A 125,354-nucleotide genomic window follows, 5' to 3' on the forward strand; every position below is an offset into this window, starting at 1 on the left:
TTAGTGGCTTTGGCTATATCCCAGTGGGTAATTTATTTGACTAACTTCATTTTAACAAATATTATTAAATCCCTTCACTTCAATCGGGCCTATTAAATTTAATTCATTAAAACCATATATATTCCAGAATGTTTAAAAAAGACACATGTTTATAAAAGGCAAAAATTCAGTCTTCAACTAAGGCCAAAAAGCCTCAATAGAACATGCATGACAGTACAGGGGAACAGAAGTAAAAAATTCTCTGGTAAAATTTAGAGATATGCTGTAGCATCACACAAAGTTTTTAGCAATAAATTAAGACTTAAAAAAAAAAGTCTCACAATGTACAAAAGAACTACAATGTGCAAAGTAATGTCACTGAACCAAAATTTAGTTTATAATCATTTTATTTCAAGTGTTTTTTAAAATCATAAATGGGGTTTTGGAATCCAAAGTCAAAACATTTATTCTTCGTAGCCTCAGAATTTGACAAGCAATTCCAGATCTTGCTTTCCATATCCAGTCTTCTTTGCTATTTTTCAGACTCTGAGACCTAGTTTTTAAACTACTCCATTCTAAACATACAATTTTGGATAACTATTGTGCACTTGTTAATAAGATTCTTCTGAAAACAGCCCATCAAATATAAAGAATAATGGTTTCTGTCCGAGTATCAGCAGTGAGGGAAAAAAACTAAACACCTATCAAAAAATCATTTCTTCATTTAAAAAGTAACAGAACCAGTGCTGTTCTCTGCCATGAAAGAGAACATGCAAAATTAAATTACTTTTGTAGACTTTGGTAATGTTTTATTACCTACACAGGCCTCAATCTTACTTAAAGATCATATTTTTACGCAAAGTCACTGTCAGGATTTATTAAGTAAAAATCCTGGGTACTAACATGGTCCTAAATGCGCTATTCCAAAGAGGAACAGGTTACTTTTGAGGAAAAGAGCTGCCTCGGTAATTTCCCTCAAATGCTTATTTAAATAAACACAGTTAATGGAAATTTTTTAAACCAGCTTTGGGTACTATCTAGCCCACTGCCCACAAAACAGAAAAGGAGATCAAAACTTTCTTTCCTTATTCAGGAAAGTTTCACCTTTACTTTTAAGATTACAACCTTTTCACCTTTTATGACTGCCTCATACAATATTTAAAATTTTTTAAATTCTGCATTTCAATGTTGTAAGAGTTCTTTTTCAAGTGATCTTCACAACCCAGAACACAGACAACAGAGCGACATTTTCAAGTCACATTGTTTGACAATAACAAAGAGATGAAAATGGACGGATGTCTGAAGATAGGTATTCCCTCTGCTCCGAAGGTGAGCAAACTTTTAACATGTGAACAACACAGAACTCCATTCCTCTGGAGATCCCTCAAACTCAGAATGCTTCCGTTTAATACGTCAATATACTATTCTTAAAAATTAAAGTTTGGTCACTTGGAAAGACTGAACAAAAGTTATTCCCTTCCCCCCCCCGAACAACAACAAAACAGCTTTAATCACCCCTTTCTCTCCCCACAAAAAAGGGAAGTAGTTGGGGCTGAAGCCTGTAAATCTGAAATTTCAGCTCCTAAAACATCGCTGCTATTTGCTCAAAGGTGCAAGTCCACATATTTCCTCCTCCAGTACTTCCCCCATTTATAAGTTTATTTCCACACACGCATGCACACGCACGCGCGCGCACACACACACACACACACACTCACACACACACTCACGCTCACTCACATGTACTCTTACTCTCAAGTAAGACACTTTTTTGTGTTTGTTGATAAATTATGAGGATTATGAACTAGGTGTGTACAGGGTTTCATAGGTGCTTTGTAAACATCAGAGTCACTTGAGTCCTTTTCTCCAAAAGCCTGAAATCAAATTACACAACCAGGGATCACTACTTTCCCAGACGCTGTTCACAGGCTGCATATTGACAAAGGGCAGAGAAAAAGTCCTCATAACTGATGTTCAGGTGGGAAGGCAAAGAGCTGAAAAAAAAATAAAAGGAGAAAAAAAGCAATTAGATGATATGCTGTAATTTGGAGGGGGAACCAGACGGGTAATGACCAAAAAGATTAAGGACAGAAGAAAGTAAATTACAAGCCTAGAGTACGTCAAACTATTTCTACTAAATGATTGTTAAACTCACTGTGAAACAGTTCAAATAAAAAATAATCCCTCCTTTCACAAGAAGAGAAAAGCAAATTGTAGTGAGATGGAGATTCAGAACGTTTTTTTATTTCCAAGTTTCTAATTTTTATTTTTGAGGCTCCCTAACAATCTTGCACCACCAGGCATCTAAGACATAAATGTCATCTGATAGATCTCATCTCCCTCCTTTGAAAAAACTTGTGTCTAAACCATGAATTTCTATACTACTTTTAAAGAACACAAGGCAAGATTCTGCTGATGAAATTTATTTAAATTTATTAAAACTGGTAGGTGAGTCTACAAAAGACTAAAGCATGCACGAAAGTGGCAAAGTACCATAAACACTGCACTGGACTTCAGCCTTTCTGAAGGCAATCTACTTAGGATGATAAGACTTACCCTTTGCTCACACAGATCTATGGACCATTCGAACAAAAAATTTATACATTACGTTTCTTATATTTTTTTTTGAGATTTTAAAGGGATTTTTAAAAAGTATTTTAATTTTATTGGAGTATAGTTCATTTACAGTGTTGTGTTAGTTTCAGGTATATAGCAACGTGATTCAGTTAAACATATACATATAGTCATTCTTTTTTAGATTCTTTTCTCATATAGGTTATGACAGAATATCGGGTAGAGTTCCCTGTGCTATATATACAGTAGGTCCTTGTTGGTTTACATTATATTTCTAATTCTAAGGATAAAGTGAAAATTACTAAGAGACATAACTTACAATGAATTCATTGGAATGTTAGACCATTTTCAATTCTGAAACTTTTACACTTTGGAATATTCTTTTATCCTCCAAGATGAAGGCACAATGAAGTGCTAGAGAGATTCAGAACCTATTAAAGCATAAGTCCAGATTAATGCAAAACTGGAGAGCTATTTATAAAGGATCTCACTCAAATTTACTTCAAGAACTTGGCTTTGTCAGAGTAAAGCCAGTGCTACTTGAACAGTTTACAAAAGTCAGGCTGAATGCTGGCAGAGCAACACAGCATCCCCACATGATAATTACTGAAGCCATGTGGTGAGCAACCAATAAATGAACAATATTTATCTCCACCATTTTTGATTGCTCAAGGGGGCAACTACAATGTGAAGACAAGCACTTTTAAGACAAAGTGAATATACAGCCAGAGGGTTTCCCCTTAAGTATTTTAAAAGACTTAAAATAATTTTCAATAATTAACATTAAAAAAAATCTCTAATTTATATAGCTTTACTTTGATGTTTTGGACATTTCAAACAGTATCAGAGCCAAAATCCAGTCAGATTACAAGACTCACATTCAGAATTCTATAGTCACATGCACATAAGAAAAGGACTAAACAAACCTACCATAATGAACTCCTGTCTGACCCTGTGGTTCTCTTCAGCTATGTTTTCATTATCCTTCCTTTTCTTCCCTCGCCAGGTTTATTGAGATATAACTGACATATAATCTTTATCCTTCCTCTTACTGCTAAGAATTCTGAAATAAGCCTCCTGTTTCCCTCCATTTCCTTATCTCTTAATAATCTCTGCTATCAATCTTTTATCTTATTCACTCTACTGAAATGATATTCAAGGACAAACGTAACGACTTTCTTTTTGCTAAAGCTTGCTTCCAATGTCTTCTTCAAACTACCCACTTTCCTAGGTTGTCTTCATTTTACCCCCTTTATCAACAGCCTCATCTCCTGTCACTCCTCAAGAAGCACTTAGTGTCACTACCCCTCAGTGACTCAGAAGCAGTCTTGCTATTTCCTGGTCTGTCCCGTCAGGGCTCCAGTCTTCTTCTCTACATTGTGATTAAGACACCTTTCCTGTCATCACAGTGCTTACAGTCTGGTGGACAGTAGACAAATATAGAGCAAACCTCAAAATAACATTATACAGCTATAATAGACATATGTACAAAGATCTGTGGGAAAGCCTGTTATGTGCCAGGATCTGATGCCCATGATCAGATTTAAATCCTCAACTCTGAATTAAAATGCCCATTTTACAAATATAGAGAAGTTTCAATAGCTTTCCAAAGTCATGTTACCAAGCTGCATAGCCAAGATTCAAACCAAGATCTATGTTCTAAGACATACTCTTCCTACCAAACCACTCCCAACCTCACAAAATATCACTGCTACCTTTCTTAGAGCCCGCCTGAAAGGCACCTGAAATGACTTGGAAAACTCTTGGGGGCGGGGGCGGGGGTGGGGGGGGTGGGGAGGAAGAGATAAGAGAAACACATATCACCATAAGGAAACCCAGAGTTTGGAGATTTGGGTTCTAATTCCACTTTATTACAAGCTTGAGTAATGTCTCTTCCCCATTTTCCTGGCCTATGAAATGAGGAGGCAGTACCAGACGACCTACAGCCCTTTCTGACTCTAACATGCTACGTGTTCTTTTCGTCTCCCTCCTGCCCCCAGCTTGAAGCATTTCATACAGGACCCCTTGGTACTGTTCTCGTCTATGAACACATTAGGGAAGTCCTCTATTCTCACAGGTTCAACTACTTCTACTTCCTAGGTACTGACAACTCCCAAAGATCCATTCTTAGCCTTGACTTCTCATCCAAGCACCAATTCTACATCTTCATCTGCCCTCTTAAGTATTTCCATCTAAACAGACTCTGGCCTCAAACTCTTCTTATTCCTGAATTCAACATCTTCCCTTCAAAATCAATGGTCCCTTGACTTTCCCATTTGTCTCAATAACACCATAATTCACCCAGTCACTTAGGCTTAAGAACTTAGGAATCACTTCATTTCTACTCTAGTTTTTACTGCAATTATTGATAGTAAAGTGCTAGGCCTGCAAGTATACTTGGTAATTAGTTCTCACGAGAAAGAAAATTTGTAGTATATTCCTCCTAAGACTCAGAATTTAAATATATTCTAAGGCTCCTAAGTCTCTCCTTTATTTTAAATCAGGGGTCTGCAATTACAGCCCAGGAGCCTGCCACCTGCATTTGTAAACAAGGTTTGATTAGAACACAGTCACACACATTTGTTGACATACTGTCCATGCTTGTTTAGCTATACTAGCAAGTGTTTAGTGGCAACAGAGAAGAGCAGTTCCAAGAGACTATATAGCCCCCAAGGCCTAAAATATTTACCCCCTGGCCCTTTATACAAAAAGTTTGCCAAATAAGCATTTACATTCTCATCAATGTATTCTCCCATAAATTATAGGCATGGCCTCGTCACTTGTCTTTTTACCTCACCCTTGCCCAAACCCAATCTACTCTAGTACATAGTTGCCCAACAAATCTTCCAGAATCACCATTCCCACATTACCCACAGGCTCATCAATTTCCCACTGCCTCTCTAAACAATTATATGCATTCCTTACGCTGATATTTAAAGCATTCCCAATGTCAACACCCCCAAACAATTTGATTTCACCTTATACTGCTATCTAACACTAACTCTCTGCGCTTGCGTGGCCAGTTCCCTATTTCTTTCAAAGTGATGTTCACGCCCTGCCCCTCCCCCCCAGCTTTTCTTTTTTTTTTTTTCCTTGCTCACCCCCTACACTTCCCACCTTTTCTTTAATTACAGAAATTCTACCCATTTTATATACCCTGGATCAAGTCACATCTTTTCTGTGGAATCAACAACTCTGGCCCACAGCATTCTCTCTCACTCCTGATCTCCTACGATGATTAGTTTCAATACCAAACATTTGCACAAACACACACTCTCTTGTGTCTGAGTCACTGATACAGGTTTTTATTTTACCACTGATACTGTCAAATACCTGAGGGAAAGGATCCAGTATTATAATTCTTTGGGAATTCCCACCACATCTGGCACGGTGCTGGGTTCAAGAAACTCTTGCTGGATCGAACCAAAGTCAGTACACTTTTAATTACTTACACAATCTCAGTCAACCTGATGTGCCAGGGAAGAAAGCCTAGTGTGCTGTCCACAGGACCAAACTTCAATACTAAATCAGGATCAGGGAAACCATTTGAACCTTGGAAAGATAAAAAGACACATGAACTTAATACACACTGCTTACCAAAAAACGACCAATGGCAAAATCTGTTCATCAAATTGGTTTCTTATACTTTACGTATCTGTTCTCTTCAGAAGCTTTATTTGTATGTTTCCATACCCCTATTCCACGGCCCAACATACACTTTTATATCTATGTTATTTCCAAATGTGGAAGTTTTCTCTAAAGGCCGTTTAACTGGATTGATTACCTGATAAGGAGAGGTAACCCAACTCCCACCCTAAACCCTACAAGTAGCCCCCAAATCCCATCTATCTTTCAAGACTCAACTTAAGTGTTCTCTTCGCATCCTGGGACCCTCACTGCTTTAAGGACTTAATACTTATTCTGGCCACAGAACTAAATAACTTCAGAGATGAAAAGCAACTTAAAAAGTTATCTACTCTCCTTCCTTCCCCATGCTCTGATTTTACAGAGCAAGACCAACTCCAGAAAGACCAACTTCTAGCTATATAGTACAAATGTTCTCAGTATTCCGCAGAGCCCAAGCTCCCTAGGAGGGGAAAAGGAGACTGTACACCTGCCTCAACCAAGGTCTGGCCATTTTTTGCTTCACAGACTGGTTTCCATATGAGATCTGGCTTGAGAGAAAAATGGGATAGAAATATTTCAACTGCTTAAAAATAAAGTAAAATAAATCTTAAAGAATCACTGGTATAACAGAAAAGATGCTTTAATCCAAGAGACCCAGGTTTTAACAGCTTCTAATAACCTCAGTTCAGCCACTAACTTTCTGGTCACACAGTCTCTCCAGGTCTTAGTTCCTCATTTGTTAAATAAGGGGACTGGATTAGACAGGTCCCTTCAGCAGTAATAAAGAATTATTTCCATAACAAAGTCTCTTTAAAAGTCTATGTTGGCACAGTGAATAGACTAAGTAGAACACATATTCTTCTTCCTGCTAAAAAAGCAAATCCTCCTTAGTACACACACACAAAAAGAAAAGGCAAGAAGGGACTTCTGGTTAATAGTGGTGTGAAGAGGGTGACGAATCCTCTCCAAAAATAACATGTATTAAACTGGAAAAAAACCAATCACTTAAGAACACTGGATATTAACCAGAGCAGATGATTATTCTTTAAAAAAACAAAACACCAGCTTGAGTTTCAGGTAAGAACTGTAGGTCTTTTGGTCTTCCTGCCTGGGAATGCCCCCAACCCCCATGTCTCTATCTCCATCAACTGAAGGAAACACTAGTTTTACCAGCAGGGGACTGACAGCAAAAGCTAGCAGATTTGCTGCTTGTAGCCAAAATATATGGACTCAATTTGGAGGTTGTGGGCAGGAGGGAGGGAGCAATGGTGAAAACCTATGGACTCAAAAGGAAACAAATGAGGAAAACCCACAGCTTTGTTACCCCGAGATTGTAGCCCCCCATTAGGGCAAGCAGAACAATGGACAGAAATTTAACAGGGAGATGCTGGAAACACTGGTTCATATATGCTCTCCATATATCCAGGCTGACTAGGAAAATACCATATGCAACGGAAGAAGGAGGGCAGACAGGACAGGGTGGCAAGAAAGTCCAGTGAAAGGTAACAGCCAAGGAGACCTGAGAACTGACTTGAATGCACCCTCCAACATCACACAAAGATCTTGGAAGCCTTACAAATTTAAGGTGTTTGAGCACAACCAGTGTGCAAACTACTGTCTGACACATTAAACTATGCAGACACAGAATGCCAGACTAAAGAATAAAATTAAAAATAGAAAAACCGAGCAGAGACAGCAGTAGTCATCTTTATTTATAAACAATATGATCCTGTATTTAGAAAATTCTAAGACTCTACAAAAACAACTACTAGAACTACTAAGTGAATTTCAGCGAAGCAGGATACAAAATCAGTATTAAAAAAAAACCAACCTGTATTTCCATATATTATCAACAAACAATCTGAAAATAAAGTTAAGAAAAAATCTCATTAACAGTAGCATCAAAAAGAATAAAAGTCTTAGGAATAAACTGAAAAAAGTAGAACTCTATACCCTGAAATTATAAAACATTGTTATGAGGAAAATTAGGACCCAAATAAATGGAGAGATATACTATGTTCATGGATCGGAAGATAAACATAGTGAAGATTGTGAAGATGGCAATTCTCCCCAAATTGAGCTACAGATTCAACTCAATCCCTATTAAAACAGTTTGTTTTTTTAAATTGACAAACTCATCTTAAAATGTATATGAAGATGTAAAGGACCCTGAATAGCTAAAACTTTGAAAAAGGAAATCAAAGTTGAAAGATTTACACTGCTTGAATTTCAAAGTTTATTATGGTAGGCTATAGTAATCAAGACACTGCAGCATTTTAAGGACAGACATATAGACCAATGGAATAGAATAGAAAGTCCAGAAAAAAACTCACAGATTCATGAAAAACTGATTTTCAATAAAGGAGCCACAGTAATTAAAGGGGGAAAACACAGTCTTTTCAACAAGTGGTGGTAGATAAATAACTGGTATCCCTTACCTCACACCATGCACAAAAATTAAGTTAAAATGGATTAGACTTAAATGTAATAACTAAAGCTATAAAAATTCTAGAAGAAAACAAAGCAGTTGCTTCATATTGGCAATAGGAGTGGAGATTAACTGCAGTCACAAGGGAACTCTTGGGGGCGACAATATTCAGAGGGTTTGCTTCTGTCAGATTAATGAGTTAACTTAAGGATTATGTACATTTTCGTTTATCATGGGTCTAAAACCCCTGCAGTCAATACATGGTCTCCAAAGGCTATCTGAAGGACTACCTTTCTTTGGTCCCTGCATCACTTTTAGGACATCCTCAAAACTACTCTCTGGTTGGGGCCTTACAGGATCCAGGAAACAGTCAACACCCCAGTAACCTCTGCCTCGAGAACCCCTACAATGGTTTACTTGAAGCCTATTCATTCAGCCTGAATAGTTAGGCAATGACAGAGCAGAGAATAGGAAAGTAGAGTAAGAAGTGAATAGTCAATGAAAGTAGGGAGTTAGTGAGACCAAGAGGCCAGAGAGGGACTGTGCTCTGTAATGGACATGTCAAAGCAGAAGAAACAAAGAACTGAGAGTTAAATAAATGACTGAGAATTAGAAAATGGATGATTAATAAGTAAGGTAAAAGGAGAATCTATGTGAATGAATGAAAAATATGTCTGAAATTGTATGGCTATAGAAGCTCTCAACAGACATGAATTTGTTAGAAATATTGCCTTTCTTCAAAAGGATCAAGGATAATGCTAATAAGCAAAAAAGACCATAAAGTTAAGGCAAAAAGTTCCTAGGGAACTTTAGAGAGAATAAGTAAACTAAAGGCTTTTATAAACAATTGAAGAAAAATATATAAAATATAACGTTACACTTGGTATAACGTGACAAATATAGTGGTATAGTTGGTATACCATAATAGAAGGAATACTAAAAAAGGAGTCACGGATGATAGCAGTATTATATTCTTGGGATTGTTTCCTAAATAGCTATTAAGTTCAAACTTAATATTCAAGAGAGTTCAAACTAAAAAGAAAGAGGCACACTGTATGTCAATTATATCTCAATAAAACTGAAAAAGATAAATCAAAATAAATTTTAAAAGAGGGAGGCAGAAGCAGAAGACCTATTTTTAAGAATATTCATCACTTCCCCCCAAATCCTTTTAGATCCTCTGCTTTACCAATAATTCCTCATGCAAGTGAGGGGACTACAAATTTCATTATCTCAAAACTGTTTTCACATGTGTGTCTCTAAACTTCAGAAACATAACAAGTATAATGACAACAACAATAAAATGGAACTTAGATAGTCTCCTTCATACTGTATCCTTGTAGGACAAAACTAAGAACAAACATATATGACTTACTAAGTAAACTGTCTAACATATCTACATCCAAATCTGTGCATTTCTTTTGCTGCTGAGCTACTAACTGGCAGAAGTCTTGAGCAGCTCTCACAATATCTGCTTTTCCATCTTCTGGGGACAGCACCTTCACTGCTGATTGGCAATTTAAAACTGGAGGAAAAAAACAAGATATTTTTAAAAATACCCTCTTCCAGATATATTTCAAAATAACTTAAGGACTACGTACATTTTCGTTTGTCATGGGTCTACAACCCATGATATTAAGAAATATTAAGCTCAGACTAAAATAAAAGTACAGTTCTTATGGTAAACAAGAATCTTTTAAGCCCTTCAATTTCAATATCAAAACATACCTGGCTACTCTCCTCTCAAAGAACCAATATATAACATTTGTGTATATATTTACATACAGCCTTCTTTTCAAAGTGCTCAGAATGACCTTGTATCTGTGAATAAATCCTCTAGAAAACAGAAATTTTAATTATAGGGTAACTTACAATATCCTACTCAAAATGCCATCTACAATTATCGTACAGTTACCAATAACACAGATAGAAGACAAAAATGAAGACTGTAGGAAAAAAATGTGCTTCAATAGAATATGAATTGTCTATAGCACACACATCCACCTTACCAAATTCTGATTCTGGGGAGGTGTTTTACAATTGAAAGGATTCTAGGTAACCGATAGCAATGCCCAATTCTTTTTTTTCTTTTTTAATTAATTAATTAATTAATTTTTGGCTGCGTTGGGTCTTCGTTGCTGTGCGTGGGCTTTCTTGAGTTGCGGCGAGCGGGGGTTACTCTTCATTGCACTAGGCGGGCTTCTCATTGTGGTGGCTTCTCTTGTTGTGGAGCATGGGCTCTAGCCGCGGGGGCTTCAGTAGTTGTGGCGCACAGGCTTAGTTGCTCCGCAGCACGTGCGATCTTCCTGGACCAGCGCTCGAACCCGTGTCCCCCTGCACTGGCAGGCAGATTCTTAACCACTGCACCACCAGTGAAGTCCCAATGCCCAATTCTTGTTTATGCAATTCTTTGCCTGGTAGAGGTTCAATTACGTTCATTCTAATCCCATTGAAAAACAAGTTTTGCCTCTATTCACATATTTATTTCAATATTTCTGATCTATAAATATCTCCATTCTTTGGATTCTCTTTGAATTGGCTGTAAAATCTACCTGGTTCCTGGTTGTTTGAGTTAAATAAAATCTTTAACATGTGTTTATTTTTTAATATCCATGAGTCATGATTTTATCTTTTTCTGAATATTATCTTTTAACAAGATGAAGAAAGAAAAGTCTAACTCTGATGATTAAAGATGGTGATAATAAAGACTAACAGGACAAAATTAATAAGTAAATGAATGAGTAACAGAATCTGCCTTAAAACACAAAACATATCTGCATATGTTAGATATTCAATTTTACACTCACGCTTACCTTGATCATCTTTGTCATTACTATTTGCAAACTCTGGTGAGTATTTGGAACAATCTAAGCCCAGGAGTTCCTGCTGTTGTTTTAAAATTTCATCCATCAATCTGGAATTATTTCTTTTGAAAATACCTTAAAAAGAAAAAAAAGGGAATCCCAACTAGGTTAATTTATTCTCTTCAATGATTAACGGATGCTTGTTGTGAAAACAACCCTGGATCCAGAACTGAACAATTTCCAAATGAATCACTGATGACTAATCCTAAACTAGAATCTAAAAGGAAAACATGACAACAAAACTCTGTTATTACAAGAGTCTGGCTTTGGGCTAAAGTCAAAAAAAGGACAGGGGTAACAATTTTGTGTCAACATGAATATGAGAGAAATTTAGACCTAGAAAGAAATTTTAAGAAACCATTTACTTGACACCTTTATTTACAGATTAAGAAACTGATACCCAAGTCTCAGTAAGACCATTAAGAGACTTGTCAGACATATGTCAATTATTTTTCAATAAAACTGGCAAAAAAAAAAAAAAAAAAAGAGATTTGTCAGAGAACTTATAAACTGCAGCAGTGATCCAAAGCTTCTATCTTCCTCTCTCCCAGCCTAATGTAATTCCCCTACAGATTTACTCTGTGCACACAATACTATTACCTCAATTTGATTCGTTTGTTTTTATGGTAAGAAGAAATAATATGAATTATGTAAAAAGTAGAGAATAGACAAAAGTACAGAAAGAAAAATTTAGTAAATTCAAACAAAGCATGAAAATATATTACATAAAATCGTTTCTGATCCTCCAACCATGCACAGAAAAATTAAAACTATAATTACTATCATATCACTGAGAAAGATGAAGGAACTATGTGACATACATTTAGTATAAAACTAATACAGAGAGCTCTAATTAAAAACAATTTGGCTATTTTCAGAGAGGCCAGCTTTCTAGTGGCCATTGCCTTTTTGATCTTTATCAAGTGTTCCTTCTCTGTATTCTCAGTCCTGTCTTTAAAACAGTTCAAAGATTAACTGGGAGAGAGAACATAATAAGTATATATATAAAATAGCACAGAATCTGCTGAATCTGCTGTATAGTGGCAACTTGGTTGAATATGTGTAATAGCAGTTCAAGGATGAAAGCAGTCTCCTTCGGTAGGGAAACACTTTGTAAAAAAACAAGCAAGACTTAAGCTGAGCTGACCTCAGAAAGTTAAAGAGAAGAAAATGGAGAGGATAGTTAGATGGGGAAGATGCTTAAGAAAACAAGCACTGAATGCTCAAAAGGCAGACAAATGCCGCTGGTACAAATGATTTGAGAAAAGGGGCAAGGGAATAGGCCTAATTTTCATTCATTTTGCCTACCCAATGGGTAACCACTCATTTCCTGTGGAAATGTGTGGAAATCTTTATCTTTAGGAAAACCAACCTGGTGACAGTTTGGTTTTTGGTGACAGAGAAAGCCTGGCAGCAGACTACTGCAATATTCCACACATAATTTGATAAAGCTGTGGAAAAGGATTCACTACAAAAGAGTTGAGAGAATAAAGAATATGACTTGATTAGAGGTGCACAGAGAAAATTCCGTGACTTTAATCCTGGATAACAGAAAATGATAACATTTTTAAAAAGAAGGGAAATTCTACAAAGAGAACTGGTTTGAAGGAAAAGACAAGTTTAGTTTTAGACAGGTGATGACAGAATATTTAAGTGGGGTTATTGTAAAAGCGATTAAGAGACATGAGGAAAGGGTATTCAAAAGAGGTCATATAAGCACCACGTGGGTAGGGCTCTTACTGTTTTGCTTACCAGAGGCTAGCACAGGGCCAAGCACAGAACAGACACTCAACAAATAAATGTCGGCAGCAAGACGATGACAGGTCAGAGACCTGTTTCCTTCTCAGAATGCTATCCTCATCCCAGCTCGTGTGAGTATCTTCCCTTGGATCAACTCCCAATCTGCTCCTTGAATGGCCCCTTCTCACTTTGCACTGAATCCTTTTCCTCTTTCCACCTCTACATGGAGATTACTCCTCAGAGTTCCTACTTCAGCCCTCTTTGGGTCCATGTGCTCCTCCCTCTCTGATTCTAGTCACTCATGGGACTTTAATACCACTCAGCGTCAGGACCAGGGTAATATGAGTAAGACAAAACTGGGGGGACGGGGTGGCAGGTAGTTTACAAAAAACCCAGTAATTAAGATAAATAATAACTTGGTGTAAAGTTATTTATGTAACTGTCTTTAAAAATTAAAATTAATACAAAACATCCATGATGAACAAAATATTAAAATTTTAAGTAAAAACAGGATCAGCATTTGTTCCTAACGTTTTCAGTTCATTCAAACATCTAATCTTACCTTGAAGTTCTGTAAGCATCTGAAAATGAACAAATCTAAAACTCGGCAGCTTATCTTTTTAAGCTAGCTCTCAAACACTTATATTACATCAGGTTAAAAAAAAAAAAAGAAACAGTACTGTAAGTGTGAAACTTACATGCACTTAGGGATAAGGCCTAAAAGAGAACAGGCAATATGAGAACAGTAAATATGTAAGGTTGATGGGACAATAGGTGATTTAAAATCATAACTACTGGGCTTCCCTGGTGGCGCAGTGGTTGAGAATCTGCCTGCCAATGCAGGTGACACGGGTTCGAGCCCTGGTCTGGGAAAATCCCACATGCCGCGGAGCAACTAAGCCCGTGAGCCACAGTTACTGAGCCTGCGCGTCTGGAGCCTGTGCCCCGCAGCGGGAGAGGCCCTGATAGTGAGAGGCCCGCGCACCGCGATGAAGAGTGGCCCCCACTTGCCACAACTAGGGAAAGCCCTTGCACAGAAACGAAGACCCAACACAGCCATAAATAAAGAAAGAAAAGGAAAAAAAAAAAAAAAACTTAAAAAAAATAAAAATAAAATAAAATCATAACTACTGTTATGCATAACTGCTGTAAAGCTGTTTATATTTTTGTTTAAAAACAAAAAACTTAGCCCTTCTTCTTGTTGTTCTATTTCTAATAAAGACATCACTACCTGCTCAGTCACCCAGGCATCCTCTCTACTCTAGCATTATCACCACCACCCCCAATGCCCTATTAAGATGCTAAACCCTTTACTCTTCTACAGCAATGTTTCCCTGTACCCATTTCCCTTTGTCCATTGTCCCCACTGTTTCAAGCAATAGTCTTCTTTGTAATATTAGAACCACCTTCTAATGGGTCTTCCTGCCCCTTCTAGCATGGACCACTAGATTAAGTACCAGATTTGATCTTCCTAGGGTACATCTGTAATCCTGGCACATTCCAACTTTATTATCTTCAATGGCTCCCAAAATGCTTAATGTATCAAGAACAAACTGCTCAGATCAGCATTAACATTCCATCCTACGCTTCCATACTCGGTAGGTAGAAATAATGTACGTTTATGAAATAATTGAAGCTTCCAATTTCTCTATAGTACTCTATCCCCAGCAAATTAGATTGCCTTATACTGCCCCCCCAAACACCTGGAGTGACTCCAACCTTCATCCTTTGTTACCTCCCCAGCCCCACACCTATAAAATTCTAATTCTTCACAGGCCAGCTGAAATGTCATTTACCCTCAAGAAAACTTTGAGTCCCCCAGCCAGATTGAGCCAGGCTCAATTTCTCTTCTGACTTACCTCACTCCCTCCAAATACCCACATTTTGCTCAAACTCCTTAACAAACCAATATTCTACTTTTTATTAGTTACAGCTTAACTCTCCCCCACCCCACTGAACTGTAGCCTTACTTGTGAACTTGGGTCTTACTCATTTCTTTCCCCCTAAGGCACCTTCCACATAGCAGGAGTTCAACGTTTACTTAATAAACTGAATTATCAGTGCACAGAGTGCCACCTAACAACAACAAAACCTAAATGGACATGTCACTGAATGGAATTTTTAAGAAATTTCCAGGAAACTCTCACCATAAAAGGAGACACTTCCTTATTGCATACAGGCAGAAATTCTGTTAAAAAGAAAAAATATTAGAGGCACAAAGTACCTTCTATAAAGAAGACCTCCATAAAGTTATTTTAAACTGAACCTTTGTCTTGGCTGATTTGGATGAAGACATGAAATTAAAAAGTATAGCTTCTGAGAAGTGCTAAATGCATAAATAAGATAGATTACTAGCAAAATAATTCCTGATACCTCACAGCCTGACCCCCAACCAGAAATCTGATTATACTCTATGGTACTTATCTTATTTCCCATAAGCAATATTCTCAGCTTATAATTTTCTTCAGGATTCAAAGTCTACACGTACACACTTCACATCACAAGAAATGCAACAAGTTATAAGAATGCCTTTGACTGAGACAGGCAACTCCTCTGGCAATATCATAATATATTGATACGTGGAAGAGTCTTTTTCTCATATCATAATTCATCTTGTTTGCCTTCACAGAATCTAAACTAAAGCCAAAATGATGTAATATCAATAAAAGTAAAGAAACTATAACAAAAGTCATTTTATGCAAAAGGAAGTTGAGATTGTATTCATTTAGAAATAACTAATCTAAGGGAAAAACATTAGCAAATACTCAAATTTTTGAGAAACCTGTATTTTACAGAGTTATATAATAATGAACTGCAAGAATTATTTTACCCCATCCTTTTACAGATGAGGAAATAGACCCAGAAAGGTCAAGCAATCGTCCTTGGTCAAGTGTCTAAGACTTTGGACTGAAATCCAGGTCTCCTGGCTTCTAATTATTCAGTTCAGTAACTATTTCTAATGCTGATAACCAATGCTAAATCCATCTTACTATTAAATTTTGAATTTCCCTCCCCCAAAAGTTAAACTTCATAAAATAAATAAAGCTGACCCCTTTACAAATGAGCAGAATCTTTTGAAAAAAACTAAGACTAGAGCCCTTTTTAGAAAAGCTTTTAAGAAGTCACAAGGTAACTGATATTTGAATTCTTTAAGAATGACTTGGGAATATAAAATAAGTTTTTGCAATAATGACTTAAAGAATTTTACATTATGCTTGTTGCTCTACAACTATATCTCATGCACTCTCAATTTCCCACATGTAAACTAACTGGAAACATATATAGAAAAACTACATGAAAGAGCAGAAATTTTTTAAAACACACACATGCACACACCCAGAAAAACCTACAATTTCCATGAAAGAATAAAATATTATGCTAGGAAAGCTGGACCTCAGAAAGACAACAATGTTTTTGGTGTTTCTGATAAACACTAACTATACCAAATGTAGATTTCTTTTTATATCCTAAGAAATATCCTTTTTGAATTCTAGTATTAAAAACTGTATAAGATGTTCAAAGTTTAGACAATAAGGATATGTCCCCTAACCATCCTTCCTAACAAATTGAGTGTCCCTTAATCTTACCATCATAATACAATTATTTCTGGTTTTTAATATTTCCTAGCCTTTGTCCACATGCATGTGTAATCTTGGCATATATGACCATGCAATTTTGTATCCTGCTTTTTTCACTTGTATAACATGTATCCTTCTTTGGTGGTAGTCTCATGATTATTTTAACAATTGCATTATTTAACAATAAAGGTCTCTGAATTCAGAAAACATTCCAAGTACAATGGGAAGCCGTTGGAAGGTTTTATTCAGAGTTTGAATAATATTACCAAAAAAGATCACTTTGCTGGTGGGTGAAGAATGGATTATACAGGGGTCAGAACAGAACTGAAGATAAATTAAGAGGCTACTACAGCAATAATCCAGGTGAAAAATAATGAAAACTCAAACTTGGATGGCTACAATGAAGAACCAAAACAAGTGGCAAATTTGGGATATATTCTAGAAGATCAAGATTAGAGGGAGAACATGATGTAGAAGACTCACATCTAAATTTTTAGCTTGAGCAGTTGGTTGGAAGGTAGTAGTATTTTCTGAGATGGGAAAAAAGCTGAGCAAGGCAGGTTTAGGGGGGATATTCAAGAGTACTGTTTTGGACATGTTAAGCATTTGAGATGCCTAAAGAAATCAAAGTGGAGATGTTAGGTAGGGTGAGATACAGGAGCCTGGAATTATAGGAGAGATAAGGACTGGAGATTCAAACCTGAGTGTGAGCATACAGGTGACAGTTAAAGCCAAAGGACTGGAAAAACCATCTGGGACAGGAGTCAGCAAACTACTGCTACTGGAACACAGTCACACCATTCGTTTATGGCCGCTTTCTGACTATATTGGCAAAGCTGAGTATTTGTGACAGGGACCATACAGCCCACTACGTCTAAAATATTTACTAGCTGGCCTTTTAAGAAAAAGTTTTCTGACCCCTGATCTAGGAGATAGGGTGAATATCAGAAAGACAAGGGCACACATACAGCACAAAATTCTAGGACATCTCAACTTTTAGAAGTGGAGAAAACAAGCCAGACATAAGGCTCAGAAGGAACAGTCAGCAAGATAGGAAGAAATCTAACCACACATGATGTCATGGAAGCCAGGAGAGAAAATATTTCAAAGAGAGTAGAATTATGTATGTCCTATCCACCAATCAGGTTATATACTGTTCGGGATATAAAGACCTTATTGGGGTCTTTAATAGTTAAAATTACATTTTAGAGTTATTTATAAGTTTCAATATTCAGTCTATCCTAACAATCAACTATGTACACATTAACTGCGTAATAACACCATGATGTAATAGTTTTTTCGAATTAAGGGAACCAAGTAAGAGTTTAATTAAACAAGTATTCAATCAGCAAATCTTATCTGTATCCCTTAAATACTGCTTCTTCTAAAATTTACGTGAACTGAATAATCAATTCTAGAAAATGAGACTTTCAAAATACACGTTTAATATTTCTTTTAGATCTGAAATTTGAACTTTTACTGTGATTATTCCTTCCCTTCTATAGAAGCAGATTTTTAAAGAAATATCTAACAGTAAGTGTTTATAAGGACAAGGGAAAGGAAGGGAAGAAAAGCGAGATAAACACGGAACCAATCTCTCTGGTTACAAAGCATCTCACCAGCGAAGGAACTAAAGTAATAATTTTTTGCAAATAAATGCCCATCCTTCGAAGTAGTCTACCTTTCTTCTTTTAAACAAGACACCTAAGTAAGTTATCTGGTGGTTACCCTCATTTAATTCTCTAACAATCCAATTATAACACTATCAGAGGCAACCTTCAGAGAAAAAAACATATACTTATGGAACAATAATTTTTAAAAAAATCTACCAATAAAATTTTACATGACTGAAGTAGTCATAACAAAATAAAACTTATAAGCCATTAAACAATTTTATTTCAAGAGAGAGCCCCAGGAGGGCTTCCCTGGTGATGCAGTGATTAAGAATCCACCTGCCAATAGAACCCGGACGGGTTCGAGCCCTGGTCCGGGAAGATCCCACATGCCGCAGAGCAACTAAGCCCGTGCACCACAACTACTGAGCCTGCGCTCTAGAGACCATGAGCCACAGCTACTGAAGCCCGCGCGCCTAGAGCCTGTGCTCCGTAACAAGAGAAGCCACCACAATGAGAAGCCCGCGCAACGCAACGGAAGAGTAGCTCCCGCTCGCCGCAACTAGAGAAAGCCCGCGCAAAGAAACGAAGACCCAATGCAGCCAAAAATAAATAAATAAAATACATAAATTTAAAAAAAAAGAGAGAGAGAGCGCGAGCCCCAGGATACCTCATAGAACAACAATTATACTGGAATGAGCATGTTGTACCAAGAAAGATATGTGTGATGGTGGCACAGCATACGGGAACGAGCGCTGGCTAAATTTTAAGTCCCAGTTCTTTAGCAGGAGAGATGTGTAAAATAAACTAGCCAAGTGGGCTTTCTCAGCCTCTGGCTGCACATTTTTAAAATGAGAATGTCTTCCCAGACTCTGCTCACCTGACAAGGAAACAGTTCAATACAGAGCAGGAGCTCCATAAAATTAAATTTAGTTGATTAAGAAAGTCAAGTGTGTCCTACGACTCAAAGGATGAATGTTTATATTAGTAGTATGAAGAAAATTCTATTTACCTTTAAATATCTTTTACAAATTATTTCTACTACCTCTAGATAAGTACCCACTTTACCAAGACTTTAAGATGACACAACATAATCAGGAAGAGTACTAACATGACTGTACTGTGGTTACATTCTCTTCTCAGTGGAAGTCAGTACAGCATAATGCTTAAGTACCAAAGCTTTGGAATAAAACCTGATTCAAATTCTAGATCTGCCGCTTCCTATATATGGGTTCTTGGTTTTCTAAGTCTCAGTTTCTTGACTGCTAAAAGTGCTAAGGATTTAATTCACTTCTTTGCATAGCATCTAGTGCATAGTAAGAGTGCAACAAAGAGTAATTATTACTATTAAGGAAAGGTTTATTTTCATACATAAATCCAGTACGGTTAAATAGAAAGGTGCTCAGAGAATGAGGTCAGTTCAAAAGTAGGATAGAGCTTTTCAAAGACAAAGCAAAACTGGTGATGGAACAGTCAAGAGAGGCTACTTAGCAGGTAATAGTGAGAATGATGTACAAGGATCTACTGATAGCTTTTGACAGGTAGCTAGCCCTTTCGTAGAAAAAGGGAAGAGGACATCCCAGGATGTTAAGATAAATATGAAATTCTGTATTATTTTTGCAATGTACTATACAAAGGTGAAGATTAGAAATAGAATGTTCCCTTACATGAGTTTCCACATGAGGGAAGACAAGTACTGTAGTTTGTATTGTCTGTATATCAAATCTAATCACATTTATATTTAGACTTTCAACACTTCTGGTAACTCTGTATTTCAGCGTAAGGAGAACAATACTTGATAAAATTATATTTCCCAACAGCATCTGTGTCAGTGTGCCAAATAAGTAAACTAGGGCAAACTATGTTCATTTACCCCCATTATTTTAATTAAGGCTTCTGGGTACTGGTGTTGGGAAACAAATTACAACTCAGTTCATCATTCTTATCTACAAGAAATGCAGCCCCTTCTTCCAATTCAAGGAATATATACTGACCTACTCATTACATGCAAACACCAAGCTACAATCTGTAGGTGAAGCAACAATGAGAAGGACAGCTAGCATCTGCAAAGCTTACAATCTAGTAAGAAAGTTCGGGCACATATACATACAACTACTACTTCACAAAATGGAGAATGGAAGTACCTTTAAAGATGTACAATATTTAAGGAGATTCAAGGACACAGCAAGATTAGGAATGGAATAGCCGAGAGAGACTACCTAAGAGGTGATAGTTTGGATAGACTTAAAAGGATCAATGATACCCTTTTGAAAGCTAGATAGCCATTTGCCAAGAAAAGGAGAAGAGGACACTCCAGAAGGAGGGAACATCAAGTAACCTAATTATGGATGCAACAAAAAGCATATAAAATAGTGAGAAATATGTTGAGAAGACTGGGAGTACACAGGGCAGATCTTTTTAATTCTAGTGTAAGAAATCTGAATCCAAAAACCATTTCCTACGATACCTAGCATAGATTTACAACTACGGAAATAACACTAAAAAGAGCAACACAAAAGATTGGTTTTGTTGCTGAATTCTCACATAGAAGGCAATGCCTTATTCTGGATCACTCCAATTTACAGTAATATTAAGTAATAATTAACTGCAGCACTATTTACAACAGCCAAGACATGTAAGCAACCTAAATGTCCATGGACAGAGGAATGGATAAAGAAGATACAGTACATATATACAATGGAATATTGCTCAGCTATTAAAAAAGAATGAAATAATGCCATTTGCAGCAACATGGATGGACCTAGATATTGTCATACTGAGTGAAGTCAGTCAGATAGAGAAAGACAAATATCATATGATATTGCTTATATGTGGACTCTACAAAAATGGTACAAATGAACTTATTTACAAAACAGAAATAAAGTCACAGATGTAGAAAACAAACTTATGGTTACCGGGGGGGAAGGGTGAAGGAGGGATAAATTAGGAGATTGGGATTGACATATACACACTACTATATATAAAATAAATAATAAGGACATATTGTATAGCACAGGGAACTCTACTCAGTACTCTGTAATGACTTATATGAGAAAAGAATCTGAAAAAGAGTGGATATATGTATATGTATAACAGATTCCCTTTGCTGTAGAGCAGAAACTAACACAACATTATAAATCAACTATACTCCAATAAAAATTAATTAAAAATAAAATAAAATAGAATGAAAAAAAGTAATATTAAGTAATAATTAATATTAAGACCCACCCAAGATTATCTTCACTTATGAAAAGGAACATGAAGGATGAATGAATAATTTGATGTAATACTAGTAGGGTATCCTTTCATTTGTGTTAGGGTCAAACTTCAATGTGCAAATGTATCGTATAAGTAGCTTAATAAAAATAGAGATGCTCAGGTCCCACTCCTCTAATTTGGTCTGATCAATAACTGTGCTGAATCTGTATTTTTTATAAACACCCCCAATGACTCATTCACAGATGGTCCACAGACCATGTTTTGAAAACTACTGCCCTACAGCAAGGTTCTCAGCATGGCACCAATACAGCTGAGCAACATGAACAGGTTCCATCACTGAAGATAATAATGTATCTCTAGGTAACTTGGATCTAGGCGTACTTCAAGTGAACCCAGGCAAGCATAACACCCCTAAGGCTACAGCACCAAAAGCCCCAAACTCCAATTTTTGTACCAGCCCAATTATGGTCATTTCTTAAATTATAATAATGTAGACAAAATAGCCAAATCTCCCTTCTAGAATTCTGAGCTCAAGAAATACCTGAGAAAACAACTCCAATTTCTAACAGATGAAATTATTACTTGCAGAAATTCTTGATTATAATCAAGAAAGAGTGCAGGTAGATGAAAATGAAAAGATCAGTCTGTTGGCAGAGTCAAACCAAGGTAAATATCAGTGGATTTTTTTTTTAGTCTAAGAATTACATATAATCTAAATCCAACTATAATTAGAATGAACACTGATTTAAATACAAATTTGGGAGGTTAAGGGGTACAGGACAGGGGAAAATGGAAGGTGGTACAGTAGCTCATCTCCAAGATGGCTGCCACCAGCCCAGCCCCGACTCCTGCTGCATAAGCCATTTTCTCATCGAGAGGTAAAGTCTACCTCTCCATTTTCGTGATTTGGGGCAGACCTGTGACTTCTCAGACCAAGAGAATACAGCAGAAGTAACACTGTATGATTTCCTAAGCTAGGTCATAAGAAGACTTGCAGCTTTGGCCTTTGGCTAATTCTTTGGGAACGCCTATAAAAGAAGTATGACTACCCCAAGGCCACTATTAAATGAGGAAACTTAAGCTAGCCATGTGAAGACAGATGACCAACCTGTCCTCATCTATTCCAGCCATCACAAACCAGGCACTAAATGTATGATAAGAAACCTTTATGTCCCAGCTACTACCTGACTGTAATCTTGTGAGTAGAACCAACCCCAAGGAAGAACTGTCCACCTGAACCGAGTCAACTCATAAATTGTTTTAAAACACTATGCTTTGGAGTAGACTACAAAGCTACAGATAACCACAACAGGTGGCCAAGCCTTCATCCTACCTCATTTCTCAACCTTTCATTACGTAAATTTACCTATTATATTTACTGATCCCAACACACTGCTCGATGCTGTTGTTCAATCTACTCTAATGGGAATGCTGCCAATGGGGAATTCCCCATTCTCTCTCTCTTTCTCTCTGCCACACACACGCACACACAAAGAACACTGTACTGATTATGCTAATCCAAATTCTACCTATTTTTGCAAGGCCCATCTCAGATGTCACCTCCTATGGACATATGGAGGTTACCTTGCTCCTCAGGGATTTTTCTCTTTTTTTCTCCTTAAAGTCTCTTCCATTCACTAGCATTTATATTTTTTGTAACTTGCATTAATTTTTAGTAACTATCCCTAACTTGAGTATAAACTCTTTAAGAGAGACAATTTCTTGTACTTCTTTGTATCCCAGTAGGTACTCAATAAATTGACGTTTAAGAGTATGTCAATAGGATTTTTAAAATCAGTTAAATATTTACATAGAAATAGGTTTAAGTGTAAGTTTGGGAAAACCGAATATAGCTTAAGTATTTACAGTTCCCCTGAAAAAGGAATAATTTTTCTCACATATCCACATGGCTTGATCGCCCACCTCTTTCAGGTCTACTCAAAAGTCACGGAGGCTTTCTTTGCCCACTCTATGTAAAACTGCACCCCCTACTCCACCACTGACTTTCAACATTCCTCTCCCCGTCCCCTGCTTTATTTTTCCTCTTTGCTTTTATGATCTAATACACTTTACTCATTTATGATATTTGTCAGACTTCCACTAAAATGTAAGTTCCATGAGAGTAGGAATTTTTGTCTGTTTTTTTCACTGGGGCACTCTCATGCCTAGAACAGTATCTGGTACTTAACACACACCCAATCTGTCACCTGTTAAATGAATGAATCAATCAGTCAAAACCAAGGATGAGTAAATTGAAAGCCTCTTATTTCAAACAATGAAATTAACCTTTATCCCTTAAAAAATAATTGAAATTGCTTTTACAGTAGACACAAAATGCTCGAGTCCATGCACTGAAAATGCTCCGTAAAACTCCTTTTGCTTAGCTTGACTTCTTCTTTTCATTACCAATCATTTTTCTTTTAGCGAATATGACACAGGCTATTTCTGAATCACATCAGCAATTTAAGAACAGGAATTGCCAGAACAAGGAAGTGTGGCAATATTATAATCTGCATTCGTAGGCAGCCACCAATTTAAACTATTCAGCTATTCATTTTCCTTCTCTACTAGAAGGTAAAGGTACTTGCTTTAAAAGAATCCCCTGGATATAAGTGACTCAAAGTGAATTCACCACATTGCTCAACAGCTTTAATTAATTTCCGTTTCTGCTTCACTTACTTTTTTTCCCCCAACGTTTCTGTTGCATTGCTTAAGCAAAGAGTGCATCGCCTTATAACAGTCTTGTGATTTCTATTGTTCTGGCAAGCTCCATAAAATGTCAGCCCCTGAGTATATTAAACTTTACCTTTCAGGGTAAGTTATCATTTGATGATGACAGGCTATAAGTCACCATATTCCTTGCTGGCTGCAAAGAAGGCAATCAGTCAACCAAAGATTACTCTAATAGCCTGCAAGAGGTGCTGTCTGACCTCCACTTAACCTTTCTGACAAAATGTCACACTTAAACCTGCCTGTCTAACAAAGACTTAAAGATTAAAAATCAAGTTGTAGCTTCTGTGAGCATACCAGTAATTTAAGGTACTGAACAGAGCCTAAAACACTAGTTTTCTTTCCTTCATACCAATACTCCTAAATCATTCTTACCTTTAAGGAAATACCATTGCTTTCAGGATTTGACTGAAACCCAAACATGACATTTAGAGCCTTCCCCAACCTGATCTCCTATTCATTCTTCAACATCCGGCTTAAACGCCATCTCTGGAGGAACTTCTCAAGTTTCTCCAATGAGAATTTCTCTTCCCCCTTCTCACAGCAGTTACTAACTCCCAACATTTGTTGCTACCCATGCCACTCATGTGAGTGTGTCTACCCTCCACCCCACAAGCCTGAGAATCCATGAAATTAAATGTAAAAATCCAAGGAATATGCCTAGCACTGTGCTTTAGGTTTGTAGCTACCCGAACAATGTTGAAGTCTTGTACCTACAAAAATTCCCTACAGTGAAAATTTCCTCAATCAAAACTTATGGGAGGACAAGTATTGTGTTGGCCCCTGACGATCAAGGATCGCACAACATCCCAGACCTCCGAAGACAGACGGTGACCACCTTCCTTTCTGTCTATCCAGTCTCTCACGTACTCTTCATTAAACCCACTTCAAATGCCACCTGTCCCCAACCACTTAGCTTATGCATAAATCCTCCACAGCCTGCTGTGACTTAAGAACAGAGCCTTGAGCCTCTCTGAGGAACCACTGCTGTGTAACAAAAAGGTAAATCTGTGGAAAAGCACAGACTGGCTAAAATTTCAATCCTCCTATTACTATCTCTCTAACTTCGGACAAATCAATGAATGTTGTTATCTCAGCTCCCTCATTTGTGAAACAAGGGTACAGAAACATCATCCACCTTAGTGGGACATTATAACGAATAAGAAATATTTTTAAATATGTAGAAGGCAACTGAATCGAATTCAGGAACTTAGTAGGTGTCCAATTAAGCCTATCTCCCTTCCTCGAAAGCGCCAGCACCATAATTTGCACTTAAGGGCCTCCGGACGAGGTAACTCGCGGAGCCGGGATGGCTGTGCCGAGCGACGCGCCCCGGGTCCACCTGCCCGATGCGCGGTACCCGCGGCCGGAGACGCCCCGGCCCCCCTACCCGCTCCCGGTCTCACCTTGGTGGTCGTAGACGCTAATGTAAGAAATGCCCACGGCCATACACCACACCACGAGGCTTGCGATGTCCGAGAAGCTGGGCTCCTGCTCCTCCTCGGTGATTACCAGGCCCATGTGCACAGGCAGCTTCTCCAGGGAACGGCCGTCCGCGCGCCAGCGTAGACGCGGGTGGGCGGCGGCCGGGGTCGGCCCCCCGCGCGGATGCCGGTGGTGACGGCGGTTCCTGCCGTTCCTGCCGACAGCCAGGAGCTTGGGGAGCGTGAAGCCGAGCGGCGCTAGGACCGCGGCGGAGGCGGCCCGACAGCAGCGCCGCCAGATCCAGTTCCAGGTGCCGAACCGAACACGGAGCCAGGAGGTGAGCGTGCGGTGCAGGCAGAGCAGAGCGTGCAGCACCCGCCACACCAGCTCGTACAGCCCCGTCATACTCTCGTGGCGCCCAGGCGCCCTCCTCTCTCCTACACCTGCGGCGCGACCGCTTCTCATCCGGCCCTGCAGCCGGCACGGGCCATCTCTCCGCGTTCCCCCGCCCCCCCGCACCCAAACTCCTTTCTACTGCCAACACCTCACCTCGCCCCCGCCGCCATCTTCCTCTTGCCTCGGCAGCCCCGCCCCCCCTAGTACATGGACAGTTCTAATTGGTCGACGTGGAACTCTGACGCGGCCTCTGGGTCCGAGGATGTGGCCTAGCCCGGCGCGGGGAGGGACGGGGTGCGGCTGCGAACTAGCTGGGCCGGAGACCGAGCGCGCCCCCTCGTCGCGTGGAGGGCGAGGAGCAGACGCCTGCAACACTCGGAGCAGGACGTCAGTCAGGCGCGCGTCTTCTTGGTTAGAATGGGCGATTCCGGGGAACCCGCGTTCCTCGGATCCTGGGCATCTTAAACGGTCTGTCTCTTCTCATAGCCCCCCCCAGAAACGGCTTCCAAAGAGCAAAAGTGGCCCAAGTGGATTGGAAATTACAAATGCCAGAAGTAACCTAGGGGTAGAAAGTAGCCCTCAGCATGTGTTGATGCTGGAGGTCAACCAGGGTCGCCAATAGGAAGTGCCTTCAGAGGCGGAAGTGTGCCCCGTAGAGAGGTCTGTACTTCGGTCACATCTTCTAGCTGAGGCTAATTCTTCCAAGAGTGGCAATGAGGATATTTAGTAATGTTCCTGAAACACAATGCTTTCTGCCCACGTCGTTCCTCTCTAGTCGGTATCCTTACAGGCTGTTCATTGCTTAGTTCATAAAAGAGAGGCTACATCGCCTGGCGCTCCAGTCACTTCATTCTTCAGTTCATTCATTCGTTCATTCAGCGATTATTAACTACCAGCACGATTGACCTCAGTCACCACCTCTATTTGATGTAAACTGTCCATACTGCGGTATCATCCCCTTCACACAGCCAATCGGGACTACAAAGTGGTCCTCCAGGCCAGTTCTGTACTTCCCTGCAGCAGTTCTGTACCATTTTTGCCCCTTTTGCACAAGATCTTCCCTTCTCCCGAATTCCTGTTTCCCAACTAGGTATTGCCCAAATCCCGACCCATTTCTCAAGGTTCATCCTATATGCCACCTCCTCAATATAACTTCCCTGATTCCCTAACCTGAAGTTCTCTCTCCCTCCTTGTAAATCTCACGGCTCCTCATAAATTTCATGGCTCTATTTATAGTACTTCTCACCTTCCTAAATATGTGGGTCTGTATATATAATATTATTACGTGTTATATATTATATATTTTATTATATATACGTATACATAACCTATATATGAAATCACACAGTTGATTTTTTTGTGATACCTACCTAATCCTTGTTTTTTCAGGCCCCCTTTTTCCACTGGGAAACATCTATTAACACCTTGGTTCCATGCCTTAATGTTTCAATCATTGTCACTTTTTCAACTAGTCTCCTTTTCATTTCTAAGACTCACTTCACTTTATTTTAAAACTTGAATCTCATGTTCGTCTCAAAATTTTCCTCCCTTTGGCAGCTCAGCCCGAGGAAGTGAGGGCTGGGCAACAGGCACCCCCTTCACACTCTTTGACCTCCCTCGGTCTCGTCTGCACCTGCTCCTCTGGTGATGGGCAGAGAAGAGGGGGCGGGGAAAGGCCATGACCAGGAAAGCCTGCAGTCTTCTTCCTCACTGGCCATTGCTGTTGCTTATGGGACTCCAGGATGCCCTGCTAAGGAAGCTCCCTGGGCACCAGCGTCCCTTTGAAATTTGGCTACATATTCCACAGGGCACCCCGGCACCCCCAGCTGACACTCTGCCATATTTCTCTGCTATCCTCACCTTTTTGTCCCACTGTTTGCCTCTTCTGCCACGATTAGAGGCATCAATCTCATCTCCCCATGGCCAACTCAGGTGTGAAGGCACATGCAGACTGCAACTTTTCTACTTCTTTGAATTGAAAACTTAAGCAAACCATCTCCATCTGACAGTCTCTACCACCACACCCAGTATGCAGATTCTGGCATCTTTCCTGTTGTTTGTTTGTTTGTTTCCTCCTAGAAAGCCAGAGGTAGGTTAGCAGGTCTCCTGGCTTAAGGGATGTTCAGTCTCCTAAGAGGAGGTGGGAAGAGATGGGGGCCCATTTCTCTCCTTTGACACCTTTCAGTGGGCTAAGAATAAAGGTGCCCTGTGGTTACTCCCATTTCAGGCTGCATCTCTGCGCTTAGAAGGAGATAGATTCATTGCCTTTTGTTTTCAGCCACAATTCTGGGACAACAGGAAAACTGCACTGCATGTCCTATTATATATAGAGAGATATATATGTACATTCAATCCAAAGAAGTTTCTGAACTTCTTTCTTTTCTAAATGATTTCTTACTTGTCATTCTCCCCCCCCAAAAGGGGTAAATGTGGCACTTTCAGGAACTTTAAGGGTTCAGAATACAAATTTTGGACTTAAGCATATCTAAACTCCTCAAATTCTACCATGTACAGAAAAATGCAGAAAGAGTTGCACAGCCTCAGAAAGATGTTACGTCCCAAACATTATGGGAACAGTATTTGATTTCTTTTCAGTTTACAAAAATATTTTAAGTTTAACTTAATCTTCACAACTAAGCATATGATCTATCTAGGCCAAGTAGAACCATCTCAATTTTACAGAAAACTATTAGAGATGAACAATTCAGGATAATGTGTAAGAGGCTGGGCTCTAAGGAAGACCCCTTCGGCTAGCTCATCCACTTACTCCCTTCCCTGTATCCTTATCTGTAGTGTGGCAATGGCACCATGGAGGTGATGCTATTCCAGTCCTCATTTGATTGTTGTAAGAATTAGGGCAATAGTGTATGTGAAGTGTTTAGCACAATGTCTGCTCGGTAGTAAGAGCTCAGTAATTTAATCTAATACAGAAAAAAAAATGAGACAAAATTTCAGTATTTTTTTTTCAGAAAGGACATTATCATTTACTACAGTTTTCATTATTGGCAGTTGTAACCTTGTGGTTGAGCTAATACAAATAGCCCCTAAAATGGATCATTTTCTCATTAAAAGGTAAAAGCCTCTTTAAGTAAAAAATACCTAGGCCTGGTCCAGGTTCAACTGCTGGATCTTGAAGCATAAAGAATGACAATATTAAGAAAAAAATGTTGGCTCAAAGGGTAAACTTTGATTTCCATCAAGCCACATTGCAAGAATAGAACAAGACATAAGAATTTAAAAAGATTATCTTAAAATATATTTTTGTCAAATATGTAAGCTCCAAAAATGAGACCCTGAACTTTTAAAAAATATTTGTAATGATATCTTTGCAAATGAAAGTTTAAAACCTTCAAAAAAATACTTGGAAACACAGCATGCTGAATTTGTCAATAAGGTTCTTAAAATTAAACAAAGAAAAGAAAAAGACATACAGTTATCAGAACAATTTCTTGGTCATTCAAGAGAAAACTTTAATATCACCACATTTGGTGGCATATCATTTATAGAGCAAAAGAGAAAATGATCTATACAGCTACTGGAAAGTTATTCTTCAAGCAGTTATGGATCTAGTACATAGGATTTATATGATAAATCAACTGATAAATTAAAAATTAAACCTGTTCAATTGCAGAACATTTAGAAGCAATGCTGAATACTCAGCTAAAACATGTTATGGAGAGTGCAAACCAGCATGACAGGGTGGGTTTTGCAAGCTGTACAACACTTCAGATACAAGAATGTGGCAACGCATTTTTATAAAAGATGGGTTGTGTTGTCTAAATTTAATCCCACAGCTAACTAGATTAGATATGTGTAGTTAGTTTGAAAAAAGTGCACTTTAAGTATATAATAAACTGAAAAAAATGTAAGGAAATTGCAGGTGATGAAGAAGCAAATATGGCTGGCAAATCTAGTGGAGTTTGTTTGCTTTAACTTTTATGTGAACGATTTCAAATACGTTAAAGCATGATGAACTTCCATGTATCATCACCCAGCTTAAACAGTGACTGATTCATAAACAAACCTATATCCCCATTCACTTCCCCCAAATGCAGAGCTAAATCCCTCATAATATTTTTAAACAAATCCTACACATCATAAAATTTCATCATACCTCAAATGATGAGCTCTTTTTTAATATATAACCACAGTACATTATCATACCTACAAAGTTAGCAATATTTCCTGAATGTCATTAAATATCAAATCAGTGTTCAAATTTTCAGTTGTTTATATAATCCTAAAGTTTTTTAAATTTTTATATTTTGCAGTTTGAATCAGGATCCATGTGGGAGCCACACTTTGCAACTGATTGATATACCTCTTAGGTCTCTTTCAATCTATTCATCCCACCTCCTTCTCTTTGTTTTCCTTTCCAATTTACACATGAAGAAACCAGATTGTCCTGTGGAGTTTCCCACTGTCTGTATTTTGGTGTAGTTTTGTATGTTCCTCCATCCTTTGTAGGATATTAAAAATTTAGACCGAGGGTCAACAGACCATGGCCACGGACCAAATCTGCCCCATTCCCTGTTTATTTATTTTTTAAAAACAGACTTTATTTTTTAGAGCAGTTTTAGGTTCACAGCAAAATAGAACAGAGAGTACCAAGGGGTCCCATTACACTTTAATGTGTTTGAAATTGTCTGCATAAAAGGTAAAAAAACCCCAACAAACTCCATTCCTTCTGGCATTCCAGATATGTAATATTTAATTATCCCTCAATTACAAATATTTTATTTCCAATATGATGTTTTTGAACATGCGTTTTTCAGAAATGCATTGCTTAATATCCAGCCATTTGGGAGATTTTTCTTTGTTATCAATTTCTAGCTTAATTGCAGTGTCCAGAAAACATATATGAACGATTTCCATTATTTGACATATTTTATGCCCCAACATGCAGTCAATCTTGGTAAATGTTGTCACCTGCATGTGAGAAGCACATGGAATGTACGGTTTGACCTGACAGCTCTCTTGTCCTTCCCCAGCTCCCTCCCTATGTCCCCTCACAGGCCTTGACCTAACACATCTCCTGCATGGCTACTCCAGTCTAGGCATCTGCTTTTAGAGGACCCAGACTAACACAAACCCACTTACCCCCTACTGCCTTTTATGCAACTGTTGCAAGGTACTTACTTGCACATATGTTTTAAATCCCACAGGACACTATTGTATTTTGTCTTTAGATCTAGCTATTTTTAGAGCAGTTTTAGGTTCACAGCGAAATTGGGAGGAACGTACAAAGATTTCCCATCTACCTCCTGCATCCCCACATGCATAGCCTCCTCCGTTACAACACCCCACGAGACTGGTACATTTGCTACAATTGATGAACGTGCATTATCATCCAAGGATTATAGGCTACATTACAGTTCATTCTTCGTATTGTATGTTCTATGGGTTTGGGCAAATGAATAATGACCTGTACCCATCATTATGGTATCATACAGAGTATTTTCACTGCCCTAAAGCTCCTCTGTGCTTCACCTGTATATCCTTCCCACCCTCCCCCCACTCCCCATTCCTCACAATCGCAGATCTTATTACTGTCTCTATAGTTTTGCTTTTTCCAGAATTGCTGTATAGTTAGGAATCATACAGTATGCAGCTTTTTCAGATTGGCTTATTTCACTTAGCAATATGCATTTAAGGTTCCTCCATGTTTTTCATGGCTTGATAGCTCATTTCATTTCAGTGCTAATATTTCATTATCTAGATGTACCACAATTTATCTGTTCACCTACTGAAAGACGTCTTATTTGCCTCAGGTTTGGGCAATTATGAATAGAGCTGCCATAAAAGCCTGTGTGCAAGTTTCTGTGTGGACATAGTTTTCAGTTCCTTTGGGTAAATACCAAGGAGCACAATTACTGGATCGTGTGGTAAGAGTATGTTTAGCTTTGGAAGAAGCTACCAAACTGTCTTTCAAAGTGGCTGTACCATGTGCATTCCCGCCATTAAGATTGAACGTTCCTGCTGATCCAATTCCTTTTTTTCTTTTTTCATTGAAGTATAGTGGATTTACAATGTTGTGTTAGTTTCTGGTGTACAGCAATGTGATTCAATTTGACATATATATGTGTATATATATATATTCTCTTTCATATTCTTTTCTTTTGGTTTATTACAGGATACTGAATAGAGTTCCCTGTGCTATACAGTAGGACCTTGTTTATCTATTTTATACATAGTAGTTTGTATCTGATAATCCCAAACTCCTAATTTATCCCTCTCCCACCCACTTTCCCCTTTGGTAACCACAAATTTGTTTTCTATGTCTGTGAGTCTGTTTCTGTTTCATAAATAAGTTCATTTGTATCATATTTTAGGCTCCTCATATAAGTGATATCATATGGTATTTGTCTTTCTCTGACTGGCTTACTTCACTTAGTGTGATAAACTCTGAGTCCATCCATGTTGCTGCAAATGGCATTATTTCATTCTTTTTTATAGCTGAGTAGTATTCCATTGTGTATATGTACCACATCTTCTTTATCCATCTGTCAATGGACATTTAGGTTGTTTTCACATCCTGTTGTTCCACATTCTTGCTAGCATTTGGCGTTGTCAGTGTTCCAGATTTTGGCCATTCTAATAGGTGTGTAGTGGCATCTCGTTGCTTTAGTTTGCATTTCCCTGATGCTACATGATGCATCTTTTCATATGTTTATTTGCCATCTGTATATCTTACTTAGTAAGGTGTCTCTTAAGGTCTTTGGCCCATTTTAAAATCAGGTTGTTCGTTTTCTTGTTGTTGAGTGTTAAGTGTTCTTTGTATGTTTTGAATAACAGTCCTTTAGCAGATGAGTCTTTTGTAAATATTTTCCACCAGTCTGTGGCTTGTCTCCTCATTCTCTTGACACTATCTTTTGCAGAGCAGAAGTTTTTAATATTATGAAGTCCAGCTTATAAATTATTCCCTTTATGGATCACATGTTCGTGTTGTATCTAAAAAGTAATTGCCATATCCAACGCCAACTATGTGTTCTCCTATGTGTTATTCATAGCTTTATGTTTTACATTTAGGTTTGTGATATACTTTGAGTTAATTTTTGAGAAGGGTGTAAAGTCTGTTTCTGTATTCAAATTTTGCATGTGGATGTCCTGTTGTTTCAGCACCATTTGATAAAAAGACTATCTTTTCCTCACTGTATTGACTTTCCTCCTGTGTCAGAGGTCAGTCGACTATATGGATTTATTTCTGGGTTCTCTATCTTGTTCTATTGATCTATTTGTCTATTCTTTCATGACTACCACACTGTCATGATTAGTGTGCCTTTATAGTAAGCTGTAAAGTTGGGCAGTGTCAGTCCTTCAATTTTGTTCTTCTCCTTTAATATTTAGGTGGTTATTCTGGGTCTTTTGCCTCTCCATATAAACCTTAGAATTATCAAATACATATTTGGATGTATTTTTTGATATCCAAAAATTGACTTGCTGGGATTTTGATTGGGATTGCATTGAATCTATAGGTCAAGTTGTGAAGAAAAACACCTTAACAGTATTGAGTCTTCCTATACATGAACATGGAATATATCTCTCCATTTATTTAGTTCCTCTTTGATTTCTTTCATCAGTGTTTTGTAGTTTTACTCATAGAGATCTTATATATATTTTGTTAGATTTATACCTAAGTATTTCATTTTTGGGGTGCTAGAGTGGGCTAGAGTTGGGTACAGTCATCCCTCGGTATCCACAGGGGATTGGTTCCAGGACCCCCGTGGATACCAAAGTCCTCGGATGCTCAATCCCTTATATAAAATGGTATAGGATTTATATATAACGTAAGCACATTCTCCCATATACTTTGTCACCTCTAGATTATTATAATACCTAATACAATGTAAATGTTATGTAAATAGTTGTAAATGCAATGTAAATAGTTGCTGGAGTGCAGCAAAGGGTCACAGTTTGCTTTTTTGCACTTTCTGGATTTTTTTTTTCGAATATTTTGTATCCGCAGGTGGTTGAATCCATGGATGTGGAACCAGTAAATGCAGAGGGCAAACTGTATTTCCCTTCCCCCACATGAAAGGCTAGAGTGGGCTGGAGTTGGGTATTTGTCTTCCCCTAGGTCGGTTAGGGTCTGATAAAACCCCAACAGTTGAGGCTCTGGTAAAATAGTTTCTCTTGAGAGCCTGTCTTGTTAAGAAGAACAGAATGCTCTTGCATATTTCAAAATGGTCCCTTTCCCCCTCCTATTGCCAGAAGCATGAGGGAATTTTTCTCCAGTGTTCAGTTGAGCACCTGGTTGAGTTCTTGGAGGTAAAACTCACAAAAGGGGGGAGGCTCCCGATGCCTGGGACCCCCAGAGTTTTAAATTCGCAGACCTGTCCACTCTGAGCCTCCAGCAATTCATCAATATAGTTCAGGTTTTCCTACCACAGCACTGGCTCCCGTGGAGGTTTCTGCTCCAATAAGTTGCAATTCTCTGTATTCCCCTGTCTGTCTCTCCAATTTGGAGAGCAGCAGTTTGCCCTCTGACCTCACTTCCCTTATGGATCTAAGAAGAGTTGTTGATTTTTCGGTTTGTCTAGCTTTCCCTTGTTGTTACAACAGATTAACAACTTCCAAACTCCTTACATGCTGGATCATAAACTGGAAGTCTACCACCATTTTTTTTGGCTGTGCTGGGTCCTTGTTTCTGTGCGAGGGCTTTCCCCGGTTGTGGCGAGCGGGGGCCACTCTTCATCGCGGTGCGCGGGCCTCTCACTGTCGCGGCCTCTCCCGTTGCGGAGCACAGGCTCCAGACGCGCAGGCTCAGTAGTTGTGGCTCACGGGCCTAGTTGCTCCGCGGCATGTGGGATCTTCCCAGACCAGGGCTCGAACCCATGTACCCTGCATTGGCAGGCAGACTCCCAACCACTGTGCCACCAGGGAAGCCCTACCACTTTTTTTTTTTTTTTTTTTTTTTTTAAGTTTTATTGGAAGATAGCCATGTCCATTCATTTATGAATTGTCTCTGGCAGAGTTGAGTAGTTGCAACAGAGACCACAAGGCCCACAAAGTCTAAAATATATACTATCTGGTCATTTACATAAAAAGTTGGCCGACACCTGACTTAAATTACAAAATCCCTTAAGTAAAAGGAGCCTTATTCAGATTGGTTTACAGAGGCTAAAAAGTGCTTGCAAAAATCTGATATTACTAGAATTCCCAGAAAATAAAGAAACTGAACTATGTACTAGCTTTTTAAGGAAAAAAAAAGTCACTTTCTCACAGAAACTGCTAGGTCGTAATCATTTTTATACAAGAATCCAAAATCCTTGGAGGAATTATCCTTGTTTGACAGTTTGGATTTTTTTTTTTTTTAATCTGTAAATTTATTTCCTGGATTTGTCTTCTCATAAAGAGACTAGTTAATCTGAACTTCCCGAACTTCTTATACTAGGTTATCGATCAGATAAGTTTACTCCCACATAATGTTAAAATTAGGAAAAATGTAAAATTATATGTTCAACAATTTAGAACTATAGTCATCCCTCACTCTCCAAAGGGGATTGGTTCCAGGACCCACCAAGGAAACCAAAATCCGACGATGCTCAAGTCTCATCACTGGCTTTCTGTTTCCACAGTTCCACATCGGTAGATTCAACCAACTACCAACCATGTAGCACTGTATTATTTACTGAGAAAATCCTCATGTAAGCGGGACCCCCACTGTTCAAGGATCAACTGTATATAAATTCTGATGAATTTTTTATGTCAACGTTAATTATGATCTGTAGTGCGTCATTTTAAATAGAATCTCCAAGATCTTGAGTTAACTTTAACTGTTAGAAATAATATTAAATCAGGTTAATTGATTAAGTAACATAGAAAACTGAAACATAGGTCACTATGTTTCATAGTGATAGGTATATCTATACCACAGAGATAATACATGTCTTATATATACACACTATATATATGCATATATACAATATATTACATAAACACACACATATATAAATACACTAAAATATATTTTAGTGTGTGTATATATACATACATGTTTATAATTTATACATAAAAGATTGACTGATTTGACTAAAGGTTAAAATTTTCTGTAAGGCAAAAGACATCATAAACCAAGCTGAAAGAAGAATGATGGTCTGGGAGAAAATATGAGTAATATAGCTGACAAAATAGAGATGATATCTCTACTATACAAAGAAACCCTGCACACTGATTTTTAGATGGAAAAAAAGAACTGAATTTTTAAAAATGAGCAAAGTATATGAACAGGTCATAAACAGAAGAGGAAACGTAAAGGCAAACAAATATATAAAAAACATGCTCAACCTCACTAGTAGTCAGGAAAGTGAAAATCAAAACAATGAGATACAGTTTTTTCACCAGTCAGATGGGCAAAATGTAAAGACTGAGGCTAAATGCTGATGCTTGTTTAGAAACAAGTATCTATAAACATTGCTGATAAGCTTATACAACATTCGAAGGAAGTAATCTTTGTAAAATAATCTGTTGGTATCAGTTATAATTAAAAATACACATAGCCTGTCTTACACTCAAAAGTCTGTACCTCCCACTCTCCCACCCCTATACTGCCCTTCCCCCCACTCCCACTGGTAACCACGAGTTTGCTCTCTATTTCTGAGTCTGCTTCTTTTTTGTTATAGTCACTAGTTTGTTGTATTTTTTAGATACCACATATAAGTGATATCATACAGTACTTATCTTTCTCTGTCTGACTTATTACACTGTAATGCCCTCCAAGTCCACCCATGTTGCTGCAAATGGCAAAATTTTGAACTTCTTTATGGCTGAGCAGTAAGATAGGTTCAAGGATATATTGTACAACTCGGGGAATATAGCCAATATTTTTTAATACCTGTAAATGGAAAGTAACCTTTAAATTTTTTTTTTAATTAAAAAAAAATACACATAGTCTGTAACACAGGGATCTTATTTTGGAATTCCATTCCATTTCCAAATGAATAATTATCATGAGCTACTTTTCATATGATACATGGACTATATTTTGTCTATTTAGACGGTATTATTTTCAGTGGCACTTGTGATTTCTTAAAAAAGAAAAAAGTGGTTGATAAGTTCTAAAGCAGAAGTGAGTACTATAAGCCTGAATAACAATGATCCAACGCTGGGTCGGGGAGCTTGTGAGGGTTTGTGTTGTGGGGAGAGAAGGGGGGGAAGGAAGGCCTATATTAAGTATTTTCTGGAAACTAAGATAGATTGGGATCACTCTAAAGGCAATTGTCACTTACTGTCTTGAACGTTGAATAATGGCTATTAAATCAAACCCTTTATACTGGATTCCTAAAAACAGTGTTTCGTGAAAGCTTACAGAGAATATTAGAAACAATATTTTGCCTTAGAGAGAAAAAAAGATAGGGGAATCCATCATAACAGTTATTCCCTGTCAAAACCAGATACTATCCAGAATACAGGCAAACCTAGGGCTCAGAGATAGTGCTACTAATATTCCTCAATCAAAATGTTAAGATGAGCCATTATTATTACTGGAATGACAGCAGTTCCACAAAGTTTATTCTCATAAAACTGTGCTTTTGGACACTTTTACCATTCCCTGAGGTTTCAGACTGATAATCTGGCAAAAATCCAATTTTTAGCATTCACTGCACAATTATATGATGCAAAAACATCAAGTTTCTGGCTGACTTGTAAAGATAGTAATTATTTCATTTGGGTACATATTTGTTTAAGCAAATTTAGCTAAGAGCAAAATATCTAATTAACCAAGTGGTGAATGACATAACTGAACCATGACCCCTGGCAAACTAGAACTTAACAAAAATCATTATTATTATTCAGTTTCTCAGGGCTGGTGAATTCTATATAACCTATATATAAAAGGCATGAAACAGTTAAATGTCAACAGACCCCCCCCATCCAACCTTCACCCCTTACACACACACACACACACACACACACACACACACACATATGAATGCCTGTTTTAGAAAAAGGAGAATTTTGGGCTGTAGCCTCAACACCAGAGCATTTTTTGATGATGGGATCTAGTAAAAATAAATAAATAAATAAATAAATAGGGGTTTCCCTGGTGGCGCAGTGGTTGAGAATCTGCCTGCCAATGCAGAGGACACGGGTTCGAGCCCTGGTCTGGGAAGATCCCACATGCTGCGGAGCGACTAGGCCCGTGAGCCACAATTGCTGAGCCTGCGCGTCTGGAGCCTGTGCTCCGCAGCCAGAGAGGCCGCGATAGTGAGAGGCCCGCGCACCGCAATGAAGAGTGGCCCCCACTTGCCGCAACTAGAGAAAGCCCTCGCACAGAAACGAAGACCCAACACAGCCATAAATAAATAAATAAATAAATAAAATTTAAAAAACTATAGAGGAAAAAAAAAAAGGACTCCTTCAGAGGAAGGAGCATTTTCGCAGCATCAGCCTTGAAGACATAGTTCCCATGTAAAACCAGGACATCCATGAACCTCCTCCCTCTGAAGTAAGGGAGGCATTCACAGGTGCAACCAAGCAGAGATTTATGAGAAGACTTGTGAACCCCGTTGCCAAGGCATTAGCAGAAAGCCTACAGATCCAAAGAAGACAAGTTTACACTTTCCTGCTGTTGCATGTATGGCATAAAAGAAATTTATAAAGTCTGTAAGGAAAAACTGTTTAAAGTTTATAAATTCTAAGCAATTCTGAGTAGAAACTAAAAATGCTCCTGAATGAAAATATCAGCTCTGATAAAAGCAGTATATTCGGGGAAAAAAAAAAAAAAGAACATGGCTATAGAACAATCTTTAAGTAAATAAATAAGTCATCAAAATTGGGAAAAAAAAAAAAGCAGTGTATTCGCGTATGACCATGTGAGCATGTGCCAGAAAGGAGCACCACTGCCTTCTTTTCAGATTTACTCAGTTCAGTTATTCCTTGTGGGGTTCCAAACTGTGATGAAGTTCTCACCGCCTTCCCCAAGGGCTGAGCGGGAGACTGGTCTTTTATCTAAGAACAATCAAGCCCTTACCAGGCACAGTGTAAAGTCTTCAACCAGGATTTGTATTACCAAGGGAGCAGCCAGTAGGAAGTGTGTGACCAGGCAGTGAGTGGCTCGGTTCTGATGCTTGGCAGGACTAAACAGGCATGATTTGAATTGTTGGGAGGACCCAGTGAGGGAAGAGAAGGGCTTCAGTATGGACACACGCTGGCCACTGCATAACCCAGCAGGTGCCATTTACAGATGCCACCATATGATTGGCACCTGGGGTATAGAACAAGGTCTCCATTTGGGGAGAGAGGCAGGTTTGCAAATTATTGGGTAGTTAGGAAAATGACTTTCTTCCATATAGGTTTAATTCAAAAGAATTAACTCTGGGAGGTAGTATGTAATACCCATTTTACAGATGAAGAAACAGAGGCCCTGGAAGTTAACAGAAGGAAAACTGGTGTCTGACATTTTATCTACCCTTTTCTTTACCTACCAAGTAACCCTTTTCTCAGGCATTAAGTGTACCCTTGTGCCCAGGTGACTGCCCCTTCTCCAACTCCAGTGACACTCAACCTACACCCACCTTCCAGGATTGTGAATCAGTATCTCATATTCCATACTTTATTCTCCCTTCCAAATTTCACTTGTCCTGTATCTCAACCCTGGTCTCTAGCTGTTTTCCATGATTAATAGCTAATTATCTGATTTTTAAAAATCTCTTCATAAGTGTCAAAATATAATAATTGGGCCTTAAAATTTCCTTATCCCTTTCTTTGTCCATTCCACCTTTTATCTTTTTCTTTTTTTTTTGTAAATTCATCAAAAAACTTAAATCAAGAGCCAGAAATTGAGATAAATGGGTAGAGAAAGAAAGAAAGAAAGAAAGAGTGAGAGAGAAAGAAAGAAAGAGTGAGAGAGAAAGAAAGAAAGAAAGAAAAGAGAAAGAAAGATGGAGGGAGGCAAGGAAGGAAGGAAGGGAGGAAAGAAGAGAGAAAGGAAGGAAGAAAGAGAAAGAAAAAGAAAGGAAAGAAAGAAAGAGAGAGAGGGAGGGAGGGGGGAGAGAGAGAGAAAGAAAGAAAGGAAGGAAGGAAAGAAACTGTTATGGACTGAACTGTGCCCACCAAGATTCCTTCATATGGTAAGCCTTAACCTCCAATGTGATTGTATTTGGAGATAAGACCACTAGGGAGGTAATGAATGTTAAGTGAGGTCAAAAGTGTGGGGCCCTAATTTAACAGGATTGGTGTCATAAGAAGAAGAGATACCAGAGATATCACCTCTTTCCATGTGTGTGCACACAGACGAGAGGCCACGTGTGGACACGGTGAGAAGGCAGTTCTCTGCAAATCAGGAAGAGTGGCCTCACCAAAATCCAGCCCTTACAGCATCTTGATCTTGGGCTTCTAGCCTCCAGAACTAATTTTCTGTTGTTTAAGTCACACTGCCTGTGGCATTTTGTTATGGCTGCCCAAGCAGATGAATACAAATACTTTATTGAACCTATTACCATTCTAGACATTGTTTGTGAGTAGAATGTGCTAAGGGAGTCTTACGTAGCTTTGAATGCTATCGTAGAAAGAGTACTGGACCAAAATCAAACATTGATTGATCCAGGTGCAATCAGTTCTGGTTCTGCCACTTCCTATATGTGTGAACCTGACAGTCACTTCACCCCTATAAGCCTGAGCTCCCTCACCTGTAAAAGACTAGATTCTGTCTCAAGGCACTCATAGCTTGAGAATTCTGATTATAAATATCCAGGCAATGTCAGTGGGTATAAATGATTACACATCATGCATCATTAATCTTTGTTAGAGAGAACTGTGGTCTAACACATTAGAAGAATTGAAGCCCCACACGATAGCAAGGAAAATCATATGAGTTCCCTTATTGCTGTGCATCTGTGCATATATACTTGGGATACCTGTCAATGTGCCAGGAAGTACTAGAAACCACACTATTAACAGGCTTTTCTCCAAGGAATATCAATGTTATAAAGATTTGGGGAGAAGAAAATATGGACATCAAGCAAGTAATGTAAAATTTGCACAAAAGTTTAAGCTAAAACATGGCACTCTGGAGAAAGTTTTAGCTTCTGATGGGCATCTTTGCTCATCCACTCAAATCTCTACTGTTTCTTTCTCTGCCATTGGGGGTATTTTGATGAAAAGCCTTGTAAAATACTACAGCTGATAAATCTTAGTAATTAGAACAGCAACTGATTTGGATGGGGTTTTAGATTTATTTGCAAGTAGATGATTTTCACAAGTAGATTGATAGAGAGGAAAAAAAAATTATTCTACAGTCACACCTCTATCCCCAATCAGGCAGCTCTCAAAAGCATGCAGTTAATCAAAAGAAAGGCACTGCAGGGATTGTGGTCCTCGGAGAAAACTGAATGTAACTAAAGCACAGCTCTTTTCAGGAAGGCTATTGTAGGGACATCTGTGGTAATTACAGTGCCAGTTTACATTTCCCTTTCTGGTTTCCCTTTGGTCTTGGTGAGACTGTCAAAGAGTAGCTTTGGCTACTGTCCCTTAGCCAAAGGCAAACATGTGACTCAAGCTGGAACAATTAGTCTCTCCCTCTGGGGATGTGACTCTTGAGAAGAGGGAAGCTAACAGTGCTAATAGTGGGAACACTTCGTTCTGCAGAGAGAACCCTGAAGAAGCTTAAGGACTCTTCATTACGTTCTTCTGCCTGGGGCCCAGGAGCAGATCTGATCCCCGTCCTTTCCAGATTCTCCAGATTTTCCTTTGATTCTGTGAGCTATTCCCAACCTTTCCAATAAATTATTTCTTGCTTAAGTTGGAGTCAGTTTTTATTACTTATAAACAAAAGCCTGTAGTGCAGGTCTATAGGTACCAGCTTCATACACAAAATCATCACTTTTTATTTGATAAAATGAACTACTCTATTTGCAAGAAGTTAGTTAGATAGAGATTTTATTGGGCATTACTATTAGTATAAAATACAAACAAATTACTTTTAACATGGAAGGAATCTTACATCTTCTGACCATTCCTTTCTACTTTCCTCCCCCCAACCTCAACTTGTCTTAACCCTCACTTCATTCTTAAAAAGAAAGAGAAAAACTTATACAAAGAATCTTGTATATCTAAATGTATTATATATTTCTACTTAAGATATTGAACATTAAAAAAGTTTTTTTCTGGAGCACAGAGGATCTTTAGGGCAGTGAAACTACTCTGTGTGATATTATAGTGGTAAATACATGTCATTATATATTTGTCCAAACCCAGAGTACGTACAACACCAAGAGTGAACCCTAATGTAAACTATGGACTTTAGGTGATTATGACCTGTCAATAGAGATTCATCAACTGTAACAAATGTTCCATTCTGGTGGGACATGTTGTAATGGGGGAGGCTATGTTTGTGTAGGGGTAGGAGGTATATAGGAAATCTCTGTACCTTCCTCTCAATTCTGCTGTGAACCTAAAACTGCTCTAAAAATGAAGTCTATTTTAAAAAAAGAAAGAAACAAAACCTTTTTCTAAACTGTAAACTAAGCTCATCCTTAATCTATCTCATAATCATAATAATCATCATCTACATTGATTCTGATGCTGGAGTGCTCTTCAGGCTTTGGTTTCTTTTTGGTCTCTTTGCTTTTCTCGGTCAGATGCAAGTGATGCTCACATTGCCTCATTATCTTCTTGGAAGACATCCAGCTCTCCCCTTGTCGTTCAGCTGGTGCTGCACATTGTCCTCCCCTCACATCTGTGCCCTTGGCCTTCAGGACCTCCCTGGCTCTCAGGAGACTGCAGGTGCAATTCCACGGATTTCCATCCAGATACAGGTGCCTGAGGCGAGGCAACACCTCCAAGGCTTTGAGGTCTAAGGCAGAGATCTTGTTGTTCCTAAGGTTTAGAACCTGAAGCTGCTTCAGATCCTTGAGCTCCCTCTCAGCAATATCCTGGATGGCATTGCCTTTTAGGTCCAGCCTTGCTAAGGTTGCCGGGAGCCTGCAAAAGCATGGAAACAGGATGTGAGAGGAGGCTGTGACCATCGTTCCATAACTGCCTAGGCAACTCAGATTGAGCAACACCCACCTTTTCTGTACCATTCTGTTCCCTCTGAAGCTAGAAAACAAGCTTTATTTTGTAAAGTTAATTAAAAGTGCAAACCTCAGTCTTATCTATAGGTCTTTAACACTTTCTCATAGGTCTTATTTTCTAGCCCTCTGATTTTTCTGGTTCCTAGCCATAAAACTCTTTAATTTTTCGTTTCAAATTGGATCATGTAACAAGTTGATAAGAAAAATAGTAAGTTTCCAACTTTTTAGTTGGCAGATGCCATGAATCAATAATTTATAGGAAAGGTAAAAATATTGAATAAAAATATGAAAAGGGTTGTTCTTCATGAATATAAAAGGTAATGAAAAATGATGCAATGTGAGAAATTAGAAATTAGAGCATCATTTTGAATTTAAATTTCAAAATTTATTTCTGATGAGGGTGTAGTGAGGTAAGAACTTAAACTCTGCTAGTGGGAGTATAAACTGGTACCATTTTGGAAACAATTTGGTAACATGTATCGAATTTAAATAACGTCATGCCTTTCAGCGTAGGAGATAATAGGAGAAGTGAATAGAGATTTATTTAAAAATATGTTTGTCACATATTTGATCATATTTATAACAGCAAAAAAATGATAAAGGGCTAATGTCCACTAATATGGAAATTAAGAGATAATGGACTATTATGTGATCATAAAAATCATGTTTTCAAATAATTTTTAAAATACCAGTTCTATAAAAAAGCTCTTCTGACTATGGCTTAAAAATCCAGAAGCTATAAAAGATCAATAAATCAACTACATTAAAAATAATAGAAAAAGAAATTGTGTATGGCAAAAGACATATGCAAAAAGTCAAAAGACAAATGATAAACTGGGGGAAATATCTGCACTTTATATCCCAGACAAAGAGCCAGTCTCCCTAATATGTAAAGGACTCTTACAAGTTGAGAAGAAAAGGTTTTAAAATAAGTCTGAAAGTGGACAAAAAGTATGAATGAAAATTCACATAAAAGCAAAGCCTTTAAGTCTTCAGCCATACTCAGAATAGAGAAATGAAGTATAAAACCACACAGAGATTCCATTTCTCAACTATCAGATTGGTAAAAAATCTTAATCCTTAGCAATACATTCTGTGGGCAAAGCCATGAAGAAGCAGACAATCTCATACATAGCTTGGTGGGAGCTGAAAATGGCACGGCTCCTGTGGAGAATTTAGCAAAGCCTAACAAAATAACATGTGCATTTACCCTTCGACCCAGCAATTTCATTTCTAGGTAAAATCTCTGAAGATGTGATATTTTATATCCACAAACATATCCATATTTTATATCCACAAACATAAAACAGCACATGTGTATTTCTTATGGTATTATTTATAATAGCAAAAGACTGTAAACAACCCAGTACAACAGTAAAGAACTACTATGCAGCCTTGAAAAAGAAAGAGGCTGGTCTCTATGAATTACCCATAAAATGACTTCTAGAAAGTATTGTTAAAGGGAAAAAAAACAAGAAGTGGAATAGTGTATGTAGTATCTTAGTTTTTGTGTAAGAGGGAAATAAGAATACATGTACACATTTTGCTTGTTTTTGAAAAAAAAAAAAGATAAAGATAAACCAGAAGTGAATTAAAATAGTTACTTATAGGGAGTGTTTGGTTCCATATGGTTTTAACTTTTGAATCATGTTAATGTTTTACGTAAAACAAATAAAAACAAAACAAAGCCCTAAAATTGAACACAAGCCAAAACAAACAAATCTAATTAACTAATCAAATGTTTATGTTGATAATGTAACCATATAAAATAAAGAAAAAGTACTCTGAATAGCATTAGTAGAGATAGCTAAGCCTTAGACTCTAAAAACAAAAGGATCTGCATAGAAATTTCTCTCAGTATATTTATTGTTAATATATACTCTTAGTAATACAATTTCAAAACTTTTTAATGAATACTGTAAGATAAAGAAAATAAGTAAATATATTAATCTTATTAGGAACCAAGATTTTCATTGTAAGAGAAAAAGATACAAATATAAAGTAAGAGAAGAAAACACTCTCTCTAATGTTAATAGGAATTGGAAATACCAATGTGAATTTATGATTTTAAAAAAAATATATTTTCTACCTCTGTATACTGAAAGGACCTAAAAGCAATATTACGCACTAGTAGCAATGTGATCCCAATAGCATAAGCTCACTGAACACACAGATCTTAGTTTCAGAATTCCAGTCTCTACTTAAAAGAAGCAAGGCTTCAATAAACAACAAGGCCCTACTGTTTAGCACAGGGAACTATAATCAATATCCTGTGATAAACTATAATGGAAAAAATATGGAAAGGAATATATATATGTATAACTGAATCATTTGGCTGGACAGCAGAAATTAACACAACATTGTAAATCAACTATACTTCGATAAAATTAAAAAAAAAAAAAGAAGCAAGACTTCTTGGAAAAATGGCTAATTCCATGTCTGGGGCAAGATAAGCTGGAATGTCTGAACTGGAATGCAATGAAGTGTTCAAAGATTAGTGGAACACCTATCATGATGGTTGCTATCAAAAATCCAGGAAATAACAAGTGTTAACAAGAATGTGGAGAAATTGGAAACTTTGTGCCCTGTTGATGGGAGTGTAAAATGGTACAGTCAATATGGAACACAGTATGGGTGGTTCCCCCCCAAGTTAAAACTATACTTGCATATGATCCAGCAATTGCACTTTTGCGTATATACTCAAAAGAATTGAAAGCAAGGTCTCAAAGAGATATTTATACACCCATGTTATACTCCCATATTGAATTCACAGTAGTTAAAATGTGGAAGCAATCCAAGTGTCCACTGATGGATGAATGAATAAGCAAAATACAAGATACAAGTACATACAATGGAATATTATTCAGCCTTGAAAGGAAGGAAATTCTGACACATGCTACAACATGAATAAGGATATTATGCTAAGTGGAAAAAGCCTGTCACAAAAAGATAACTACTGTATGATTCCACTTACATAAGATATCTAGAGTAGTCAGATTCATAGAAACAGGAAGTAGAATGGTGGTTGTCAGGGGGTGAGGGGAGGAGGGAAATGAGGAGTTGTTTAATGGGTGCAGAGTTTTGGTTTTGCAAGATGAAAAAGTTCTGGAGACTGGTTGCACAACACTGTGAAGATACTTAACAATATTGAATTGTACACGTAAAAATTATTAATTGTAACATAAATTTTATGTTATGTGTATTTTACCACAATTTTTTAAAAAGAGAGGTAATGGAATCATGTCTCATGAACATAGGAACCAGCTTGGAGGGGCTCCCACTAGCCAAATTTGGGGAAATTTGAGCACCAAAAGAGACTAGCAACTATAAATGATCATAACACACTGAATGAGTTAAGATCCCTGGGTCCATAGTGATACTTGGAAAAAATAGAAAAGGGAAAATGGAGAGAAAAACCACACTATAATGTTAAATGGAAAAAATAGAAAACAAAATTGACTGATCTCAAATACATAAAAACAAATTATCTCTAGGCATAGGTTCTGGTTGAACAGTTATGGGTGACTTTTTTATTTTTCAGCACACTAAGTTTTCAACTTGAACAGGTATTTCTTTATAATCAGGAAAAAAAAATTTTAACTGTGGATACCAATTTGAAAAGTGTCATGCTAATGCCTGTTGATAAAAAATAAATAATAATCACAATTGTGAACTGAAAATCTTTCTGCTAGTCAACAACTTTATATTAAGTGCTATTCTCTTTGTGAAGTACAAGAAGTGAGAAAGCTTTATAGGAAAAAAAGTCCCTTGAAATACCATCTGAATGCTATCTTCATACAGTGTGAACATATTAGATGTACATTTCATTCTTTTTAGTATTTAGTGAATTTTTTTGTGGTGGTCCCCGTCATATGATTGCTATGTCAAAGAGAAAAAAACAAATGAATTTAACCATATTTTATGACAATATTACCTTTTGTTTGTTATAGTATTATTCTTATATGAATTTCATTCTGAAACGTTAATCTTTTAGGTTATTGGCACTTAGCCTAAATTTTGCCCTTGTTTTTTTCTTTGATACTTACATTTTATATTTATATATATTTATGTTCATGTATTTTATATTTGTATTCCTCTTCATGAATATAAAATACATATACATACATAATACATATACATACATAAGTACTTGTATTATGTATTGTTATGTATAATACATATACATACATAAGTACTTGTATTATATATTGTTATGTATAATACATATACATACATAAGTACTTGTATGATGTATTGTTATGTATAATACATATACATACATAAGTACTTGTATTATGTATTATTATATTACGTATTATTATATTATATACATATACTTGTATTATGTATGTATTATACATACATAATACATATACATACATAAGTACTTGCGCTTTTGAGTATTTTAAAGTCTTATTTGTTTAAAGTGCTTTCTTTTTGTTGGAATTAAATTTACCTAACAAAGCAGATTAAATTACCAGGGAAAATCACTCCACACATTTTAACAGTTTGATAACAGCTTCTGCAAAGACATTTCTCTCAGTCGGTTTACTGTGAATACCACTAACAATTTTCAAACTGGTATCCACAGTTTAAATTGAATTTGAAGTTAATCCCTAAGACAATGTAATTTAGTGTACACACCAGCTTATACAAGGTACATCTCTAAAAGTTATTCAGAAAATCTCTTGTGCATAGCTTTTTTTTTTTTTTCCAAGGAAAAAGGGCCTGTTAATAGGTGGTGAGGCAGTAAGCGAGACTCTGTAACTATTGAGAGTACAGGGAGCACAGCTGAGGAAAGATACGGCAGAGTAAACCAAAGAGTCAAGTCTACTTATTAAGACTTGAGTTCTAACTTTGGCTATTCTATTCACCAGCATGTGACTTTAGGTAAGTTATTTAGCTCTTTAAAGCTTCTGATTTTCCACTATACAGATGAAAATGCTCAGTACACAGAAGTTACATAAAAATGTTAGTAACGAAAATGAGCAAGCCAAGCTTTCTTTTAAACAAATACAGTTATTCAGTTCTGGGCTGGGCAGCCAAAAACTGTACCTGGTCTTAGGAGTACCTTTTTTTTTTTCTTTCATGTTTCTATGGATAACCAAAATGGCACTGTAAGAGAGATCACTAATTTCCTCCTTCTGTGACCTTTGGGTAGTCATTTATTGCTTTGATATAATTTATCTTTATAAGTCTGATTTATACAAAAAGGTAGCCCTGATTTTAAGACAAACATATGTCTAGAAATGCTATTTGTTCTTTCGGCAGTGTCGCTTTTTAGAGTAAAAAAGGGGCACACCCCCATTTTGTCTGTAGATGGCACTTGAGTAAGAGAAAATGCTGACTGGCTTCATCAGGTCGTAGAAAGCTATTCTGGATTTGAATTATCCAAATTGTGGACAAAGAAGGGGTGATGTAACTTATATTTGTTCCCCGAGCTGCAGCTTGGTGAAATGAGACGCAGCAAGAAGCAAGACCCAGGTCTTGGGTAGACTAAATTCTAAGTAGTGGAGTGTATTGTTGATAGCAGAGTAAACCTCAGAGGCTGGTGAGGGTGCAGTGCCTAAAATTCCCAGGTCCTGGGGTTAGACTGCTGTGTTTAACCCCGACTCCAAAATTTATTGACCATGTGACTTCCAGCAAGTTTCTTGATACCTCTTAACCTTAATTTCTAATCTGTAAAATAATAGGTAAAACAATGTACCTACCTTCACAGGATTGTTGTAAGGAGTAACAGGGAATAACATGTATATTCATTCACTGTTGAGCTTACTAAGCAGTTAATAAATGTTAGGTATTGTTTCTGTCTCAGTTAGCATATTTAGGCAAATGGGGTAGATATTTTAATTCATGTGTACCTAAAACCATATACCATTATTTTCCTGATGAAATGTAGATTGCAGGATGGTAGACAGAGGAAGGGATTTGTGGAAACAGTTTGTGATAGGATACACAACGAGCGACTAACACGTTAGGTTAGGTTAGGTTAGCAACTAGCACAGATAGGTTGCCTGTGTTTACAGTTTATTTATAGAACACTGAATTTTAAAGTGTAGTTTTGTGTATGAATAAGAAGCATTCAAATAAAAAGAAAGAGTGTAACGTTTAAAGCTCATAAATAAAAGTCTCAAAATTCAAATATAAGGAATAGATAGTATTGTGTTTTAATTCTTTATGGGAGGAAAACCACGGGAAAATTTTTTGGGGTCCTTCCCACTTTCCAATTTAAAGAAAAGTTGGGGAATGGGGGTTTTGGAAGCAGCGGTCGTGATGGGGAATTTAAAAATCACTCTCTACAGGAACATTGCTCTCATAACAGGCCAGGTTCTTTGACAAAGCAGACAGTTGTGTTGTTTCATTTAAGCCTCATAGGAGAAGCCCCCTGGTATCTTGTTTCTTGCCCCATTGTCCTTTCCTAGTAGTTCTCAAACCTGGCTACACATTAAATTCGTCTGGGGAGCTTTTAAAAAATACCGATGCCTGGGCCACAACCCTAGGGTGTCTGATTTAATTGGTTTGAAATGAGGTCTAGGCATGAGTAGGCTTTTTAAAAGTTCTCCAGATAATTCCATCGTAAAGTCAGACTTGAAAATTAGGGTTAGCTCAGGCTTGCAATTCCATTATACACTCTGTTGGGTAAAAACTTTGTGCTTTCTGTAGTCACTTATTAAAACACAAATACCCTGGCAGGAGTAAATAATTAAGCTATTTTTCACTCATTAAACTTAGCAGGATTACTTCACCAAATGCTTTCTAAAGGTCACCCGAATAGAAAAGCCCACCGAGTTCACAGTTTTGCCCATGGCTGTCATAGCCTGCTGAGAATCCTTATGTGATACAGTCACTCCCTAACCTGTTTGATGAGTTTTTATTTTATACACGATTTTTTGTTTGGAGGAGGAGCATGCAGTAATAGAAAATAAGGCTTGAACATAGTAGAGAAATTATTTAAATAACAACAAGAATTAGAGTCCTGAAATACTGCCCGCATGTTCTTGCCTTCAGGGCTGTTCTGTCTAGAACACTTTTTCCCCCAGACAGCTTCACAACTACATCCCTCACCTCCTTCCAGTCTTTGCTCAGAGCTTTCCTTTTCAGGAGGGTTACCATGATTACCTTATTGAAAATTGCAACCAGCCACCCTCGTTCACTGTAGTCCTGAACCTGGTAATCCTGCCCCTTTTTGTTGTTAATTATAACACCTAACACTATCTAAATATTATATACTTTACTTACATATTACGTTGTCACTCTTTCCCTGCTAGAATTTAAGCTGTACAGAACAAGAAGCTTTATCTCTTTTATTACACTGATGTATCCCAAGTGCCTGGTAAAGTACCTGGCACATGGTGAATGCTCAAAACATACTTGTTGAATTAAATTAATTGTATGCACATGCTTAGGCATTAAGAGAAATTGATTACTTTCAAATCATCCTCAATATATAATTTAAAATACTGATTTCAGTTCGAAAAACCACGTTTCAATGTTTTGCATTGGGTACAGTGCAAAAAAAATGAACATCTGTCCATATCAGATAATTTTTTCCTTTCTCATTGACAAGAAAAATTATCATAATGAACACTGATAATAAGTAAATCAAGCGCCACAGGATTCTACAGAAGCCAGAAGCTGGTACATTAATTATGAGAAGTTTGATAATAATAATAGGGCAGGAAGCCTCTTTTTCTATAAAGTGCTGAAAGGAAAAAGAATCCACTGATAGACACATTTAATAAACAACGTAATATCTTTTTTAGGAGAATAATAGTACTTATTCTACTGTTTTTTAATTCTACTTTAAAATGTGGAACATGTGATAAAGTTTAAATAAATAGGATCAATTAATGTAAGCATGTACATTAGTTATAGATTATGACTGGTTAGGGGGAACAGGTACAGTGGGTTGGGTATAGAAGGAGGGATATTTGGAAGAGAAATTGTCAGAGTATGAGGGTGTGTGTGTTTGTGTGAGAGAGAAAGAGAACAGAAGAAACAACCAAAAACAGAAAGTAAGACGGACACAAATTGTCTCACACACTCACAGACAGACACCCAGAGAAATAAGCAGCACCCCTTAAGCCCTTTAAAAATCACAGCACTGAGAAGAGCATGAGGCTCCCAATACATAATTCAAAATAAAAGCAATGTTAGATTACAGAGTTTTGATTTTTTTCCCATAAATACTACTTCAATGCTTTTTAAAAATATAAATGTCTTACTACATTACCCCCCCCCCCCGCCCCACCTCATTTTTTCCTGGTGTCCTTGCTTTGCTAGTGGTTAAGCATATGCCTAGTCGGCCTGTTGCTAGATCCAGGCCATATACTTAGAAACCAGAACACAGTTTTACAAGTAACATCCCCCTATGATGTTTGTTACCATACGTCCCCAAAGTGGCATTGCATATTTTCACATACAGATGTCCCCTGTTGGTGTCTTGTCCTACAGGCAAGATAAGTTAAGTTAGTGCAGGGGTCAGCTTGAGGGCTGGAGATTCCAAACCCCTGTTTAAATCTTCCACCCCTGAACCCTTGGATAGCCTTGATCAGATACTTTATGTTTGCTTGGATGACTTTTCTTGCTTGTATAATGTACTTAGTTGTCCCAGTTTTTGGAAAACTTTTTTAGTAGTTACTGTAAATGATAACGTTCACTTACCGTAGAGGTATAGACAAGAGAAGGTTCTGCTCCATGGCCAGGTTGGAGAGCTGGGAACACCTCTGCAGGGCTCCAGGTTCGAACAAGCTGACAATGTTGTTGTCCAGAAACAAATGTTTCAAATCTCGGAGGTCCTGGAAATCTTGTGCTGTAACTTTCTGAATCAGATTGTTGCTGATATCAAGCTTTTGTAGCCTTGCTGGTAGTCTGAGGGGCAACGTTTGAAGCTGGTTTTGGGACAGCTCAAGGGTAGTTAAATTGGCAAGGAGCTGTGCCCCATCGATGGAAGAGAGTGAGTTTTCTGACAGGTAAAGATGGGAAAGATTCTCCAAATGTTTCATATCTCGAAACCTTACCACTTTGAGCCGGTTTCTCTCCATTTTTAATGAGAGCAAGGATTTGGGCAGGTTAATAGGAATTTTAGTCAGAAAGTTACTACTGAAACTGAGAAACTGCAAAGAATGAAGAGAAGTGAAGAAGCTAGCTGGTATGAGATGTAGCTTATTATTCTCCATGCTCAGATGTTTCAGATGGGGAAGTGCCAGTGGTCCATTCACAGACTCGATATTGTTGCTGTCCAACACCAAGCTTTGCAAACTGACAAGAGAGGAAAGCATGCTGGGAGAGAGAGAAGAGATCAGATTGTTTTTCAGTTCAAGGATTTTTAATTTCTTCAGTCCTTCAAAATCAGATCCGTGAAGGACATATATTGAATTATCATTTAGTTTTAACACTTCAAGACTGGCTGGGAGAGCACTGGGGACCCGTCTTAACTTATTTTTCCAGAGTTCCAAGGTCTTCAAAGTACTCAGAGTCTTGAAAGTGTCATTTTCTACTGACTCTGTTCCACTAGCCAGCAGAATAAAATCTTCTAGAGCTGACATTTGGGTGAAGTTAGACAGCTACAAAAAAAGCAGGGATGGGGAATGGGGAAGAAAAGCAGTAAATTAGGATTATTGTAAGAAAAAAAAAGCCATATACATTATCATTCAATACTAATGATACTTCAGATTTCCCTTCAGGATCTATTTAAATATCTCTTGGAAAAGGATAGAAACTCAGGTCCTGACCATTTTTATTCACTTGCTAACAGTATAAGACGTCTAAAATACTTTAAGCACTTTCACACACTATTGGTAGGCATAAAGTTGGCCAACTTTTGCTGCGTATTCTTTGACCCAGCAAGTTTACTTCTAGGTAGAAGTACTTACAAATTGCACAATGATTTATGCAATAGGATGTTCTTGGTTGCATCATCTTGTAATAGCCAAAAAAGAAACAATCTGGAAATCTTTCACCAAACTATTAACTAGAGTTTCTAACTCTAGGGGATAAAATTATAAGGAATTTTCATTATCTATCTACATTTTGCAATGTTTAGATTTTTTAAAATTATAAATTACCTTTTTAACAATTTAAGCATTAGAAGTAAAAAAAATTTAATGTCCTAGATACTGCTATCACTAGAATGGGCCTATCAGAAAAACATTTTCAACTGTATAATAGTTTGGAAAACTAACCTCGTTGTTCCTACCGGCCAATTTACGCTTCACTGATGAAAAAGGTTCATGAAGAAACAAACAGGATACATGTGTCTCCATCTCTGTAGAGCAAGGAGTCCATTCATGCATATATCCCAGACCTAATGCTATTCCTCTCCTATATTTTAGAAATGACCAAATCTGCTGTACTTTCTCCATGGTTTGCAAGTTCAAGCACCCCTATCTCTCCACATATCCTCCAAACTCCTCCTAGGTGGACATCCACCTCTTTTCTAGGATGATGTAATTTGGTATTTGGTTCTCAGAGTAAAATCATGTTTAGGCAAAAAGAGGAATTGTTCCAGATTTTCCTGAGCTTGATAAATCTTCACAATACTTTCAACCTGCTTTAGAATTCAATTAAGCTGTAATTTTCGGTGTACACTTTTATGTCTTACTATCTACAGTTTCTAAATGTTTGATTTAATTGTGAAGTGGAGCTCTTTTGTAACATCAATACATGATTAACACCTTAAAAGTGGGTTAATTTTGCATCACATATTTGTTACAGGTATTTATATTATGGGAAGACATGTGATGTGAATTATGGTATATTTTAAAGTAGCTCCTAATATGATACTCTAGTAGAAGAATCTCATGTTAAAAACTCCATAAACAGATGTTTTTAATCATAATAGTTTTGATAGCTGCCTTGGCTTATATATTGCTACTAACATTTGATATTTTCTTAATGATTAATCAGATGTATTAATTAGTCTTAATCCCAAGATCAATAGCTTTTTTTTTTTGCATTTGTTGAGCATCTACAAGTTCCAAGTACTTTTTTATATGTTATCATTAATTCTCCTAATAACCCTGAAAGTTTGGTATCGTCAAACTTGAAAGAGTTGAGAATTTCAACAAAGTCCATTGGACTCCAAAGCCCTTTCTTCCTCAACTCATCATTTTCTAATACATTTTCCATTGCCTGTGGTCTATAATTAATGTTTTTCAAAAAAGACTCAAGATCTGGACACAGATCATAGAGTTTTAGAAAAGCAGAAATTTTAGAGATTATCTAGTCCAAATCTTCCATACAAGGGATGAGGCCAAAAAAAAATTAAATGACCTGTCCAAGATTCAGTGTTGTTTAATCTATTCTTCATTCTGAAGTACCTTTTTCTAGGCTTTCTTTCATGTAAAGTCATAATTGACTCTACACATAGCTTTTCACCTTTGGGACTGTTGATCTCCCCCAAAAAAGACCTTGGTGTTGCAAATGCTTCTACTTCTATCTGAGTGACCACAGACCCTAAAAGATTGCTGACTATGTAGCAAGTCTCGGAGATGACATGGATCTGAATGGGCAATTTCTATGGGGACTAGACAAAGAGTGGTGTCAAAGCTTCAATTTGTCTTCATTTCTATTTGTAAAGTATATAGACTAGCTAAATAGTAAATATAGGTCATTTTCTTAACTGAGTCCAGTGAATAGTTATTTCCTATTATTAAGCATAGAGAACCTTTGATCTTTATTAGGTCAATGCAGATTACTTTTGATTATTATTAGTTAAAATGGCCACCATTTTCTAAGTATTTACTATGCTTATCTTTGCAAAGATGTATGTGTAAGCATGATTATTCCCTTTTCAATGAGGTAAACTCAAGAAGGCAAAACAAAATGTCCAAGTATGTCTTGCTAGTAAGTGGAAAAGTTGGGCTTCCAACCCAGATTTACCTTACCCCAACACATATATTTTTAACCTTAGTGTTTATAACATGCATTTAGCTGAAGAATATAGAGTTCTGGTGCCACAAACAGTGAGGAAGACACCCAATGATTTTCAACTTATCAGTTGAGTTTGCAGAGCTGACAAAGGGAAAAAAATTCTGCCAGACCTGTTTTTCCATTTCCATGGCCTAAGCAGGGTTGTGCTCAAGAGATGTGGAAAGAGATGCTTTTGCCCTGCAGCTAAACTTGGGGCTGCTGGCAGTTTTTCAACATTGCTTAAAAAGCAAGGCAAGTATGGCTTGGTGTTAACAATTAGGCTTAGGAAGCTTAGCTAAATAAAATTCCTGCCATCACAGTTGTACAGTTTAGTGAGCCTAATACTTATGTAGATAAAAGTTACTATATAAAAAGAAAAGTTAAAAAAGAAAAAAAACAAAGCAAACGAAGTAAAATGAAATAGAGTAGAGGGGCAACTTCTGCTGCTTTCCCCATGAAAAGGCTTTGTTTCAGGTTTTTGGGGTTTTTTTAAATTAATTAATTTATTTATTTTTGGCTGTGTTGGGTCTTCGTTTCGATGCGAGGGCTTTCTCTAGTTGCGGCAAGCGGGGGCCCCTCTTCATCGCGATGCACGGGCCTCTCACTATTGCGGCCTCTCTTGTTGTGGAGCACAGGCTCCAGATGCGCAGGCTCAGTAGTTGTGGCTCACGGGCCTAGTTGCTCCGCGGCATGTGGGTTCTTCCCAGACCAGGGCTCGAACCCGTGTCCCTTGCAGTGGCAGGCAGATTCTCAACCACTGCGCCACCAGGGAAGCCCTTGTTTCAGGTTTTAATGCTGGGCATGCCCTACTTCAAGCATTAGAAGGTTACCTGCCTTTCTTAGTCACCTTATAGGTCCAATGCACACAGGAAACTCACATATCCTCACAGTGACTGCCTCAGACATGTGTGAACCAAGCCAGCAAGGAGTTTGTAAACTATGTTGGAATTTTTTTTCTGATGATCAAAGCAACACTTATTCTCTGTAAACAATTTAAAAATTCTGGAAAGTATGGAGAGAATATAAAAAGAATCTATAATCCCCCCCCACTTGTTGATAAACTATATATTTCTTACCCAAGAGGAATTTGAAGTAGTTTCTTCTCTCCACAAAAGATGTAAAGTGCAATTATTTTAATTGACTGCCACCATAAAGAGATTTCTATTTGTCCTCTAAACATTAGAGCTAAAACTATAAAACTCTTAGAAGAAAATGTAGTTATACATTTTCATGACCTTGGGTTTGGTAAAAGCTATCTTGGATATGACACCAGGTGTAATCCTCTCCAACAGCACCCAGCTGTCCAGATATAGGAGAAACAAAGGAAAATGATCACCCTAATGTAAGACTGAGGCTTTGCTGAATAGGTGTTGAGATAATTAATTGTGGGATGCAAAGAGGGAAGGGGTAGGGAAAGAAGATAGATAAGAAATGAACTGATTATCTGAGAGAAAGTGGGTAGATCTAGGATTAGAAGTCTCCATGAAGTGGAAAGATAAGTGCAGAGTATGGCAGCTGAAGGGAAAGGACGTGATGTCCAGAGAGTGGGTATGGGAATTCAAGATTTTTGAGTGCAGAAGTTTCAGATATAACAAGGATTATGATATAAGCAAGAGGGTAGACGGCTGTGGTGAAGTGGAAATGTAGATAGATACTTTTTTATGAGTTCAAGGAATGGGACTAGGATATTGGACACTGAAGGCACACCAAAAGATGCAGGACTTAGGATGGAGAGGAAGAGTAGGAGCCAGGATGGAAGGGACCAGGGGCACAGTATAAGACACACAGAGGAACAGAGTGTTACAGTCTGATGGCATGCACCTCAAAGAAGTAGGGCTTTTTACAGATAAATGGATAAATCAAGTCCCTCTTGAGGGCAGGAACTGTGAATTTTTACTTTTTTTTTTCCAGCTGTGCTGCATGGCTTGCAGGATCTTAATTCCCTGACCAGGGATTGAACCTGGGCCATGGCAGTGAAAGCCCAGAATCCTAACCACTAGACCACCAGGGAACTCCTAGAACTGAATTTTTCATCTTTTATCCCCAGTCTCAAACACAGCATTCACAGACCCAAAGACAGTTGAATTATATGAACAAGTAACTGAAACATTTACAATTGTGGTGTGTATACACATATATGTGATATGTATGTGTATATATATGCACATATATGTGTGTATATATATGTAATTTCTATTGCTATTAATCTGAAGATCCATTTTAAGACTTTTTACTTTAAATATAGGCACCCAATTCTGTAGTTCAAACCAAATAAACAGAATGTACATTGCATTCACCAAATGCAAGTAAATTAAGGTCATTTAAAGCCTAAGGATTTTTAAGAGAGAAAAGAGAAGGATTATTGCTCAGAGCTTTCTACTTCCTTCACAAAACAATCCTCTCTTTCACCAACCTTTCTGCTGGGAACTGTGCTTCCTAGAGATAATTAACTGGGTTAAAGTCAGGGAAGTGGCAGTATTGCTGTTCAGTGAACTTAAACCAATGACAAATGAGCTCATCCAATAAGGGAATTTGATGAGAGGCATAATTTCATCTTATTGGCTGCAAAGCAGCAGTGTGGGATCATTACCAGGCTTAGTTGACACTCCAGCTCTCGGTATCTCAAGTCCTCAGGACAAATATTTAAGCATCTTGCCCTTTAACCAGGTGTCTTGCTTGAATGCTGAGACCTGACAGGGTCAGACCTGCTCTCTGGCATTAGGCACTACTGGATTAGAAGAGGAAAGTAAACAGATGATGACCAGGCAATTGTGCTTATTGAGCCTCGAAATAAATACCGTGCCACGTACTTTAAACTCCCAGTGTTTATGTGCACCTACATTAACATTTCTTAACCAAATAAAAAGGGAGGGGGGAGTGTCTCTGTTTGAAGGAAAAGTACATTCACCTGCTGACTCTCTGCACCTGGATCACAGACAGGCATTTCCTTATCTTAAGATTTGGGTCAATGAGGGAGAAGCAGTGGCCAGTAAAGGCAAACTCAGAGTCATAGAATTTTCCATCTAGAAAGTTCCTGGGATCCCCAATCTAATCCAGCCTTCTCACGTCATAAAGGTAACAAATGAGGTCTGCAGATTTTTTTAACTGCTTGTCTAAGGTAGTTCTATCTCTAGTTAGTGAGAAAACTAGAATGAGAACTCTAGTCTCTTGATGCCTTTCAAAATACCAAAGGTCAAAAACAAAAGTTTCGGCCTTCCCTGGTGGCGCAGTGGTTAAGAATCCGCCTGCCAACGCAGGGGATACGGGTTTGAACCCTGATCCTGGAGGATCCCACATGCCATGGAGCAACTAAGCCCGTGCGCCACAACTACTGAATCCCGCGTGCCTAGAGCCTGTGCTCCGCAGCAAAAGAAGCCACCGCAATGAGAAGCCCACGCACCACAACAAAGAGCAACCCCCGCTCGCTGCAACTACAGAAAGCCTGTGTGCAGCAACGAAGACCCAACGCAGCCAAAAATAAATAAGTAAAAATTTTTAAAAAGTTTCTTTGTGTTATACAAGTCAGACAAATCTATAGCACTCTTTTCAGTGCCCTCTGAATAGGTAAGCATGAAAATAGACATCATAATTAAAAGCACGTAGAATGAGAATTGCAGTAATGTGGCAAAACAAAAACACATATTTCTTCTGTATAGGTTTCCACAAAGACACTGATGCCTGGCTAGTTTGTAGGGTTTGTATGAATAATTCTCATATGCTGCATTCACCTTGATAGTCTTATAATGTTCTAAGTATCATCTGCCTTCTATGGCACATACAAAACTACTTTTCCCCTAAAAGGACTTCTTTTTAATATGGGGAGACAAAGGGGCCATATGATCTCAAACTCTTTTTGTTAAGAAACAGTTATTTCTTTACTTTTACTCTGCAACAGCATAATTAGAATTTTCAAAAATAAAAAATTAATTATAGACTCCGATTTTTGGGGGGCTACTTTCCTAAAAAGAAATATCCAGAAGCATATACCCATCTCAGTATACAGAGCAAACAGGTAGCTAGTGCAACTACCCGACTTCATCACCATCACTTTACGTTTTGATTATTTAAATCAAGTTTAACAAACCCACACTTGCCCCTCACCCTATCTCACAAAATAAAATTGCAGTAACTTGAGTGTAGAATGAGTAATTACCTGAAGGTGCTGAATTTTGCTATGACTGACGTAGAGCTTCTTGGTGGTGGAAGGAATACCTGACGGCACCTCCGTTAGCCTGTAGCATTGCACCGACTGCTCTGAATCACAGCTGCATCTTCCAGGACAGTTAGGATCAAAACCATAGCTAAGAGAGAGCAAAACAAAGAAAGCATAAAGCAGACACATCTTCCAAAACAGGGCCTTTCAGGTCGCAGGCGAGTGTTTAGGTGATGTCTCACTCTTTATACCGTGAAATCTGATTATAGAATCTTATGAATGTGTACTCTGTCAATGTAAGAAGACAGGAAAGAAAAAATTCTCAATTTGCCTGGGTTAAAATGTTAGCAACCATTACAAAGAGGAAGGCGCTTAAACATTGATAAGCTGCCTTAATATTTGTAGGTGAGCAAAACCCTATGTTATTTATGGCTTGGAAGGCTAATCTGCAAACACCTCTATTATCTGTAGTTTCCTTGTTTTGTTAAATGTGACACTAGGGAATTAGTGGGAAAAGACAAAGGGCTGTTTTATAGTGGGCTATAAAACCTTTGAATTTTCTGTGACCCTATATTAAAACCATTTTTGTGGAACTGCAACGGGCAGGTGTTTTCTTCTCACATTAACTAGTATGGGAAAATAGGCAGGTTTTCTGTTTATTATTGTTGTTTCAGTAACATTTTATTGCTAGTGAAACAATGGGGGTACAATGGAGAGATATTTAGAGCCACAGATAACTTGTTCAATTCATCTGTCACTTGATCACTCAAATATCATATATAGAAAATATTTTGTCATTCAAAAATATTGTTGACTCAAATGAGAATAAAACATAAAACTAGGTCTATTATCTTTATTTATTTGTAATAATGGAAGAAAAGGATTCTAGTTTCTTCAGAGGAACTTGGCTGTGAGTTCCTACCAGCGAGGGAAGGTTTCCCTTGTCCTGGGTGCCCCTTTGTTGTGGCTTTTTGTCTTGCTGTGATCATCCCTGCTGAAGGAATTTAAAAGCATTTTAAGCAAAAGATTATATAGAGAAGCTCTTTCCCCCTAAATGGAAGACCTAAATTTCCCCATGCTGGTTGGCCTCAGCAGATTGCTCTAAAGAAACCCTTTCTAATATTGAAAAGCTTCTCAGATCTCCTCTTCAACCTTACCTCTCTTTGCTACAATATTCATTTTGAAGGCAAAAGTTTCTTTACTTTAAGAATCAATTCATTCTATGTCCAGAGTAAGGACTTTTGTGTGCTTTTCCCAAAAGACTTGTCTACTCCTCTTTTCTCATTGTTTGCCTTCTGTTTTCTTTTACTATCAGAGACAAGAAGTGATAAGATTTCTTTTCTGTCAATATTCTGATTTTCAAGAAGCTTTATTATTTATTTCTTTTGTCCATTAATAGAATTATTTTTTAGTTTTTTGAATTTTCAAATAGCAAAGTAATGCTCAATAAAAGAAAATTTGGAAAAAGGAGCAAGGACGGGAAAAAAAAAACTTTAGTCCTGTCTCCAAATCAAACCTTTTCTCCAAATCAAACAATTTTTTTCTCTGCCTAGGCTTTGAAACGGCAAAGAGAAATACTCATTGAACACTTACTTTCTGTGTTGCTAAGAAGGTAAGTTCATATTTAGTTACTTGAAATGAAATGCCTATAAAATCCTATCCTTTCATCTACCATTAATGACAGCTAATTTTTCTGTTATGCAGCATAGCGATGAATTTCACATTCTGTCCTTTGTTGGTAGCCATGGGATTCCCTTGTCTTTGATTAATCCTTGAAATTATACTGTATAATATATTTTTATTCTTTTCCATGGTATTTCTATAGCTTTCCTGCAATTTTGGCGTTATCTCTAATATATTACTCCTTCACAATGTGAATAGTTTTGTCAGGTTTCTTCCCTCCTATAACCCAGTAGTTATAATCCTTTCTTCCCTCCTGTAACCCAGTGGTTCTTAACCAGGAGCAATTTGGCAATGTCTGGAAATATTTTTGATGACAATAAAAGGATGGCGGTGGGTTGGTAGGCAGTGCTACTGACATCTAGAAGGTAATGGCCAGGATGCTACTGAACACCCTACAACACACAGGACGGCCCGCACAACAAAGAATCATGCAGTCCAAAATGTCAGTAGTGTCATTGTTAAGAAACCCTGCAATAAACACAAATGTGTGCTTCTATGCAATAGATATTGGCCTTCCTTGGTGTATTAAAAGCAAAAGGCAACTGAATTCCAGAGAAGAAACTGACTAACCCAAGTTCTCCCTGACTTTAGATTGGCTTGCGATTCTTATTATAAAACTGATGAACCAAGAGCTAAACGGAAGACTTTAATTTATTAAAATCTCTTTCTGAGGCAAAATAAAAGAAATTTTAAAGAATAAAAAAATGGTGAATATGATTTTTTTAACTTGTTTGCTTCTTCTTCTTTGCAAAAACAGCATAAGTTTAAAGTAAAAGAAAAAATAAAATTTTCTACTACTTAACCTCTCTACACCTCAGTGTTTTCTTCTGTAGAATGAAGATTAAATGGGGGAAGTAATTTCAATTTTACAGGAGAAAGAGAGGAAATGTACTAAGACATGTCAAGTCCATAGGCAAAAATAGGGTCTCAGTAAATGATAGTTGTGGGAATTCCCTGATGGTCCAGTGGTTAGGACTCTGCGCTTCCAATGCAGGGGGCACGGGTTCCATCCCTGGCTGGGGAACTAAGATCCTGGAAGCCGTGCAGTGTGGAAAAAAAAAAAAAAGATGGTTGTATCAGTTTGGGTTTGGGTTATTAGCTGCAAGCAATGGAAACAAATTTCTGGCTGACTTAAGAAGAAAAGGAATAATTGAAAGAAAATTGGGTAGCACACAGAATTGTAGGAGAACCTGGAGAACCAGATTTGGAAATGGACAAGAATAAAGGAAGGCTGTATAGCCAGAATCACACACTTCAGTGAGTGTCACCGCACAACATGGATGCCCTGGCCTCCACCATAGAACTGGAAATTGGATACCGTTGTCGGCACTGTTGGCTACTGAAAAAGGATGCAGCTACCCCCACCCCATCTCTACTCTCTACCAACAAGAATTCTTTCAATCCCTGCCTCACTATCTCCACGTTAAATATTTTAGGTGGATGATTTTGGTCAGGTGAACCTAGGTCATATACCAGTGCTCTAGCTGTCACAGAGCTGGGCAAGTGATTATCTTATGTTTTCAGTTCATTATGGGAGGAGGACACTATTTCTGATATTCCAGTCACATAAGGGAGGGAATTCCCTTAACAAAGGGGTTCAAATATGGACAGTCCCCCATTTGTAGTGACAAATGTCCACTATAGAAATCTTTTCACCCTCACTCCTGCTCATCATGACCACAAAAGCCAAATGAGATTTGAGCCAGTTGCAACCAAGGACCAAATTATATTTCTAACAATGGTTGTGACATGGTTTTTTGTGTAATTGTTTCACTATACTTTTCTGACTTGTTCATTTAGAAGACTATAAAAATTCTAATGCGATCATTTAAAATATTTTTATACTTTTAAATATACATGCAAAGAAAAGATAATTAATGTTAAATGGTGTTCAGAATGCAATTGTTTTGGGCCCCTTTTAGAACTAATGTGGAAGAAATATAATAAATGACAGAGGCCAATGAGGGGGAGTCTGTTTGATCTGTAAGGTCTGATAATCGGAGAAGTAAACTATAACTTGACAGTGGATGAAAGAGGAACAATCAATGATCAGTAAACTCTGATAGCGTGGTTGATAAATGGTGGTTTTAGATAGTGCTGACCCAAACCTGGAGCTGTGGGAAAGGGTAAATGAAGAATGTAGCTCAGGTAACAGTGGAAAAGCAGTTATAGGCAGTCTGAGAGTGTTAGGGAATTAAAATATAGTAATAGGGATTTAAAAATTTTTTTATTTAAGTATAGTTTATTTACAATGTTGTGTTAATTTCTGCTGTACAGCAAAGTGATTCAGTTATACCTATATATATATTATTTTTCATATCCTTTTCCATTATGGTTTATCACAGGATATTGAATATAGTTCCCTATGCTATACAGTAGGACCTTGTTGTTTATCCATCCTATACATAATAGTTTGCATCTGCTAATCCCAAACTCCCAATTCTTCCCTCCCCCACCCCCCTTCCCCCTTGTCAACCACAGGTCTGTTCTCTATGTCTGTGAGTCTGTTTCTGTTTCGTAGATATGTTCATTTGGATCATTTTTTTTAGATTCCACATATAAGTGATATTGTATGATATTTGTCTTTCTCTGTCTGACTTAGTATGATAATCTCTAGATCCACCCATGTTGCTGCAAAATGGCATGATTTCATTCTTTTTTATGGCTAAGTAGTATTCCATTGTATATATATACCACATCTTCTTTATCCATTTATCTGTCGATGGACATTTAGGTTGTTTCCGTGTATTGGCTATTGTAAATAGTGCTGCTATGAACATAGGGGTGCAAGTATCTTTTCAAATTATAGTTTTGTCTGGATATATGCCCAGGAATGGGACTGCTGGATCATATGGCAACTCTATTTTTAGTTTTTTGAGGAACCTCCGTACTGTCCATACTGTTTTCCATAGTGACTGCACCAATTTACATTCCCACCAACAGTGTAAGAGGGTTCCCTTTTCTCCACACACTCTCCATCATTTATTATTTGTAGACTTTTTAATTATGGCCATCCTGACTGGTGTGAGGTGGTACCTCATTGTAGTTTTGATTTGCATTTCTGTAATAATTAGCGATGATGAGCATCTTTTCATGTGGATCTTCTGCCCATTTTTCGATTGGGTTGTTTTTTTGTTATTGAATTGTATGAGCTGTTTGTATATTTTGGAGATTAATCCGTTGTCAGTCACATCATTTGCAGATATTTTCTCCCAGTTTGTAGGTTGTCTTTTCATTTTATTTATGGTTTCCTTTGCTGTGCAAAAGCTTGTAAGTTTGATTTGATCCCATTTGTTTACTTTTGCTTTTATTTATATTGCCTTGGGAGACTGACCTAAGAAAACATTGCCAAAATTTGTCAGAGAATGTTTTGCCTATGTTCTCTTCCAGGAGTTTTATGGGGTCATGTCTTATATTTAAGTCTTTAAGCCATTTTGAGTTTATTTTTGTGTATGGTGTGAGGGTGTGTTCTAACTTCATTGATTTACATGCGGCTGTCCAACTTCCCAACACCACTTGCTGAAGAGATTGTCTTTTCCACATTGTATATTCTTGCCTCCTTTGTTGAAAATTAATTGACCATAGACACGTGGGTTTATTTCTGGGCTCTCTGTTCTATTCCATTGATCCATATGTCTGTTTTTGTGCCAGTACCATGCTGTTTTGATTATTATAGCTTTGTAGTATTGTCTGAAGTCTGGGAGGGTTATGCCTACTGCTGTGTTCTTTTTCCTCAAGATTGCTTTGGCAATTCTGGGTCTTTTATGGTTCCATATAAATTTTAGGATTATTTATTCTAGTTCTGTGAAAAATGTCATGGGAAATTTGATAGGGATTGCATTAAATCTGTAGATTGCTTTGGGTAGTATGACAATTTTAACAATAAGTAATAGGACTTTTTCAAATTGTTTTTTGCTGTGTTTTGTTTTTACGTTTGGGTACACCATACCAAATGTAGTACCTTATAAATTTTAACTATGGAATAGGTAAAATAATTTTTGATGCCTAAATTATACTGGATTTATTAGTTAAATCAACCATCACTGTTAAATGAACCTTTCTCTTTAGGTTGGGAAAAATATTCCTTGGATTTTAAAGGAATATGTATTGTATAGATATTTAACATATATTTTATAGATATTCCTAACTCTTGAGCCAATATAAAAAAATATGTTTAGCTATGCTCTCTGGCAGCAAATTCTAATTCTTTAGAATTTCCTAGGTAGACTGTTGTAATGTCTTAATTTTTAAACTTACCACACAAATATTTTCAGCATTCCTACTATATTCAAGATCCTGTGTTAGGACCCGGGATTCAAAGATAAGCAAGATAACCATTATTATTGCCAAGGAGCTCACAGTCCAAGGGGCTCCAAAATATGTATGATAAATACTATAGCAGGTATTTGCAGGAAACTGAACAGGGATGGAGTCCATAGTTCCAAATGAGAATAAAGGAAGGCCTCTTGGAAGAGGTTTCTTAGCTAATCCTACATCACTGCACCAAAATTTTCAAGTTTTAAGAACAAGAGGGCAAACAGTTGTTCCATATGTGTATGCAAGAGAAATAATCAGGAGAATGAAGCTAGTAAATCACCTTGGAATGCTCAAACTTCTTCAGCATGTGTATTACAGAATTTCAGATTGTTAGCAAATATGAATAAATATAAATAATACATATGACTATGATATTCCAAGACTTTCCCCACATTGCTCAAATAAAATGGTAGCGGGTTTTCCCTGGCCCTCTTTATTCATTATACAATTGTTTCTAGCAACCAGTGGTATAATACTTAATACCTTTTCCTTTTCCTTGTAGGATTACCGGAGAGTAAATGAAACATGTGAAGCTTAGTGCAGGGCCTGGCACACAGTAGCATTCAATAAGTGATAATCTCCCTCTCCAGTCCAAGGAGAGGGAGACTTCTATGCCCATTCACTACAGTGCCTTTGCAATTAACGATGTGCTAATAAATGTTTGAACTCTATACTAACCTCACAGCTAATTACCACTACCCACCAAAGAAATCTTTAGCATCTTCCTTTTTTCCCCAGTTTCCTCAGTCCCCCACTGTATTCTAAGTAATATCTTATGGTAAAACTCTTAAATTCTTAAAACAAGACTGTCACATTTAAGTTATACAAGAAATTTTTAATCACACAAACATAATTCATGAAACAGTTTTTGGAGGTTTCTGCCAATGCAATTGCAAACAGAAGTATCAAGATTTTATTATCCCTAGGAAAATAAGTCCCACAAGTATTGAGATTACATACTATTCCAAATTCCAAAGTAGACCAAAACAAGGCAATAAGTGTAGATAGAGCACACTGACAACAGATGGCAGCACTAGAACATCAAACCCTGCCTTTCACTTCCATGTTAGGCTGTGACTTGCAAAAATGCAGAACCACAGTCAAGGTGGGCAAAAGATAATGTGTACCTAGAGGGTTCCTCATGAGCATTCGAAATAGTCACATAGCACCAAGCAGCAAGCACACAGGGATGCAGAAGTTGCTACATCGCATGGTAATGAGAAGGGACAATATGAGATGAAAGTGTTCTGAGATACAGGGTGTGACTTGGGAGTTGTAAAAATTGTACACAGAAAAAAAAAAAATTGTACACACAAATGGAGTCAGGCTCTTCAATCCTGAAAATGGGGGTATTCACCAAGGATCAGAGCACTGGATACATATGAACACTTAAAATGCATTTCAGTTGTACCCACACAATATAGCAGGAAGTTGAATGATATATTTTTTTAAAGAAATGAAATTTATTTTCAAATGTAGTTCATATAAACAAAAGAAAGTGGTAATAGAAAATGAGTATTACAGTTAATTTTTTGGATAATAGTTCTTATATATTAATAGATTTGTATATGGCTTGTAACTGGGAAAAAATTATTTTTTTGAAAAAAACTTTTAGACTGATTTGCCAATTTATTACACTGGTACCTTAAACATGAAGAAATGGATTTCCTCATCCTTCTATACCCCGTGATTAACAGCTAAGACTTGGGAGAAAAAGACACCTAGATTGAAATCTCACCTCAGTGGATCTTTAGCTGTATACCAAGCTTATCAAGATCCTTAAATTCTCTGTGACTGATCTATAAAAACCTGACCACAGCTAACTGACAGGATTTTGTGAGAGTCAAAGAAGTAAAGCAGATAGCACAATGTTTAGCACATAGTATGTATTCAATAACTGAAAGCTATCACTGTGATTCCATATGTACGTGGGCCCCTCAACCCCAACTTTAAATTATTTTCAGACTTTAAATTCCTGAAAATGGGATTGCTAACTGTATTATGAATAGAGAAAGTGGCTGGGAACTTGGTAGCTGTAGTAATGATGTTCTTGCAAATACTGCGGATAAAAAAAAAGTTAATTTGGAAGGGAGCAGGGCAAAGATGAAAATCTTAGTTTTATATTATTTCTGGGTAAAACCTGTGTGAATGTGCCTACTTAAGCTCAAGGCAAGGATCTCTGAGTAGTTTTGCTTAGCTAAGTTTGTTGAAGCCAAAGGACTTTATGCTAAACATTCTGCCCTGACCTAGAGAGCAAACTAAAGCTATGATTTCTTATTCCTCATTGGCATAGCATTAGTGAGGCGCCCACAGTGCAGGCTTTGGTGGAGATTAACTGGAAGAGCCTGTCGTCTGCCAGTAAAATATTCCCTTAGGCAAGTCTCCTAGGAGAGACAGTTTCTACTCTATCACACTGGTTTCTCCTTCTGTTTTCAAGACTGGGCTACTCTTGAAGTGGAAGGGGGTTGAGAGTGAGTATTCAAATTAAAGTTGCAGCTATAAGGGTTAGACTCAGTAGCCTATGAGTTCTGCTAACGTGAGGGTCATGCCTCATTCATTTTTGTGCCCCCGATGCCTCAACAGGTTCTGCATTCAATATAATTATGAATATATGAATCCTCATAATTTTGTTTTACCTAATTGTCACGTGTAGGAACACTACACCAGTTTTTAAAATAAGTACACCTTTTTAGGTAGTTGCTTTGGAAATGTATGACCTGTGGTGTGAATAATAAGGCATACCAAGTGCCAAGCACTGGAGCTAAGCATTTCACCTTACTACTGAGTGAAGTAAATTTTGGAAACTGAGGCTTCGACATTAAAGAATACAACTAAGATGGCACAGCTAATAGGTGATTGAGTTTAAAACTTGAACCCAAGGCTGCCTGACTTTTAATCACAAGAGAAAAGGCCTCGTATTAATTCAGCAAAACTTGGTGAGCCGCTGCCCTTCAACTTGCAGTTCTAGGCAGGTTCCACCCGGAATTTAAGGCCTGGTTTACCAAGAAGAACGAGTGTGTCCACACACCCCACGCACCTCACCCTAAACAAGAACTGGACTGGAAAAGATAAAACGTGGCCACTGCGCAGGCTCAAATGTCCCTTCCTCACTCTTCCTTCCCTGCCCCGGGACGTCACCGTGGCAACTTTCCCAGACGACTCTAGGACGGCTCCCGCCCACTATGAAGTCAAACGGGTGGAAGCTGTTTCTCTCTGCGACGTGGACACCCTTCTCTTCCTCGGGCCTTTCCAACTTGTAAGCCAACACCACGCACCTCGGTTTCCCGGGGATTCAAGCAGGAGTTTGCCAGATGTCAATATGGCCGCTGACAGGCGGTCCCAAGCAGAGGCTTTTCATAGGCCAAGGTCGCATCCCAGCCCCGCCCATTTCATCCCTCCTGGCTGCGTCCGACGAGGCCTTCGATACGCATGCGCGGCGAGGGCGGGCCGAGAGGTGGGACGGCCCGCGTCTTCCGTGTGCCGCCACCGCCGCCGCCTCAGCTTCGCCGCTCCTGCCCCTCCGGGGCTGCGTAGCCGGCGTTAGCCGCGCGAGGGTTAAGAGAGGGGACCGACGGAGCGTGCGTGCGCGGGGGTTCCCGCAGTCCCAGCAGTTCCTCTCGCGGGTGGACTGCGAGGTCAGCAGCAGTCAGGGGAGGCCCTAGACGGCGCCATGTCGGCGGGCGGCCCATGCCCGGCAGGAGCCGGCGGGGGCCCAGGAGGCGCCTCATGCGCCGTGGGGGTCTCCCCCGGCGGGGTATCCATGTTCCGGTGGCTGGAGGTGCTGGAGAAGGAGTTCGACAAGGCCTTCGTGGATGTGGATCTGCTCCTGGGCGAGATCGATCCGGACCAGGCGGACATCACTTATGAGGGGAGACAGAAGATGACCAGCCTGAGCTCCTGCTTTGCGCAGCTTTGCCACAAAGCCCAGACTGTGTCCCAAATCAACCACAAGCTAGAGGTGAGCTGTGGGCGCTGGAGGGGGTGGCATTCAACTCCAGTCATCAGACCTCATTTAACGCACCCGTGAAACGACCCTAGAAAACTGCCAACCGGGGCACCTGGGCTTCCTACGTGACGGGGGAGTGCGCGCGCTCGCAGGAAAGGAGTGAGGTGAGGTTAGAGCAGAAAAAGGTGTGTGGACTGACGTGTGGGTCTCCCGGGATCCTGTCGTCCACCTTCCTTGTATCTCTATGAGGAGGAAGCAGGAACTAATTACTCCAGCCTACTTGTGCCTGTTAAGTTAACAGATCTCAGACTTAACTGAAGCTCAGAGATTCTGTCGTAAGAATACTTTAGCTCACCTTTTAACATTTGAGTTTTTAGATCTACTTTCACATTGATAAACTAGGTTTGTATATCACCAGACAGACACAGTCCTGATTATTTTTAACTATTTCAGATCAATTTCTGTTGTTGCACACAGACGTACTGTTCCTTGCCTGCACGAACTATTTAGGGGAATTTGATCAAAGCTCTTAAGTTAGTGGGATAAGCAAGACGGTATCAATGTCTATTTCAGTTTACAGTTAGTTGGTCCTTAAGTTACAGGCACATCCCTCCAGAGCGCCCTACAATTATCCAGCTGACTTCTAACATTGAGGTTTTGTCTGTACTTTACTATCTTTCCCAAAGTCTGGGTTTATTTTTGAGAGTGTGTGAAGGATGATCATTTGCTTTAGTCTCTAATCTTGGTTGTGGGTGTGAGTGCAGTGGTGGTGCTTCCAAAAAAACCCCCCAAACCTACCATTTTTGCAGAAAATTAAGTTTTTACAATATTTAGAAATCATGATAGATTACCATTATTACATAAAGATCATTTTCTAACTAGATAATTTAAATAAGAGAATGGGTCTTTCATTTTAAAGTAGGTAAAAATAGGATAATAAATGATGTGCACAGCTCTTTGAACATTAGATTTTGTGAGAAATCATCGTTACTATCAGTTGTGGTGATTGAGAATGCCCACTGGATCCAAATCAGTATGAATATCAGAAATGCATCCTCTCCTTGCTTAGTGGTTAGCATTCTTTCTCTTTCCTGTCAGTCGTGGAAAAGGTGGTATAATTTAGCTTTGATTAGCATAGAATTGCATATGGGAGATTTTGTGACTCTTGTTCACGGAAAGGACTGTTAATTTCTTTCATCCTTTCTGAAAAGGTTGGAAGTGTTGATATGAAGCTAATCACTTCTTAATCTAGGTATATGAAAATGTCTCTTGAATTCTTGCTTCAGTGGTAGTTTCTAGAAGATGGTTATTTATTCATGTAGTGAAATTGCATTTGATGGTCTTTAGAAATAGTACTTCAGCTTTAAATAACAGCAAGAGTAGCTTTTGCTACCTACAACTGAGAGTATTTACTGAGATAAACAGATTTTAAAAAGTGAAACAATATCTAATTCATTTTTTAAATGACTTAAGGAAACTTTAAAGTGCTATTTGGATGTAATTACGTATTCTGATTCTATGTCCTGGCTTAGAAGGTGGCATTATTTCTCAAAATAAGAAATGCTAGCCTATCACAATGTGAGCATGATTTTTCAACATGCTTGAAGCCTTTGATTTAAAGATCTTAGGAAATGGGGATTGTTTGTGTGTTTTTTCAGTTACAGTTGACTTCTCTGTCTGTGGGGTTATTCTTTCTATATTTAGCAGTTTCTACAGTTTTCATGGACTCTGTTGTGTATTGCTGAGGAGAGACGTTCATTGTCATTAGTGCTTTTCAAAGTAGATCTGCCATTGTATCATCTGCAGAATTTCAGAGGTTGCCCTGTGTACTGTTAGCAATCTTTTGAGATCTTGAAATTTTAGAAAAGATTTCCATACTTTGTTGCCCTGTTTTATTTCTTAGTAAGTGAATTGAATTAGTTCTGTTGTTTTAAGGATATGGACATTAAGACATAATATTTGAGGTCACTTACAGTTTGATATAGCAGATGTGCACCAGAGTTCGGTGGTTTTAGAGATTAATACCTTAAACCATATTACCATAATAAAATATATTTATAATCAAGAGAGGTACCTCCAGTATGAGTAACTTATGATATATTTAAATTGGTCTTGAGTATCCTTCCAGATTGCCCTTCTTCTGCTCAGTCATTGTCTTTAGGTAGTTAATTTAATATTAATATAGTAGTTAGGAAAACAATTTTGCTACAAAAAAAGAGGTTACATTAAAAAATTAAATATAAGTGACATCTATGTGACTGCTTTTTTCCATAAATTATATTTGGGGAGAGGGATATCTATAAGGGGAAGGGGAGGGCAGAGAATTCAGAATATTTTGAGGTAGTGCATTTCAAATTACTCACATCTCTTTTATACTTCCCACCTGCTTGAGAATCCCTGCTATGGTGAGCCACTTGGTGATAGCTGTGCTGGAGTCACAGGTACTGATTGGGATAGTAGTAGTAGTAATAGTAATAGTAGCAGTGGTAGGTGTGTTGGAGTAGAACAAAGGATGAGAACCAGTGCTTTAGAAAAACTCACCTCTCTGCCTTGAAGTACGGTTTTCTGCCTGTTCACCCCTTCTTTAAAATCACAGCAAAACAATATATCTTCTGTCATGTCCTCCTTTCCCTCAGCAATTGCTGAATAAGTATCTTTTTTTAAAGTGATTTACTGTTCACAGCCATCTAGAGCCACATTGAAAATGAACTAATGGTATACTACCCTTTTACTGCTTTAAAGCTATTCTGTTTGTGTTTTTTTTTTTTTTTTTTAGTGTATCAGTTTTATTGCAATTTGTTTAACATTGGCTGTTAACCGCTCATTGAACAGTTTCAGTGCCATAAAATGGTAGATTTCAAAAATAGTATTCCCCCCCCATAATCTGCCCCCATTCTCACCTGTCCATCCTTGCTCTTCTTTTTTTTTTTTCTTGGCCACTCGGTTTGTGGGATATTAGTTCCCCGACCAGGGATCGATCAAACCTGGGCCCCTGGCAGTAAGAGCTCCTAATCCTAACCACTGAACCGCCAGGGAATTCCCCATCCTTGCTCTTTTCAATAATTACTACGTTGATTTCCCTTTGCCCTTCTACTTACTTACTTATACCAAGGCTATTAATATTTAGTTTCTAGTGCCATGTTCCATACTTGGATGAACTGGGCAGCATTCTAGGCTAGTATAGGAAAGCTGTTCTGTTTTTAAACAAGCGATGAGGCTGTTTTGCAGCACTGAACTTGAAGTTTAATATTGCTCCAGTATATATTTATTGAGTGCTAATTATGCACCATATGCTGTGTTGGACACTTGGGATACAATGGAGAGCAAAAACGGACATAATCATCACTGTTATGGAACTTGGATTTTATTGGAATTTGTTGAAATAATTATCCTGTAAATGTGAAATTCCAACCTTGAGGTACATAGAGTAATGAGAACCTATTCTGGGGGATCAAGAAAGGCTTCTTTGAGGAAGTGACTATTGAGTTAAGACATAAAAGATGAGTAGGAATTAATTAGGCCAAGAGAAATAGGAGTATCGTTCAACATTCTGGTAGAGAGAACAGGACGTAGAAAGCACCTGTGATGGGCGAGTGCTAATGCATTTGAAGAACTGAGAGTTGGTATGTGTTATAAGAGCATAGGGCAAAAGTAGTGAGATGCAAAATAAGTTTGAACAGGTAGGTAAGGACAATATCTACATGATTTTCTAGACCATGTAGTAGATTTGAGGGCTTTATCATAACAATGGGAAATGTTTTAAATTAGGTGGTAACCTCAGATAGGCGATTAGAATAGTTTACTCTGGCTATGATAAGGAGAGAGTTTGGGGAAATAACAAGAATAAATGCAGAAAACCATTTAGGGGGCTCTTAATTCTGATCCATGTGAGATGATGGGAGTAGGATAGCAGAGGTGGAGGAAAGTGTTCAGAACAAGAGAGATTTGAGAAGTAAAAATAAAATCTAGGGATGGGTTGGAACAGAGGGATGAGGGAATTCAGGATGACTCCAAGGTGCCAGTTGGCTGGATAAATGGATGGATATTATATATTGCTAGCAATAACTATATTGCTAACTGTTGATCAATTACTATGGGCCAGGCTCTGCGCTAGGTCTTTTATATATATCGATTCACCCAATTCTCAAAATAGTCCTGTGGGGTAGGTTTACTATTGTTATTCCCATTTTACAGGGATTAAGTAAGGGGCCCAAGACTACAGAACTAGAGAAACCAAGCTCTCCAAAAACACATTTATGTCTGGTTGGGGAAGGAGGAGGTGGAGAGAAAAAAAGCAAGCAGAAAAAGTTGAGTGTGGCTGGATAGCCGGGAGGGGGATGGGGAGTTCAAGGGGGGTATTGTTTTCTTTTTTTTTTTTTAATGGAAAAATAAACTTAAACATGTTTACAAGCCAATGAGAAGCATCTAGTTGAGGGAAAATCTGAATATTCTAGAGAAAGAGAGGATAATTAGTAAGATTTCTGAGTGAAGATGAAATCCAAAATACATGTAGAGAGAATGGCTTTATATTGAAAGGACAGCTATTAAAGGGAAAGGAGAGATGATAAGCACAGAAGCAGGAGTGTTTTGTGTGACGGCTTCTTTATTCTCTGTAGAATAGGAGCCTGGGACAACTGCTGAAAGTGGGTGAAAGTAAGAGCTCGAGGAGAGTGAAAAAGATTTGAAATAGTAATGGAAGAGTGGGAGAGCAAGTTGGCCAGAGAAATAGAAGGACTGCCAGACAATGCTGAAGACTAATTTGGAGTTATCATAAATTCATGGTACAACCAGTCTGCCCTGTCGTATGACTTTCTCTGGCAATACAGGCACAGTAATGAGAGTAATAGTTGAGTTCAACCAGTGCTGTAGCAAGGAGTTTGCTATATAGACAAGAGTGTTATTGAAATGAAAATGGTATTGGGGATGAAGAAAAGGAGATAATCTTTAAAGGAGTAGAAATAGTATTTGATAATTATCTAGATGCAAAGGAAGAGGAATGGTTAAGGATGATACCACATTTCTGTTTGGGAAATATATTGGTTGATACCTACAGTGGCTTGAATGGTGCTCCCCCGCCCAAATTCATGTCTACACAGAAACTCAGAATGTGACCTTATTTGGAAATAGGGTCTTTACAAATGTAATTAATATAAGGATGGAGATGAGGTCATAGCAGATTACAGTGGGTCCTAAATCCAGTGAGAGTATCCTCCGAGGATACACAGGGACACAGAGAAGAAGGCTATGTGAGGATGGAATAAGAGATTCGAGTGACATGTCTACAAGCCAAGAAATGCCAAGGATTGCTGGCAACCACAGTATTAGGAGACAGGCATGGGACAGTTCTCTTTCAGGGTCTCCAAAAGGCACCAACCCTGCCAGTGCCTTGATTTGGGGCTCCTGCATCCTGAACTGTGAGAGAGTAAATTTTTGTTCTTTTTAAGCCACCAAGTTTGTGGTAATTTGTTATGACAACCCTAGGAGACTTATACCATTCACTGAAGTAAGGAATCCAGGAGAAGGAGTGGGTCTGGCAGAAAAGATAATGGGTTGAGTTTAGGAGGTTGTGCATCGTTAAGGTCCTTATCCCTTTTTTGCATATTCCTAACATAGTTTCCTAATTGCTTATTACCCCCTCCAAATCATCCTCTCATTGCCAAAATCATTCTAAAGTGATTCATGTTAATGGTTCATATCAAAAGGCAAGTCTGACTACGTCACTCTTCTTTGTATACCTCCCTATTACTTACTGGCTAAAATTCAAACTCTGTAGCGTGTTGATCTGTGTCCAGTCTGTCTGTCCTCATCTCTTGTCGCCCCTTCTTAGCTGCTTTTGCCTCAAATAAAACTGGTTTATTTGCATTTCTCTAAATAGGCCTGCTCTTTCATGGCATCTCTACTTTGGCACAGGCTTTTGTGTATAATACCTTCTCTGTCCCCTTTGTCTACATTGTCAAACACCCACACTCATCTTTCAACACACCACTTACATCACCATCTCTGTGAAGGCTTTCCTCACCCAACTCTATAGGCAGAGGCTGTCTTAACACCTTGAACTTGCTTGGGCTGTTACAAGATTTGTTATTATACATTGTACTATAACTTGTGGTTGCCACATTTCTCTACCTCTAGAACGTAAGCTCTTAGAAGGCCAAGACTTTGTCATAGGTGAAATAATCTGAACTATCAAATGCTTGTGAAAGCTGATTTTTGGCGGTAGCATTATGTTTGTGAACCCATTTTGGTTTCTAAGAATTGGTTAGTAGTTTTTTTCTCCATGATATCAAGTTGATTTATATGTGGATTACAGAATTGGTGTTTGGCCCCTTTTAAAAAGGGGCCAATTTTTGGAAATTTGGAACCGACACATTAAACACCAACCTTTTTGACCCACTTACATTCTTGTCTCACTTGCTAGGGGTTTTCACATCTCAGACCTTTCCCTTTCCCTACTCCATGTATTAGCTGATCTCCGTTCAGCATTCAGGTAAACTTCTCCCTTCTGACTCCCTTTGCTTCTTTTTGAATCGGTACATCACACATGCCTGTACACTGGTGTTTACAACACTTTACATCATAATTGGAAATGTATTTTTTATCTCTTTCTACTAGACAGTAAAATCCTCAAGGGCAGAATCCATGTCTTATTCATCATTTTGTCTCCAGATCCTGGCACACTGTGTATATTCAATAAATGTTTATTTGAATGAATAAATTATTTGAAACAACTTTAGTTGCCTCATTCTGCCATGAGTCCTCAAAGTTTATCAGTAATCATTCTGTAATACAAGTTTCATGAGAGCTGGGATGGTGTCTGTCTTGTTGAGTCTACTATCCATTGTGTCTAACATAGGGCCTACCATATTAGTGAAAGACTGAATCAATCACAAAGATATGATTTGTTAGTTAATATTTCATGGTATTCCATTTTAAGAAAAATTTGAAACTGACTAAAAATAACTTTAAACATCATTACATTAGAGTATTGAGTATGGATTTAGTGTACTTTTGACATTTCTAGTATATTTGGTAGGTTGATTCTCCTCATCCCACCTCGAGTTTGATTATAGAGCAGCTGAATTCTTTAACATTAAAATGAAAACAGAAAACATTTTATCTTGTTTGGAACTTCATTTTGAGGTTTAAAGTACTTTAACTTTTAAAAATACATCATAGACTTACCTACTTGTCTCCATTTCAAATCCCCCAACTCTAGTTCAGTCACATTGTCTCCCATGTTACACACAGCTGCCTTTTTTTTTGACTGTGTTGGGTCTTCATTGCTGTACGTGGGCTTTTCTCTAGTTGCTGTGAGTGGGGGCTACTCTTTGTTGTGGCGCGCGGGCTTCTCGTTGCTGTGGCTTCTTGTTGCAGAGCACGGCTTCAGTAGTTGCAGCACGTGGGCTCAGTAGTTGTGGCTCATGGGCTCTAGAGCGCAGGCTCAGTAGTTGTGGCGCACGGGCTTAGTTGCTTCGCGGCATGTGGGATCTTCCCGGACCAGGGCTCGAACCCGTGTCCCCTGCATTGGCAGGCGGATTCTTAACCACTGCGCCAGCAGGGAAGTCCAGCTGCCGTTTTTAAAACATAAATTCCATAGTTGTGGCGCGGGGCTCAGTAATTGTGGCGCACGGGCTTAGCTGCTCTGTGGCATGTGGGACCTTCCCAAACCAGGGCTCGAACCCGTGTTCCCTGCATTGGCAGGTGGACTCTTAACCACTGCACCACCAGGGAAGTCCTGTTGTGTATTTTTACAAGATTATATGGACAGAGGATTAAGGTCTAGACAGAGTAGAATAATAGGAGACTCTGAATAAAAAATTACTTTGATTTTGGTGCCACAGAGTGGAATCCAGAAGTTAAGAATTATATTAGAAAGGAATTATCCTGATGGAAAAGAGTTTGAGAGAAGAAATAGAATAGTAATGACTGCATTTACCAATAAATGGTAATGATAATCCTCAAAATTTGTTTAAATACACTGCCTCTCTATCTGTCTTTTTCATTCTTGGGAATACTTCATTCCTATGTTGCAGAATGTGCCCTGAAGTTTCATATATCTCCCCACTCCATTCCAGCTGATAGTGGAGATCCAGGAACCACATTTTTTTTTTAACTAATTTTTTTTTTTTTTTTTTTTTTTAGCATATAGTTGAGTTTTTTCCTTTTTTTTTTTTAAATTTATTTATTTATTTTCGGCTGTGTTGGGTCTTCGTTTCTGTGTGAGGGCTTTCTCTAGTTGCGGCAAGCGGGGGCCACTCTTCATCGCGGTGCGTGGGCCTCTCACTGTCGCGGCCTCTCCCGTTGCGGAGCACAGGCTCCAGACGCGCAGGCTCAGTAGTTGTGGCTCACGGGCTTAGTTGCTCCGCGGCATGTGGGATCTTCCCAGACCAGGGCTTGAACCCGTGTCCCCTGCATTGGCAGGCAGATTCTTAACCACTGCGCCACCAGGGAAACCCTTAACTAATTTTTTAAAAAAATATTTATTTACTTAGGCTGTGCCGGGTCTTAGTTGCGGCATGCAGACTCTTAGTTGCGGCATGCAGACTTCTTAGTTGCAGCATGCGGACTCATTTGTGGCATACAGACTCTTAGTTGCAGCATGCACGCGGGATCTAGTTCCCTGACCAGGGATCGAACCGGGGGCCCCCTGCATTGGGAGCACAGAGTCTTACCCGCTGGACCACCAGGGAGGTCCCCAGGGACCACATTTTGAGAATCACTACCTTAGAAAATCTCACCATTGGTTGTTTAATGGCCTTTAAATGAAGGCCATGGTCTTAAGGCTCAGAGATCCTCCTAGAGTGAGGTCATTTTGTCCTTGATGAGTTCTAGGGAAAGAATATCCTGATGGGCAGCTTTGTTTTATTTTACTTTATTTTATTTTTTCTGTAAATGAATCCAAGATCAAATGTAGGAAAGTGAAGAGATTGGGTTAACTGGTTGACTAACTGGTTTTGAGCTTTTTAAAAAATTTTTTTGGGTATCATTTGAAAATTTAAGAGTTGAAGGTTGAAATCAGCTATTAATTTTCACTCTTTGCTCCTTATAGTGTTGCCAAGGTAAGAAGGTGAGGTGAAAGATGCTCAACCTTTTTTTATGGTCAAGCTAGTTTTCAGTCTGTTATTTACTAGCTGTGTGATCTTGGGCAAATTGCTTAAACCCTGATTTCCAGTTTCCTTAGCTATTAAAAAAAAAGAGAGAGTATGATGATAAGAATTAACAGATGGCACATGGTACGTGAATGCTTGCCATATAGTAGGTAAATGCTTGCTTTATGGTAGCTGTGAATATTGTTAGTAAGTCAAACATAGGTATTGTAGCTGTAGAAACACATTTTTCCTAATGGCTAACTGCTTGATAATACTTTTACTACCTTGCCCTGGGAGTAAGAATTGGGTTCAAAGTGCTGTTTTGCTACTGACCATTTGGGTAGCCCTAGAAATAAAAGCAGCTTTGATGGGCCTTGGTTTTATTATCTAAATAGTAATCGTCATAATCATAGTTTTTATGTTCTCTAAGATCTCTTTGATTATAAAGTTCTGTCATATTAGGAGGTTAGCCATTGAATAAAATATGGAAATTTCTAATCTTCACATAAAATTTACCATTAACTAACTTTTCTTGGCAGCTAAAATGCTTATATCATAGACAAGAAAAGAGTTATTTAAATATTATGAAGTTTAGAGTAAACTTGAAACACTTGTTTTGTTCCAAAATAAATTGAGCTTTGAATTTTGATACCTGCATCCTTGCTTTGTAAAGAATTTTTACTTAATTTTTTAAAATTTGAGCAACCTCTTGAGAAATTATTTCACTTAATGAAGAGTCCATGTTTCTAGTAGGCCACTTTCAAAAAACCTCCATACTACCCTGTTTTTCCTTGCCTTTTTAGAATAGTCACTTCTGATTTGAATATTAGTCTGCCAAATTAATTAATGAATACCACTTGTGCCTCTTTAGCATCTTTCTTAATGCCAGTTTTACTCAGTTATTAATAAATCATGAGATTTTTGGTTTGAAACATAAATCATAGTGGGACAACCAGACAATATATACCTCTTGAAACACACAGTGTATTTCTTGCCACAAACATTTAAGTACCATAGTTCCTCAGTATTTGCAGGGGATTGGTTCTAGGCCTCCCCACCCATGCCCCTGCAGATGCCAAAATCCATGGATGCTAAAGTCCCCTTTATAAAATGGCATAGTGTTTGCGTATAAGCAACACAAATCTTCCCGTATATTTTAAATCATCTCTAGATAACTTATAATACCTAATACAATGTAAATGCTATGTAAATAGTTGCCAGAGTGAGGCAAATTAAGTTTTGCCTTTTGGAACTTTCTGGAGTGTTTTCTTCTGAATATTTTTGATCCACAGTTGGTTGAATCTGTGGACGCAGATTGCATAGATATGGAGGGCTGACTGTAAATCTAGTTAAACCTTTAGATCTACTTCTAGGTTATAGGAAATATAAGGAATAGAGGAATATATCAGACAACACTGGAAAGAAACAGTAAGACAGATACAGAATGAAAGTCAATGTACTGAAAAAAATGATAAGGGTTGTTATAGATTAAATGGCTTATTTTAAACTATTTCTGGGTAGGTTTACTTTAGCATAAGCTTCATATTGCTCAAAAAGTGCGTATTATTCAAATATGTATTTTCCTTTTGTGGTTATTTTATTTCAAAGATTATAAAACTCAATAGGTGTTTTTTTGACTAAGAAGGACTGTCTAGACCAGGCTCGTTTGTACTTTAAAGGTGCAGTCTTCAGAGAATACTGAACACTCTAGTAATAGGTGATTTTAAATTTTTATAATTTTTTTTTTGGTGGGCAATTTGTAAAATTGATGCATGTCTATAATACATTTTTATCATACACGGAAGTTTTTTGTTTTTTTGTTTTTCTTTTCTAAGGTTTTTGGTTAGGAGTATTTGTGAAAGATGTGTAAAAACTGTTAAACTAACATTCTTTTCTGGAAGGCAATAGAAGTGAAGTTCTACTTTATTTAATCTCTTGCATATGTTTATTATATTTAAAGAACAGAGTCAAGTACTAGTATTAGTATTTATTTTAGCATTTAAATCTTAATGAAATTTGTTACTGCTTCAGATTCATAATAAAAGGGCCAGCCCAATACATCAGCTACTAGCCTGATGTGACTATTGTGTGTTTGAAATATGGCTGGTCCAAATTGAGATGTGCTGTATGTGTAATATACATAATGGGTTTGAAGACTGAGTATCAAAAAAAGAATGTAATATTTTAATCATTGTTTTATATTATTATATGCTTGAATGATATTTTAGATGTGTTGGGTTAAGTAGAATATATTATAAAAATTGATTTCACCTGTTTAATTTCACTTTTAAAAAAATATTTATTTATTTATTTGGCTGTGCCAAGTCTTAGTTGCAGCATGCGGGATCTTTTTGTGGTGTGCGGGATCTTCAGTTGTGGCATGCAGGACCTAGTTCCCTGACCAGGGATCGAACCCAGGTCCCCTGCATTGGGAGCGCAGAGTCTTAACCACTGGACCACCAGGGAGGTCCCTAATTTTACTTTTTAAAATGTGGCTTCTAGGGGACTTCCCTGGAGGTCCAGTGGTTAAGACTCCATGCTTCCATTGCAGGGGGCATGGGTTCAGTCCCTGGTGGGGAAACAAAGATCCTGCATGCTGCACGGCACAGCCAAAAAAATAAAGCAAAATAAAATAATAAATAAATGTGGCTACTAGAAAATTTTTAGTTACGTATGTGGTTCGTATTGAATTTCTGTTAAGCAGCACTATACTAGAATATCACAGCTTTTCTATTGCAATGAAAACATGAGCTGAGGATTTCTGGTCTGAGAAGGATCACAGTGGAGTGATAGTTTTAAATTTTAAAAAATCTTTTGTAAAAACAGAAAAACTAGAATAACAAAAACACCCCACAAAACCCAGTGATAGCCTCATCAGCAAAACTAGATGAGGAGGGCATATCCTCACAAGCCCCAGAACATGGGTTGGTCAGGGTAGCAGGACCAACACAGATTGCATGTGGATGAGCACCTGTGGGGCAGAAGAAATAAATAGCAAGGGGACCCAGGCACAGAAATCACTAACAGAGCCCCAAAGGAGAAGACATCATTTTGGATGGGAAACTTGAGCGAATGATCTAAGAACAACTGGCAAAACTGCCTCCAGGTTGCAGGGGAATTCAAAACAACCATGGGGACATACTAAGCAGCAGCAGGAAGATTAGAAAGTACTGGGGGTGGACTTTCAGAATCTCAGAAATTTCTAACAAAAACTGCTTTTGAGAAAGACAGTCCAATTCTAAAGAAACACTGCTAGAAATAGAATCCAAATTCAGCAGGACAGAAACATGAGGTTTGAAGTGAGGAGAGTTTGTATTCAAGATAGGGGAGGAATACATACATAGGAGGTTGATTGCAAAACAGTAGTTCTGGCTACAGACAGGCCATTGTTGTAAATAGTTCAGTTTAAGGCCAGGGGTGGGAGCCCGCTAGCCTGAAGCTAGGAAAGCTACCTATGCTCACCTCAAATCCCTCCATGGAAGTCTCCTCCTACCTAACATGTACTACATGAAAACCCATTTCATTTAAACATGAGTAACAGAAAAGGATTTTATTTAAACCCCATATAAATGTACTGTAATCAAAAAAGGTAAAAATTAATAGACTAATGTGACAACAGACAACGAAGGCATATCAGAAAAATAAGGCTGCAAAGCAGTTGGAAACTGTAAACTGTATTATAAAATAAAGGAAATTAATAATGTTATTCATCTATGAATAAAACAGAATAATTTGGAGATAGGAAAACTCAGAAATAAAGTAATAAGTAAATAAAAATAAAAAGAATACTTGCAGAACTTTGGGAAAAAAATAGGAAAAAAATCATTTCAGAATGGAGCCTAATTTGGAAGAAGCGTAAAAAATAGGCAATGCAGTAAGTACAGCAAGAGAAAGAGGATATGTAAGGGGAAAACAGAAAGGATTTGAGAGTAAATTGCAAATATAAAAGATAGGGAAAGAATAATTAATGTTAGTATAATTGGAGTCCCTGAAGAAGCATGAAACAAAACAAATATTTAAAACTTCTATCAACAAACCCTCGTTTATTGCTGGTAGGAATGTAAAATGGTTCAGCCACTGTGGAAAACAGTTTGATGGTTCCTTAAAAAGTTAAACATCGAATTATCATATGACTCAGCAATTCCACTCCTAGGTATATACCCAAAAGAATTGAACACACGTACACAAACAAATGTATATATGTTCATAGCAGCACTGAACATAATTGCCAAAAGATGCAAATAGCCCAATGTCCATCAGTTGACAAAAGGATAAACAAGTTGTGGTATATACATACAGTGAACTATATAGCTGAATGTATTATAGCTGAATTTTTATAGTTGAATATATTATTCAGCTCTAAAAAGGAATGAAGTACTGATACGTGCTGTAATATGGATAAACCTTGAAAACATGCCGAGTGAAAGAAGCCAGACACAAAAGGTCACATATTGAATGCTTCCATTTATATGAAATATCTGGAATAGTTAAATCCATAGAGACAAAATGTGGATTGGTGGTTTCCAGAAGCTGGGGACAGAGAGAGTGGGGAGTGACTGCTTAACAGGTACGAGGCTTTCTTTGGGCGTGATGAAAATGTTTTGGAACTAGATACAGATGGTGACTGCACAACATTGTGATTATAATAAATGCCACTGAATTGTTCACTTGAAATGGTTAATTTAATGTTATATAAATTTTGCCTCAATAAAAAACAAATTACCAACCAATTCACTCTTAAAAACTATAACAGAGCATTGAATCTGCATATTGAGAAGAGTACACGTGGGCCTAGAATGATTAACACCATGCTATATTTTAGTAAAACATGGGACTAAAAATAAAGCAGACACAAGATCAAGTCACTTATAAGAGAAAGAAAAGATTGGATTTTGGACATGTGAATAGCAGCGTTTCATACCAGAAGCCAAAGGAGCAACATATTTAAAATACTCAAGGAAAGAAAATATGAGCCAAAGATTTTATATCCAGCCAAACTGACTTCAGATATAAAGACCACAAATAAATAGTTATGAACATGCCAGAAATCAGGGAGTACTGTTATGAGAGCTTTCTGAGAAATCTACAAGGCTAGAGAATGAGTTGAATTCATAGGAGCAGCTCTGGTAAAAGGTCAAGTGGTCAGCATAGAATGTATTTAATGGTGGAACTAAGACTATCAGTGTTGAGGATGAGAAAATATTTAAACATTACATATTGTATGCTCTGCAATATAAATATAGTGCAACTACCGAAAATGGGAGAAAAGAGTATCTTGAAAGTAGTATAAGCTAAATGATTGCTCATAGTTATTAGCTGAAATAGCAAGATAACACTTTATTAAGATGCTGGAGAAGAATAAGAAAAGGGGGAAGAAAATGCTACTAGTTTCGTGACTGTTCATAGCAAGGATGTTATCTTAAATATAATCTAAAGAGGAAATTAAGGATATTATCTAAAAGTAATTATTAAAACAAAGATATAGAGCTTCCAGAATACTAAAAAATATATATATTTTAAAATCTAGCAATGAGCAGTTAAGACCTTACATGTGTATGTGCTATTTACAACTATAAAATGAAAAGTATGATGAAAGGTTAAAATAGACAAAATTATACCAGGTAAATGCAAATAAAATGAAAGCAGGAGTTGCAAACTTGATAACAGATAAGGTAGAATTCAGGTCAAAAAGCATTTAATGTGGGGGAGGAAACTACTGACATATTGAGCTACATTGAAGTTAAGCACTCTGTTCATCAAAAGACACCTTTCAGAAAGTTAAAAGACAAGCCACAGAATGGAAGAAAGCAATTGTAACTCATACCCAATAAAGGACTTTATATTCATAATAATATGTGTGTATATCTGTGTGTGTATGTGTGTGTCGAGAGAGAGAGAGAACTATAAATCAATAAGAAAAAATGTATATAACGCTGTAGAAAAATAGGCAAGAGACTTGAATAGGCAGTTCACAAAAGAGAATATCCAAATGGTCAATAAACATATGAAAAGATGGACAACCTTATTAGTAATCAAGAAGTTTTCATTAAAACCACAATGAAATGCCACTACATTCCTACCAGAATGGCTAAAATTAAAAAGACTCACAATACCAAATGAAGGCAAGGTTGTGAAACTATCAGAGTTCTCATATATGGTGAGCATGTCAGTTGCTACAATCATTTGGAAAACTGGCCTTTTCTGCTGAGGTTTAACATATTCATACTCTGTAAACCAGAAGTTTCCTTCCTAGATATATACTCACCAGAACTGTATTCCACAGAAAGCTGTGTAGGGTGTTGCTAGTGTACCTGTCTTCACCTCCTTACCTGCAAATATCATGTGGCTAAAATGTCATTGAGAGAAAATGTTCCACGGTTATATGGTGTTGATGGTTGCACAATTCTATGATTATACTAAAAGTCACTGAACGGTACACTTTAAAAGAGTGAGTTTTAATGGTATGTGAATTATATCTCAATAAAGCTGTTATTAAAAACAAAAATGTCATTGAGAGCATGTAGTGATTTCCTACCAGATTTAATCTCAGTTTTGGTTTATCATCCAAAGCCATTTGTTGTATCTAGCCTCACTTTCCTATCCAGTCTTGTGTAGTCTGTCAATGTACAACCCCTCTCAGTAGTCTAATCTCCTTGCTAATAACATCTTCATATTCTAGTAAGTGCTTTCATATATAAAATTAATAATATGAAAATAGTCAAAGCCATGGGTATTATCCCTATTTTATTTTATTTATTAAAAAAATCTTATTTGAAGTATAGTTGACTTACAATATTACATTAATTTCAGATGAACAACAGAGTGATTTGATATTTTTATAGATTATACTCCATATAAAGTTATAAAATATTATCTCTATTCCTTGTTGCTGTATATTACATCCTTGTATCCTATTTATTTTATACCTAGTAGATACTATCCTATTTTAAAATCAGGGAAACTTGAATGGACACAGAGTGATTTATCTGGAATCACAGGGCTAGTATTAGAATTTGTTTCAACTTCAAGATACTTACTGAGCATCTTTTATGTAGTAGGCACTAGTTGGTGCAGTTGGGAGATTTAGGTAGATTCTAATTCTCTGGTCTCTATACTCAGGGAATTTACCTACGTTGCTTCTAGTCTCTGTCTGCCCTTGCTAGTCTTCTCATCTCTTGACTGCTTTGCTGCTCCTATTTGTCCTTGTTATCATTTAACTTCAAAGCCCTTCTAAACTCTCTTTTCCTCACTAACCTTCTTTAAACCTTCCTTTACTTTGAATGCCTTGGGACCTGACCGATTCTAAATATATCTGTAACTTGCCACACATTTTTCTTTAGTTGGTTCGAATGCATATGTATTACCTCAGTTGATAAGAAAGCTTCTCAAGGGCGTAAATAATTATCACCTATAATTTAGAAAGTGTTCTCCACAATTTTTTTTTCCCCCTCATTGAACCAGCATACTTGTTGGCTCCATAGATGCTTATTAGTAAAATTATGTTCAGTAGAAAACTAAGGGCTTGCCTTGGTCTTTAACCCACTTGTTAGTTGGGAAGATCAAACACACACAAGGGATATGTCCTGTTCGCAATTGTAAAACAATGTATCGATTGTGAAAAATGAAAAGCTTCAGATTGAATGGCTGAGTGGCTCTGATGGGTTGTTCTGCTACAGTGTAACAGTTAGCTGTAGCTTACAGTTAATAATGGACTTCTAGTGTTCACCTATTCATTTCAAAGATAGTCTGTGTCATTCTTGAATAATAATTATTAGAGTCAAAATAAAGAAAATTAAGCATACTTAATGTTTTTTATTGTAGCTGTTTTATTTAAAAAATTTTTTTTATTGAGGTATAGTTGATTTACAGTGCTGTGTTAATTTCTGCTATTGTTGCTGTTTTTATAAGGCACAGTTGGTGGATCTGAAATCTGAACTGACAGAGACCCAAGCAGAGAAAGTTGTATTGGAGAAAGAAGTACATGATCAGCTTTTACAACTGCACTCTATTCAGCTTCAGCTTCATGCTAAAACTGGTCAAAGTGTTGACTCTGGTACCATTAAGGCAAAATTGGTAAGTAGTTTAGAGGGTAACATATATTTATATGTGTTTTAGAGGGTGAAAAGGACAATCTTTAATGAGGCTTTTTAATTATAAAAGTTAATATGTGCTCCTGGGAAATTTAGAAAATACAGGAAATGTGAAGGTCATCATAACCATCCACAATCTTATCACCTGGAGATGATCAGTGATAACATCAATAACCAATTGGTATTTAGAATAGGATCTTCTTCCTATTTAAAAAGATCTATGTAAATATACTTAAAAGATATTTGTGATTATAACATATAAACATTTTTTTTGCCCTACTGTATCAGTTAAGATTAAGTTCAGTTACATGTAACAGAAATCCCAAATAACATTGGAATTATTCTTAAATAGTACAAATTATTTTCTCCTAGTTAAAGAAGCCCTGAGACAGGCATTCAGAGCTGATATGGCAGCTCCACAGATATCAGGGATCCAGTGTCCTTTTGTTGTTCTGCTCTGCCATCTTTAGCTCATGGTTTCTGTCTTCAGGATTTCTTCATATCTGCATTCCAGGTAGGAAGAAGGAAGATCTAAGGGCAAAACGATGCTTCCAGCTGCATTAGTTTTCTTTAAAGACCTTTTCACGAAATCGTCCTCAACTTTTTGCCAATCATTTAGCCGTCTCACTGGCTATCCCTAGCTGCATGTCAGTCCCTTAGTTGGTCACATGACCACCTCCAGTAAAACTGGAGTTCTGTTAATAAGGAAGAAGAGGAGAGGAAAATGGAATGGGGTGCCAACCAGTGGCACATTTTTTCTTTTGCTCTTAATATAAGTATTTTCCCTGCCACTGAGTGCTTTGTCATGTTTGCATAATGTTCATTGTATAAATGTTCCATAATTAACTGTTGCCCTCTTAATCAATATAGGTTGTTTAAATAGAATTTTTTTAAAGTCTCATTTCTGTTTAACCTTATATGTATCGTGTACTATGTACCAGGCACTTTGTTAACAAAAAAAGTTAACATAGGGGACACAGCAGTAAATAAGACAGATAAAGCTTGGGAGAGGCGGAAGGTGAAATGATGTTGATGATGAGAGTAATACAGTTCAATGTTTTACTCGTTTTCAGTTAATTCTGTTTGATTGGTTAGTGTCTAATACGGATATGTTAGAATTTATTTAAATGAATATTTACTTTCTCCTAAAGTCCTTTTAAATTCTGAAATTCTATAAATATAAATTATTAGTGTTGTTTTATTTAACTGAAATGAGTCAGATTCATAACTGCTGCTTTGGAATGTTTGATACTAACATTGAGAAACAATGTACATTTTCACTAGAAAAGAATTCACCTGACATTTTAACATTAGATTTGAAACATGGTGCTGTAGTGGAAAGGCACTGAACCAGGTGTGTTAACTAATTTGGATAAAACAAACATTTTTAATCTAATCCTGTGCAGTTACTATTGCTTATGGATTTGCAAATATATTTGTTCTAATGAACTTTACCCAAGTGATATTCAACATATGGGAATTTTCCTTGTAATGATTGTACCACTAAATAAAGTCATTTGTTTGATGTTTTTCTAATTATAAAACTTTTTTCTTATATCTTAAGTCTGTCCCCTCTGTGGAGGAGCTGGTAAGTATGCCATTTCTGTTTTGCTTTAATATGTTACGCTGAAATGTTTTTAGTGCTTTATTTGCATAGTACATGTTGTCACTCTGTATGTATTTGAAAGTGATATTAATGATGGTGATTTTTTAATGTGCCAATATGTGAAAAGTTCAGTGAGTAGCCCATTGCTCTTTTCTCACCTTGTATTGTTAAAAGATTTTTCTTTTGTTTGTGATTTGTTGCCATTATTTGCAGAACCCATCAGTGTTTGACAACTTCTGAGCTTTGTAACTTGCTCATACCACTATTTCAAAAGAACAATTGGTTTTCCTTATGCAGGCCTAGCTCTTTCCTCCTTTTCTGTTTGAATTTATTCCCAGAGAAAGAATGTGCATGTTGGTTTCTTATTTATCCACTGCCTCTGTTATAACTTTTCATCAGTCTTGAGGATAATTGTGTGGCCTTTGAAACAATTGAATTTTGAAACCCTTTATTAGAATTTATTTTGGAAAATAACAATATATAAATTCTTAATATTTTTCCCGCTACCTCAACCTAATCAGGTTCTAAGTTGTCATATGACTTTTCTTCTTTTGAAAATATACTGTTTGGATATCGGAATACAAAATTAACTTCTTTGTTGTTACCTAATGATGAACAGGTTAACTAAAACAAAAAGGTTTTTTCCTTTAAATCTAAAAGTGATTAACTTCAGTGTTCTTAGTCCTATTCTTGCTTGCATCTGTTAATTTCAGGTCTGCAAGTTTGTCAGATTCATTAGGAGTTTAAATCATTAAAGCAAAGTAGTGTCTTAATATGTTTCTTAGATTTCATAAATATTATATAAATAGCTCATTAAAGTGATTGTAAGTAGATAATCCTCAACATAAAATTTATTTAGCCCATAAAGAAAGAATTCTTGGTCTTCTAGGAGCTCTTTTTATGAAACAAACAGCATTAACCTCAGTAAATGTCATAAAAAAAAGATTTTTGTTCATGTTGTCCAAACTGTGGTTTCTTTTGGAACTGATACCTGCCCTTTTAGGAAAGAGATTCTGAAGTAAATTGAGATGTTAAGAATTCCAAATTTGTTGTAAAAAGAGGATTCTAGATTATTAGCTCTTCAGATTAAAAAAAAAAAAAATCTAGGGACTTCCCTGGCGGTCCAGTGGTTAAGACTCCGTGCTTCCAATGCAGGGGGCATGGGTTCGATCCCTGGTTGGGGCACAGAGATCCCACAGGCTGTGGGGTGCAGCCAAAAAAGTAAAATAAAATAAAATAATTTTTAAAAAAATCTGCAAATTGTGTTCTAATGGTTATATTTGTTTTTTTACAGAAGTTGAAAAAGCGTGCTAATTAATCTTCCTTTTGTTTATCACATATATAATGACAGATATTTTAATCAAGGAAGTGATAAATATATTCAACATTTGGTAGTTGTCATTCATTTTAGTTTGTATTTTTTTTTATTGTTTTTACGATTGTGGTACTCACTGCCTTGTATTTGAGTATATCATATATTGATGTTTAAATATGTCGTATATTGATACGCTGTTGTCAAAGTAGACATTGAAATTACTACCAAATACATTCCATTAATTGTTAAAAGTTGGCTTACATTTGTTTCTCAGCTTAATATTTACAATAAAAAGGGAAATAATTATAATAATCACTGCTCATATATTAGAAACAATATCATTTGCCATCACTCAAGAGAAACATTCTTCTTGTGCTGAGGTGTAGATCTTTATTTAAATATCCTGAAGGGGACATGGTGTAGTGAACAGTGTCATCCACCTCTCATCAATAAATATAACTGTATTTCCACAGGATTTATAGATTCTGTTAATTAGTGAGTCAGTAAAAGCAGTTCTCTAAGTCAGTAAAAACACTTCCACTCAAACTTGGGATGGTTCTCTTGATCCAAAAATAACACTTAAAAGATCTTTCAGGGCCCTTGTCCAACTCTCAGAAGGGTTTTATTTTGCCACACTGTGTGTGTGTGTGTGTGTGTGTGTGTCTGTGTGTGTGTTTGAATTTGAATTTGACTCCCTTTAGGCAGGATTTTGTACCTTCTGTTTTCCCCTCCACTTTGTCTTTACCTGCCTATCTGTTCTGTGCTTGAATTCCAAAGGTACTTACATTTGTAACCCTTGATGTATAGGTACACTGTACTTTACACTTTGAAGGTATATTGAAAATTATTTCTCTCACATGTGATCTGGTGATAAAAATTTCATGGCAAAGATCTTAAAGTTATATTCTCTGGCTAACACCTATAAATTCATATATATGGGTTATCTACCAAGTGGAGCATAGGATGGCATCCTTTTTTGAGAGTAAAAATGGATATCCGTCCAACCTCATAGTAGGCAAGTGAGGCCAGTATTTTTCCTCAGAAAACAGTTCTTCAGTCACTTTAACATACGGACAAATAGATGATCCAGATCCCAAAGTTCAGCGATAATCTATACCATAGGTATACCATAGATATATATACATAGATACTATACTATAGATATCTATGCTATAGATATTTTTTTCCATAAACCATATTTTTTTTATTGAAGTATAGTTGATTTACAATGTGCTAATTTCTGCTGTACAGCAAAGTGATTCAGTTATACACACATATATCTTCTTTTTTTATATTCTTTTCCATAATGGTTTATCCCAGGAGATTGGATATAGTTCCCTGTGCTCTACAGTAGCACCTTGTTGTTTATCCATCCTGTACATAATAGTTTGCATCTACTAACCCCAAACTCCCATTCCATCCCTCTCCCTCCCTCCCGCTTGGCAACCACAAGTCTGTTCTCTGTATAGACATTTTTTTTTTTTTTTAATTTTAGTTGCTTCCTAAATCCATTATATGTGCTGCCACTTTATGTGTATTTTGTGAATTAAGTTGGATTATAGTGTGACTTTTTTTTTTTTTAATTAATTAATTAATTAATTTATTTTTGGCTGTGTTGGGTCTTCGTTTCTGCGCGAGGGCTTTCTCCAGTTGCGGCGAGCAGGGGCCACTCTTCATCGCGGTGCGTGGGCCTCTCACTGTCGCGGCCTCTCCCGTTGTGGAGCACAGGCTCCAGACGCGCAGGCTCAGTAGTTGTGGCTCACGGGCCTAGCTGCTCCGCGGCATGTGGGATCTTCCCAGACCAGGGCTCGAACCCGTGTCCCCTGCACTGGCAGGCAGACTCCCAACCACTGCACCACCAGGGAAGCCCCAGACATTTTTTAATGTGTAAATATTTTAATGCAGTTGTTACCAGCATTTCTCCATGACCATATAATGTTTTAAAAGAATTGGACTATCTGTTCTAATTTAAGCATTGTCCGTTTCTTACAATGCTGTAAGGTAAATTGGTCATAGAATGTATCTCTGCATAACTGAATGGCTTTGACCTGTTTATAGAATCGCTGCATTAAAGTTCATTAAATGTTTGGGCACAACCACCAGAGTGATTATTTTGGTCTAGTTTTAGAGTCATTTTTAGGAAGTAGGGAGTAGATTTAACTATCCATTGAAGCCTTTACTATTAGTATGTGATAACATGAGCTTAGAGAAGGCTACTAATCTTCGTATCCTCAGGATCAAGGTGCCCCAAGCCATGTTATTATCTTAGCTAGAAGTGGTTCCAACACCTTCTGGTACTAGTTAAAAAAAACTGGATCCAAATCTTTGTGTTCCATTTTATAGAAACGAAGTGGTAATTTTTATCATATGCTTTCATTGTTGGTATCATAGATTGTGTGCTTTTGTGTATTTTAAGGAACATGGTCTATTGCTAAAGAGTCTTAAAAGTATATTCATTGCATTATTTTTTTAAAAAAAATTGCAATAGGAAAGAGAGCTTGAAGCAAACAAAAAAGAGAAAATGAAAGAAGCTCAACTTGAAGCTGAAGTGAAGTTGCTGAGAAAAGAGAATGAAGCCCTTCGTAGACACATAGCTGTTCTCCAGGCTGAAGTTTATGGGGCAAGACTAGCTGCCAAGTACTTGGATAAGGAACTGGCAGGAAGGTGCGTGGAAAATGGGTACCCCTGTGCTCTTAGGTGACCAACTGCATAGTTAAAGAGGTTGACTCTTATCTCTTTTGGTAAATGAAATATTAATCTTTATCCTAAGAGTGATTTTATCATTGACTGTGGCTTACTGTTAACTTAATATTGATAGCATTACATATTGCAGATTTATTTAGCCATACTAAATAAGTATTTCCGGTTTACACACACACACTGCTAGTAAATTACTGTGAAATGCTAACAACTCTTAGAGCTGCACTTTTTACCATTTCCTGCCTTGACACCATAACAGATGATGTTCCCATGTACGGCAGGACTTCCGTAGGAATTCTTTCCGTGATCATTGAAACCCAGTCTTTCTTGCCCCTCAAAAACATGTTGGAATGACAGTGATTTTATCATAATAATACAGAGTTCTGCTTGCATTAATTTTTTATGGTAAATTATTCACAAACTTTGGTGATTCATTATTATTACTAAATAATTTTCTGCTTATTGTTCTAATGTCATATTAAGGACTGATGTGGAGCAAATAAAAATAATTTATATCATCTTGAAGTGCACATTTTCTAATAATTTTACCACATTTAAAGAAATAATCATTTTGTAAAAAGATACTGTCATTGGAAAAAATAGCCTCATCTAAAGACTAGTGTGATTGCATGCAAGATGTGAAACATGTTAATTGACATTAGTCTCATAAATTGTTTCTAAGACGTATATGAATTAAGTATGTGACTAAAGAAGGTCTCAATCATTCTTTTTTTTTTTTTAAACTGCTTTTGCCTTGAAGACACCTGTCTCTTTCAGAATTTTCGTGTCTATAAATCTGAGACACATCAGGAGGTTCCTGAGTATTAGTTTTATTACTGAATTAGATTTATGCAAAAACTACTTGTGTTCAGTAGTAATTCTTCTGAATTCTTTGTATAGTATGTATAATGAAAAACTAACTGAATTAATTCTTTTCCCAATATGAAGGGTCCAACAAATACAATTACTAGGACGAGATATGAAGGGACCTGCTCATGATAAGCTTTGGAACCAGTTGGAAGCTGAAATACATTTGCATCGTCACAAAACTGTTATCAGAGCCTGTAGAGGGCGTAATGACCTGAAGCGACCAATGCATGCACCACCAGGCCATGTATGTTTGCCTTGCTGCTGTTTCTCACTCAACCTTGCCCTTTCTTTAATCACAAGTCCTTTGCATTTAAAAAAATTGTACTAGTATTTAAAACCTTTATTTAAAAGTGAATTAAACTTATTTAAAATAGGTACATATTTAAAGTTTCAGCAACCCATATAGCTCTTTACAGATTTACTAACGCCCGAAAATGATATTTCTGAAGACAGTGAACTATTGCTAGCAGATGCATGTTGCTTTGGCTCATATTTCAGAATTTTCCTGAATCTTGATTAGGCATGTTTACAAATATTTTAAGCTAAGCAGAGAGTGTGTGATCCTATTGATACATTGGCAAATATTTTTGGATAATTCTTTACAGGGGGACTTTTAGTAACTAGATTTATTTGTAGTTTCTGAACTAACATTTATAACTGTTTGGTCTTGCATTAAGATGGAATTTGAGATCTGTGTCCAATTGTCTGCTTCTGTAGCCACCACTGTACAGGAGGTTTTCTTTCTACCTGGATAAAAATTTATTAAATTTCACTACAACAGCAGCCTAATGATACAAACCTTAATATAATAAAATCATATCTAACTCCTACCCAGTGGATCACATATCTTAGTATCAGATAAAGCCTGACCTTGAATAGTAAAATTATTTGTTGCCTCTGAAAAGATTATTGCAAGAAAAATTGATATGTACGTCTAGTTGGTGGGAGAGGAGTGGCAATTGCAATAAGCACTTATGCCATTGTCTTCTTTGGGACACTGTTGGTCCCCATTAACTTCTAGGCAGTGGCCAGATCATAAATGTTATTTTATGCTAAATAAAGGAATTTGAACCTTAACCTGATAATCATGAGGTTTTTCAATAAAATAGTGGACTAATAAGATTTAATATTTGTTTGACAATTACTTTGGTATAGTGAAGAGGATATATTGGAAGAGGGCCTAATTGGAGTCGGAGAGTTATATTTAGAAAGATAATAAAATAAGGAGAAAGTGGTTAGAGGAAGGACAGGTTTGAGAGAAGTACAATCAAGAGGATTTGGTGACTAACTGCTTTTGGTCAAGTAGGTGAGTGAGAAGGAAGTGTGGGTTTTTGGTTTGGGCAACTGAGTGAGATGGCATGCACTGATAAAGCAAATAGAGGGAAAGGAAGATTTTGGCAGAAAGATGTTGAAATCAGTTTTAGACATGTAGTGTTTGAGGTGCCAGTGGGACGGCCAAGTTATATCCAGTTAGATATATGGCTCTGGAATTCTAGAGAGAATTCTGAGTTGAAGATTATTAGGTAAATCATCCTTTGAACCATGGAATTGATTAAGTCATCCAGGGAAAATATATAGGAAGTAAAAAGATGGAAGGAGACTTTTATGGAGTGAGGGACGGAAATGGATCACCAAAGGAAGGAGCCTGAGGTGGAGCTGTCAGATATAGGCCATCTAGGAAAGTACTAGTATAATAGACACCAAAGAAAAGAGAAGGTTTCAAGGAGGGGATAGTGAACAGTGTCAACTTTCTGCAAGGTTCAGAAGGGCAGTGACTAACAAACGTATTCATTGGAAGTAGCCACATTCGTTATTAGTGACTGTAGAGAAGACAGTTTCATTGGAGCAAGTGGGGGCAAAACCCTAATTACAGTGGTTGGAGTACTGAATGTAGGAGGCAAGGAAGTAACTACAGTTAGGATTAACTGTGTGTGCCGGTTAAGGAAAGATGGAGGGAGGATGGTAGGTAAAGAAGATAGTGGGTGATTGAAGGGTTTTTATCTGTGTTGTTTTGTGTTTGTACATGGTCAGTATTTTAAAGCTGGATGAGACCTGGAGTTTTTTCATGTGCTGAATTAGGGAAGGAGCTTGTAGAGAGAGGGAAAGAGTAAAGGTACCAGAGAAAGAATTATTAACGGAACAAGGTCCTTTAGTTAAGAGGTAGACTCCAGAACTCAAATAAATGAAAAAGTAATTAATGATCCAGTTGGCATTATGTTTTTCAGTTCTACAAATCAGTTAAAATGGATATAGATCTTTAAGTTATTTTTCCAGTTAAGATAAAGTTACCTCCTTTCATTTCTTGAAGATATTTTTTTATCAATTCCTGGCAGTGATTTCTTTTGTCATGTCCTACAATTTAAAAAGAGATGTACCAGATGTATTAAAGAAGTTAATAAGAGTGTGAGAAAATCATCTATATTTCACCATGTTAACAGAAGAACTATTTTTGCTTTCCCATTTTATCTATTTATTAATTACTTTCTTAACACTATACTGTGTATCCACTACAGGCAACTAATAAAGATTCCTAAAAGCAAGTTATAATAGTATGGGTTTACTCTATATGGTATATTATTTAAGTAGTACTAATTTTTCTTCTTTTTTTCCTTCAATAAGGATCAAGACTCTTTAAAGAAAAGCCAAGGTGTTGGTCCAATTAGAAAAGTTCTCCTCCTTAAGGAAGATCATGAAGGCCTTGGCATTTCAATTACAGTAAGAAGTAGTGCTTCCAGTCTTCTTTTCTACAGTTGTCTAGTATAATCATGCTCCTTTGTTGGACATCATTGGGAAATAAAGTATTCTGAGTATATTTTCTAAATAACTAGATTTATCCCCATGGGTAACAACACACACACAATTACGATTAAAAGCTAGAAGGGTGAAATGTACCAAATATTGCATTTCATCAACTTTGTGTTGCATATTTTTTCACATTTTAACATCTGTGAAATTGAGATTCATCTTATAATTATTTTTGTGGAACATAAAATAATGGTTTGTCTTACCGTTCATAGTGACTTAGATTTGATAAAATCTAATAGTGCTGTGGACTACTAATACATAAAATATTTTTTTTTATTTATTTAAGAGAGTAGCTAATTGTGTTTTTTTTTTTTTTTTCGTTTTTTAGGGTTCTTTTTTTTTTGGCTCTGGAATGCGTTTTAAAAAGCACATGTATATTATTAATCATTTTATTTAGAGGTAACTTTGATATTCATAATAATTTGATTTACCATTACCTAAATATAATAGCAAATAGGATTTCACTCAGTATTTATAATAAGAGTATAGGTGCTTATGGAAATGTTTTTAGGAAAATATCAGTAGAATAGTCTGTGACTATACAAAGGTCAACTAATTTACTGCTTTTTTTGGTTAGGGTGGAAAGGAACATGGTGTTCCAATCCTCATTTCTGAGATCCACCCAGGGCAACCTGCTGATAGATGTGGAGGGCTACATGTTGGAGATGCTATCCTGGCTGTTAATGGAGTTAACCTAAGGGACACAAAGCATAAAGAAGCTGTAACCATTCTTTCCCAGCAGGTCAGTTCCCTTTATGTAACTAAAATTGGATCTGTTGATTGTTCCTTTTTGAATCTGTTGAATACTTTATACTTCCCTAGGAGGTTTCTCAAGTAGTAAAGTGTATATATATAGATACTAGTTTCCTATTATAGAAGACATTCAGCTGGATTTACTGAAAAAGATTTGCTCTTCTTCACAGCTGTATAGTTTTGAGCAAGTTACTTAAGTCCTTTATGCTGCAGTGTCCTCATCTGAGAGCTGTAAGGATTAAGTATGTTAATACATATAAAGTGTTCAGAACAGGACTTGGCTCTTAGAAGGCAAAACATTATTAATGACTAAAATGCTATACAAATATGAAGTACTATAGAAAAAACAATGTTAGAAGTGGATTGATTTTACAGTCATAAATGTTAGAACTCAAGGGTCCTTAGAAATCATTTAGCCCAACCCTTTTATTTAAAATGAGTGAACTAAGGTTTTTAGAAATTAAATGATTTGCTTAAGGTTGCAGAACATATAAAGAGTTGAGAGTCATATCCAGGAGTCATATTTGTTATCCAGAGTACTTACAATGTTTTTTTGTTTTGTTTTGTTTTGTTTTTTTCCTTCAAGAATAAGGTTGAGGGAATTAGAGAGGTGTTGGTTAGTACATTGAGATATTTGTTGGATCGTCAGCATAGTATGCCAGGGTAGAATTGAATCTCAGAGTTGAAAGTGAATTTATACCTCATTTAGTTCAACTTTACATGATGCATAAATATCTACAATATCACTAATTAAATAATTGTATTAAAGGGAGGACTTGTTGGTGATAAAACAGTCCATTTCATTGTTGTACGTTGCTGATTTTTAGAAAGCTCTTCCTCATATTAAGCGCAAAAATCTGTTTCTTCATGACAGCTACCCACAGACCTGATTCTGTCATCTAGAGAACTTTACTGAAGACCACTGCATTTACCATCTCCCCCAAAATGGTATTTTTAAAGCATTGCCTGATGAGGGAGATCTAAGAATGCAGTGCTAGTCTCTTTAAGTTGGTGTTTTCTCAGTCCAACTTGGCTGTCATCCAGTAGCATAAGAGTGAGATGAACAGCAGCTGTGGTAAAGGAGATGTAAACAGGCAGTTCATGAGATACAAAGTTGTATGGAAACACTAAGCGCATGTTAAAATTCTGAAGTATAACCTTAAACTGCTGGGAAAGAAGAGCACCAGATACTAACTTAGTGAGTAGCAATAAAAAAAAAAATGGCATGCTTTCTTTTGAGCAAAGGCAGGCTATAATTTTCAGAGAATTATAAATACCAGACTTGGGTATAGTGATTGTAGTCTCTTATTAAATGACAATTGTAGCTTGTAGTTTTTTTAACATGAAATAATCTGTAACTTTTTACCTGAACATAAAGTTGTTATTAAAGAATTACAAGATAAATACTACACATTTAGTCTAGTATAGTAGAAAGAGCAAGGACTTTGGAGTCAAATTTCTGTTTTTGTTTTACTTGTTCATCTTATTGAGAGAGTTACCTGCTCTCTCCAGGGCTAACTCAGGTTTCTCATTCATGTACAAGGGACTATAATAGTGTTATTCTGAGGATTGAAAGATAATAATTTTGTACAATAAATACAGTAATTACTATTACTACTGAACAGAATACCTTAACACTTTGGCACTCAGTGAAAGTTAAGGAAAGGCTCAAGACCTATTCAGTAAGAAACAAGAAATCATTGTGTAGAGGTTTCTTGAATTAGAGAAAAGTTTGTGTGGTACCCTTAGGTGCAACTTTAATATCTGACTATTTAGATGGATTTGCTGAATTGCTATTATGGAAAGTATAAAATGGCAAAATGACTTTTAAACTGAACATTTGTTCCAAAATTCTGTAAATTGAATAAACATCCTTTTTTATTTTAGGTCTGTTAACAAAAATATTTTGATCAGTAGAAAAATCTGTAATATTAAAAGGAAATTACTTTTACCTCTTGAGATTCTAAAATTTCATTATTTGTTGTCTTGAAAGGAGCTACATCTGAGGGCCAACTACTACTTCTCACTGCAAAGAATTTGGAAATCTTTTAAAATTATAATTACAGTAACTTGGTTTCCTCATTTTCTTTCCCCATTTTAGAGAGGAGAGATTGAATTTGAAGTAGTTTATGTGGCTCCTGAAGTGGATTCTGATGATGAAAATGTGGAATATGAAGATGAGAGTGGACATCGTTACCGTTTGTACCTTGATGAGTTAGAGGGAAGTAGTAATCCTGGTGCTAGTTGCAAAGACACAAGTGGGGAAATCAAAGTGTTACAAGGTAAAAATTACTCTAAAAGTTATAATTAATGTATTTATTATTAATAAACTTTAAAAATATAAAAAGCTTAGCTGTTCTTTAGTAACACTGTTTTAATGATGGGGAAACCATCGTTAACAAAATGGATAGCTTTCCCTTGCTAAATTATAGTTTTATTGTACACCAGTAACTACGCCAAAATTTTATTTAGATGTAAGTTCTTCTAGAGTCATCTTGGACAAGTACGTGACCAATTACTAAACTATAACTAATCCTTGAAAAATAAATAAAATTCAAGTTTTCTAGACTCTGAAACAAAGACCAACATGCCTTTTAGAGTAGATACATCTTAATGTCATTTTGCTGTTTTAATGTGCATTCTTCTCTCATAATGCAATGATTTTACAGGCTAAATATGAATAAGCGATTAGACTGTTATCTCATGATTGTTATGAATAGAATCAAGATATGTGATCTTGAGGATTTTTGGTTTAGTTCCTTTGCTATCATTTATACATATTTTAAAGAAAAATTCTAGCACTTTCTTTTACATGGAGCAGTGGTTCTTAAATTGTGATACATGGATCCTTGCGGGACCCTGAGACCTTTCAAGGGGTTCTTGAGGTCAAAACTTTTCATAATAATACTAAGGCATTGTTTGTCTTTTTTTGCTGTGTTGATATTTGCACTTATGGTACAAAAGCAATGGGGGTAAAACTATTGATACTTTAGTGCGAGTCAAAGCAGTAGCACCACTTTACTAGTGATCACTGTGTTCTTCCTTGCCATCCACTCAGAATGAAAAAGAAGAAGAAGAAAATGCCAGTTTCTCTTAAGAATATCCTTGATGAAATAGTAAAAACTGCTAATTTTATTAAATCTTGAGTATATGACTTTTTAATATTCTGTGTGATGAAATGGGAAGTATGCATCGTATTACTGAGTGTATGCTGAACAAAGATGCTGGTCTTGAGGAAAAGTACTTAAGTGATTAATTTGCTAGCTGAACTAGCCATTTTTTTCATGGATGACAACATGACAATTTTTACTTGAAAGAATGACAAATTATGGTTATTCAGACTATTTGGCAGCCATTTTCTTTAAAATGAGCAAAGTGAATCCATCACTTCAAGGAGAACAAGTGACAGTATTTATTGCCAGTGATAAAACGTGAGCTTTCAAGTGAAAATTAGAATTTTGTAAAACACGCATCAACCACCATGAGCTCGACAGCTTCCTGACACTTAAAGAACTTTTCTAATAAGATTGGTGGTGATATTAACAAATGTGATTTTTTTTGATATAGTAAAATGAAATGTGTCAGCTTTTGCAATTGCTACGTAACTCAGTGATCTAATATTTTTCAAATGACCAGTGCATGATGTTACTAAATCCTGCATGGGTAAAAGAGCCATTCAAAGTCCAAGATAGACAAATGATTTTAATGTAGCAGAGTGTGAGAAAGTGCATTGATATGGTTTTAGATTCTATACTGTAAAATTTTGGTATAAGATCAAAGAAGAATATTGACAGTTATCTGAAAAAACTAAGTTACTCTTCCCTCTTCTAACTGTTTATCTGTGTGAGGGTGAACTTTCTTTATATACTTGTAACTCATTGAGTAGAAGCAAATAAGAGAATCCAGCTCTATTCTGTAAAGCCAGACATTAAGGATATTTGCAAAATTGTAAAATAATGATATTCTTCTGACTAAATGTTTTGGAAAGTAGAATTATTTTCACTAAACAAATAAGTTATTTATGTTAACATTTATGGAGTTTATTATCATTTTTAATAAAGTAATAAATTTTTTTTAGATTTCTCAGTCTTAATCACTAATATGGTAAACATTAGTACCTCACATAACATTAATAACCCACATGAACAAAAGCTCTTTGCAATTCTCAGTACTTATTAAGAGTGTAAAGGCATCCTGAGACCAAAAAGTTTGAGAACTTCTGGCATAGAGTTTTACAGTGAACTGATGAACTGTTGCCCTTTTGGTAAATCTATATGTTGTGAATCATCTATACAAAGACAGCAGTAGCAATCGTTCTCCCCGTGCATCTTGAACAAAACAATTGTGGCACTATGTCAAAACCTTGCGCTGTTGAGCTGCTTTTCCTTTGCTTTTGTTGTCTTTCACCCTTTCTTCTATTTTTTGTCAGGATTAGAGGTCTTGTCCCTTCCTTTTTGCAGCTGAGGCTAAAAGGTTCTCTATCACCTGTGTAAATTGCAGACTACTTAAAATGTGACTCAAATATGTATACTATTTGTAGATTAACCAAAATTAGTTTTAAATTTTATTTGGACATTGGACAAACTAGATGTAGTGATAAACTAGTATGTGCCTCAGTGAACTGAAGTTAAATAATGTGAAAGCAAAATGTAAAAGAAAAATACAGTTTACAGTTCAACAGGTATTTTTGTGAGTACAACTTACTGAATTTTGGGATTGTGTGTATCAGTTCTAAGTTTCATAGAAAATTTGGTAGGAAATTTTATATAATTTTTAGATAGGTCCAATAGATAATATTAAAAAATCTGTACAGTGTTTGATATCTGCTATAAGAAGGAAGAATTCCTTTGTCAGAGATTGCTGACTTAATTAATCTAGGGTCCCGTTATTTGCTCCATATTATTATTATTAATTACAGTGGGCATTCCTTTGTTATAGCTCAATAAAAGTATGACTTTTTTTTTTTTAACTAGAAAGTATCTGTTTTTTTTCTCTTTCTTTCAGGATTTAATAAGAAAGCAGTAACTGATGGACATGAAAATGGAGACCTAGGAACTTCAAGTGAAACTCCACTCGAAGATGGTGCTTCTAAATTAGATGATCTGCACAGTCTGTATCATAAAAAATCTTATTAAACTGACTATCTCCGGACAAGATTGTTAATCAGACTATTCTGAATTTGGGGCACTAGGGAAGACGGTGACAAAGACTGTACAAGATCAAGGGAGGCTGTTTGTTGCCTAAATGAAAGGCGGGTACCTCAGGGCTTCATGTGAACAATTCTAAATGCATAAAACTCCCTATTTTCTGTGGTTTACCATAATTAACTATTGCATGTAAAGTAATTTTGATTTTCTTAAAATTGTAAAGCACCAAAGCATGTGTTTCCGAAAAGGATAGTACTAGGCTCTTAAGTACCAAATGAAGCACTACTGTTTTATTTGATTCCTTTTCCATTTAGTAGAAGGACAGTGCTAACTGGAATTTTTTTAAGAAATAGCCTTTAAATATAAGAGAATAAATGAATTCATATTGTATATTCCAGAATGTTAAGTGTGGTGTTTCAAAGGACAGAACTTGAATTGCAGAAATGTAGGCTTGACTTAAATTTCTTTTTTAACTGAAAGAATGGTTTTAGTGTTTTCTTTTTTTTAAATTTAATATGCTTCCTGATATCTAAGTCAGTTCTTAATGATCATTTATTATGAGTTTGCTTTTCAGTGTTATTCATTCAGTACAAAATAGTTTTCTTTAAGCAATCCTTTATCAATCAATGCTGCACTAGAAATAGTTTCAGAAAAGTTATTGTACATTGTACATTTTAGGTTTTTAAAAGAAATGCAGATGAGTGTAAAATATCTGTTCTCAATTATGTTGATCTTGTGTGCATGGTATTGGAGTATTACGTTATTAATGTTTAGTCACAAATGGTTTTTTTCTGGAATCCACGAAAGACAGTTTTATACATTTTGAGTTGTTCATAATGTTTGTCTTGTGATAGTCCTGGCACTTAAAGATACATCTTTTCTGTCAGTAAAAGCTCAAATTTATTACCATGTCAATGAGATACATGCAAAAGCAGTTTTCTCTCAAAGTACCTAACTGATTTGCCAGTCATCCAAAAAGCTGAGGCACTGGAGGGTAAGATAAGGTGAACATGTTTTGATATGGTAATTGTTTTGGTTGGCTTTTCTTGTTTGTGTTTGTTTGACTAAAGTGCTTTTCATATGCAAACTAGATTTGCTACTTCGCTTATCCCAGGAATAAGCACGGAGTGCCTGCTCTCTTATTTACTGTTCCGCAGGCCACTGTACTGGGCAGGGGAAAGTGAAAACATTGCATTTAAAGAGATGATAGTTTTGCCAATATCATTGTTTTAAAGGACATACGTTGAAGGGAATATTGATTGGGAGAAGGCTTTCAGAGTATTATCAGTATCTCTTTCTAATATTCAAATGTTACGTGATATAAAACACATTCTTTTATCTTTCCTAGATGCACTGTATATTTGTTCATAGGTAAATCTATAAAATGTATATACTTTATTTGGTGGTTTTGCTATTTATAAATTTTATGTTTTAACTGTTGCTCATTTATGGTTTGTTTTGGGTGGTTTTGTTCATCTGTATATCACCATGTTAATTTGTAATAGAAATGCACTTCGTAGTATATATGGTTACTGATATTAAAATACCTTGCAGCATAGCGTTGCCTCTAAGCAGAAGCTAGTATTTAATTGTACAACTGATTAAGCAAACTACATGTTATTGTTTGCTCCTGGCAGGCTAGGCCTCTTGAAAGAAAAAAAGTCTTCTCCTTATGCATCCCCTACTCCAACACATGCCCCCGTACATGACATGAGATCTGCAAACTGGATTTTAGCCAGTGTATTCATTTAGTCAAAAAAATTTCCATTGTCACGTATCTGAAAACTTTTTGTTTTGACTTGAAACCATGTTATCTTATCTTTTTAAAACACAACCTGGGATGGGATGGCCATGGCAGTTTTTCAGAGAGTATCTTTTATCTGCTAAGATTGAATCCTTAGGAAACATTAGCTAAAACCTTTTGATTTTCAAGAACTAATATGTCTATAAAGGGTTTTTTTTTTAGAGCCTTGAATTGGCATTTCTGTGAGGACGCCGTGTAATATGAAGAATTGTATGAGATGGCTGTGATACAAACTTTCTTGGGCTGATAAGCAGAATGAAAAACTTCCCAGGTAGTTTAAAATTGCAAAGGCCGGTTCCCATTTCATTCCTGCCTCACCTTGGCTTTGCAGGCCTGTGTGAGGGCACTGTTGCTCAGATGGTGCTATGAGATTCCCGCCAGGTGTTTAGAAAGTACTCAGTTAAAAGTTCATTTTAGAATATATAGTCTTCGGGGGATGGACTAAGAATTACAGACTTTTCCCAAAGGACTGAATGAGAAACAGTTTTTATGTTTTCACGTTTACAGGAAAGAAACTCATAACGAGTTTCAAGGACAGAACCAAACAGATAAGGAGAGAACTGTTGCAAAGCCATTACAATTAAAAAGGAAAAAGAAAAATATACATATGCACACACAAACAGAATAGCTGAGAAAAAATTTTCAAGAGTGTGAGGGTTGTATGTATGTGTGTATATATTTACATTTAACTTCTAAAATTCTCTTCTAAGTGTCTGTTGTGAATATGATGGCAGACAACATTTAGGTTATGAGACTTGTTAAAATAGATTGAAAGGAGACGACAGTTTTTTGATCCTTGGTAATATAACTGAATGGTTTTAGCTGAACAGTTGTCAGAAGTTAGCCCAGCTTGTCATTGGTGCTGGTTCTGTTCCCCCCACCGTGGACTTATTTTGTTTTCATGTTTAGAAACAGTATATTGATTCATGTGTTAAGTTGCACATTTCTGACATCCTTATTACGTAATCACTATCCCACCTATCCAGTCTTCCACATAGGGTCAGCCTCAAATCTATAGGATTTTTGAGAAATGTATTATATCTAGTTGTGTTGAATTTAGTATTTTTTTATTAGCCTGTAAATAAAGATGGCCTCTCCTACATTAAAATGGTATTAATCGCATTAAAAAAATAAACATTTTGCAATTCTTCCATGTTATATATTTTATTTATTATTTATTTCTAGTAGCTTCTGTTATTTGTACCAGCAAGTCATAAAGTCCATGCAAAGGCTGAACCTAGTTACTATGGTGGAACAGTTTTTTCTTAGTAGGAATTAACTGTTTGATTTTAGGAACTATTTAATCTGAATTAGTTAAAAGCATATTGGTTGGAAGGAGCTGCCAGAGCAGCTGTGGGACCAGTTTTCTGTTGAATTGTAGCAGATGCAAAAACTCTAGTCTCCTTGGGTGAGTTTTATGTTACAAATATTGATGGCGAATGTTGCCTTTGAGGATAACATTGATAAAAATTAGAAAACAAATCCTATTAGATACTATGTAAGAAGGTATTTATCCATTTTATCATCTAAGCATATATGATTTAGAAGTTCCCAAATTGTGTATAAAATCATTTTAGAAATATCTATAAACATTGTTCAGTTTGTTTGCCTCAGAAGTTGTACATGTGGTCATTTATAGTCAACCTGAGAACTAGGTGTAGAATGTGTAGGAATGCTTTTTCTTTATCAAGGGTATCTGAGGTCAATCAGGAGGAAAAACTGACAAATGGTATTTTACTCTAAGTGTCAATTAATGTAAACCATATTTCAGAAAATTACTTGAGTTATGAACATTTAGAAGTATTTTTTTTTTTTATTGAGTAACTTTGATTTAGTCCTAATACAATATGCTGTGTATCAGCTTCCAATTCACCAAGCAATTTGGAAAAGTCTTTTCCCCAGAATTCACCCACATAGGATATTGTTCTGTTTATTAAATTAAAAAGATTATTTTATTTAAGGGGTTTTATAATTAACCTTTTTAAAAAAATTTTAGCTGAAAGGTATTATTGCAAATTACCACGTGCTGTTGGTGCTAAATATTTGTCTGATCACAAATCTTTTTCAGCTGTATTTTGAGAGCTACAGTCATGGTCGTGGCAGCCAGGAGAATGCACCCCTCAGCTCTCCAGCAGGAAGGAACATAAGGGACTGAAGGCCCTCCAGCCTCTGCACTCTGGTCATCCCCACATTAATGCACAGGCTCTGCCTCACGCTGCTGCCAACCAGGGACTGAGCATGGCAGAGAGTTGACTCCTTCACTTTGGCTTGAAGACTACCTGACGGTCTTGCCAGACTCCTTTAGGATTGCGTTATAGTCTCTAAGTCACTTTCACCCAACCTTCCTTCTTTCATTTACCTGGGGTCATGCCTGCATCAGGGGCTGGTTGCCTTCCAGCCTCCCACCAACCCCAGCTCCCACCCTGTTTTTCCTCACCAGCACTGCCCCTAGTAAGTCTGTTCTATAGCTGATCCCTTCTTGGTCTTGGTGTCTGCTTCTTGGAGGACCCAGACTAACACAAGTGGACCAGGAGTGAGATCTGAGAAAACAGGTTAATAGGAGATTAGGAGCTGGTTCATCTCTCTCCCAAAGGATGAAGAGGATGACATCCTGGCTGGTAAGTGGTGTGTACATATAGGCCTTGGCACAAGGTTATGGCTCAGTTACTAGATATTTCACAGATGGTGTGTAGAAAAGAGTTATCAAAGCAGGCCTGAACCTGTTATCCTTAGAAAGGCCTGCTTTTGAGGTTCACCTGTGGCTAGTGTCCAGCAGTTTGGACTTCACGGTGTTCCCCCATTCCCTAATTGATAAGAGTGGTTTACTGTGCCTGAAATGTTTGTGCAGACAATAGGGTTTATGCTGAACACCTGCTTTCCTTTTGGGAATCATGAATTTGGTACATGCTAGGCAAAGAGTGACTACTTGACTGGGCACGATAAAAACCCTGGACTCCTATGCCCAGGCTCAGGCCAGCTTCCTGGTGGACAGTACTTTATACATCATTGCTGGAGGAATTAAGCTCATCCTGTGTGACTCCATTGGGAGAAGACTCTTGGAGCTCGTGCTCACTTCATCTGCACTTTGTTCATGTGCCTTTTCCCTTTGCTGATTTTGCTTGGTGTTCTTTCTCTGTAATAAATCACAGTTGTGAGTACAGGTCTATGCTTAGTCCTGTGGGCCCTTCTAGCAAGTCGCTCAACCTGGGGGTGGTCTTAGAGACCCCAGAAACAGGTGGTAACTTAGGCAAATATCCCCATGGGGAGGAATTCTCTAAAAGTTCAGTGAGGCAGGCGTTTGATAAATATGGAAAGGACAGTGTCTACAAAAACAGAATTGGCTGGTTACTTCTTGGTTGTATTGATGACCTATAGAAGGATAATGAGAGACTGAGGGATGTTATCAAGCTGTTAATACTGAAATGTGAGAGCCAAAGGACCTCTGGGGAGCTCATAAGGAGGCCTTTTCTCCTGCAATGGAAGGATTGAAACAGCCGAAATTCAGGCTGAACATCTAATTGTTACAGTCACAAAGCTTCAGAGACTTGACTTAAATGTTCAGCCACATTATATTTTGTGAAATTCAAGGTGCTGGTAGGGAAAACCTAGAACCTTGAAACATGCCATGGGGACACCTGGATGGATGCCCCTGAAGATGTTGACTCTGCAGTCCCTACTGCATCCTATAGTCTTGCAGAAGCAGCCCAGCCTTCCCTAATAAGTCACCTCTGCTTATGCTGGAAGATGCTGCAGAGGCTGCTACCCACCACTCCTCCTCCCACCCTTTTCCCCCTCTCCCCCGTAGCCCAAGACAGTAACTGCCACTGTCCTCTCTCTTTGCTGCTAGGCCTATAACTAGGGTTAAATCCTAGCAAATCCTGGCTGCAGATGTGCTGGGCCTGGTAAGGGAGAAGAAAGACCACACATCAAAAAAGGTAAGATTTGGCTAGCGTATCCTGGCAGAAGCCAAGGAAGTGCTACTGGGATTAGATTTTTGACAGTGCTTGATAAAGGGCTAAACTCTCCAGTTGAAAGAAAGGATTCAAATTGGAAAAAACCCAGCAAAAAGTTCTTTATGAGGAACATACCTAAGGATACAGAAAGTTTGAAAGTGAAAAGATAAAGAAGATACACTAGGCATATATTCTCCAAAGGCAAGCTGAGATAGTTGTATTCATATCAGAGAGAATAGACTTCAAGGAAAAAAAAAGCATTATCAGGCATGGAGAAAGCTACTTATATTCTTTTTTTTTTTTTTTTTTAAATTATAGTAGGTTTACAATATTGTTTTAGTTTCAGGTGTACAACAAAGTGATTCAGTTATATATATTTTTTCTTCAGATTATTTCCTATTACAGGTTGTTACAAGATATTGAATATAGTTCCCTCTGCTATACAATAAATCCTTGTTGTTTATCTGTTTTATGTATAGTAATTTGTATCTGTTAATTCCATACTTCTAATTTGTCCCTCCCCCCTCCTTTCCCCTTTGATTACCATAAGTTTGTTTTCTATGTCTTTGAGTCTGTTTCTGTTTTGTAGATCGATTCATTTGTATTATTTTTTAGATTTCATATTTAAGTGATATCATATAATGTTTATCTTTCTATGCCTGACTTCACTTAATATAATATTCTCTAGGTTGTTTCATGTTGTTGCAAATAGCAATAATTCATACTTTTTTATGGCTGGGTAGTATTCCATTGTATACATATACCACATCTGCTTAAACCAGTCGTCTGTTGATGGGCCTTGGGTTGTTTCCATGTCTTGGCTCTTGTAAATAATGCCGCTATGAACATTGGGGTGCATGTATCTTTTCAGATTAGAGTTTTCATCTTTTCTGGATACATGCCCAGGAGTGGGATTGCTGGATCATATGGTAGCTCTACTTTTAGTTTTTTAAGGAACCTCCATACAGTTTTCCATAGTGACTGCCCCAATTTACGTTTCTACCAAGAGTGTAGGAGGGTTTCCTTTTCTCCACGCCCTCCAGCATTTATTATTTGTACACTTTTTGATGACATCCATTCCGACTGGTGTGAAGTGATACCTCATTGTGGTTTTAATTTGCATTTCTCTAATTAGCAAAGTTGAGCATCTTTTCATGTGCCTGTTGGCCATCTGAATGTCTTCCTTGGGGAACTGTCTATATCTTCTTTGGAGCAATGTCTACTTAGGTCTTCTGTGCATTTTCTGATTGGGTTGTTCGTTGTTTTGATATTGAGTTATATGAGCTGTTTGTATATATTTTGGATACTAATGTCAGTCGGATTGTTTGCAAATATTTTCTCCCATTCCATATGTTGTCTTTTTCTTTTGTTAATGGTTTCCTTTGCTGTGCAAAAGCTTTTAAGTTTGATTAGGTCCAATTTGTTTATTTTTGCTTTTATTTCTTTTGACTTGGGAAACTGATCTAAGAAAATACGGCTACGATTTATGTCCAAGAATGTTTTGTCTGTATTCTCTTCTAGGAGTTTTATGGTGTCATGACAAACCATTTTGAGTTTAGTTTTGCATGTGGTGTGATGAGAGGTTCTAATTTCACTGATTTACATGTAGCTGTCCAGCTTGCCTAGCACCACGTGTTGAAGAGACTGTCTTTTCTTCATTGTATATTCTTGCCTCCTTTGTCGTAGATTAATTGACCATAGGTGTGTGGGTTTATTTCTGGGCTCTGTGTTCTTTTCCATTGATCTATATGTCTGTTTTTGTACCAACACCATGCTGTTTTGATTACTGTAGCTTTGTAGTATTGTCTGAAGTCTGGAATGATTATGCCTCCAGCTTTGTTCTTTTTCCTCACAGTTGTTTTGACATTTCTGGGCCTTTTGTGGTTCCGTATAAATTTTATTATTATTTATTCCAGTTCTTTGAGAAATGTCATGGGTATTTTGATAGGGATCCCATTAAATCTGTAGATTGACTCCCTCTTGCAAGAGCACCGGAATCACAATTAACTGCTGAACAGTCATCATCAGGAAGACACTGGAACTCAGCAAAAAAGATACCCCACATCCAAAGACAAAGGAAAAGCCACAGTGAGACAGTAGGAGGGGCGCAATCACAATAAAATCAAATCCCATAACCGCTGGGTGGGTGACTCACAAACTGGAGAACAATTATACCACAGACGTCCACCCACTGGAGTGAAGGTTCTGAGCCCCATGTCAGGCTTCCCAACCTGGGTGTCTGGCAACGGGAGGAGGAATTCCCAGAGAATCAGACTTTGAAGGCTAGTGGGATTTGATTGCAGGACTTTGACAGGACTGGGAGAAGCAGAGACTCCACACTTGAAGGGCACACACAGGGTAGTGTGCACATTGGGACCCAGGGGGAAGGAGCACTGACCCCATAGGAGACTGAGCCAGGCCTGCCTGTTGGTGTTGGAGGGCCTCTTGCAGAGGCGGGGGGCAGCTCTGGCTCACTGCGAGGACAAGGACACTGGCAGCAGAAGTTCTGGGAAGTACTCCTTGGCATGAGCCCTCCTGGAGTCCGCCATTAGCCCCACCTAAGAGCCTGCAGGTTCCAGTGCTGGGTCGCCTCAGGCCAATCAACCAACAGGGAGGGAACGCAGCCCCACCCATCAGCAGAGAAGGGGATTAAAGTTTTAGTGAGATCTGCCCACCAGAGCAACACCTAACTCTACCCACCACCACTCCCTCCCATCAGGAAGCTGGCACAAGCCTCTTAGATAGCCTCATCCACCAGAGGGCAGACAGCAGAAGCAAGAAGAACTACAGTCCTGCAGCCTGTGGAATGAAAACCACATTCACAGAAAGACAAAATGAAAAGGCAGAGGACTATGTGTCAGATGAAGGAACAAGATAAAACCTCAGAAAAACAACTAAATGAAGTGGACATAGGCAACCTCCCAGAAAAAGAATTCAGAATAATAATAGTGAAGATGATCCAGGACCAAAGAAAAAGAAAGGAGGCAAAGATCGAGAAGATGCAAGAAATGTTTAACAAAGACCTAGAAGAATTAAAGAATAAACAAACAGAGATGAACAATACAATAACTGAAATGAAAAATGCACTAGAAGGAATCAATAGCAGAATAACTGAGGCAGAAGAATGGATAAGTGACCTGGAAGACAGAATGGTGGAATTCACTGCCACGGAACAGAATAAAGAAAAAAGAATGAAAAGAAATGAACACAGCCTAAGAGACCTCTGGGACAACATTAAACACACCAAGGTTCACATTATAGGGGTCCCAGAAGGAGAAGAGAGAGAGAAAGGACCTGAGAAAATATTGGAAGAGATTATAGTTGAAAACTTCCCTAACATGGGAAAGGAAATAGCCACCCAAGTTCAGGAAGCACAGAGAGTCTGAGGAACGATAAACCCAAGGAGAAACACACCGAGACACATAGTAATCAAATTGACAAAAATTAAAGACAAAGAAAAATTACTGAAAGCAGCAAGGGAAAAACGACAAATAACATACAAGGGAACTCCCGTAACGTTAACAGCTAATTTCTCAGCAGAAACTCTACAAGCCAGAAGGGCGTGCCATGATATATTTAAAGTGATAAAAGGAAAGAAACTACAACCAAGATTACTCTACACGGCAAGGATCTCATTCAGATTCGATGGAGAAATCAAAAGCTTTACACACAAGCAAAAGCTAAGAGAATTCAGCACCACCAAACCAGCTCTACAACACATGCTAAAGGAACTTCTCTAAGTGGGAAACACAAGAGAAGAAAAGGACCTACAAAAACAAACCCAAAACAATTAAGAAAATGGTAATAGGAACATACATATCGATAATTACCTTAAATGCTCCAACCAAAAGACACAGGCTCACTGAATGGATACAAAAACAAGACCCATATATATGCTGTCTACAAGAGACCCACTTTAGACCTAGGGACACATACAGACTGAAAGTGAGGGGATGGAAAAAGATATTCCATGCAAATGGAAATCAAAAGAAAGCTGGAGTAGCACTACTCATATCAGATAAAATAGACTTTAAAATAAAGAATGTTGCAAGAGACAAGAAAGGACACTACATAATGATCAAGGGATCAATCCAAGAAGAAGATATAACACTTATATATGCACCCAACATAGGAGCACCTAAGGCAAATGCTAACAGCTATAAAAGAGGAAATCGGCAGTAACACAATAATAGTAGGGGACTTTAACACCTCACTTACACCAATGGACAGATCATCCAGACAGAAAATTAATAAGGAAACAGAAGCTTTAAATGACACAATAGACCAGATAGATGTAATTGATATTTTTAGGACATTCCGTCCGAAAATAGCAGATTACACTTTCTTCTCAAGTGCACATGGAACATTCTCCAGGATAGATCATATCTTGGGTCACAAATCAAGCCTTGGTAAATTTAAGGAAACTGAAATCATATCAAGCATGTTTTCCGACCACAACGCTATAAGATTAGAAATAAATTACAAGGGGAAAAACCGTAAAAAATGCAAACACATGGAGGCTAAACAATACATTACTAAATAACCAAGAGATCACTGAAGAAATTAAAGAGGAAATCAAAAAATACTTAGAGACAAATGACAACGAAAACACGACAATCCAAAACCTATGGGATGCAGCAATAGCAGTTCTAAGAGAGAAGCTTATTGCTATACAAGCCTACCTCAAGAAACAAGAAAAATCTCAAATAAACAATCTAACCTTACACCTAAAGGAACTAGAGAAAGAAGAACAAACAAAACTGAAAGTTAGTAGAAGGGAAGAAATCATAAAAGAGCAGAAATAAATGAAATAGAAACAAATAAAACAATAGCAAAGATCAATAAAACTAAAAGCAGGTTCTTTGAGAAGATAAACAAAATTGATAAACCTTTAGCCAGACTCATCAAGAAAAAGAGGGAGAGGACTCAAATCAATAAAATTAGAAATGAAAAAGGAGAAGTTACAATGGACACCACAGAAATACGAAGCATCACGAGACTACTACAAGCAACTCTATGCCAATAAAATGGACAACCTGGAAGAAATAGACAAATTTTAGAAAGGCATAACCTTCCAAGACTGAACCAGGAAGAAATAGAAAATACGAACAGACCAATCACAAGTAATGAAATTGAAACTGTGATTAAAAATCTTCCAACAAACAAAAGTCCAGGACCAGATGGCTTCACAGGTAAATTCTATCAAACATTTAGAGAAGAGCTAACACCCATCCTTCTCAAACTCTTCCAAAGAATTGCAAGGGAAGGAACACTCCCAAACTCATTCTATGAGGCCACCATCACCCTGATACCAAAACCAGACAAAGATACTACAAAAAAAGAAAATTACAGACCAATATCACTGATGAATATAGATGCAAAAGTCCTGAACAAAATACTAGCAAACAGAATCCAGCAACACATTAAAAGGATCATACACCATGATCAAGTGAGATGTATCCCAGGGATGTGAGGATTCTTCAGTATACGCAAGTCAATCAATGTGATACACCATATTAACAAATTGAAGAATAAAAACCATATGATCATCTCAATCGATGCAGAAAAAGCTTTTGACAAAATTCAACACCCATTTATGATAAAAACTCTCCAGAAAGTGGGCATAGAGGGAACCTACCTCAGCCTAATAAAGGCCATATACAACAAACCCACAGCAAACATCATTCTCAATGGTGAAAAACCGAAAGCATTTCCTCTAAGATCAGGAACAAGACAAGGATGTCCACTCTTGCCACTATTATTCAACGTAGTTTTGGAAGTCCTAGCCACAACAATCAGAGAAGAAAAAAAGATAAAAGGAATACAAATTGGAAAAGAAGAAGTAAAACTGTCACTGTTTGCAGATGACATGATACTATACATAGAGAATCCTAAAGATGCCACCAGAAAACTACTAGATCAGTGAATTTGGTAAAGTTGCAGGATACAAAATTAATGCACAGAAATCTCTTGCATTCCTATACACTAACAACAAAAGATCCGAAAGAGAAATTAAGGAAACAATCCCATTTACCACTGCAACAAAAAGAATGAAATACCTAGGAATAAACCTACCTAAGGAGGTAAAAGACCTGTACTCAGAAAACTATATGACACTGATGAAAGAGATCAAAGATGACACAAACAGATGGAGAGATATACCATGTTCTTGGATTGGAAGAATCAATATTGTGAAAATGAATATACTACCCAAAGCAATCCACAGATTCAGTACAATCCCTATCAAATTACCAATGGCATTTTTCACAGAACGAGAACAAAAAATCTTAAAATTTGTATGGAAACACAAAATACCCCGAATAGCCAAAGCAATCCTGAGGGAAAAAAACAGAACTAGAGGAATCAGGCTCCCTGACTTCAGACTATACTACAAAGCTACAGTAGTCAAAACTATATGGTACTGGCACAAAAACGGAAATATAGATCAATGGAACAGGATAAAAAGCCCAGAGGTAAACCCACACACCTATGGTCAACCAATGACAAAGGAGGCAAGGATATACAATGGAGAAAAGACAGTCTCTTCAATAAGTAGTGCTGGGAAAACTGGACAGCTACATGTAAAAGAATGAAATTAGAACACTGCCTAACATCATACAGAAAAATAAACTCAAAATGGATTAAAGATCTAAATGTAAGACCGGACACTATAAAACTCTTAGAGGAAAACCTAGGAGGAACACTCTTTGACATAAATCACAGCGAGATCTTTTTTGACCCACCTCCTAGAGTAATGGAAATAAAAACAAAAATAAACAAATGGGACCTAATGAAACTTAAAAGCTTTTGCACAGCAAAGGAAACTATAAACAAGACAAAAAGACACCCCTCAGAATGGGAGAAAATATTTGCCAACGAATCAGCAAAGGAGTAATCTCCAAAATACAAAAACAGCTCATGCAGCTCAATATTAAAAAAACAAACAACCCAATCAAAAAATGGGCAGAAGACCTAAATAGACATTTCTCCATAGAAGACATACAGATGGCCAAGATGCACATGAAAAGTTGCTCAACATCACTAATTATTAGAGAAATGCAAATCAAAACTACAATGAGGTATCACCTCACACCGGTTAGAATAGTCATCATTAGAAAATCTACAAACAGCAAATGCTGCAGAGGGTGTGGAGAAAAGGGAACCCTCTTGCACTGTTGGTGGGAATGTAAATTGATACAGCCACTATGGAGAACAATATGGAGGTTCCTTAAGAAACTAAAAATAGAATTACCATATGACCCAGCAATCCCACTACTGGTCATATACACAGAGAAAACCATAATTCAAAAAGACACATGCACCCCATTGTTCATTGCAGCACTGTAGCCAGGTCCTGGAAGCAGCCTAAATGCCCATTGACAGACAAATGGATAGAGAAGATGTGTTACATATATACAATGGAATATTACTCAGCCATAAAAAGAAATGATATTGGGTCATTTGTAGAGACGTGGATGGACCTAGAGCCTGTCATACAGAGTGAAGTAAGTCAGAAAGAGAAAAACAAATATCGTATAATAACGCATATATGTGGAACCTAGAAAATGGTACAGATGAACTGGTTTGCAGGGCAGAAATTGAGACACAGATGTAGAGAACAAACGTATGGACACCAAGGAGGGAAAGTAGAGTGGGGGGCTGGGGGGATGAATTGGGAGATTGGGGTTGACATGTATACACTGATGTGTATAAAATAGATAACTAATAAGAACCTGCTGTATAATAAAATAAGTAAATAAATCTGTAGATTGCTTTGGGTAATATAGCCATTTTAGCAATATTAATTATTCCAATCCAAGAGCATGGGATATCTTCCCATTTCTTTGAATCATCTTTAGTTTCCTTTATCAATGTTTTCTAGTTTTCTGCTTATAGGTCTTTCACCTGCTTGGTTAAATTTATTCCTAGGTTTTGGGTTTTTTGGTTTTTTTGATGTGATTTTAAATGGGATTTTTTTTTTTACTTCCTTTTTCTGATATTTCATTGTTAGTGTAAAGAAATACAACAGATTTCTGTATATTAATTTTGTATCCTGCTACCTTCACATTCCAATGTGAAAATATTTCTAATCTTGTATATGCCAATTTAAACTAGCTTCAAAATTTATAAAGTAAAAATAGAACCATAAGAAAATTATAAAAGTCCCTCACAATAGTGGAGATTGCAAGAAAACTTTCAAAGGAACTAGGAGAGAAGGAAGATTTAAACAGCAAAAGTAACAAGATTGTTTTAAAGTTCAAGTTAAGAGGGTATTTGGTTATAAAAGAAAGACTTAGCCTTTAAGTAGGATGATAGATGAATGGACTATAAGAAGGAAAATTAGATACACAAAATGTAAAACAGACAACTAAAACTTAGACTCTATGCTTTGGAAAGGTAAAATTTGCAATTTGCTAAAATGCCAGCAGGGGGCAGAAGATTCCAAATGTGATATTTTACTTCCACCTATTGTTAGAGCTGGAAGGCTTTATAAAGATTATCAAATAAAATACTCTTTATTATGAGGATGAACAAACTGAGGACTAGGAAAGATGTTACTTTCCAGGGTCACACAGCTAGTAAGTGTCAGAGGCAGAACTCAAATCCATCTCTTGGTTCATCTTTAATAGGCCATATTCAAAGAGGGAAAAAGAAAATACAGATGAAATTGTTGGTTTTTCAGTCTTGCTCTCCCAATAATTATTTTTATTTTTCTTAAATGGTGCAAGGTTTGATGAAGCCTAGGATTGATTCTGTTTTGATTTTTTTTTTTAATTAATTAATTTATTTATTTTTTGGCTGCGTTGGGTCTTCATTGCTGCACGTGGGCTTTCTCTAGTTGTGGCCAGCAGGGGCTACTCTTTGTTGTGGTGCATGGGCTTTTCATTGCGGTGGCTTCTCTTGTTGTGGAGCACGGGCTCTAGGCACGCAGGCTTCAGTAGTTGTGGCATGTGGGCTCAGTAGTTGTGGCTCTCGGGCTCTAGAGCACAGGCTCAGTAGTTGTGGCACACGGGCTTAGTTGCTCCGCGGCATGTGGGATCTTCCCGGACCAGGGCTTGAACCCGTGTCCGCTGCATTGGCAGGTGGATTCTTAACCACTGCGCCACCAGGGAAGTCCAACTGTTTTGATTTTTTAAAATGATGGTTGAGCTGGATCTGGATTTCAGTAGAAATAGTTTCTTCGTAGTTGAGTGACTGTTAGAATGCAAGAACTTCTCAAGTTACAAGTAGAGTCCTCAATCCTTGAGACTGTAGTATTCCCCCTCCCCATACACACAAATGTTTGTGTGTGTGTGTGTGTGTGTGTGTGTGTGCCTACGGTCCCCAGTTCTTTAGTAAGCAATGTTTGTGACATTCAGGGAAGTGTCATTGTCACTAGGTGCCTTCCTATTGTCATCCTCACCATTGTTAAGGGCATTTTTACCTCTGCCTATGGCTGTAACAAGTGGATTATCAGCTTCTGAAAGTGGGAAAATAGTAGAACTAAAAAAAAATTTTAAACTGATTTTTCAGGGGAAAAAGACAAACTGTTGGCTATACCAGTCATGAAAAGGAGAGTACTAAAGGCAAATGCACAAAATAGGAAATAAGGGAGAAATAGCCATAAAAGCAGGGGGAAGTAAAAGGATAATGAAGGACTGTTTTGTTCAATTCCATATGAATAAATTTGAAAACTTTTCTAAGAGAATACAATTTACCAAAACTGAAGTTTTAAAATCTAAACACATTTCCCTAGGAAAAAAATAGAAAAAAATTGTCAGATTGCTGCCAACCCTGACAAATTACTCCAATATATAGTTTCACAGGGCAATACTACTAAACCTTTAAAGGGCAGATAATTCTAATGCCTAGCAAGCGAAGAACCTAGGAAGAGAAGAAAACTTCTAAATTGTTTTTGTCAAGCTAAAAAAAACCTGATAAGGATTGACACAAAGAACAAAATGAAAGGGTATCTTGAAAAAGAATATTAATGCAAAAATTCTAAATAAAATGTTATCACTGTGAATTCAGCAGCACTTTAATAGACTCATACACCATAACCAAATGTTTAACGTTAGGGCATCTAATGGTATAATTAATCATTTGGCTGGGTCTAGAGAGGGATCCTAGGGAAGAAAATCATTTGCTTCTAATTCCATAGATGCTGAAAAGGCATTGGTCAAATTCAATACCCTTCTTGGTGAGGGGAAAAAAGGGACATAACCTAATAACATATACCCCAACATAATCTATGCCCCAAAGCCAGCATCATGTTTAGTAGGGAGATACTAGAAGCATTTAATATGGCACTGGAGGAATTAAATGTACATATAAGTATTGTAAAGGAGGTTGCATCAGCACTATTTGCAGACATTATGATCACATTCCCAAAAAACTAAATCAACTAAAAACTACTAGAAGTAAGGAATTTAGTAAAGGAGCAGTATGTAAACAAATCAATCAGGACAAAAAATTAATTATATATTAAAATATATATGTCTGTAACTGCTAATACCAACATAGTGCTTATCATGGGTCAGGCACTGTTCTAAAGGTTTTACATGTATTAACTCTTGCAATGTTCACCATAACCCCACGAGGTATATATTATTATGATCTTCATTTAGAAATAAGGAAATGGAGTCAGAGAGAGGTAAAATAACATTTTCTTGGTCACACAACTAGAGCAGAATTTGAACCCAGGCAGGCTAGTCCCAGAATTCATGCTTTTTTCCACTAGGGCCATAGTGGTTCTTGATATATAAAAGGAGGGGTGTGGGATCATTTACAATGACAACAGAAAGCACCTAAGCATAAATTAAACCAAAAATGTGTATTAGTTACATGAAGACCATTTAAAATGCCCTGAAAGGATGCAGAAGAAGGCTTGAACAAATGGAAAGGGTTATTATAGAAAATAAAAATTCCATTAGAAAAAAGAATGGGAGATAAAGCATATGAAAATTCCAGGCTTAGATCGCTCTTGGAAGAAAGAGGACAGGTAATTAGAAGGGCTTGGGATATTAAGGGAGAATTCTTTACATTTGTGAGAGATTTGAACAAGTTTATAGGTCGAGAGGAAGATACCAGTTCAGAGGGAGAAGTTGAAAATAAGGAAATGGAAATAATTGGAGGGAAATCAGAGGTGAGAGAGAGGCAGTGGGTGAAGGTTTCAAACACCTTTTCCATCGACACAGGAGGGAAGGACTGGAGTAGATACAGCTTTTTGTGGGAAGAGGGTTGGAGAGGTAGTTGTAGGATCTGATTTTAATGACTTTCTAGGTGAAGGAGGTGGCAAGATCTCAGAGCAAAGGGAAACTGTGCAGAGTGGCATTGCTTTGGAATAGCTGCTGAGAGAGATGGAAAAAGAAGTGGATCCAAGATAAGTGAAAGGGTTGAGGAGTAATGAGCCCCAGGTAAACTGGAAACTGGGAGTTGGTAAGAGCCCCTGTGTGAATAGTTACGCAGTGTTTTTCTGCTGCAGTGATGGAGATGTGAAGATGGTTTCCTGAAGGGCACTTACATTGTTTGGGCCTCAGGTTTGGCAGTCCAGGAGAGACCATAGAGTGAAAATGCTCAGACAAAACAGTTTAAGTGATGGATGGGGAAGAAGAGGCAACTGAAAAAGCTTAGCAGCCAGAGGAAAATGATGGGATCTAGGCATTAAAGAAATTAAGTTAAATCTCTTAATGAGATCAATGAATAAGTAGGATAAAAGGTGAGGAATCAGAAGAATTGGAGGTTTTGAGCAGAGACAGAATTATTATTAAGATTTCAGAGCTGGAGTTCTCGCTGATAACAAGTGTGGACGTGGTTTAAGTGAACTGCAGGTTTCTAGAGTAAATGTCAAAAAATCATAAAAGTGACCATGTTGGACACTGAACTGTTCAACATGATTAATAGAGGAAAAACGGAGAAGAATTGAGCTAGGTGACAGTCCTCAGTCAATGGGGAAAATGGCTTGGAAGATATTAGGTGACACATGGAGAAGAAAAGGTGGTAGAGATGGCCGGCACGAGTATCATAAAGGCAGAGAGTTTTGCATGGGGCTGAAGGAGAGAGTGGATGGGGAAGTGGGAATCAGGAGGAAGGTGTGCATTGTGGGATGGTTGAAAAGAAAAGGCAGCCTCCACTTGAAAAGGACTAAAAGAAATGGTTTTGCAAGACAATTTAGACTTCAGATTGGGCAGAAAGAAAAGGAGGCAGTATTTATTGATCACCTCTTTATGCAAAACACTGATATAATTAGTCTTCACAACAGCCCTTTTATAATCCTTTCCACTTTAGGGATTAAGAAGTGGGTTTAGAAATCACCAGTGTTAAAAGATACACTGAGGCATATTAAAATTTTAAAGAGTTTATTTGAGCATTTATGGATTCTAATTGGGTAGAGACAAACTGGAAGTAGTTAGGAGCACTCCACCAAAGGAGCCAGAAGAAAGACTTAGAGAAAGTATGGAAAGTATGGAAGCAAAGAAAGGAAGTTATTTGATTGGCTAGAGCGTAAAGACTAGTTCGCTATTTGTGATTGGTTGTCCTTAGGTTTCCATTTCATAACCTTGAGTTACTTACAGGCTTAGATTTTGGTTTGCTTACCTAGGCTGCCATGGCATTAGAGCCACATCAGTCTCATGTCCTCCTTGTTTAACTAATTTAACACCCGTATAATGTGCCTGAAATCATGTATTTAAAAAGATTAGGGGCTTCCCTGGTGGCGCAGTGGTTGGGAATTTGCCTGCCAATGCAGGGGACACGGGTTCGAGCCCTGGTCTGGGAAGATCCCACATGCCGCGGAGCAACTAAGCCCGTGAGCCACAACTACTGAGCCTGCGCGTCTGGAGCCTGTGCTCCACAACGGGAGAGGCCGCGACAGTGAGAGGCCCGCGCACCGCAAGGAAGAGTGGCCCCCGCTCGCCGCAACTGGAAAAAGCCCTCGCACAGAAACGAAGACCCAACACAGCCAAAAATAAATATAAATTAATTAATTAATTAAAGAAATGTTTAAAAAAAAAAAAAGATTAAATCCCAGGTTAAACCTGAGTTCTATATGGTTCTAAAGCCTGTGCTATTTGCAATAAATATGATACCTTCTGTCTGTTGGGGAGGTATCACTCCAAGATGGCAGACTAGATAAGAAAAACTGTCTATGAATTCCTGGGTAAAATAAAATCAGAATTCTTTAAAAGGCCCAGCTAATCTTAAGAAATAAAGGGAAATACCCAGGTATCAGAATCAAAGAAGAAACTGACAAGTAGAGTGACAAGCACTGACTGGAGCTGAGGCTCTGGGCATCCTGGGGTTGGGGAGGGTTTCAGTTACTTAGACGCTGGGTATTTAACCTCCAGGAAGGGATAGGAGACAAGATTTGCGGTTAGGCATGGCAGGAACAGTGAAAGAGTGAACCTGAAAAAATCTGCCCAGTAAGACAACGAAGGATGAATGAATGACCCTGGGTGACAAGGGCAGTCTCCCCTGAGGAATTAAAACCAGAGGGCTGTGCTGCACACAGGCTTGGGTCTAAACTTTCAGTATAGTCTAGGAACCACCAATCCAAAAGTTAAAATACAAACCGGTGCAGGGTGGGTGATACTCCTGGTATTAGGGTTGCCAGATTTAGCAAATAAAAATTATAGGACATGAATAATTTTTTAGTATAAATCTGTCCCATTGCACAGAACATACTTGAACTAAAGATTTATGTTTTTTATCTGAAATTCAAACTTAACTGGGTATCCTGTATTTTATCTGGCAGACCTACCTGGTGTACCTGACAGATACAAATTCGAAACCCCTCAGAAAGGACATTATCATGAAGTTTTCACAAGGAGGAAAAAGCCCTGCTGAGGGATGGCTCACAATCAAAAGTCTGAGACCACACAAAGACACAAACCATCACAAACAAGAGTCAGTAGAAACAACAAACAGGACAGAGCCTCAAGAACTTCTGCTTGTTCATTCACTGAGCAAATACTTCTTGAACACTGTCCTAAGTGCTGGGAATATGCAGGGAACAAAACAGACAAAAGTCATTCCCCTCATGGGATATGGCTAGTGGGAGAGTCAGATAATAAGCAAGAAAATAAAACTGTGCCGGATTAGCGACACACATTAAGGAGAAAAGTAAAGTAGGAAAGGAGATAGAAAATGTGTTAGAGGAGAAATGTGCAGTTTTCTGACAGGGAGAGGAAGGAAGAAGTCATGGAGGTTTCAGTGGAGTACAGACTTGACAGAGGTAAAAGAACAAGCCGTGCAGCTCTCTAGGGGAAGAGCTTTCCAGGAAGAGAACAGCAAGTGCAGAGTGTGTCCCTGGCACATGTAGGTGACAGCCAGAGGGCCCACGTGGCTGGCATGGGGTAAACAAGGTGGGAGAAGTGGGAGATGAGGTCAGAGAGGTGACAGCACGATGGGGGGTGCAGATCACAGATTTGTCCTGTCCAACACAGTAGCTACATGTGGCCATCTGCATTTAAATAAATGAAAATTCAACAAAATTAAAAATTTATTCCTCAGTCACTCCAGCCACATTTCAAGTGCTCCATAGCCACATGTGGCTGGTGGCTACCCTACTGAGCAGCTCAGAGAGTATTTCCATTCTTGCAAAAGTTTTACTGGACAGTGTTGACAGAGCCTTATAAATCACTGCACAGACTTTGGCTTTTACTCTAAATGAGATGAAGATAACAGAAAAATCAAAGAGAATGTAAAATTAGTAGGTTTCAAATGATTAAAAGAAGGAATCAAAGCCAAAGAAAATACCAAGACAGTGTAGAAAAGGGAAGACTTGAAAAAGAATCAGTAGACCCTCCAGAAATTTTTTTATAATTGACATTAAAACCTCAATGAGGGGCTTCCCTGGTGGCGCAGTGGTTGAGAGTCTGCCTGCCAATGCAGGGGACACGGGTTCGAGCCCTGGTCTGGGAATATCCTACATGCCGCGGAGCAAATGGGCCCGTGGGCCACAATTACTGAGCCTGTGCGTCTGGAGCCTGTGCTCCGCAACAAGAGAGGCCGCGATAGTGAGAGGCCCGCGCACCACGATGAGGAGTGGCCCCCGCTCACCACAACTGGAGAAAGCCCTCGCGCAGAAACGAAGATCCAACACAGCCATAAATAAATAAATAAATAAATAAAACTAAAAAAAAAGTTAAAAAAAAAAAACCTCAATGATTAAACAGCCGATTAGATAGCAGGATTGGGAATTAGTAAACTGGAGTGTAATATGTAATCTTATAACAGTGCTTCATGTGGGCCAGACGGTGCTCTGAAAGCTTCATTTAATCTTCATAACAGCCATAGGTAGGGGGAGAGTATTTTTTTTCCCCCAGGTAACAAGCAAGGAAACAGGTGCAGAGAAGTTCTGGTGCCTTGTCCACCATGCACTCAACAACTGTGCCATGTTGTCTTTCAGGAATTTACCTAGAACGCAGCACAGAACGATAAAGAGATGGAAAATAAGAGGGATGAAGAGACATGGGGGATAGAATGAGAAGGTCCAATGAGCATTCAACAGGAATTCCAGGACTGAATAAAGAAAACAGCAAAGAGGCAAGTAGTATTGGAAAAAAGGGGCTGAGACTTTTTCACAGTTGATAAAGATGAATGAATCCTAAGATTCTAGAAGTACAAGTCCCAAGTGAATACAAATGAATTTATAGCTCAACACAAAGTGGTAAAATTGCAGAATACCAAAAAGCAGAGTGAAAAACCTTTAAAGCCTCTAGGGGAATTTATTCCCAGAATAGGGAGAGGCTGGGCGAGAGACCCATAGTGGGAGATGAGAGATCTGTAGCGGGCCATGAACGCAGCAGTGTGGCTTTGAGAAGGGCACTGGGTGACTGGATGGGCTGTTTTGGGGCAGGGACTGCTAGCTGGGCTGTATTCAACCCTAGCTTCTCATTAGTGGGACTCAGCTCCTCTCAGTTCCTGGCAAGAGCCTAGGCATGTGCTCTCTCTTAACTCAGGTAAGTACAGGGTGAGCTCTCAGAACCTTAGTAAATATTGGTGCATGAATGAATGCAAGAGAAGCATTTTGAGAATAGTGAGGCCAAGCTGGTGGCTATACTTGGATTGCTGAACTGATGATGTATGTATTTATGAAAGGCCTTGTGATGTTTTTTGTTTTTTGTTTTTTAATTTTATTTATTTTTGGCTGTGTTGGGTCTTCGTTTCTGTGCGAGGGCTTTCTCTAGTTGCGGCGAGCGGGGGCCACTCCTCATCGCGGTGCGCGGGCCTCTGTTGCGGCCTCTCTTGTTGCGGAGCACAGGCTCAGTAGCTGTGGCTCATGGGCCCAGTTGGTCCGCGGCATGTGAGAGCCTCTCAGGCCAGGGCTCGAACCCGTGTCTCCTGCATTGGCAGGCAGACTCTCAACCACTGCGCCACCAGGGAAGCCCTGTGGTGATGTTTTTATGAAAGGCTATTCATGGTGTCTATAGTTGTGCATATAATATAAATTTGATTTCAGTTTCTGCTAAGAATCTAAAGCAGTGTAAGATAAACACAGAAAGATCTCTAGCATCCTTTCTAGAGGTTTTCTAGGCTGATTATAAATATTGGTGCAAGTGTAAATCATAGTAGTAGAACCCAGAGCACAGTTTCAGCAGCCTCTGTGGACAGCATAGTCTTGTCTGTCAGAGCAGATGTGTTTCCACCACAATTGTAAAAAGTGACAGAATGCAATCTTTGCCTCCCAATAGGATTTGATAACAGAAAAAAACCAGACAATTGCCTTATCTTATGTGCTAATGTTGCAAAACAATGGAAAAGAAAAACATAGTATTTTCCTGCTCTTATCCTCTAGTTTAGGCTTGGCTGTGTTGGGTGTATCAGACACACTTTTCCACTGCCCATCCTGGGCTACACAGTAGGCCATTCTGAGGAAGCGGTGTTCCAAAACAAAGTCCTGTTCTGCCACTTTCTGTCATGATTAGATCATGTATACAGGGAAGAAATGTGATAGATGGACACAGCCCCACCGTAAAGAAGTCTGTTTTTATGGACTAATATTTTAATGTTAAAAATATATACAGCCCAAATGTTGTCACAATTAATTCTTATCTGTAAGCCTTGGAGGAAGGCACATTCACATCCTTGTTACACGTGAGGAAACTGAGGCTCAGGGTTATGTAATGACCAACTGAATATACAAATGGATCATGGCCATACCATAAGTAAAAACAGAACTCTGGCTGGCAGTGCACAGCAATGAGCATAGGAAACCAACTCATTATCCAGTCACCAGCCTAGAACCCGGCCTGCTGTAAGTCAGACTTGTAGGAAGTCTACAAGTTGTAGACTGGATTGTTACTTTTTGTAACAATCCAGGAAGCCAAACTAAAATGCATGAAACAATCGACCCCAAATCGCTAAGATTTTATTAATAACTGACAGCTTCCATAATTTTTGTCCCCAGTTCCAACTTAGGACCAACCAGAGGAAGCCAGATAAGCTCCTTCCACTGCACCACTTGCACTTTTATGGAGGCTGAGCCTCAAGTGCCTTCAGTAGCCCAGCAAGCAGGACACCAGTGAGAGACAGCGGTACGTACGTTGGTTTGGCATAGTTTATTGCAATTAGTATTCGTAGAAAACCATGTAAACTCACAAGGTAAATGGTTTAACCTCCACAATAACCACAGATAGTCTGCTGTGACCTTCCAGCACCTCAGTATTCTAAAATTTATGTTTCACAGAAAGTCAGTCATGCAAATAGGATTATAATACATTTTTAGGGAAAGGATCTTTTTGGTCCACATTTTCTATTAAAACAAACAAACATACACTTTCCTCTTTGGCAAAAGAGGTTAAATCCCCCCACAGTGAACTCACAAAGCAAACTCAGATAAAAACCACTGAACATGAGGTACAGCTGAAGTCTGGGCTAATCTGGAATTACAGACACATACTCAAGGGGAAATTTTTTCTTAAAAAATTAGTTCAGTTTCCAGCCATCTCAGTAGAAAAGCTCTATGTAGATTTGGCCTCAGTCACTTTTGTAAGAACACATGTCAAGTAACTTTTGTGTTTCAGAGTACGATGTGCTATTT

The 125,354-nt window shown here is 37.5% G+C and overlaps 3 protein-coding genes across 6 annotated transcripts; 1 reads left to right on the top strand and 2 right to left on the bottom strand.

The window, feature by feature from the left end:
• Nucleotides 1-368: 368 nt before the first annotated feature.
• NUS1 (NUS1 dehydrodolichyl diphosphate synthase subunit) lies at nt 369-26,327 on the bottom strand. Of its 3 annotated transcripts, none has more exons than XM_061207488.1 (6): nt 25,759-26,327; nt 11,422-11,547; nt 9,984-10,133; nt 8,012-8,041; nt 6,006-6,105; nt 369-1,973 (listed from the first exon to the last, which is right to left on the bottom strand). In XM_061207488.1, exons 1-6 carry the CDS (start codon nt 26,240-26,242, stop codon nt 1,883-1,885), a joined length of 981 nt encoding a protein of 326 aa, XP_061063471.1. In that variant the 5' UTR covers nt 26,243-26,327; the 3' UTR covers nt 369-1,882. The 3 variants fall into 3 exon arrangements, with proteins under 3 accessions (XP_061063471.1, XP_061063472.1, XP_061063473.1); XM_061207490.1 differs by lacking the exon at nt 369-1,973 and adding an exon at nt 2,963-2,984; XM_061207489.1 differs by lacking the exon at nt 8,012-8,041.
• Nucleotides 26,328-42,646: 16,319 nt separating this feature from the next.
• LOC133102527 (nephrocan-like) lies at nt 42,647-59,443 on the bottom strand. Its single transcript, XM_061207522.1, has 3 exons — nt 59,255-59,443; nt 51,853-52,754; nt 42,647-43,096 (listed from the first exon to the last, which is right to left on the bottom strand). The coding sequence occupies exons 1-3, from the start codon at nt 59,441-59,443 to the stop codon at nt 42,649-42,651; spliced, it is 1,539 nt and encodes a 512-aa protein (XP_061063505.1). The 3' UTR covers nt 42,647-42,648.
• Nucleotides 59,444-68,773: 9,330 nt separating this feature from the next.
• GOPC (golgi associated PDZ and coiled-coil motif containing) lies at nt 68,774-104,484 on the top strand. 2 transcript variants are annotated; one of them, XM_061206842.1, is made up of 9 exons: nt 68,774-69,212; nt 86,198-86,362; nt 87,944-87,967; nt 91,789-91,964; nt 92,949-93,114; nt 95,490-95,585; nt 96,253-96,417; nt 98,530-98,710; nt 101,433-104,484. In XM_061206842.1, exons 1-9 carry the CDS (start codon nt 68,925-68,927, stop codon nt 101,561-101,563), a joined length of 1,392 nt encoding a protein of 463 aa, XP_061062825.1. In that variant the 5' UTR covers nt 68,774-68,924; the 3' UTR covers nt 101,564-104,484. The 2 variants fall into 2 exon arrangements, with proteins under 2 accessions (XP_061062825.1, XP_061062826.1); XM_061206843.1 differs by lacking the exon at nt 87,944-87,967.
• Nucleotides 104,485-125,354: the final 20,870 nt, after the last annotated feature.

The sequence above is a fragment of the Eubalaena glacialis genome, chromosome 12, assembly GCF_028564815.1.
Source record: "Eubalaena glacialis isolate mEubGla1 chromosome 12, mEubGla1.1.hap2.+ XY, whole genome shotgun sequence".
Lineage (NCBI taxonomy): Eukaryota > Metazoa > Chordata > Mammalia > Artiodactyla > Balaenidae > Eubalaena > Eubalaena glacialis.

Excerpts from the sequence above, each read along its gene's own strand:
- GOPC (XM_061206842.1), top strand. The coding sequence starts at position 68,925 with ATGTCGGCGGGCGGCCCATGCCCGGCAGGAGCCGGCGGGGGCCCAGGA. Across the intron at positions 91,965-92,948 it reads GATAAGGAACTGGCAGGAAG|GGTCCAACAAATACAATTAC; the intron begins GTGCGTGGAAAA and ends CCCAATATGAAG. Across the intron at positions 98,711-101,432 it reads GGAAATCAAAGTGTTACAAG|GATTTAATAAGAAAGCAGTA; the intron begins GTAAAAATTACT and ends TCTTTCTTTCAG.
- LOC133102527 (XM_061207522.1), bottom strand. The coding sequence starts at position 59,443 with ATGTGTCTGCTTTATGCTTTCTTTGTTTTGCTCTCTCTTAGCTATGGT. Across the intron at positions 52,755-59,254 it reads GCAAAATTCAGCACCTTCAG|CTGTCTAACTTCACCCAAAT; the intron begins GTAATTACTCAT and ends CTTTTTTTGTAG. Across the intron at positions 43,097-51,852 it reads CTCTTGTCTATACCTCTACG|GCTCCCGGCAACCTTAGCAA; the intron begins GTAAGTGAACGT and ends ATGCTTTTGCAG.
- NUS1 (XM_061207488.1), bottom strand. The coding sequence starts at position 26,242 with ATGAGAAGCGGTCGCGCCGCAGGTGTAGGAGAGAGGAGGGCGCCTGGG. Across the intron at positions 8,042-9,983 it reads TATGTTAGACAGTTTACTTA|ATTGTTTGTTGATAATATAT; the intron begins GTAAGTCATATA and ends CTTTATTTTCAG. Across the intron at positions 6,106-8,011 it reads GATAATATATGGAAATACAG|GTTCAAATGGTTTCCCTGAT; the intron begins GTTGGTTTTTTT and ends TATCTTTCCAAG.